The sequence below is a fragment of the Sapajus apella genome, unplaced genomic scaffold (assembly GCF_009761245.1).
Source record: "Sapajus apella isolate SASKATOON/1434 unplaced genomic scaffold, GSC_monkey_1.0 scaffold10, whole genome shotgun sequence".
NCBI lineage: Eukaryota > Metazoa > Chordata > Mammalia > Primates > Cebidae > Sapajus > Sapajus apella.
The window spans coordinates 32038244-32166848 of record NW_022436950.1 but is presented as its reverse complement, the minus strand read 5'-3'; the positions used below and the strand labels follow the sequence as shown (position 1 = coordinate 32166848).

Genomic DNA, 128605 nt, shown 5'->3' with positions numbered 1-128605 from the left:
CTTTCTTTCTTTCCTTCCTTCCTTTCTTTCCTTCCTTCCTTCTTTCTTCTTTCTTTCTTCTTTCTTTTCTTTCTTTCTCTTTCTTCCTTTCTTCCTTCCTTCCTTCCCTTCCTTCCTTCCTTCTTTTCTTTTCTTTCCCCCCGCCTTTCTTTTTTTCTTTTGACAGGGACTCACCCTGTCTCCCAGGCTGGAGTACAGTGGTGCCATCTTGGCTCACTGCAACTTCCACCTCTCAGGTTCAAACGATACTCCTCCCTCAGCCTCCTGAGTAGCTGGGATTACAGGTGCGTGCCATCACACCCAGTGAATTTGTGTATTTTTTGTAGAGATGGGGCTTTCCCCATGTTGGCCAGGCTGGTCTCAAACTCCTGGTCTCAAGTGATCCACCCACCTCAGCCTCCCAAATTACTGGGATTACAAACATGAACCACTGTGCCTGTCCAGAAACAGGTATTTCCATGCTCGGGTTGGGGCCTGGGACAGAGATTATCTCAGCAAAGGACATGAGCTGCCAAATCCATATAGGACGACTGAATCAAACCCAACCAAATAGAAACTTCTATCCTCAAAGAATTACCATCATAGATGTCTTTTCTGATAAAAGACCCAGGGATAGTCAATTTCAGTATACTTTCAGGAGTGAGTTCCTGGAACTTTACCTGACCAGCTGCCTTCTTGGAAGTCACCCCATAGTGACAGGTGGTAAGGCAGTTTTCTTTGTGACATACCCCAAACATATACAGTCCAATGAACAGACACACCATACTTTAAGCAAATCATAAGTACAGATGTTTAAAAATCCGTATTTTTCAGAAAACCAGAGAGTATTTATTTTCTTTATAAAAATATTGCTTTACTTTGCTTCACAGAATGATCCCTCTCCAGAAGTGTTTCCGAGACTCTGAGGTGATCCAGAATGACCCCAAGAGAGCCTGTTAAAATGCAGATGTCCAAGCCCCACCCTGCAGAGGGTATGATTCAGGTTAGGGTGAAACTCGGAAAATTGAATTAAAAAAAAAAATCCTTGATGATTCTGATGCAGGTGGTCTTGGCCCACACCTTAAGAAACATTGCACACAGTGAGTTTCTGCATGTATTTAAACAGAAGTTCATTTCCGTTTGGAAAATAATTTTGTTGTGTAAATCAAAGCCCACCTATATTGTAATGGAAAGGACTGGAACTAAGGGAGAAGGTTTATATTTGATATTTTACAATCCTAAATCTCTAAGATTCAGAAGATAGCTGTTTTATTATTATAATTCTTTATTGCTCACGTGTCTTGTTAAGAAACATTCAAATCTGTAAGTATGTCATTAAGACACCTTATACAACATGCATTCCAGTGCTGACCTACTGCCTGGCGTATCACAGTGTTTAACAAATAGAGATGTGTTGGAATCCTCCATGTTTGCCTGCAGCATCCTGTTTCTCATTCTCCCTAGGAGGATCAGCAGAACAACCCAAATCATTCTCATGGTAGCACCATTCTAATTGGCTGCAAAGCCGAGCACAGTGGCTCGGCTGTAATCTCAGTACTTTGGGAGGTTGAGGCGGGTGGATCATGAGGTCAGGAGATCGATACCATCTTGGCCAACATGGTGAAACCCCGTCTCTACAAAAAACACAAAAAATTAGCTGGGTGTGGTGGCGTGTGCCTATAGTCCCAGCTACTCGGGAGGCTGAGGCAAGAGAATCACTTAAACCAGGGAGTCGGAGGTTGCAGTGAGCCAAGATCACACCACTTGCACTCCAGCCTGGAGACAAAGCGAGACCCCGTCTCAAAAATAAAAAATAAATTAGGCTGAAAAATGAATACCTTCCAACTGAGAGACAATGACTTTATAAAGGTACAGAGGAAGAGGGGAGGAGGAAGAAGGATGACCTACAGGAAATGGGGTCATATCATTGGGGTGACAGTGGAGAAGGAGGTTCAATGTGAGCTTGGGAGGTGGTTCTTCACAGTGTTGTTGTTTTTCACAGCTACCAGAAGGTAGAGAGGAGAGAGAAAGGCAAAATAGGAAAAGAGAATAAATGGGAAGAAAAATGAAAACAGACCAAGATTGGGAACAGACAGGTGTCACAAGTTCTCAGCATCAAAGCCAAGATTTGCATTTTGGCCTTTCATTAATATTGTCATCATGTGCTATATGTGCATTGGATTATAGTTAGATATTTCTAAAGAGAGATAAAAAATAATTTTTTACAAGTTTGAGACCGCATCAATTCATTTAAGGTTTCCAGTGGCAAATCTTTTGGTCTTTGTTTCTATGAGTTCACCAAGCATGTAAATAAGATCAGGGTTTTAAAACTTCTATTAGTCTGGGTGGTTTGACTAGCAATCCTGTAATCCTAGCTCATGCACTTCTCAGAACAGTCTGCACACTTGACCCCAAAAACGGAATGCTGTCGAGCTGCAAAAAATGTATCATCATTGCTTTGGTTCTGATGTTAGAGTCCACAAATGATGATCCCTTAAATATACCCCCAGTGACTCAAACACATTCTCATTTTTATAAAGGACTGTTGACTTTCTGCTCACAGCAAAATAAGGATGCTGGAAGTTGTTGATACAAAGAACAGAAGCAAGATCAGCAACTAGGGATGTGTAATTGCCGTTATTATCTAATAAGAAGCTGCTCATTTGCTGATAGCTCTTTGCTGTGATAAGCTCTGAAGACCCAGGTTCCTGTAGACTCTCATTTTGGTCATGTAGGACACTTTGCCTGCTACAAAATATGCTTCAGTCCCTATATGAAATGGCATGACTATCCGGGGGTTCTGCAGTGGTGGGCGAAAAACTGCCTGATTACCTACCGTTCCCACATCCTACCTACCGTTCCCACATCCTACCTACCGTTCCCACATCCTACCTACCCTTCCCACATCCTGAATCCCAAAATTGGCCACTTGCTTCTATTTTTTCCCTATTCATTATCTCCCTACCTCTCATCCTCCTTGCGCTTAAAAACTTTTCATGTGAAAGGAAGGAATACACACATTAACTTTAAGATCCATGTGATAGATAAGGTATAAAGAATTACACGCACCTGATTGTTGTAATTTAAAAATAAGGAACGTTTTAGGCTAAAACAATAAATATTTAACAGTAGAATATCAAGTATCTGGGAGCTGATTGGAAACTATTTTGGGGGCTGAGTTGTGTGTTCGTGTGCATGTATAGGCAGTGGCCTGGGCATCTCAGAACTGTGCAATGAAGGTGAGCACATTTTGAAGCTGTGCCTCACAGCATTCATTAGTTTCTGGGTATTGACTGTTGATTGGGAAACTTGGGAAAATGCTAATATTTCTTTGGAGCAGTCAAAATCTAATGCTCAGGGCTCCATCTACAGAATAATGGCATGATGTGACCACGAGCCCACCCACCAAAAGTGCCTGTACCTGAGGGGATGAGTGTTCCAAGCAGGGGAAAATGAGGCAGAGAATGTGCATTCACTCCACTCACAGACCATGTTATCTTTTTCCTCCTAGGGGATCATCTCTGCATCCTTAAGTAACTTCCCAGTCATCAAATCAGTCTTTATTAAATTTTCATATGCACTTAGTTTTCGATTCAATTTGAAATCTGTTCCAAGGAGCATCATATGGACTAAATAATTAGCAAAAGAGAAACGGTACAGCATAGATTTTAGAGAATGGCACAGAACAGTGCCTCTCAAATACCACCAGCAGTAACTGAGGGTTTTAATGTAACATGAAGATGTGTACTTTTATTTTGAGATTTTTATTTTGTTCGTATTTACAAGAAAAATTGCTTATCAGACCAATAGTTTTGGGGATATTTTTGCTGAGAACAAAGCTAAAATAGGTATTTAGGGCTTTTAAAAAGTGTGTTAATTTTAAAAAGCTATTAAAGAAGTAATAAATAACACAAGGATAATGCAAGAATCTTGAAGGTTGTGCTCAAGTAGCTGAAGTTTAAGAAACACTGCCAAGTCCAGGAGAGCATTACTGCATATCAATAGCCCTGGATTGACTCCTGTTCTGCAAAGGGCGTGCTATATGACCCTGGACAAGTTGGAGCCTCTGTGAGCCTCAGTTGACTCAAATAAAATGGTGATATTGAAGGAGATTGCCTCCCATGGGAGCATGTGATGATTCCATTGATGCTACAGGTTACCTTCTGCGTCTAGTGAGGTGAAATGGGGAGATGATGTCAATGGTGATACCATGCCTGGAGACATCATCTACATAAGCATTGAGTGGGTTCCTCATCACCCTGGAGCAGTGAGGTATGGAGAAAAGTCTGCCCAGTCTGTCTTCTGGGCCTTAATCAAGTCACTTACCCTCTTTGAACCCGTTTCTCTACTTGTTTTTTTTTTTTAAATTATGTTTTTAATTGACAAATAAAAATCATATATATTTATTGTAAACAACCTGTTTTACAATATGTATACATTGTGGAATGGCTTAGTCAAGCTATAATTAACATATGCATTACCTCATATACTTAACATTTTTGGGAATAAGAACATTTAAAATTTATTCTCTTAGTGATTTTTACACAAATACATTGTTAGTAATTATAGTTACCATGTTGTACAATAGATCCTTGTATTCTTCCTTCATATAGTACTGAAATTTTATCCTTTGACCAACATCTCCCCAACCCCTCCTAACTCCAAAGTGCTTGGTGACCATGATTCTACTTTCTGCTTCACAAGTTCAACTTTTTAAGATTCTGCATATAAATGAGATAATGTAATATTTGTCTTTCTGTGCCCCCAGTTTTACCATTTGTGAGAGAAAGTAATATCTATTCAGTCAATGCAGTTTTATTGGACAGCTCAAATGCCATGTATGTGAAATAAAAAAATTTAACATAAGTAAATGTTTATATGATAAACATAAATTTTGTTCTTCCACCCTCCTCTAACTTTCTTTGTCATCATTTTTAAATATAGTGTTATTGTATGTATAGCTATATCATGATCAGGCAGAATGTTTTAAAAAGTTAATAAGTAGGGGCCAGGTGCCATGGCTCATGCCTGTAATCCCAGCACTTTGGGAGGCCGAGGTGGGCAGATCAAGAGGTCAGGAGTTGGAGACCAGCCTAGCCAACATGATGAAACCCCATCTCCTCTAAAGATACAAAAAATTAACTGGGCATGGTGGTGGACACCTGTAATCCCAGCTACTCAGGAGGCTGAGGCAGGAGAATCGCTTTAACCTGGGAGGCGGAGGTTGCAGTGAGCAGAGATCATGCCATTGCATTCCAGCTTGGATAACAGGGTGAGACTCCGTCTCAAAAAAAAAAAAAAAAAAAAAAGTTAATAGGTTAAGTTCAATTCAGTCACTATTGATAGTTTTTAACATCTCAGATAAAATATTTAATGTTGAAGAAGGAATTAGGAATTGGCTCATGGATAAAACAGAAAACCATCACCTACCAGTGACCTCAAAAACTTATTTTAGTTAAAAGTTTTAGCCACCTCCTCTTCTAAACCTGTAAATGGAAGATGAGCTAGAAATAACAAATTATTTATCAATTCCACCAAACTCTGCTTTTCATGAGACTTCTTTCCATTAGCCCAGCATTCCCAACTGCATACACAACCTCAGATGACAGCTGGTACGTACCTTCTTCCCCCAGGACATCCAGGTTACACTTTCAGATTACTGCCTGTTGGATTCAAACTATCGTTGTTTCTGCACTTAAGAATTGTTGTTACCAAGCTTGCCTATTTGATCGTTTAGTTGACTAGGAGATAAATATTTCTAGAAGATGACACACAAAGAACTTGCAACTTCTAAATAGGGAGAACACAGAAGAGAAAGTCGAATCACCCAATATAAAGCATAGAGTCATTCTGTGCCAGGGCAAGCAACCCCGCAGTCTGGAGTCATCCCTGAATTTATATTATATTGTAAAAATGGATGCTCAAAAAGGTGGTAAAGTGGGCAATATGTATATTTTTAGACCAATCTTAAGCAAAAATTGGGTTTCTAAATATGTAAGCTTAAGTCTTTTAGCATATTCACTTATGTAAACCATCTCATTTCCTTATGCCAAATAGATTAGACTTACCACCCTCTCATCTGAACATTTCAGTACAGTGCAATTTGTCCTCCATCTAAAATGTTCAATTTGATATCTTTTTGTAATTCAGGGAACTGGAATAATAAGCCTTCTTCTAGGTAACATTGCCAAGCTATCTTCTCCTTCCTCACTCGGAGTAAATTTGCAGGTAAATGATTTTGGTCAACAGAATTAAATTACTCATCTGGTCCCGGAGCTACTAAAAGCCCAGGGAGTAGGAGGCAGGTCTTCAGACTCCAGGGGCTGTGTTTTCCCCACCACATCATGTAGTTTCTTGTCAGTCAGCTTTGGGCTGCCGCGTTGCCCAGCTCACTTGCCTGTTCAGCTATATGTGGCTGCTGATTCTTAACACTTCAAACCATTTTCACGGCCCCTGTAGCACCTACTGTTCTCTTCACCTTGAGTTTTATAAGAGCAAGAACATGACCACTCAGCTTCCCTTCCAAATCCATTGTCACACTCCTGACACCTGTTTCCTGTTCAAAGACACGAGAAATGTCTGTACTTATGCAGTAAGTTCAGTCACAATCACCACGGTTTCTAAAGTAAACATTTATTAAAAAGTTTCTTGTCAGAGTCATTTGATCAGGGAAAGAGGTTATTCACCATTGTATCCACTTCTGTAAGTCCAAAGAATGAAAAGAAAGCTTGACTAGTGCTGGGTCCCATGTGACAAATGTGTTTTACTGTCGTTTCCTGTGAATGACACCACTTCTCCTGGGGAATCACTGATGCTGAGGCGACACCACCAGGTGGGTTCTCTACCGTCCTCCTGACTTGTGATGCTCTTTCCCGGAAGTCGTATGTGGCAGAGATTTTAGTATTTTCAGTTCTGAGAATTTTCCCTGGGGCTTTCATCGCCCTCTATTCTCTGGGTCCGAAGCTGCTTGTATTTCCATCTACCTTTTTGTACTCTCCATAGCCACCGGGATTTCCTGGCTTCTGGTTACCCATTATCCCTACTCTGTTATCAACCATCTCCTGTCATTTTACTGCCCCTACCCCTCACCTAAATTATTCCCTCTGACTTTTCTCCTTCCTCCTTCCTCCACAAACTGCTTCAATGATCCCTTCCCAATAGGCTCCTATTAAACAATAAACTGCCTCCTTCTCTCACCAAATAAACTGCTTTCAATAAAGCTCTCCCAACCCCCTCAACAAATAACATCTCATAATCTATCTCATTCTAAAACATTGTTTTTCATAACCTCCAACAATTGGCTCTCTTTTTCTCCTTGAAGAAATAAACTCAGTGACCCTTCTTATTTGGGCACTGAGCTACCTCACTGAAACTATAAAATACACACAAACACACACATACGCACACACACAACAACCTCCCAAATGAAGATAACCTAATACAACCTTTTGCTTTCCCTTTCTCGGAGAAAGAAAACTTTCACGCAGTATGTAAGTACCCACTTGTGTCTTTTCGAAGACTTTTTTCCCCAGTGAAACAAGCCAAGGAGAAATACAGTAAAGCATTCCAAGGCCAAACACATTCTACTGTTTATTACACATATTACATTCTTAAATAAAAATGCGTCACATAACATTTTTTGCATAGATATCTTACAATATACCAATTTAAAAAAGAATTATGAAACAGACCAGTAACAAAAATAAATTTTTTCTTCATTAATAATTTTGTAACATTAACATACCACCATCATATAATACAAATAATAGTTTTAAATCTTAAGACTTTTGTACAGCAAAAAAACTTGACAAAGTAATATATTTATATATATATATAAAAAGCTTAAAAAAAATAAAATGTCAAAAAAAGGCATAACCGAGGGCTATAAGACTGGGTACTTCTGTGATATATTATAAATACCAGAGAAGGCCTGAGAGAATGTGACGAGGGGGGGGGGGCGGGGGAGGGGGGGTGGGGAAGGGGAGGGAGCTGGGAGTAGGTCTCTCCAAACACACTTGTTAGACACATCTGGCAAAAAGAAAATGTATAGTGCAAAAATAAACTTATTCAAGCAACTGTTAGGAGGATAATAGAGATTTGAAAGAAAAGTTTCAGTGGCTGGGAAGTTGTGTGGGTGGGAGTAGGAAGTGGGAGAAGGAGCTTGAAGAGGGGGAGGTTGTGGAAAGGAAGGGGAGGCTTCAAAAACATTAGACATTTATTTTTGCCTCTGTGTTAGCAAGGAGATCTTGGCCATAACAGGTGTATTTTTCCTCCCTGGAATGAAGCAGAAGTGAAAGATAAGGAAATTAAAAAGTCTGGGTTTAGATAGGAAATGCATGCTGGGAAGAAAAAACAAAAAGGTTGAGAACCAGCCAATAAGCCCCAAAGCCTTCAGGACCTAGGTTTGCAGAAATCATTCTGCCTCCAGTCCAAAGGCCTAGGTTTAAAATGTCCCCTCTGCCCACCCCCAACCCCTCCCCACTATGTGGAACTCCCAGTGTGGTTTCGATATACTGGCAATTATAAGCATCCATCCCCCCCCAAAAGATATTAGGCACTGGTGGCTACTCCTCCGAAACGTCAGTAGCCTGTTTTCCTTCCGTGAAGGTACGACAGGTACATATGCACATGTCTAGGTGCGAGCATATATACCACCCTCATTATGCTGACGTGGGGTCCATCTTATGGCAGTAGACAGAAGCTGGACTCACAGCAAATTACGATTCCAAAGCTCACAGTTGAAAAAAAAATTGTATAAACAGTCCCCAACAAAGAACGTATCAACCTTCCCTCATGACCACTGAGAGGGAGCCCTGTTTAAGAATATCATGTTTGGGATATTTGTGAAGTGATGGCCCAGAATTTCTCTCTCTGTTTTTGACACCTGTTTCCCGAGGACGTTTATGTTAAATGCAAAACACCTGAAGAATACAGTACTATATTGGAAGGATGCACGTAAGAAAGTTAATTGCAGCTTTATTTTTCCCTTTTCTGGGATCTATTAGGAACCAACAGAGGAGATTTAAGAGTGTTAAAAGCAAGAAAAAACCCTGAAGCCTCAGGCAGTTCGTCATGGGATGTCACGTTATTTACAAGAAGTTTTTGCTTTCTTTCACACATTTCTGTTGTTCCATCTCAAGTATTCCCAAAGATCCTCATTGAGGAAATTAGGAAATTACAAAGAGACACTGATGTACACTCTGGATAGGCCCTCTAGTTTTCAAACCGAGATAATCACCATGTTTACCGAAAATTAATCCAGACACCCAAAATTTGAGTTCTCTCCTACCCCCAAACTCTTGCGCGTGGCAGGTGGCCACTTCTCAAAAATGCAAAGGAAAGCTTCCAGGAGTAAATTTCAATCAGGTTCTACTTACTGAATGTTCATTTTGACAATGTTCTGGATGCAAAATTGCAGCCAGAAATGCTGGCCCTCGTAAGATTTCAAAAAAATTGTAATAAAGTAAAAAATGAACCTGATTTTTGTAGTTAAATGTGTTGCATCTTTATCTTACTTTGCCTACCTTCTTCCTGCTCCTAAAAGCAACGCATGCAAAAGAGAAGACAAAAGCACTTCCCTCCATATTTGACATTTTATAAAGTGACTTCCATAAAGGAAATCATTTTGAACCATCAAAACTAGTAGTCACTGGGGTTTGTTCTTGCAGCTTGAGTTTATTTCTTTTGGCTTTGCCATAAAATGCAGGAATGAAGGCAAGAGGCAGTGTCCCGAATGCACTGGAAGAGCCATCCGAAAGCCCATTTCTTTCCCCTTTGATGCAAATAGACATGGATAATCTGGAAAGCTTATCCCAAACAAAAGTCCTTATAAAATCTTCTCTGAAGCCAGAGAAGATTTTTTTTAAAACTAGGATTCGGTCCTGCTAATCAGGCATGAGGTTGGCTGTCCTTTTACCCTGTTATCATCAGGCAATCAAAGATGTATAAAGGGCACAAGAGGTGCAGGTGGAGAGGAGATGGCGTCGACAGAAGAGGGTATTTGAAGGGCTTTGCAAGGGAAAGCACACAGAGAGGAGGAAATGGTCAGCATGAAGTTCATTTTGGGGTCGCCAATATTTTTACAAAAATGCAGCTTTGTCATGGAATCCGAACATCTCTTTTTCTGGACATAATACTCATCACCACCAGGCATTGAGCTAAGCCATTAACCACGAGAGGGGCAGGAGGCCAGTAGATAGGAGCAGCATTATAATTTCAGGTTTCCATGTCTATGACTTACAGTCATGTGGAAGGAAAAAGAAGTATAATTTGAAATTTAAAAAAAAAAAAAACAATAGTCAGTGGCTTAGAAACTCTTTTTCTACATGTCCAACTCTGAACCCTGGATAAAAGCATGCTTGTTAGGACACCACCAGAAACACCAGGCCGGGGTTTTCCTTTCAAATTTGGGATCCCCTGGAACGTTAGGAGATAACAACTGAAATGAGAAAGGGGTTTAATGTGTTTCAAATGTCCATTAATGCACTGTTTTAAATAACCAGACCTCTTGGGAGCAAAATGTCTTCAGGTTATTTCTTGGAAAGCCTGGTAGCTCTAGAGGCTCTTAGCAACCATCTCTGCCATTTCAGAGGTGATGGACATTTTATTACAAATCCATTTCCAACATGATCAGGACTGGTGATCATTCACAGGTGTCAACTGGGCTAAAGAAGAACAGTTTCAAAGCCATCCATTTAGCACCCACCAAATTCTTAGGCCAATTCTCACAGTCAACAAATGACTCTGAAGCAAGCAAGCACCACCATTGAGTTTCAATGCACCCTGCTCCAAGAAAGGTCAGGAGCAGATTACAAAGGACCTCACTGATACAAAAGAGAGAGAAATTACTGAACATTTCAGACACTGATGAGGACCAAAGGGCCTTTGTTCTGCCACATTCAAATGAGACCACAGATGACAATAGGGAGCAAACAAGCAATGATTACTCTTTTGCATTTTTTAAACTTTCTTTTTAATAGAGCCTTGCATTGGTCAGTTTGAAAATTAAATTAAGTATTATAAACCCTTAATAATAGCATTTCGAGAGGCAAGAGCAGCTCCAGCTGGGGAAAGAACATTTGCAAATCGTGGCGGCCACGGCTTAATGCCATCCCTGGCGTGTGCGTGCATTCATGCTGGAGGCTGCTACACAAAGGAAAAGAAAGGAACCAACAGAATTCAGGGTGTCTAAAGTTTCATCTAGTGCACTGACTGGAGGCGCTACAGTTTAATACAGCTGAGGTTCAAGGTCCCTCACACATCCTTCATCCAGGAAGGATGCACCACACATTCAAATATAATCCCATGGTACGCCCTGATGGACTGGCCACAAAATGCACTCAAATGCAGTAGAGAACTATGAGATTGTCAGCAAGCAGTGCTCCAGAAATTGTTTTTAAGTCATGTCTAGTTTTAAATCTTTGGAATAAAACTGATTTTTTTTAATACCCTCCAACTAACATACATTTAATTGCCTCCGGCAAATGGACAGATTTTGTGTGTTTGTGTGTATGTGTGTGTGTGGTGTGTGTGTGTGTGTGCGCGTGTGTGTGTTAAAGGTGTTTTTTTCTTTTCTTTTTTTTTTTTTTGTTTTGTATTTTTTGTTTTTTTGTTTTTTTTGGTTTAAATAGAAAAAAGGAAAAGGAGAAAGAAAATAGGGCCAGACCTCGAAATGCCTCAAGTGTCCAATTGGCAGCTACAGCATTTGTGAGGAGGTTCCTTTGCCCTCAGACGAGTAGTTTCAACATTTCAGTGAAAACAAAGTTGCAGAAAGCTGAAAACCCAGATCTTGAAGGTTGCTGTCTACATGTGTTTGTGTTTCTTATATTATTATTTCCTTTTGACTTCAGTTTTGCATCCCAAATATGTATGGGGTGGCATTTTAACAGTCAATGAGTCAAACAGTCAAAGGAGGACAGGAGGGGAGCCAGCTGGTAGGAGGGAGCAGCAACCATGTGTGGACCAAGCGCCATTTTTGTTTTATAGACGTGTCTTGAAGGGATGGTCCCAGAATATACAAAATATACAATCTGTCCTAATAACCACCCCGCTTGCTTGCATAGGCCATTTGATGGTCCTAAAGGCAGTCTTTGGAGTTGAGGCCAGTGCCAGCTAGCTAGGAATGCGGGTAGAGACCAGTATTGGATGTGTGTGTGTGGTATGACAAGTAAGGACTATAGACTCCTTTGGAGTCAGCTTGCAGAGTAAATGTGAGGCCTCTGTTAATCCTAGGGGTTCTAGGTCACAAGCCATGGTGGGCCTAGCCAAAAAAAAAAAAGAAAGAAACAAATGTGTCTCTCTCTTTCCTTTTAGACAGCCCATGAGAGAAACACCTCAACTTTTTCCTTAAGTGTCAACCCTTCACTCCCACAATGGCATTTTAAACTGTGTATTGTAACAAGTGGGGGACAAGAGCTCAGTGGGCATGAGACAGGAAGACAGGATGATGTTTTGTGAAGCCACTAGACTTGGGAGGCATCCTCAGTTTTCCCCACTCCTGGAAAGAGTGATATTTTTGGCTTTTTGTCAGGTCATAAACCAGAGTTAAATTAAATACGCAGCTGCCCTCTGAGACTAGCGACATCTATGCTGTAACTGGTTATGGGGTAGCAATGACACACAGCACAACGGTTGATCACTATGAGCTGAGGTCATCATGCCTCAAGGAGGATGAGAGAACTGTGATGTCCCATCTGATTGGCTGCTTCGAGAGCTGGACATCCAGGTGCCGAGAAAGTCCTGGAGAGCTTTAGTCCATGGAGAAAAGATAAAACATTTAAGCTTCCAAATGAGCTTTTCAAGTTTTCATTAGCAAAAACGGAGAGATTAAAAAGAAAAAATCTAGCACTGGCAATAAGGTGAGGCTCAAGGGATATACTGTGATTTATCATCAAGGACTTTATTCTCTTGGCCACTTTGCAGTCATGCTAGAAGTTTCCAGAATCCCTAGTGCATATGGTGTGCAAGAGTCAAAAAGTAAGAAAAGAAAACTCCTCCCTTGAGAGTGAAGTCTACAGAAATGCAGGCCAGAAAGGTGTAAGGTGTTATTCCAGAGTCTGCCGCCGCTAAGGCCGTTGGGATTGACGCGAAAGATCTCAATAGTACTAAGAAGAACCAAAACCAATCAACAGTTCTGTGAGGACGTCTGACGCACGGAATAGTAGGACTTTTCACACACAAAGGACAAATAAACCAAGAGTTAATTTTGGCTACCAAACTGCAATTTGGTTTTCTAGGTCATTTTCCCCCAACTATTTAAAAAGAAACATTAGTGCTACACATATGCAACTTTAAGATGCTGGATTCTCCTATCAAGTTGCACTGAGAAGCAAGTTAAATAAGCCCCTCGGAATGCCGTCCACCTGCAGAGACGTCACATCCATTTTCTTTGATTTCCATTGGCAACAGCGGGAAATTATTCCAATAGTGCTGAAGTAAGCAGCCAGTCTGCCTTGCTGAGTTCACCTGGTTTCCTTCTTATCTTCTTCCATCTGGCTAGGGCAAGGCATAAAGAATAGACGTATATATTTTAAATATAGTTGAGTGCATGACAGTGTATATGTGTGTTGGTCCGTGTGTGAGTGTGTGCATGTGTGTGTGTCTGTGTGTGTACAGAGGTTTATAAGTCAGAACTTTCTTCTGCGAGGCAATGAGTCCCCGCCTGAAGTCCAGCCCCCTGCCTCACGGCATTTCCTTTAGACACTGGCCGATGCCACAGCAACTCTGGCCTTTCGGTTTTTTAGATATGTCTCTTCATATGGAGGGCAAGATGGTCAGACCTGGAAAAACACCTAGAAGATACAAACAAACAACAAGGTTATTAGAGAGCTCCCAGCAAACAGCTTGACTTGCATCACTCCTTAGGAAATAATTTCCCTTACTTCATACAGAGACAGTACACAGGTATTGAGAAATAGGGCTATGTGTTGGGAAGGTAAGTTTAAGGGGCAGAATGCTCGGGTTTAAATTCCATCTCTTCCAATAGCTGTGTGTCTCTGAGCACATTAACCTCTCTGTACTTTAATTCCTCCTCAGTAGAGTGGGAATAATTATGTGTTTCCCTCATAGGTGGGTCGTGAGGATTCAATGAGATGATTTATGTCAGGTACTCAGAATACTGCCTGGCACATTGTAGGATCTCAGTGCATGTTAACTGTTATGATCATAATTGTGATAATTAAAGAAGAATGGGAAAGTGCTTTTGAAACCTGTGTCATGCCCGCATACTGTAAATATAATAAAGAATAATTAGTCTCTATCATCAAAGGGTGGAACTCTGAAATTTCAACACCCAGATTTCAATCCTAAGCTTTACAATGAAAGCCTAGAAATACCGCTTGTGATACTTATAGGCTTATAAGATGCTCCATATTCAAGTCAAAAAAAAAAGAAGTGGAGAGTGCTCACAGTTACTATGTTACGATATGTAGGCACTGCGCTAGGGATCTTCCCAATATCATGCCATCCTCAGCAACCCTCCATGGTAGGTATTCTCACCCTTTGTGTGCGTGTGTGTGTGTTGGGGGCAGCGAGGAGTGGGGTGAAGGAAACTGAGGCTAAGGTGTTTCTTGGAGCCTAAGGCCCATAATTTAGTGCCTTCCTCATGTCAGAGTGGATCCAGTGGTCATCTTCTTCCCTCTTTCCTCTAACACCAGCTATCTGATATTTTCCTAGGTAGCAACCCTTCTGCTTTCTCATTTGTGTGAGGCTGAAGTTGTGCCCACAGTACTCTGCTAAGCAACAGTCAGGTGATCTAAAAAGGCCAATGAGAGCCAGCCCTGGGACATCTACTGAAATATTATTGGAAGAGAGCAGCTCTCTTTCCACTGTGATCCTGGAGCAACTGGTGTCTATATTGCCATTGCGGGAAAGAGTTGGCTTGAGAATGAAGTCCACAGAGAAAAAGGGGATCTGGGGAATAGAATGAGTTCTGATGATCATAACAGAGAAGCTGGATCCAACCAAGCCTAAAGACAAATCTAATTCTGGACCTCTTAGTTACCTGAGCTCATAAATACCCTTGGAAGCTAACTGCAGTCTAAATGAGGTTTCTGTATCTGTAACTAATAGTGTGGGTGTTTCCAAATCCCTGTAGGCTTCAATCAGGTTCTGAATGAAATCCCAGTGAAGTCAGCCTACATGACAGTAGTCATTCTTAGCTCTGAATGTATGCTTTCCCCCCAGACCATTCGCCTGAAACTAGCTGCTTTCTTACCTGTGAGAAAGTTTCCAGGCTCCGTGAAGACTGACACACCCCTACAGCCCCAAAGCTCCCGTCAGAATGTTAGCAAGCTGTGCTGTTCAGTTTAGCAGGGTTTCCTGTTTAGTGCAGGATTTCCCTATGTTTGTTCATTCTTAAAACAAAAAATACCCACCCTTTCCCTTGACCTCAACATTCTCCATACCTCCTGTTTGTGTCCATTCCTTAAATGGCACATGTGTAGGATAAAACTTCAAAGAAATGAAGTGAAATGGGATAAAGGTAAAACGAAAACCACATAAAAATGAAAAAAGTACAACAGAAAACAATATAATCCAATAACATGCTGCATAATAACAATTCTAATTATACCCACTTACTCACTTCCCACCCTGACTTTGTATGAGGAAGATATTTAGATAAACCTTTAGAGATGCCTCTAAAGGGGGTTTGGTTTGCTATAAAACAGTGCCACTACGTTTTCTTTAAGACTAGTACTCCATGTCACTGGTACACAGAAAAAGCAATATAGCCTGCAGGGAATTCAGCATCTAAATGGTATAACTCTCTTTTATCCTGAGGGTATAACTCAGTATTGCCCACTGCCTGTTCTCTTTCCCTTCCTCCCTCTCTTCCTCCCTGCCTTCCTTCTTCCTTCTTTTTCCCTCTTTCCCTCCTTCTTTTATCCCAACAACCTGGAGAAAGAAGATTCAAGTTGGGACATTCTGTTTGTAGGGTTTTTTTTAAATGAAATATCTTTATTAAGATCCCTATAAAGAAGGTACCATTCTTATTCCCACTACCAGATGAAATATTCATCAGAAAGAGGTCAAAGCAGGCTTTGAACACAGGTAGTCTGACGCCAGAGCCTACACTCTTACTCATATCTGCTTGCCACATCAAGAAGAAGGGAGAGCTGGACTGTCAATTTAAGGATCTTCTGGTAGGCAGAATAATGTTCCCTCCAAAATGTCTACACTTCATGCCCAGACACTGGGACTATATTTGGTTACATAATAAAGAATTAAAATTATGGATGGAATTAGTTTATGAATCAGCTGACATTAAATAGGGAGATTATTCTGGATTATCTGGGTGGGCTCAGTCATCACAAGGGTTCTTAAAAGTGGGTGAGGGAACTGAAAGAAAGAACCAGAGAGATGTCAGCATGAGAAAACTTCAATAGCTTTAACGATGGAGGAATGGCGTCACGAGCCAAGGAATGTGGGCAGCTTCTAGAAGCTGGAAAAGGCAAGGAAATGGCACTCCCCTAGAGCCTCCAGAAAAAAATGCAGCTCTACCAAAACCTTGAGTTTAGCCCAGTGAAACCTATGTTGGCCTTCTAGCCTACAGAACTGTAAATGATAAACTTGAAAAGTAAATAAACATGATACTAAATTTGTGGCAAGTGGTCAAGGTGGCAACTAGAAAATTAATCCTGAGGTTAACCTGGTCAGGCCTGAGTAGGAAGTAGCTGTGAGAAAGCAACAACGCAGGCACCCAGAAGCCTGCCTGTCCAAGAGGAACGCAGGGGTTTGAGATGGTAAGGAGTGGAGAGAGGGCCTGGCAGTGGGAAACCCCTTTCCTTTCCTTTCTATATCTTAAGAACTCACGGGAAATTAGTATTCTTGATACAGAGCTTTATTTGAAAAAACCACTCAGTAATGTATGTGCTTGGCTTTGTTTCAGCCTTTACCAATTACTGGGTATTTAATGGTATAAGTATAAGCATCTCCCTTTATCCTTCAAATTCAGGGTAAAAAAATGGAAAAAAGTAAACTAAATCTTTAACATGGTATGAAATGTAATTGCACCCCTACTGAATCAAATGAACATCATTATTTGTTCAAAAGGAAAAAAAAATATATGATGCTTAGGATTAGCCCAGGTCCCTCACTATTCAGGTTTTAATTTAAATTCAATACCCCAGCAAGGAATTTAGTCATGATTAATTTATACTTATTAATTTATACTTACTGAATTCCACATAGGAACAGTAAAAGGTAATAGGTAAACTTGGCATCTAGAAGTACAGAAGCAAATAATTTTAAGGGCAATATACCCCTAGAGGGTATTTATAACTATACAGCAGCCAGCTAACCTTAAATGAGAAGGTCCTTAATGATTGAAATTTGTGCATAATGGAGATCTGGTCAACCCCACTGTCATTTCTCTTGCTCATAAAAAAGGCACACAAGGCCTGGTGTGGTGGCTCCTGCCTGTAATCCCAGCACTTTGGGAGGCTAAGGTGGGCAGATCACCTGAGGTCAGGAGTTCATGGCCAGCCAGACCAACATGGCAAAGCCCCATCTCTACTAAAAATACAAAATTAGCTGGGTGTGGTGGTGGGCACCTGTAATCCCAGCTTCTTGGGAGGCTGAGGCAGGAGAATCGCTGGAATCCAGGAGGCGGAGGTTGCAGTGAGCCGAGACTGTGCCACTGCACTCCAGCCTGGGCGACAAAGCAAGACTCCATCTCAAAAGGAAGAAAGGAAAGAAGGGAGGAGGGAGGAGGGAGGAAGGGAGGGAAGGAAGCACACTAAAGTCACATGGGGATTAAGTCAACAGCAATCTCCTAGGCGACCAAGGGGCTACGATCCGGGCAGGTATTTCTTACCACTTAAAAGTGGGCTGACATAAAGATCAAAATGCACCTTCTAAACTGCCCAAGATCTGGAATGTACTACACTAGTAGCAGTCTCCCTGGATTATAACTGTGCTGATTCAGTCAGTAGATTGAGGGCCTGCATGTTACCACTGCTGGAAACTGAGCCCTATTTACCACCATTAGCAGCCTCCCACTCTGTGGACTGCAAAACCACTTATCCCTCTAGCCACTGGCCACATGAGGGCTGCACTCTCCAGTCAGATGGTGAAGAATGGCACTACTACTGTGCTTTCTTTCCAAACCCAAACCTGAAGCCAGAAGTCACAAAGCCCAGTGTCTGTAAGGCCAGGCAGATAAAGTAAGTACCGTGGGCCAAGTATAAGAAACACAGCACTCTTGGACTATCTGTTTCGACTTCTGATAAGGCATGGATACAAAGAAGGATAGCGCTTCTTGTAAGAAGAAACAACAGAAAGTGGGATAATACTTGGCAACCAGTGGCTTGCCTTTGAATTGTGGAGCCATAGGGAGTGGTGGGAACAGTGGAAAAATAGTCATCACATGGCTATGGCAAATGGGTAATGATTGCTCTTCAGCTCCAGCCAATCACAGCCACATGGGAATGTGAGCCCACTGTGGCCAAATCTGATTTTTCCAGACAACACCAGAAATACAAACTTTTTTGTGTGACATTTAACGATTTTAAATGTGGGCCAAAAAAAAAAAAAAATCAAACCAAAAACGTCATGAATTTTTTAAAAGTACCCTATAGGCAAAATAAAAGCATACGTTAGACTTGGTACATGCTTAAGGAAAGGAAGTCCAAACACTGTTTAGCTTCTAAATAGGGCAGTGTGAGTATTCAAATTTTAAGAGGCAAGGGGTGGTACACATATATATACTGTGGTATCAATAGGATGCAGTGTCCTGCCAAGGGCTACAGACGCCCTCTGTTCCTCAAGGTAAACGTCTTCTAAGGAATGCCAACTCCCGGTCACTCCAGGGTTTCCTTTCATCTGCTTTGGGACCACTCCAATTCCCCATGCCGCCTCCTAGGTCTGACTATTCTTAGCACAATCACTGCAATTGAAATGCCAAGGTGCTGCCTGTCATGAGACACTAATGAGAATACAGCTCATTTCTGACGTTGTCAAAAATGCACTGTTGGCCTGTGTCACAGGACGTTGATCTACTCAATCTCCCCCAAATACCATGTCGCAGAATTTGTACCATCTGCTCAGCAAATTTCTAGCTCCAGAAACCGTAGTGTATTTTGGTGAAGGAAACAAAGCAAAAGACTAACCAAACCACCCATCTCTGACATCTCTTTCAGCGAAATAACCAATGGGTTTGGAATAGTTCTCCACATAAATCATACAAAAGACTGGATTAAATCCAAATATATCAATTGCTGGAAGGTTGTAAATTTCTCAATAAGTCAGTTGATTTGAAGAGTGGAATACTAACTTTGGTAATTTCCCCATAAGAACTCTTTGTCCACATCCAAGAATTATGGCAACCCATAATGCTGACAATCTCCAAGTAATAGCCTCCATACCCTTCAGAGCTGGGCAACTTGTGTGTACATGCTACCATCACACTCTGACCACTCACAAGGAATTCATCTTGGTCCCAGTTGATAGAACAGAACCCTCTCCTTCAAAAGACTATGGGCAGAAAGTCACCATCTGTAGAGCTTCTTTATTAGCTAGAGTGAGAGAGGCACAAAGCAGGAAAACTTGAGATGGAAATAGAAGGAAGATGGAGAATAAGGAGAAACTCTGCTGGAGCACACTCTGTAGAAGACAGTTGCTGATTCTTGTAAATACAAGAGGACTTCTAGGTAATGGATGGAAATTAAACAATGACTTGTATTCTTGGGTAGCAGAACAGAGTTCCAAGAGAATGGGAGACAATAACTGCATGAAGTACACTTCCTTACCACTGGGGTGGGAGGTTATCTCTGGGCTCCAGGAGGCATGAGGTCTTTATTTAGTATTTAGAGAATGAAGATAAGAGGAAAATAGCTTCTCCAGGAAGAAGAGAAAAAAAAACAAAGAAACAAAGAAAAACAAAACTGCTCCTTTATAAGGAGTCTGGACACTCCTTCCCTATTCACCAAGCAAACACTACTACAGAGGAAGGCCTGGTGAGGGGGAGGTGTGGCGTACAGGGACTGGGGGAGGCAGGATGCAAAAGCGATCACATTTCCTCCCAAGAAAAGCCAGGCCACTGCTGCCATCCTGCAAGCTGGGGAACCCGGAGGCTTTCAGGGGCTTTTATCGTATTAGAAGCATTTTTCTCATCATAACTGAGACCTTTAGTATTGCATTAAAAAGATGGTTAATTTTCTTAAGCTTCCTTTTAAACACAGAAATAGGATTAGAAGGATAACACGCTCAGATGCAAGCCCGTTATTTGATTATGTCTAAACCTAATCCTGCCTTCACCTTGGCCTGCAGAGTCTCCAGTTTGGGGTTTATTGGTTGATAATGCCAGGGCTGTCAGATACTATTACTTGGGTAGTATCTGTTGCTACGTGCTCTTTTTTTTACTATCAAATGCAGAAGGCTTAAAATTGAATTACAGGAGAAGTTCTCAAAGCCTCCTCATTTTTTGCACCCTTTTACCTATTTTCAAGGAAGAAAGAAAGATCTGGGCCCCCAAAGACTGGGAACTCTCTTCAGTACAATGCATTTCCAATAATGCTTCAGAGACAAGCCTTAGAGTTATAGGAACCCTAACCTTCCTTCCCTGAAGCAAGCTTTCTACTCTTTCTCATTACTAAAGATGATGGAAAGTGGTATTGATGTTGATACAAAGATCAGACGTCCCTACAGGTGACCATTCTCTCTCTCACTCATTTTCATATTATACTGAAGTCATCTGTCACATCTTGTTGATACCCAATGACTAACACCACTCCTGGCTCAATAGTGTTCAGTAAATGCTTGTGTAACTGAACCAGGAATTCACACTTCCTCTTGATTTCAGGCAAGAGGGCACCCCCTTTTCTCTCCATGGAGAAGTCAAAGGCATTCCCAGGTCCAAGTGCCTGTGAGTCAGAGCTGATCATCCAAGCACACAGGTGCAGCTCATCCTCCAACCCCATCAGCTTCTACTTCCCCATCTCTCCTCCCCAGCCCATCAGCTTCTGCTTCTCTTTACCTGTCGCAGTGGTTGCATTTGAAGGGCTTTGCACCTGTGTGTTTCCTGTAGTGCCTCGTGAGCTCATCGCTTCGTGCAAAACGCCACTCGCATCCCTCCCATGAGCACTTGTAAGGCTTCTCACCTGCAAAAAGAGATGGAAGGACCGTGGTCAGCAGCAGGAACAAAAGGGACTCACACCCGACCAGCCTGTGCTGCCTGCTGGTCAGGCTTGGGAAAGGGCTGTTTAAATCATTCCTAAAAGACTAGATTTCCTAACATAGCACACCACTGTTTTTATTTTGTTTTTTCCAAGTCTCCTGGTGTTTTGTTTTTTGTTTTCTTTTTTGTTAACCTTCAAAAGTGGTTTCACCAGATCCTCAAATCTGAAGCTGTCATTTCAGTTCCCAGAGTCAGAGCATTTCCTTTGACTGGTGAAGGATCAATTTTTATTTATTTTCTATTCCCCGGAGCACTTTCACCCCCACAGTCCAGGCAGAAAGGAAATGTGCTATTTTCATCTGAACCACAAATGCTTCTAATTCTATTTTTCTCCAGAACCTACAGTCATTTGCCATTTCAGGCTTTTCAGTCTTCTACCTCCCCTTCCCTCCTACCACAAGCTGAAGCCAGGTAGCTGACCGACAAAGCAAACATCTTAGGTCTCCCAGAGCCACTGTTCCTTCCAGTAAATGTGATGGATGGACAATGAGGAGAAAGGACTACAATTGGAGAGTAAAACAAAAATCACTTGCCAATTCCTGGCATTTATGGAAAATACTATCACAAAAGTCTGAGTTACGATGCTCATAGCTTAACAATTGCAGAATGCTCATATTAGAGAACAATATACATTATTGTAAAATTTTTTTTTAAATCAATTTGGAGAGCAAGGTTTTAGCCACAGGGAAGCTGCTTATATGCATGAAATTCAAACACTTGTGCTCAAGTGACCTTTTCGCACAGTAAATACAGATGGAAGGATATGTAAGAGCAAGTACATGACTTTGCCTTAGACCTTTTTTTAACTCAACACATCTGTCACCAAACATGACAAATATTTACCCTTCCAACTGTACGGTGGACTGGTTCTAATTAAAAAGAAAAATAATCTTTGGAAACCTGTGAAATCATGAAGGAGAGTTATTGAGCCCTGTCACTGAGAGGCAGGTTGGTATGTGGTTAAGAGCTTTAAAGCCAAATTCCTGGGCTCAGCTTCTAGTTCTGTCCTTAATTGTCTCACCTTGGGCAAGTTAATAAACCTCTCTGTGCCTCTGTTTTCTTAGAGATAATAATAACAGGTACTTCAAAGGGTTTAGAGAAGGTAAGTCAATACACATGCATATTATATATTAATTAGAACAATGCCTGGCATATGTAAGTGTCACATAAATAATAAGCATTAAAAACTACCAAACTCAAAATTTCAAGATACCTAGGTGTCAAAGAACGATGGCTGTCCCATTATTTCCCCATTTTTAAAAGCTCAATCTTTACTAGGCAGCCCTGAAGGAAACATTACCCAGGTACTATACTTGACCTACTTTCTTCTTTCCACCTTTCCCCTTCCTTTTAAACCTGACTACAAAGCACTCACAATTCTTTATTTGTATCACCTAGAATCAAACCAAACATGCTTGAAATTTTTATTTCATTAAATTGGTGCCCTAGTGAGCCACTGCTCTGTAAGACCCACAGAGAAGAGGAACGAGAAACACAGGCTTTTCTTTTAAAGGGAACCAAGAGGACATGAAGGACGGCTGGAGGCACAGGAGGAAACCCATTCAGTTTTGGAAACCAGGAAAAAAAGAGGAAGAATCACTGAGCAGTGTTAAAAGTTCACCTTCTGGCTCCTTTAAGCCAAAAGTTTAGAAAATATGTGTTAGCTGAAGAGAAGGTAGCCAAGAGGAGGTGCCACATAAACCTTAGACTGAGCATACTTGGGATCTTTCTGTGTTCATTCCAGACTCTAGAACTCAGTATACTTGTCTGTTAAATGAGGGTGAGCTTATTAATAAACCCATGCTTATTGTGAGGTTTCCATCAGTTCTGAGTAAAACAGGTTTGTTCAGCCTTGCATGCAGTCAGTATTCAGTTCCTGTCTCAACTCCCTTTCCTCCGCCTGTGTTCACAGAGGTTACTAGGAAGACAGACCTAACTAGCTGTCAATAAAAACCTTCATAGCTCGTGGCTCCAGAAAGCCAACTCTAGATACATTCTGGGTATCTGAAATATTAGAAACAGAGAGTCTTTTTAAATTTTAAGTATTTTTTCAGTATAAGGATGGAGAACAAATCCAAAATATGGAGTGTTCTTTAGGACTGCTCTGAATGAGAAGGACACAGAAGGGCAAGTAAGAGATCCCAGTACCCTGTAGGAGAGACAGGCCAGCATCATTTATTTAATGCCGCTGATCACCCACTAGGCTCTGTTATCTCTAGGGGAAATCTGGCACAAATCAAACAAGGAGAATCAGGCACCTAAGAAATTCAAAATGCCCTCCACCCACGAAGGCTTTCAAATGAAAGTAAAACTAGAGGTTCCTGGAACCTTGGGGACCAAACACACCCCAAATGCAATGAGGCACCTAGGAAATACCATGAAACTCTACAGCAGCAAGCAGAGACATCTAGTCCCCAGAATCAATCCCATAATTGAGCTGACTTGTCCATCACAGGCAACCACATTCTGAAGGACACAGGAAGGGCAGAGGAAATGCAGAAGACCGAAGTGAATGTCTTTGGGCATTTTTTTCCCCATTTCAAACTGTTTGCTTTTCCTCTTGCTTAATTCCTTTAACTAGTTCTGACAAATAATATCAAGAATGTAGTTATTCTCTAGGAAATGATTAGACTCTTAGTTACTTCCCGGTACCAACTATCCAACCCAGGAGCTATTTCAGCATCTCGTGGCTATGTCCACTATTGAGAAACTGCAGATATCTTGACTTAGCTCTGAATCTTATCACCTGACATTGTTTCCTGCTTGTGGCAATCACTATTCAGAATAATACGGAGGACAGGTTCTTTGTGCCCTGATATTTTAGCCAGGTTACTATTATAGTGATTTATCAAGCTATTTTCCCATCATCTGGCTAGTTTACCGACAAGCTGCCATTCCTGCACATACTCACTAACAGAACATTTAAAATAATCAAGAAAGGCCAATGAAGGAGCAGTGCCTGAAGGCAGAGTTCCCAAATCAGAGGAGCGGAAAAAAATATATATAAAGGATTGGGAATATGATTTTATATTTAGGGCACAGGATTTGTAGAGTTAGACTGGCCTTATTTCCAGGTTCTGTACCCACCTCTATAAGCCAATTCCTATGGAAAGGCAGGTTGGGGAAATTCTTCTGTCAGTATTTTCAGCCTGGCCAAGACTGCATCTCCCTCAACAGCAACAGCCACGGCTTGATCTTGGGGGGTGGACCTACCTGTAGCCACGATACATTTGTTTTCATCCTTAAAAGCCTACCTGAAGATTTCTGCTCATTTCATCAAAGGCTGAATTTCTTTCTTTATAAAAGAAAAGATGAAAGGCTTTCCTTATGAGAGGGAGGAAAACTGCAAGTCAGTGGTGCTAGAGCAGGTTTCATGCAAAATCAGCTCTTCTCTTTTACTCTCCTTTCTTTCACCTTCCCTTGTCTCCTTTCTCCACTCCAGATACTTCTCCTAGGTATAAAACAGAAACTGTCATAGCCTTGCACAACACTATGCCGTATCGCACTTGGAATGAGGCGCACTGTTCAGCTCACTGTACCACTAGAGTGAACAAAAATGCTCAAGAGTGGTCTGAGACAAGTAGATGGAAGAGATTCTTAAAAACCCAGGATTCCAGTCCAGGAGGGGCATGTGAATGAAGGCAAGGATACCACACAGAGGGCGGGTGAGGCAGCGAGGCTATGCCCCACAGCTGACAATGCTGGAGGCAGAGGACACCCTCAGGACCTCCTAAATGTTAGGGTGAATATCGAGAACCACTTTCCCTGTCTGGCAACAACCCTAGGATACTTGTTTCCCTGGGGGAGTACATGCCACCTCAGAGGAGACAGTAGCTCTGATCAGGTGAAAACAGATATATAGCCAGATGAGGGCTGGCAGGGAGAGGTAAGGGTGCTTGGGAAACAGAACTGACATTTACAAGAACTCACATTCTCCCACAAAATTCATCTGAAATGGAATGTGGTCTAAACCAGTGTGGCATTATGTTAGTTTCTTACAGGGTCACTCTCCCTATATCATGATCATCAGAATTGACTGATCAAAAACACTCCCATAAATACTTTTTGAGCATGCATCTATGATATATGTAGGCTTATTCATGAATCATACAGATGTACTAATGTCCTATTAGAATATTATAAAATATATATTCAATAGACCAATTAAAATGAATGAGAATAAATTAAATATAAATAGAAGTCATACATATTTCTTCTTGCCTTCAAAAAGAGTGTTGCACAACCCAACTTCTGAGGCCACTGCCCTGTAGGAGAAATAAAAATAGCTTTGCTGTCAGCCCCACCATCTCACTGGTCTTGGGGCTTCCATTCATGGCTCCTACAGTCTATTCTCCTTATAACAGTCAAAGCAATCCTTGGAAAATGTAAATCAGAGCATGAGTGTCTCTTACAGGGGGCCTTAGTCTATATATTTCCGAAAAAATGGTCTCTTTGACATCCACTGGATTTTACGCATTTAAAAACATTATTCTGCAAAGGGTTCCACAGGTTTTGCCAGATTGCCAAAGACATTCACCCAAAAAAGGTTAAGATGAAGTTAAAGTTTAAATGTTCCAATGGCTTTCTATCATTCTCAGAAAACAAGTCAAAAGCAGGCAAGGCTCTACAGTATAGACGGCTGGCTCCTGGCTACCTTTCCAGTATCATCTCCTATGCTCCTCCTCCCCGATGCACCCACACTGCTGTCGCCAGGAGACTCCCACCTCAAGGCCTTTGCACTGGCTCCTCCCTCTGCCTGGAACACGCTTGCTGCCTCACTTCATTCAGGTCTCTGCCTGAATGAATGTCTCCTCCTCTTAGAGAGCCTCCCTCACTATCTCCTGTAAAACAACATTCTGTCACTTTCTTCTTAGCACTTAATTACTTTGAAATGAGACTGCACATTGTTTGTGTGTATTATAGTCTGTTTTCCCCACCAGAGCATAAGCTCCATGCAGACATCCATTTTGTTCACTATGATACCAACAGCACTAAAGCAGTGCTTGGCTCAATCCTGTCAAATACATTAAATGAATTTAACAAAGCATCCTGATTTGCAACAAAAACCCAAGTACACCTAGAGGGGCAGAACAGCCTGTGTGATTTCCAGTCCCTTACTTTCTAGGTATTAATCTGGTTTAAGAGTAGAAATGTTTGCTTGGTTGCTTAAACCTGACATCCTTCTTTGCTGGGAACTAAAATATGGTATCCAACAATAAATTAAGTTTTCCTTTACTATCAAATATCACTTCTACTTCTTCCCTATCTTCTACAGTCTACAAGAGGAGGATCCTGAAAACCTTCCTATAACCTAATCTCACACACAGGAACCTAGCCTCCTGAGCCACATCTCCTCTGGGAAGCAAAGTGTGTCATTTTATGAAACTCATTTGTAGAGTTTATCTATGAAGATGTATTTGAGACAGCATAAGTGATATGTCAAAGGTACTGTACTATAAAATTGCCTATAAGAAGAGTGTAGCATAAAATATGAACATGTGGCAGAATCTTGCACTCAAGGTTTAAAAGCCTGTTGAAAATAAACATCACTAATACAAATTTTCTTCGTTCATTTCCTGATTTGCAAAATTTCAAATTCTTAATCCAAGTTCTAAAGAGATTAGGACGTTGACATGCCTAGATTTCTGTTAAGACTAATTTTACCTGTTTCCTTTTATTTATTTTTTTAATGTGGTTCTAGATATTTAGGTATGTCAAGGTCCTAGTCTCTTTAGGACTTGGATTAAGAATTTGGAAACTGTGCAAATCAGGAAATGGAAAAGAAAACCAGAAAGGAGGAATACTTTGCAATAGGTTTACATTGCTGCCTTGTACATCTAGAAGAATTCAGCGAAGACTCATCAATTGCTTTCACATCACACTCAGTTACACTAGAGCATTTAAGCAAGCTGAGGCATGGTGGCTCACACGTGTAATCCCAGCACTTTGGGAGGCCAAGGCAGGTGGATCACAAGGTTAGGAGTTCAAGACCAGCCTAACCAACATGGTGAAACCCTATCTCTACTAAAAATACAAAAATTAGCTGGGTGTAGCTGTGTGCATCTGTAATCCCAGCTACTCAGGAAGCTGAGGCAAGAAAATCACTTGAACCTGGGAGGCAGAGGTTATAGTGAGATTGCACCACTGCACTACAGCCTGGGTGACAGAGTTAGACTCCATCTAAAAGGAAAAAAAAAGAAAAAGATTCCAGCTGGCTCTTGAATATTTTTTTTCAAGTCTTTTTGTGGAGCTGATTGATGGAAAATAAAACAAGGGCTTTCTTTTCTAGAATTCCCAAAACATTTATAATAGCTACTATATAAAATAAAATGTACACTCACTGAGGATCCATATGGCTTTTTCATCCATCCATTACTTGCTTACCCAAAGGTGTAGTGGGTCCAAGTACCTGAGTTTACACAGTGTACCAGTCACTTTACAGAACATAGAAACATTTGCCCTATTTGTTTTTATTCTTAAAACAACTAAAAAAAAATAATAACTGGGCCTAGGTCAGGTTTACTCATCACTACCTTAAAATGTTTGTTCAAAAATCTGTAATCCAAAATTTAAACCATATCCTCAATGAGGTACAGCTCCTACTTTAGAATATGGAGAGAGGTGAGAAAAGATTTTGACTGAATCCCGCAACTGCTGACAACAATTGTGTTTGTGTCCAACACAGTAGCCACTAGCCACATGTGGCAATGAGTGCTTGAAATGTCCCTAAGGCGACCAAAAAACTGAGCTTTTAATTTAACTTTAATTAACATTAAGATTAAAAACTGAAGTAGTGTAAAAATATTTCACCCTCTTATTTTGTTAGGACTGCATTTAATATTCACCATTGAAAATTTAGCATGAGATACCCTGGAAACATACAATAAACACTGGATCTCAAAGACTTAGTATTAAAAAAGAATGTAAAATATTTCTCACTAATAAATTTATATATTGATTTTATGTTGAAATGGTTATATTTTATATATTAATTTAGGTAAAACATTAAAATTAATTTTACCTTTTATTTAATTTTTTTTTTAAATGAGGTTACTAGAAAATTTAAAATTAGATATGTGGCTTGCATGTATTTCTATTTTAGACAGCACTAGTTTAAAATATATTTTCTATATAGAAACCCCATCAACTCGAGCTGAAAAGCTCATCCTTCCGATATTTTTCTCCATGCCCAGCCCATAGTCTAGAATCCCAGTGTTCCCATTTCTACATTCCAACCCATGGGAGAAGCACTCTCCCAGGCTCAACCTTGGAGTTATTCTTCACTGTGAGAAAGCTAGGGGAGGAAGGACTCAGCAAACAAGTCCAAGTACTCCACCTTCGTGTAATCTCTCCTCTCCACCCCTGGGTTTATTCTCATTACTATCAGCCTTGCTGTCTGCAAGGCCCTGAATGCCTCGCCGCATGCAACAGCAGCCCTTCTCTGTTTCAAGGGATCGCCTCCCTGTTGCTGCATCAGGATCACCCGAGGCACTTATTAAAAATGCAGATTCCTAGTTCCCATCTCAGATCTTCTATATCAAAAACTGTTTTTAGCATCTCTGTGCATAGGTTCAGGGATCTGAAGAAGTGACATTTAAGCTGAGATATGAAGGAGAAGGAATTAACCAGGTGCAGGGTTAAGAAAGCTCTGGAGGTTTAAAAAGCAGCATGTACAAAGGCCCCGGGAGAAACAGCTTGGTGCTTTAGAAACAGTCATTAAACCAAAGGCCCAAAGAAGCCTTCTTCTCTGATCCCTCATCCCACCCGCAAACTTAATAGAAGGTTTCGAGTCTCTTTCACTGGCCAGGATGTAAATTCTGTGGGGGCAGGAGCCATATTTGACTTGTTCTCCACTTTATCCAAAGTGGCTAGCACAAACTTTATACACAGTAGATGCTCAGATAATACTGTTATTTACATTTAGCACCCAAAAAAGTGCAGTAATAAAAACAAAATAATTTGTCTTTAAATTGTTCTCATTCCCTGTAACCATTTCTCTTTAAATAAGCAGTCCTCTAGCACAGTGGTTCTCAAACTTATTAGAATTCCCTAAAAGACTTATTTAAAACACAGGTGGTGAACCCCACCAGGAGAGGTTTTGATTCAGTAGGTCTGATTCACTAGGGGAGGGCCTAAGAATCTGCATTTCTAACAAATTCCCAGATGATGCTAATGCTGCTGGTCCAGAGACCACACCTCAAGAACCACTGCTATCGAGAGGAAATAAAATGAACTCAACATTAAAAAATAGATTATTCTAGCTCTGGCTCTGCCACATAATAGCAATGTGGCCTTGTAAAGGTATTTAATAACTTCTTCGGGGACTTATGGCTCTTAACTGTGTGGGAAAGGAATTGAAAAAAAAAACACACACAAAACTGTCCCAATTCTTTGTAGTCATGAAGATTGGATGGAACCTAGTACATGAAAGTGATTGATCAATTAGAAAGTCCCCAATGAATAAAAAGTGTTATTAATGGTGTTTGATATTACAGGTGCTGTTCATAGTGGTGATATCAACAGGGAGTTTACAGACGTACAGGAAGCCAGTGAGAGAGGTGGAAACAGAGAACTTTGTCACCTGTATGTGCAGGGCAAGGGCATAAGGGCTTCTTTATAAGACTTAAACTGGAGCCCAACCTGCCTTGTGGAGCACAGCCAGGGAAATACACAGGATTAAAGAAATCCCTAGGGGCCACATGCCATTTTTAACAACTATTAGCTTTTTCTAAAACGTTCCTTTTGAGACAAGGAGTTAGATTCTTGGTGAATTTGTTTGAAATGTTGGAGGAAGACTGTGTTGGTCATGGAAATTAGTTACTAACCCAGATGCTTAAATAAATTTAGCTGTTGAAAATTAAAGAGCTTCTGCAATGTGTAATTTGTGATTCCAATACATGTGTTCTCAAATACTTTACTGTGTTTCTGATAAGCCAAGCAATGCCATAAAATTATTTTTTATTTAATTAAAAATGTATGCAGTATTATAGTAGTTTCCAGTGGGCTGAGTGAGGTTTAGCCAACAAACACCACTGTTCCCCACCACCCTGACACAATGCAAAACAAAAACTCATAACTGTTTAGATATTACTATAATTTTCAAGACTGTAAACTCACTTAAGAATTTAGAGCTCAACAACACTTACACCTGAAGCTATATGTGCTCAAGTTTTGAAATAGGCAAGTCTGATCATTTGGGGAAAGTACATTTTTTTTAAGCAACAAGTTTAATTTGTTTGCTTTTTTAAAATTTTATTTTGTTTTTATTCTTTTTGTTATTGTTTTTCAAGGTTAACTTTAAAAATTATTTTAATCAGCTTTTTTGGAGTTAAATCCAAATAAAATTTAATGTCATCTTGGAAATTTAAATATATTTTGGTGATTACCAGTTACAAGAAAGTTAAAAGCTAGGTATATACTAAATTTGAAGAAAAATGTTATTAGAACATTAATCTTTCCCTTTCAAGATGACAACTACACCACATGAATTTATTTGAAACTCATTTGTAGAATACATTTTTCCATTTAGCAGCAATGGTATTACTCTGTAAGTCAAGTTCTCGAAAGTCAATTTGATGTATTAAATAGAAATTTGATTATTAAAAACTGTGAATTTTAAACTCACCTTTAGTCAACTTTTGTTTTTTGCTTTCAAATATAAAGATCACCATACTGCAGAAGATACATGCAGGAATGGACTCTTACTACAATGACCAAGTTATTATTATTATTATTTTCCTTAGAGAGTATCTCACTCTGTTGCCCAGACTGGAGTACAAGGGTGCAATCACAACTCACTGCAATTTCAAACTCCTGAGTTCACGTCATCCTCCCACATCAGCTTCCCAAGTAGCTGGGACTACAGGCTCTGGTGCCACCACACCTGGCTTTTTTTTTTTTTTTTTTTAAAGAGACAATGCCTCCCGATGCTGCACAGGCTGGTCTTGAACTCCTGGCCTGAAGTGATCCTCCCACCTCAGCCTCACAAAGCACTAGGATTACACATATGAGCCACTGTGTCTGGTCCCAAACTATTAATTTTTCAATCACCTTAAAAGATTTTAAGAATGAAGTAAAAAATTCACTTTTGCTCCAAACAACATGTTCCAAGCATGGGTAATATCAAGGTATCACTCTGAAAGTGATAACACTAAATCAGAAGTACACCCTATAGAAGTAAATCAACATAGAAAAGGAAACTTCCCCTAAAAACCGATATATTTCAGACGTTGGCAACTTAAGTGTACAACTCCTAGTAAGTACAGCCAAGGAATTAATTTTTCTTGCAGGGAGGGTGGTAGTAAGAAAAAGGTAATTGGGAAGTACACAGCTTTGAGGGAGGGTACGCCTGCATGACCCCCTACTGGGGAGATCTTTGGGAAGCCTGAGGGCAGGTGAGAGGACCATGTGTCTGTGAACCACAGAAAATGCAGGGACATGGGGGGCCAGGGCAGGTGGGGAGAAGAGACTCAACTAGGCTTATCAGATCAGGGACCCATGGTGGTCATTCATTGGTACGTATCACATTAGTTGACAATGCCTAATTTACTTTCCTGGATACACTAAAGTTTTCTTTTTTTTGCTAACCAAAAATTTAGAAAATAAAAGCCTAAATAATTTATTATTTGGATAAAAGTTAACTTTCTGCTACATATGTGTTATCTTTTTAAATATCATTGATCTATCTATATCTATTCATATATATGAAATATATATATTATATATAGATAATAAATTGAAATATATGTTATATATTATTATATTACATATAAACATATATATTATATATAATGAAATACATATTATATATAATAAATAAAATAAATATATATAATATATATTTCATATATATGAATGGATATAGATAGAACAATGGTATTTAAAAAAAAAAACATAAAAAAGGGTAATCCAAAAACCTCATAAGATCTGCTTCTGGAAGCTATAAAATAAGTGGCTTCAGTAACCTAAATTTATTTTAATTAAGTTAATGATAGCAAAATTGATATTCCCTGATTATATAAATGCAGGTGGTAGAAAAGCATATAAATAGCTCATATGGTAATTTTCTCTAAAATTAAAAAAATAAAGGCAATTTTATCCATCTTCAAGAAGCCCAAATGAGGCCAGGTGTGGTGGCTCACACCTGTAATCCCAGCACTTTGGGAGGCCAAAGCAGGCAGATCACCTGAGCCCAGGAGTTTGAGACCAGCCCAGGCAATGTGGTAGGACCCTCCCTCTACAAAAAAATTAAAAAATCAGCCAGACATGGTGGTGCACACCTGTGGTCCCAGCTACGTGGGAGGCTGAGGTGAGAGGATCACTTGAGCAGGAGAGGCCGAGGCTGTAGTAAGCGGTAAGCTGTGGTTGCACCGCTGCACTCTAGCCTGGATGACAGAGCAAGACCATGTCTCAAAAAAAAAAAAAAAAGAAGAGGCTAAATTAGATAATTTACATCCAGATCATGGAGAGAAGAGCCCTCCTTGGACCAGCTACCATTCATGTTGAATAAATATGAATCCAGTTCTCCAGAGCATTTGAGAGGCAAATATCAAATCAGTGAAGATTTAAAACATCAATACGTCTACATAATTCTCTTCCAAAATGATCAAACATTTTTTTAGAGACTAAATTTCTCCATTAGCTAAAGCAATCAAATACATACCTTACTCAAATATAAAGTCTAAAAAAAGAGTAACCCCAAAAGAAAAATTTCATTTGTTTGTTATTTGGATACACGATAACCTAGGATAGATGCTCTCCACGTACCACTATCTAGGTACTCAGGAAAAGATGTACACTAAGCCATGCCACTTATTTTTCTGCCTTATCACCCATCACTTCTTACATAACCCTCTAGTCTCCAACATCCCTAGACAGCTCCCTTACCTCACCCGGCTCCCACCCAAGCCCTTCCCACTCACTAGGATGTCCTCTGCTCAGAATGTGCCTATTCTCCACATGTCACCCCATCCCTAAGGATTTTCCTCCTCGGAAAACTATACCCTTGTCTAAGTTTTCACTCTTTGGCCAGTTATTTACTATTTCCTGTAGATATTTATCTTTTTGTGCCTTGAGCCCTTGCCCTGTTTTTCCCCACCCACATTAAATGAAAAGTGCTTTTAAAAACAAGGACACCTTAAACCCCCAGTGGAATAAATACTGATTAAGTATCTAATATGTGTCCAAGCACTGGGCTAGACGCTTCCTCATTGGCCTCTTTATAATCATCCTCAAAGTCTAGCACGGGCTCAGACACACTGTAACATGTACTCCATACAATGTTTGCTCATTCAGACATCAGACCATGAAAATCCAGCAGCATGAAAAGCTGTATTACTACCTTGCCTTCCAGATTCACAAACCCTAAATGCATTATCTCCGAAACACTTCATCTCTGTCCACTGGTAAACAGGGAAAGTCAAATACTTAGACTTCTGGTCTAACTCACTGGCAGTGAAAGAAACAGTCTCTTCAGTGTGACAAGTTAGATTCAACAAACAGTAATTGTTGGTGCTAATATACGCCAACCAATGACATTGCTAGAGATTAAAGCTAAACAGAAAGGCTCTTCACATTAGAGCAGGACCCGGTTAGGAAAGCACCATGCAATACATGCAAAGAACATGAGACTCAATGTGTTTGATAGATGTGTGTAATGTGGACATGTGAAACAGAAAATCCCTAAGACTTGGTAAGACTATTATGGCAGGTGTTGTAGAGAAGATAAGCCTCTCTGAAACTTGAAGGACACCAAGGACAAGGGCAATAAGTATTTCATGGAGAAGGAACAGCATGCACAAAGGCCCAGAGGTAAGAGTCAGTGGTTTATCATCCTGAGGTCAAGGGTAAGTATGTGAGGAGGACTCTTAAAAATGGACTGGAGAGGTGGTAACGCCAGATCCTAAGGGGCCTTGATGGCAAACTATCCCCTCAAGAGACTGACTGCCTTGAGATCGGACCTCACATCTGTGCATACTTGTGTCCTCAGAGCCTGGCACAGTATGTGGTCCTAGGACTTTCTAAAGCATAACCTCTGGGAACTGGCTCTAGACCGACTCTGGTAGAGTTGGGCATTCCTTCCTTCTGCTCGCCTAACTTCCTCTAGAACAGACTCATCATGCTGCTTGAGTAAACTGTTTACATTCTATGTAGCTCCACAAAACCAAATGGTCCCTTTAAGAACAGAGGCTAGGCTTATTCACCTTAGTATTCGCAAGACTTAGAATGCTGGACACATGTCAAAGACCCTCAATTAACCCGGCTGAATGAACATACCCATATACTACTAGTCCATCTCCAAACCTTCCTTTAAGCAGTTACCTAGATCTTCCTACATTTTCTTTCTGCTGCTCCCTAACAGGAATCATCAGGAAGAAAACACAATGACTGAAACCACCCATGAAATCTACATTCACACACACACACACACACACACACACACACACACACACACACACCCTGCCCTCCCCCTAAATCTGCAAACAACTCAGCACAAACATATTGACACCCACATATGTAGAAACACCCCCACACAATCTGTCATCCTGTATACCTCTAACCTCAAACAGCCTTAATTTTGTCTGTGCTAAACTCACAGCTACAAAATACTTTCTCTTCATTCTTCTACTGAAGAATGAAGGCATTCTGGGAGGAAAATGTCAATGTAATGTGACTTTACACTATGGAAGGGGGAAAAAAAGGTTCAAGAAATATTAAAATGTAGTTAATTTGACCCCATATGGTTTCCTGCTCAAGTTCTTAATTTCCCAGTCACTTCACATTATTCCAATAATGAAAATTCTCATGAAATACAACATGTAAATTATGTTTCCATTCAGAACTTGAGCCATTCCACAGAAACCTAGTTTTCATGCAATTATTTTGATCTTGCACTGTGCCACAAACTACAATGTACTAGGATGCTACCCTTACCATTTCACACATTTAGAATTTCAGAACTCAAGAGTTTTATGTTAAAATATCTGCATTACAGGCTTTTTAAAAAAGGATTATTAAGACTAAAAGCATAGCAGCAACTGCCAGTTGCCCCCTACATTCATTCTCTCCTTATCTATAGTAAGAGTAGCCCCAGGATTTTGTTGAGCTTATGGCCACCCAAAATAAAGCCTGTATTTCCAAACTCCTTTGCAATTGCTTGTTCACATCTGACCAAATTCTGGCTGATGAGATCTAAGTGAAAGTGACAAGTGCAATGTCAAGTTGTACTTTACTTATTTATTTTTCAGACAGAGTCTTGCTCTGTCGCCCAGGTTGGAGTGCAGTGGCATGATCTTGGCTCATTGCAACCTCCCCTCCCGGGTTCAAGTGATTCTCCTGTCTCAGCCTCCCGAGTACCTGGGATTACAGGTGTCCACTACCACATTCAGCTGATTTTTGTATTTTTAGTAGAGATGGGGTTTTACCATGTTGGCCAGGCTGGTCTCAAACTCCTGACCTCAGGTGACCTACCCGTCTTGGCCTCCCAAAGTGCTGGGATTACAAGTGTGAGCTATCATGGCCAGTCAGTCAAGCTGTACTTTTAGAAGTAGGAACATCCTCTCCCCTTCTGACTTTCAAAATATCTGCATGAAAACTAGATTCCTGGAAAGTAGGCCTGGGTGGCAGCCATCGTGAATTTCAGTGATCTGGGCAATTCCTTTGGGATGGAAACCCAAGGGAGGAGTGACCCACAGAACAAAAAGAGTTTGGGCTTCTGACAGTTCTCAGTGCAGACTTTATATTAAAGAGAAAAGTCTTACATCTTTAAGCTTCTGTTAGCTTGAGTCTTTGTCACAAAAGCTTCATTTATGATCTAATTAATTCAAAGCATAGCATAAATGAAAAAAAAGCAATCTCACTTCTTTTCTCCAGAAAGGGTGTCAGAGTTTCTGGAGATGGTGCCCCATGTGTACAAGTACAGTTTACTGGAAAACAGACACACACACAATTCACCATCAGGGGACCTGTGCTCTAGTCCTAGCTATTACCACTTATGATGTGCCCTCAGGAAAGTTACCAACTCTTTGAGTCTCACTTTCCATCTCTGCAAAACAGAGCTTATCCCTTCTTTGGCACAGGCCTCACAGGGCTATTGTGAAGTGTGAAGAGAGATGATTTCTGTGCAAGTGCTTAATATGCTGCAAAGCACTATACAGGCAGGGTGATTATTAAAATATTTTACCCCAAAATCCTTCTTTATGCAATGTGACTCATATTAACACCCAGTACCTCAATGTACCTTCCTGGTGAATAAAGAGCCTGCAATCACCTGTTCTAGCTAAGATGGTTAGAGAGATGTCAGGAGATGTCAGGAGCAGACCACCTCTGGAGGCTGGTGTTTCATTCCACCATCAAAGATAAGACCTCAAGCCCCAACTCCTCAACTTACAATGTGCCATTGATTAGAAAGCCAAAGGGTTTCAACCAAACAGTATAAACCCAATACCACATGGAGAGAAAGTGCCCAAAGCCCATATACTACTAAAATATGGTGCTTATCTTACCACATCTCATATCTCATCTGCTGAAAGGTATTTGGCTTTTTCTATTGGATATATGAATATATGAAAGGCAGAATCACTCCCTGATGAGATGTCTATATTTTCCTTCCTCATGTAGATATACATATAGTAGAAAACTAAATGTAGGAGAAAGGTACATAAACAAACCAGACAATACATGCCTCTCTGCAGAGAAAACACCTCAAATCATCATCATCAGCCAAGACTTGTGGTCCAATTCCACCCATTTTTCAATGGGGGATAGGGGGTTTTAGATCCTAGTACAATGGGCTGTTGGCTAATAACTAGGTTCTGGGCACTACAGAACCTAAGGGCCTTACGTATATTCTGATCTCTAATTCTCTCAATAGCCCTATTGCTATTATCCTTTCTAGATGAGGAAATAGAGGGCTGGAGAAACTAAGCTGTTTTAAGTTCACCCAACTTACATGTGGTACAGTCAAGAATGAAACTCAGGCCATCTTACCTTCAGAATCCACATGCTTAACCACTGCCTCACTCTGCCTTTTATATAAGCAACAACAATTAAAGTAGGATCAATACTCATATTCCCTTTGGAAATATTTTCTGATAAAACAAATGTTTCAACTGGAAAGAATGTCAGAACTATTTAGATGCATGTATATAATAGCTGTTCTAAGTTTTTAAAAATGAATCAGCAATGGAATAGAATCTACGGAGATGGGAAGCCAGGGGTGTGAAGTACAACTCATTTGCCCTTCCCTAGAACCCCTGGTCTCATTTTCAGCTCACAGGATGGTACTACTGACTACTAGACCTTAGTGTGGGTAGAAAATTTTTTCTTCAGAGAATACCTGATATTAACTTACCAGCATTTTTTCATTTCATTCCCTCACCTTCTCAAAAACATCTGTGTCACCTAAAATTTCCACATAAACCCAAAATGGAACCCCCAAGGCCAACAGCAGAGGAAGGATTTCATTCTTTTTTTTTTTTTTTTTTTTTTTTTTGAGACGGAGTTTCACTCTGTTGCACAGGCTGGGGTGTAATGGCACGACCTCAGCTCAACTGCAGCCTCCATCTCTCGGGCTCAAGCGATTCTCCTGCCTCAGCCTCCCAAGTAGCTGGGACTACAGGCGCCCACCACCATGCCCGGCTAATTTTAGTATTTTTAGTAGAGACAGGTTTTACCATGCTGGCCAGGTTGGTCTCGAACTCCTGACCTCAGACGATCCACCCGCCTTGGTCTCCCAAAGTGCTGGGATTACAGGCATGAGCCACTGTGCCCTGCCGGATTTCATTTTTAACCTGCACTTCATTGTGAGATGAGCTGCAGCTTCATCTGCTTCTATCTGCCGCCCCTTTCTGAGGGGTAGGTGCTGACTGAGCTGGAGTGAAGAAACACCAGGTAATAAAATCCCTGTTCTTGGCATGTTCTTTACATGTCAGGCAGCCCGATGGTGCTTTACCTGTGCTACTTCACAGAAACCTTTCAAGGTAGGTGGTGATTTTTCCATCTTAGGGATGAGAACACGGAAGCCCAGGGATAGACACCCAGCTAGTAAGTGGCTGAGCTGACTTTTAAGTCTGGGTCTGACTCCAAAGCCTGTTTTCCTACAGCCTCATGCTAGGATTTCCTAGGAAGGAAGCCAAGAAAGGGACACAGGAGCACAAGACCCCACCCTTCTTCCATCATAGTCCATCCCATTTGCTGCGCCAGAAAGCCCTGCAGAAGGGTAGAACAGAGAGGGCTCCGTATTGGGCTGTTCTCTCCAGCTCACTAGCAGGGATGAGGTCCTCTCATCCCTCTGCTACATTCTCTCCCACACCTCGCCAGGAAGCTGATCAAAGAGGAGTATCAGTTTGTGTGCTCTAAAGGGACAGAGAACAGGTAGTGGCCAGGCTGTGAAAGCATTTAAACAGCCCTGCATGGTCCGGTCTCCTAGATACCAGCACAGGTGGCTCCTGAGCACCCAAAATGTGGCCAATCTGAACTGAATGTGCTCTAAGTGTAAAAACGCACCAGATTTTGAAGGCTTTCCAATAGAAAAAAGAGATAAAGAAATGTAAAATCGCTCATTAATAATTTTTATCAATTATTTACATGCTGAAATGATAATGTTTTGGATATATTGAGCTAAATAAAATACAGTATTAGAACTAATTAGTACAATTAATTACTTTTGAAATGTGCCTGCTAGAAAATAAAAAATTATATATGTGGCTCACATTACATTTCTATTGGAAAGCGGTCTTAGGGATCATGTTAAATAATCTGTACTTTAAGAACAATGGCAGCCATTGTGAGCTTTTAAACAGAGACATAACATGATCAGAAATGAATTTTAAAATCTTACTTTGGCTACAAAATGGAGAATGGGTTGACAAAGGCAATGAGCCAATGTGGGGAGAGTTCTAGAAGAAGAAAGATGACAGTGGCTGAAACAGTGCTTATAGCACCAGAGATGGAAAAAAGCAAACAATGTAAATCATATTTAGAAAGTAGTGCCCATGAGAGTAAAATTAAAAAAACAAAACTGATTAAAAGGGCCTGTATCAGGGATGCCTCCTAGGATTTTGCTATGAGCTGAGTGGACGGGACATTCCAGCATTCATCGTCTGGTATTTATGCATGTACAAAAAAAGGTCTATCAAGTATCCTAGGGTCATACCAGCCTGTCTCCACGAAGTTCCCCTGCAAGAAGCATGAATCGTAGATGCTCTGGGGATTTTGGAACTAGTGCATGCTGTTCCAAAGTGCTTTCCTTCTGAAGAGCTACCAGAAGTGCCTCAAGATTTTGCCAAGTCAAAAAACACTTAGAAAAGCTGTCAGAAATGATGGTAATTGGTGCTAAGACTGGGAAACAGGCTGAGAGCACAGCAAGTGGGATGGATTGCGGTGGAAGAAGGGTGGGGTCGGCTCCAGTGTCCCTTTCTTGGCCTGTTCTCTAGGAAATCCCAGCATAATGCTGCGGGGGACAGGCTTTGGAGTCAGACCCAAACTTAAAAGCCAGCTTGGTCACTTATGTGTTGGGTGTATCTACTCCTGGGCTCCTCTAGGGTTCCAAGTTCTCATGCCTAAGATGTGAAAATCACCACCTACCTTGTAAGGATTTCATGAAATGGCTGTTATCACTCAGGCTTTCTCTTCCACGCCAGCCAAGTCAATACCTGTCCCTTTGGAATGGATATCGGGTATAAACAAAACTTCACGTCATCTCACCTCTCACAGGTGAAAGCATAACAAATCTCAGTAAAGGCTAGGCAGGTTGTTCTGGTGTTAACTACACAGGGAACTAAACACCACCCCATGGCTGCTGTGGCATCAGAGGCCTGCTCCTCCCAGGGCAAGCATTATCATGAATAATTAAAGCCAAGCTCTGCGTATCAAAATAAATGAACAAAGGATGCCTCTGACACAGTAGTCCTCTCCCTCCCCCGCTTTTTTGGTTGTTTTAGGAGACCACTTTTTCTCAGCTACTGTTCCTACCAATTTGATCATCTTCAGCGGCATCCCTATCAATTTGGGAAAATTAGCAAGCTTCTCCTCCATATGGAGCTGTGGCCATAAATCACAAATATGAGTGTGTGTAAAATTATATAGCATAGGCCCAGTGTAATAATAAACACATTTATATTTTATAACTGCTGTTTTCTCCACCTTCAAGCCGCTTCATTGCCTGGGCCCCAGAGGTTCCCAAGCACTCCCCACTGGCTCCTGTGTGCGGCCGTCTTGCTTTGTGTGCAGTTTAGTTCCCCCTCGTCACAGACCGCTATCTGCCAAATGCCAACCAGCTCTTCTTTGTGCTGCAGTGGGCAAGGAACCATTCCAGCTTACAGTTCTCTCTGCAGCAGAACACAGACACAAATGAGCAGGTGACCTTTCAAACCACGTCAAAACGGGCCCTTGACCCAGAGACCTCAAAACTTCAGTGGGTTCGCTGTCTAAATCACCCAACTACAAAGACCTATGTTTGCACAATGTGATTGTATTTACACAAAGATTTAATGCCTCAATAGAGCAAAAGCTATTCAGTTATTTTTAATTATTGCTTTATTCTTCTTGCAACAGCTTTTTAAAAAAACGCTTAACGGTGAGCCTTTGGTAATTGATCCTATACGTTTTGTACCTGTGGTCCCTGTAGCTCATACAATGACAGGAGTGGGAAGGGTGGATGAAAAGTTTTCCCTGGCTACAAAGGATTCTTTCCACTTTCTGGCTTTGCTCATTGACTATTCTTTTTGTATAAGATGCACACCAGGAAAACCACAAGAAAACGTTTAAGATCTGACAGAGGGAGGGGGAAAAAGATACACAGGTGGGTTAGAAAGCATTCTAAATGCTTAGCAGCCAATTATAAGCAAGGAAAAGGCTATTATCAAATCGGGTCCAGGGCCCGTCAACTCTAACAATTTATTAAGGTTATTTCCACGGCAGGTAGAATGAAATAAAAAGGGAAAGTTTGAAAATACAAAGATGTACAGGAATACAGGATCACACACAAAAATACCTACAGACAAACAATCCTTAGAAGAGTGTAACCCTCAGGGGTAACGTCTGTTATTCCTTCTGCCTTTCAGATATTTGTCTTTTGGTATTAATATCTTTTCTTTCTTCAGATCTCTGGAAGATAATATAAGTGCCCATCACTCTGAGGTTCCTGTAGCTCCTTTTGGCAGAAGGCTAGAAAGCAACTATTCTTCTTCACTGTGTGCTTTTCTGAATTCAGAGGAGAGACTGCTGCATATCTCAAGCAAAATCATAACCTGAGTTTGGGATCTCTGCCCATTAGTAGACTTACAATTCCTGTATTTACCAAGGATTTTTATTCTTAAGACTTCTAACCCCTCTGTACATATCCTCAAATAACTGGGCAAAAACAAAAATAAAATAAAATTATCCTTAGCTCCACACTTACCATACAAACCAAAATAAAGGCACAGAACTCATTTCTTCAGCCTCATCTAGCAAAGCTCTGGTGTAACTGAGAGAAGCATACAACTTACAGACCAAGATCCACCCATCCATAACTTCCTTCAACCTCTTTAAGGCATTTCCATTTGGATTTTTAGCTTAGTAATAAAGAGGATTGCTAAGGTGCATTCTTTCCAGGGGTTCAGAGAAAAGTTTCTATTTACTGTTTCTCATCATGAATTATCTAAAATATACAAATGCACTAGTACTGAGACATCACTTCAAGAATGAATACCTTGCATTTGTTTGCGCCTTCAAAACTTTCTTCGTTAAAATAGGGGAAAACCAACTAAGATCAAGGATTCTTAAGTTCAACCAACACAGACAATGTAGGAATATATAAGATAATCACTCAGTTTTCTTAGTTATCCTGAATTTGTAGTCATACTGAGCAAGTAAAATAACAACAAATATTAAGCCATTTATTTTTCTGAATCATAAACAAAACTAAAATAATTTATATTCTGTTTAACTTAGCCCCCCAAAAAATTAACTGATCTCTAAAGGAAAAACAGAGTAAGGCAGGCTCTGTGATTGTTCAGCAGTGAAGCCTTTGAAAAATGATTCTTTGAGCCTCAGTTCCCTCATTTGTACAATGGGTATAATGAAAAGATTTACCCCGTAAGTGAAGGTTAAATGGAAGGATGTATATGAAACACTTGGCAACTGTAAAGATCAATACAAGTGATATTATTATTGCTTACTTGGGTAATGCACTAACATGGAGCAGCCATTCCCAGGCTTGGTTCCCAATTGCTTTTCACTCCCAAAGCCAATGAGTACGAATGCCTCTGCCTACCCAATTGCTTTAGCACATCTGCTCTGGGAAGCTGACTAAATAACTCACTGCATCTTCAGGTCATCAAGATAAATATTACTAATTCCCTACTGGGTCTAAAACTAAGGTCCGATAACAACAGTGATCCAAAACATGGCACTTAGCATGACCCCACGAGGCCAGCTCACTAATGGCAATCTCTCCAAGTGGCAAGGGATAAGCTAATATATGTAAAACCCACAGATGTCACGTATTCCCCACAGCCGCTTTCACATGTATGAGAGGAATAAAGTCAGCAGTATTATCTCCAAACAGTAAGGACAATGCCATACAATTATAATAGCATATTGTCCATTGTATCTGGGGATGACACGTCTGACAATGTTATTTTCTATGCACGTGAATGTAGCTCAAAGGGCCAATGCATAATTCACAGTTCCCGACAAAATGCAGACATAAAGTAAGTGTCCATTAGATAAAGCTATTTAAATCCTTTCCCCTGAAATAGCACCATTCTTCCTAAGAACTCAAAAAGCTTCCAGTATGTTCCTCATGGTGCTGATGCAAACCAGAATGGTAAATAGTAGGAAATGCACAGAAATAGCAAATATCAGCACAATATACAGTTTTCCCAATAAAAGTTTCCCAGCGAAAACACGTCACTCTTATTTCTTCATGAACAGTTAATCTTTTTTTTTTGATAACGAGGAAACAACTGTTACATTTCAGCAAGGCTACGGTACTGGAGAAAACAGGTAGAGAATGACAATGGTGTGGCTCGTCAGCACCCAGTCAGCTAGACGCATTTCCTGGCAAAACAACTCCCTACCACACACCAGCCTGGCAGCTGATGTGATCAAACCACTGCCTCAGTAAAATTTCAGATTATTACAGGTCAGGCGCCTTCTGCGAAAGGGGAGGGCATGAGGCTCGTGAAGGGTCACAATCACGAATCTTCAATCTAGGGAGTTAAGCATTTAGTGGAGGCAGGAAGATTCCTTTCTTATCATAAGGGGAAAAGTGGCACATCATCTAAGTCCTGACAGAAATAATAAATAATGCAGTATTTCCATTTAGTCAATATTGTTAAAGATCATAAAAGGGAAGAAGGTAAGATCTGGTGGGTAGTCTTAGAAGGATAAGGAAATGTTTTGCAAGTGGTTCAGTGCAACCTACGGGGAAAGAGGACAACTAAGGTTGCATTAGGCCAGGGTTTCTCAACCTTGGCACTGTTGACCCTCAGGCCCATATGATCCTTTGCTTCAGGGTTTGTTCTGGGCATTGTAGGATACTTGGCAGTATCCCTGTCCTCCACTTCCCAGATGCCAGTAGCATACCCCCAACCCCAGATATGACAATGAAAAATGTCTCCAAACACTGCTAAATGTTCCCGGAGGGACACAATCTCCCCTGGTTGAGAACCACCGCATTAGGCAACTAATGAATGCTCTCAGATTTTGGGAGAGTGGCTGGACCAAAAGATTTGCTCTCATACATAATGGCCTCTTCAGACATTGATAGGATGTCCCAATAACGTTCTTAAACCATTGTGTGACTTTCCCATTCCTGTTATGCCCCTATTGGCTTCAGCAGATCTTACAAGTTCAGGGAAGGCCCATCTGTGTGGAGTGCTCTCCCAGAGAGCACAGGCCACATAAGGTTTTGAGCACAAGGTGTCCAGTTACAGTCTGAGGGGGGCTGAATCCGGCTCTGCTCCTCAAGCACAGGGTAACTGCCCCATGCAAAGGGCACCTTTTTCTAATTCATACAAAAGCATATTATAGTTTAGCAGCAGCCCTGCTGGGAGACTAGCAGCCAGCTAGTCTTGGAAACGATTCTTCTTTTCCAATTTTGTCAACCGGTTTACTTGATGTCAAAGGTAGCAGCTTTGTGTGGCCACGAGAATTAGTAAAGCAGGTTTTCAGGACTGAGGAGAGCCAGGGGTTGAAGCAGCTCCTCCTTTCTTCATTCCCCAAAGCATGCTTGCTTGTATGCCTGCACTCTCACTATTGCTTTAAACATGGAGACATCAAAAGAAAGAAGATCTGCTCTCCCAGAAGAGTACAACGAGAGGAAGCTCAGAAGTATGCACTGATGTTCTAACCATGACCACCTTCAGCCTTCAAAGCCCCCTACCTTGGGTTTCCAGGGTCTTGCCAGAGCCACAATGAGGCTGTGTAACCACATCCAATCAACCAGTGAAGAAGATGGCTGGGTGAGACAAACTAACCAGACTTCTTTGGACTTTTCAATCTATAACCTGCTTAAGTCAAATAGGGACAATCCATAACATACTTGCAAAGTTGCTACTCTGACAATCTGCTGTCAACAAAGATGAAACACTCAAACAAAACCACCCCCCTCCCAAAGTCAGAATATACAACTTGTCAAGTGATAAAAAGATATTCTGACTTCAGATGGTTTTTCATAAGTAAATGGCTAAATCATTTAATGGGCAAATGCTTTTGAGTGATTAACAACTTGTCCTTTTAACAGAGGTAGCAGAAATAATACTACACTTGCTCTGTAAGATGTCCTCTGATAAGATGATTTTCTTTTGCAATACTGAATGCTACTGATGGCTAGCTGGTTTCCTTTAGATAGGTGTTAACACTGCGATCTTCTCCCGATCATCCTGGCCTAGTTGGAGGCCTTCTGCTTATGTTAAGGGTACGTTAAGTAGAAATGATTCCCTAAAGCCTGAATTTATCTTATGGTAGAAGGGCTTGTAGCTCAGCCTAGGCCTCCTCCTGCTTCAATTGTGATAGGGTATGGTGGGTCTCATTAGTATGGGAAACCAGTAACAGCCATTAGTGTCAAATAAGAGTTGTCTTTGCTAACTATTTCTGTGCACAGTCACACAACATGCACTGAGTTTTCTCAATAAAACAGCTCCTTCCCAGGGGAATAAAGCTGCCTCTTCAAGGGGGCCCCAATTTCCATACACTTTCTCAACCATTTAAAGTAAAATCTCCTTGGAGCATCACTTCACTTCTGAAGAATCTTCCCCGTCACACTTCCAGTGAGAATTTCAATCATGATGAAATGGAAACTTCTACTTCAACAGGAGATGACAACTATATGTAAAGTAATTACCTTTTTATTTGTTTTCTCAATCACAAAATTGATTTCAGATTTTGCATCACATTTCTTCATTTGCCATCAGGAAAGCAGCTATGATGCAAAATGTGTTATTGCCATGTAAATGCAACGTCCCACTGAAAAACATCAGGACATGTGCTGTGCACATCAAAGGAATAAAACCCATAATAGGAAAGTCAAGGATATAGAAGCCTCCTTTTACTCCTTCATAATAAAACAGTCAGGAAAATCCCATAATGTGTTTAGTCCATTCTATTTACTACTTCACGTTCTGATATCAAAAAGAATGGCTACAAAATAATCTGGTCCATTTAAGAAATAAAATGGCAGTATCCTTAAGATGTTAAAAATGCTGTCTTGTTGTAAAGTATGTTTAGTATCTGCACAAATTCTATTACTACTCGTATCAAAATATAGGTACATAATATTTTATCAGGTTTTTTTTTTTTTCATGAAGAAGACCAAATCTGTCATTTAAGTGATGTCTTCAAATGTCTTGGTTCCTTTAAACTATATTTATAAGTTATGCAGAGAAAGAAAGACTTAAAGACTTTAATGTGTTTCCACAGCTAAAGGATTTAGTTGAGAAGGCAGGATGAGGGGCCGCAGGTGCCAGACATTGTGTAGAATTTGCACTTATGCTCCATTAATTGCCAGCATATCTTCCTCTCCCTTTTCCTCCCCTTCCCCCGACTAAATCCCTCTGGAAAACAGCAAAGCAGCAGGCCCAGACTGGTACCCAGCAGCAACACCAGGAACAGAAGTAGCCAATTACCCTCCAGAATACAAAGCGGGGTGGGGGGAAATGATGCAGTTACCTAGCAACCAGAAAGAGCAGAAACAGCTGTGTAGCAGGCCCAGGCTGGTACCCAGGAAGAAACAGGATAGCCAATTAGCACACTGTATTTAATGCTGATGTGGTTTCCTAGTAACAAGCTGTACAAGTCTGTCTGTTGCATTTTCGCCCTCCCTTTCTCACATTTTCCTCAATCATGCACAGTATTACTATTTGCCCTAATTACTGTTTCTCCACTGCTTCCAGCGACCATTATTTTGTCCCCAGAGAAATTGGAAGAACTCAGGAAAAATCTTCTGTAATGACAGTATTTAGTTTCAAATTCAGTTTAGCTGTAAGCGTTGAGACACTAAACAACAACAACAAAGAATAAAAAAAAGCCAGCGAATTGCCCTCTGCCTAAATTTAAAAGTAGCCTATGATACCTTTTCTAAATGCTAATATTTACATGCAAATGAAACAAAAAATTTAATACATACCATCATTTTGCCACACATTACATTTTCAAACAGGATGAATCCTCTGTGTACTTGAATTTATTCATATTGATTTTCTGACACACTCTCCTGAACACTAGGAACATAAAATGTCTTATTACCTATATCAAGGAAGGGAGATGTATCTTTTGTTGCTCTTTTAAAAATACCAATACTAGCTTCAACAAGCTCATGACCAATTGAGAATTCAATATGAGGAAATCATTATTTCCTTTCGCAAAAGAAGTTGAGTACAGATGAAGGATGTTGCATATCCCATAATAAGGGGATTCAAAACACCACGTTATAAGTTCACAGCCAAGCAACAAATTCCATGAGTTGACATTAAACTACACAAACACACAAAATGAAGACAGAAAACTTTTAAATAGGTCTACTGCACAGTCATTCTAAAATATTTCCTACCATATCTTGCTGCTCTTCTAGATTCGATTACGTACCAGAGTCTAGCTTTTTCTTGGTTGTATTCATTAGGACACAGATGATAGAATCCTACATTTTTTAGGGCATCTACTAGACTCCTAGAACCACTCACATTTAACAGTGGCTTCAACAGTAGAACAAACTACGGTCCTTATTACAAAACATCCCTGCTAGGAAAACAGCAAGGGCTTCAGAGAAAGATATTCGATACCCCAAGACACCTATCTAGGCAATACTCTACCATAGAAGTCAACTTCTTTCTCAACTAAGGATGGCTTCTGGTTTCCTGCCTGCAACAAAATGACTGATAGCTTTTATCATCTTTAGCTCACCTAGTGAAACAGATAAAACTATGATAGCCCAACAAAGTTGAGATTAAAACATATTTTTACACTATTTGCCTGAAAACAGTATGTACCACTTTACTGAATTCCATAGATTAAATGTTATAGTAATGGAAACAGAATACATTTTGAAGGCAGAAACAACAAAAGAAGTCTACCTTTAGAATACCAGATGGGTAGTTTAGAACATAAAAGTTTTAAACTGTAAATGCATTTTATTTTTGCAAACAAAATAAAAGGGGTCTTCTGTGAATGCAGATGACTTTTAAAGGGGAAAAAATGATGTGAGGTGCAAAAAGAAGGGGGTCTGCCAAGGAAGCTTGGTTTAGGACAAAGCTGGACTGAGGCTCCATAAGGAACAAGCAATGGGGCATTCTGATCTTCCCTCCCCTAAAAGATTATGGGGTCCAATCCTGGGTCAGTGCCCAGCTCACCTAGCTCCATACACATACGTGTTGAAGGAGAACGTAGGGCAAACAAATGTATGGGTCAGATCATGCTAACCTTATTCTCACTGCAGACATCCTTAAATAATTTATGTGCTTTCACCTCTATTATATAAGCGACATTGGTAACTACATGAACATGGGTACATTGAGGAATGAGGAGTAATTCCACCAGTGGTTGGCTGAGTAACCAGTACATTAAAAAGTCACCAACTTTTAATTATTTTAAGTGATCTTGCCTTACGCAACATTTAGCTTAATAATATCATGTCAATACATTACTTTAACAAATTGTTGAAAAGATGCCACTTTTAGAAAATGTAGAAAATCCAGTAGCAGAGGAGGGGTAGATGGCATGGGGATGGAGTGGAGTGGGGAATGCCATCCCAGTTCCCAACCCTCCCCCATCATGTCTCCCTACCTGTTTATAGACTCCTGAAATTCTATTAAGTCTCCCATAATTGAAGGTTAAAAAACTAATAGAAGATTAAAGTGTTATACAGCGGTGGATGGATATATAATCCACTGACCACAACAGTCTACAGTGTATTGCTACCAGATCCTTTCTGCTGTGAAGGACAGAGGAAGGCTGCAAAGGCAGAAAGTGACAGGGTACAGGAAGGGATTAGCTATTAGGTACTCAGGTGGGGAATGCAGAAGAAAAAACCCATATTTTAGAAGACAGGTTTGTCCAGGGCCATCCAGTTTAACTCCATCAGGGTAAAGACAAATCAAACTACCTGCCAGGAAAGGGTTAGGCATTCTCCATTTGGTACAGGAGTAGTCTAGCAGAGCCTAGTGTCATGTGATACGTTCTGCTCATGGTGGACCAGATTCCCAAACAGCTGCGTTTCCTCATCAGAACTAATTTCCTTATACAAAAAGTTTGTTTCCTGATGATCTGTTATCAAGGTTTCAACTGTAATTTCTACTATATTCAAGCTGGATATTTTTCAAGGAAAGGTCATTTAACAATTATTTTTCATCTGTCCTTATATTTTAACTTTTTTAAAAAGAAGATCATTCAAAACAAACTTGTTTAAAAAAACTATACATGAGTTTCTTAAACTCTGTTTTTTTTCCCTCCCTAATTCAAACACAATCACTACATTATTGTTTCAACTTTAGGAGACAGAAAATTCCTGCCTACCATCAATTCTTATAACGTCACCTTAGTCTTCACTCTTTACAAACCTCCACTTAACTTTCCTCAAACCTTCCTTTATTATATATACAGGATAGCCGTGATCATTATGGTAATTCACACTCATATTATAATAGAGTCTGTACATTATTTATTTATTAAAGGGAACAGTTTTCCTGAAAGTTCACACGTGGCCTTCTCAATGTCATTCTTTCATTTACACAGACTTCTCATGACCCTCTTTTTTTCTTCTCTATCAAACAGAACTGGCCTACCCTTGAAATCTTAGAATTTATACAATTCTATTACTTTTACTGCCTTTTCTGAAATGAGATTCTTCTTTTCTCTTCTCCTTCCTCCCAGTTCCTCCGCATTCCTATCCAGGCTATATTCTCTTTTGAGATCAGGCTCCAAATATAATGATTTTATGAAACCATATTTCAGGCTTTTGTGTCGAAAAGTAAGGTCCTCAGCAATAAGAGAGGGACTACTGTATGTACAGTGGGTGTTCAAAAATATTGTTTATTATGAAATACTCATTAATTTCATGTTTTTCTTTCTCCTCCATTCTTATTTCAACACACTTATTTGCTTTATGACTACCAATTATCCATTAAAAGGACATCTGGAATAGGCATCCCACAAAGCCTACATTTATTACCACAGTATAATGATAAAATAAATGTGCTTGCTGTGTATATGCTGAGTTTAAGCCATGCTCCCCAATATATGTTTACATTAATTTATCTTCATAAATGTTAGGAGTTATCACATTGCTAAATTATCATGTGGTAAAGTTTCAAGATTTTACTGAATCAGAAAATTCTCCCAACAATTGTTTTCACCACCTCATTTCATACCCTTTCTTTACAAACTTCTCTTAAGCTCTTAAATATGCTAAATCCAAATTATCAAACCCTCCTCCTATTCAGCTCTCTCCACCTCGTGAACTGAACATTTAACCCTTATTCTTGTTTCCATCCCATAATCGGGGTTTAATGAGTTTCTGCCTCAACACATGGATAAACTTCATTAGCAGCCATGTGTCTCAGCATATTAAAGGCCCTTTAATGTCTTAAAATTGCCCCATTTCAGTTGCTATTGTATAAATTCAAAGAATTCTTATCTATGGCACTAGGAGGTTGAAAGTGGTCGATGAACCCCCTACAGTTCCACACTGAAGTATTTAATTTTATCCTGCTGATACGCCTGACCTTGAATTAGGGCTTCTATTTATATAAATTACTGTATTATCACATTGGCATCATTTAAAAAGATGAACAGCATCAATAAACACTCTATCCAGAAGGAGAAAAGTGACTTGTTATCTCCGAACCTTCCATGCTGCCTCTGATTGCTGATGTAAGCTCCTGCTTTCATTACTCCCCATCATCGCCCTTTAGCGCTCCTTCCTGAATGGCCCACCCTGTTCTGCTTTGCTGGTCACTCCAGCCGACAATGCCTGACATCTATGGGCACTTAATACCTGTTCACAGAAACACTGAAGATCAAATACAGTAAATAAGAAGCAAAATAATCTACTGAGTAGGATATAAGCCCATTGGTCAGGAGACATGGGTCTAATTTAATTTTTACCAACAGGGAGTTGCATAGCCTGAACTAAGTTGTTCATAGCTTGAACTATGACCTTTTTTTTTTTTTTTTGGTCCTCAGTTTCTCCCGTGTTATGATAATACTTACCTTTCTTATTTCATAGGGACAGTGTATTAACATTTGTCATTTTAACGCGTGAACTGAGACTCGTATATTTCTCTTTAATACTAACGTTTAAAAAAATGAAAATAGTAATGACCATAAAATAGTAGCTTTATCAGCAACAGTAATACGCCTGGAAATGGAACACCATTTCTTTGTAATTTCCTTATACTGCTTCTCAGTCACCTGATGAGGTAATATATTTAAGGACCCTCCTAATTCTTACCTATTTAGAGGATATTTAGTTTTCATTGTCCATTTGTATTTAAACTATATGTTTTTAATTTCTTCATAATAATGAGTTAGTTTTTAAAAAACTTATTTGACTTGTTTCCCCTTCATTAGTAAGCACAGAAGTTAAGAGAGCTCCAACTGGAACAATACTTTTTGATGCAAATCCTTGTTCAACCATCTTTGATGAGCTGTTGTGATGCTGAGCAAATTACTTGACTTCTCTGGGTCTCATTTTCCTCATCTATAAAATAAGATAGTACCTATGTCATTGGGTTAGTATAAGGATTAAAAGGGTTGATACTTAAGATTTAGAACATTGTCTGGGACATAGCAAGTGCTTTATATGCATAGGTTGAATAAGTAAAATAAATTAAATTTCAAACTTTAAAGGCCTTTCATTACACATATGACATAGCACTTCTGTTTGCATTTTAAATGCTACCCTGGTCTTTTTGCTTGTAGTATTTTTAGCCACCTTTTCATTTGAAAAATAAACTATTGTCCTAAATTCTGATTAAACTTAGAGATTGTGCCACTTTCTGATTCAATAAGATGGGCCCCAGAGCAAATGTAAAATGCTAAGCAAATTGCACACTACTATTGTTTTTTTCCACATGAAAAGCATCCTGTTATGTTGTTCAGTACAAAATCTAGAGAATGCTTATCACCACCCATGGTTTAGGTGACAGCAACCTCGGTCTACAGAGAGAGCCCTCCAAGCAGTACATAAAGAGAACATGGCTTCTTCATATCTCCCTTCACTGCAACAAAGAATCAAAGATCTAATGACTGGCCTTTGTCCTGACTTTACCAACACAACTCACTCTTAATAACATAAATGTGGACATACTTTTATATGGATTTTAAATTTGTAAAGTCTGTTCACTTAGCACAAAGCATCATTTCAATGAAAGGTTTTTAATCTCTTCTCAGAAGTAATTAAGAAGAAATGTAAGAAAATACTTTCTTTTTTTATATAGAAACAATTAAGATTTTTTTAAATTGATTTTTGCTGAGAAAGGACATAAAGTTTTTTTTTTCTTTTTTTAACACTGGAAGTGAAGGTTACCTTTCATCAAAATATAAGGATTATTTGGCTGACTCCAAGAAGATGAATACAACTATGATCATAATGGTAGAATTTTTGAGAAATAAAAACATATGAAGACCAGAAAAGAGAGCAGGAGAGAAAGGTCTGCAATGGCTTGGCTGCTAAGAACATTTTTACGGTCATGCCAACATTAGGTGCACTCTTCCTAATGAATATACCATATGTCTTATTTTTTTATTTATTACTTCTTTTGAGATGGAGTCTCACTCTGTCACCCAGGCTCGGGTACAGTGGTGCAATCTTAGCTCATTGCAACCTCTACCTCCTGGGTTCAAGAGATTCTCCTGCTTCAGCCTCCCAAGTAGCTGGGACTAATGGTGTGTGCCACCACACCCAGCCGATTTTTTTATTTTTAGTATAGATGGAGATTCACTATGTTGGCCAGGCTGGTCTTGAACTCCTGATCTCAGGTGATCCACCTGTCTTGGCCTCCCAAAGTGCTAGGATTACAGGTGTGAACTACCGCACCCAGCCCTTATGTCCATTTTTATACACTTCCTTTCACTAAATCCTGCTACTTCATAATCTTCCCTTTGTCCCATGCCATGCCTCGTCATCCTCCACCTCCAGCTCAGTACTCCCATCTATAACTTTCCTTCCTTGAGCAAACCATGTTTGTGCCCTAGCTACCAACTTGAACGTCTGCTACCTTAAAAAATAATAAATAAAAAAATCACCTCATTGCCTAATATCCTACAGGGCAAAAATTTTGAAGGATTCAGCATTCTCAAAAAACAGCCACAGAAGGAAAAAAAATGCATATCTTTTTCAGCTCAGTAAATTCTATCTATATAAAGATTAAACGAATATACCTTAAAAATTCCTCAGTGCAAACAAATCCATGTTACCAATATGTACTGTCTTCCTTTATGCATTTAAGAGGGAGACAAACACATTTTATTTTACTTCATTTCTTCACTATATCTCCTTTGCAACACATTACCATATAGAAGAGATATAGCATATATCTGCAACTCTAGAGAACAAAATGCAAATATTTCTCTTCTTCCTCTGGATTGGTATTCTTATCTCCCTTTTTTTCCTGTCCCAAAACACCTCCCCAGCTGAAAGATAAGAAATATTTTGACTGAATTAAAGTGAGTCCTGTGTTAAAATAGCTTGCCTGAATCCATCCAGAGCCCATTTAAAAAAAATCTTCATTTCCCCATTTGGTCAGCAGCTCTCCCAACTCCAGTCTTTATTATCAGCAGCCTCCTTCCAACCTGAATTCCCATCTCCATATACCTTTGCCCTCGAGCTTTTACCATCCATTTCCTTTCTATGTTTGCACTTAATTTGATTCCATCCTTCATGCTTTTTTCATTATTCTTAGTTCACCTACACCACATAAATTAACACCTTTGTTTTCAGTTCCCTGTGTGCTCCCATTCACACCACTTGCAAATAAATTCTTCCGATTCTCATCCATTTCATCCAAATTAATTCATATTACTTCTCCCCATCCTCCATTCCTGTTTCTACCTCCCCTTTTATCTGTTTCTCTTTCTTATAGCACCTCCCTTCTCTTCCATGCATGTCTCTGAGGAAGGTTTTACAGGTAAAATGCTTCTGCGATGCAAGGTGTTGTGGGAGGAAAGCCGTGACCTTTCTGCCTGATTGCCAACTTCCATGGGCTAATGCCTGCATGTCTAGTTTATCCTCCACAACCTGTGTTCACAGGTGTCATCACCCCACATCCCATTAATCAAACACTGGGAATGAGAGGGAAAAAGCTTCTTGCTGTTTTGTGGTATTTAACTTTGGCTAACTGGCTTGTTTGTAGTTTACAAGGCTGTTTTTTCACTCAGTCATCACTAATTAAAATCAACAACAGTAGTAATAACTACAATCAACCCCAGTACTATCTGTAATGAGTTCTTACTATCTATCAGGTATTTTGTTTTTTTAGAAGTGTTTTACAGGTTAATATTCAAAACATTTAATATCCAAAACAATCTAGGAGGTAGACATAATTGTCTCTATTTTACAAATGAGGAAACTGAGGTCATAAATCTAGGAAATGATAGTGCTAGGACATAAACCAAAGTCCACCTGATCACAAAGCTCAGCTCTTAACTGCTCTGCAATACTGCTTTTCTAACAATGCATGGTGCCTCGCTGAGTGAATTCCCTATAGGAGTCTTCCCACTTTAGTCCAACATAAGACAAGCAGTTGCAGGTGCCAGGTAACATAATGAGCTCCACCTTGGTAATCACTCTGAGTAGACAATGCTCAAAAAAACAAAGCACCAAATAATGCATCAACCATAACAGTCACCCTTCTGACATCTCTGTTGGAAAGGGGATAAGAAACAAGAAGAAAATGCTCTGGCCTCCCTAAAAAGAATCTCTGCTTTTCCAGAGCTGTCCAGCTCCATGCTAAGCAGGATGTGCCTTTAGTGTCAATAGTTCAGAAAGCATCCCTAATTATGAATTCCATAGCCCCAGTACAACGCAACATTCTTGCCCTTTCCTGCCTTCTCTGGTTTCCTGGAGGGGCCAGGAGATGAGTCATGCACTCCAGTCTGGGAGCACTGCAATGTCTTTCCAATGTCTCGCCATTACTTTACTCATTGACTTTAGAAAGAAAGAAACACAAATAAAAACTACCTTCATGACAATATCAAAGAAGCAAAAACTGATAATAGCATGAAGCATTAGCCTTGGTGAATGTGGGGTGGTGAACTGGAACCTAAATTCTGATGGGAACCCATGAGTGAGACTCTATGCCTAAGCCACAGGATACATTAGATTAGGAGACTGTCCCATGAACCAAGCAAGAGTCACACCGGAAATTGAGTTCAGAATTAGAGGAATACAGGCCCAAGTCCTGGCGTGAAAGAAGTAATGTCAGTCCTCATCCTTCCATCGGAATAACTCTGAGGTTCAAAACAGTGATTTCCTCTATCACATATTATGCACGTGAACTTCAGGAAAGTTCTTCTCTACTGAACAAAAACAGTTCATGGACCTCCAGAACCTTAGCGTTGAAAGGCGCCTTAAGAGCCAGATTGTTCAACAGATGTGGAAAATGAGGCCTGGTGAGGTAAAGGAACAGACTCAGGGCCACACAGCTGGTTAGCGGCAGAGTTAGAACTAAAGCCCAGTTTGTTCTAATTTTCTAGCCAACAATCTCTCCCGGCACACTTCTTTGGTGGCACTGCCCACAAAGCCCCACAGAGCACTAAAACACTTTTCCTAGCTCATACGCTATCACCCGTTTTTATCGCCACTTACACCTTTGGGGATGCTCCCTATTCAGCTAGCAGTGTGCAAACTATGCAAGAACCACACAGGTAACATACTGTTACAGATTCACTTAAAAACCACCAATCACAGTAATTGCTACTAGCATCCTAGTAGCCCAGGAAGAGGCACCACCCCTAAGCTCCAATGTCAAAGCAGAGAACAAAGACCAATTCCAAGAAAAATGAATCTCACTCTTTTCTGTGTAAACCCCACTCTTCCAAATTATCCCATTGCTCAAAAGATCAGTATGATTGGAGCTTAGAGGTGGTTTCTCTTCCTGGGCTATGAGGAGGCCCTGAGTAAAATACACAATCCTCATCCCTCCCCCACCCGTTCTTACCACACACATAGTAACGTAATCACTTTAGCAACTTCTCAGTAACAAGCTCATTAAAAAGCAATTCTGCCATCTCTCCATAAAGCACGCGCCAGAGAACAATGCAAAAGAGGAGATGCCAATTAATTATAGAATGATCACATCTAATGAACTCTGAAACTCTCCTGCTGTTGGTGACTTTGATGAAAAATCAGGATGCTGAGAAAAGAGTGAATAGGGACACCCTAGCTACCTTGTTTAACTGTGAATGCTTTCAAATGCATCCTCAGATCCCAGTGTTGATCAAAACTGTGGAGCTACGCTTGCTAAACAATGCAGTGTCAGCAAAGCGATGTGTCTGTGTCACGGGCAGCTGGGAGTCACTGCTAGAGCCCCCTTCAGCCATCCTCAGAACTGTGTGATTCTATGCTGTGGTTGGCACTGTAGGGACAAACCTGTGTCCTATGCTTGGGACATCTTGAGATCTTAAGGTAACAAGTGAGTCATTCTTTGTCCCTACCTGGGCCCTCCCGCCTGTCTATCACTTCCTCATCAGCAGGGGTGCCACTCCTCAGAACAAAGAGGAGCCCTCCCCCATGAAGAGGCTACAGGAGGGGAAAGGAGAAGAAACCACGTGCGGCCAAACTTGTACCACTACCTGTGTGAGTCCTCTGGTGGGCCTTTAAGTGGGAGCTTTTTGTATAAACTTTCCGGCACCCGTTAAACTGACAGCGATGAACTCTCTTCTTGTTTTCAGGACACGCTTCAGCCCCTAGCCCTCCTTGGTCACTGTCGCTCTGTCCACTCTTAACGGCCCCCGCAGCTGTCACGGCTGCTGCAGCTGTTGCGACCCCTCCCACCTTTACAGAGCTGAGAGCAGCCTTCTTGGCCACCAGTTTCAACGTCACCGTGCCATCCACGGCAGAGAGAGTTTGTGAGGTTTTGACCAGATGGCGGCTGAGCTCAGGGGATGATGGGGGCGTTAATGAGGTCACTGCGTTGAGCTGGGCCTGGTTGACGGCTGTGTAGCTGTCTAGAGAAGAGCTGGCTGGCTGGAGGCTGAGGCAAGTCTCAGATAGCAACTTGTCCCGAGAGAGCAAGATGTCCACTGCCGAGCTCTTCTCACAGATGGCGGCTTCCACAGGGAGCAGCAGGGGGTCTAAGCGACGGAAGCTTTCCTCAATGCACGGGGGAGGAGAAGCGTGGAGGAAACAGTCCAAGTCCTCACCAAAGGTCTCCGAGATCCTCCTGGGCTCCGTTTGTAGGTAGCGTTCCAATTCAAGGCATGTCTGCAACAGGAAGAAGGAGGGAGAGAAACAACCATCAGAGGCACAGAACACCATGAGGCCTCATGTTGACAGGCAGAGGGTAAGGTGCAGGGAGAATGGTTTCATGGTTTGTATCAGAAACGCTCTAGGACAAGATCTGACCTTGTTACTTATTCTCTGAATACCTCTGAAGGGTTCATAAGGGTCACATCACATGATATCAACTACTCTAGCTGAAGGAGAACTAGGGCCCCAGAAGGACTATCTCACACCTTCAAGATTCCAGAGAACATCAAATGATGATCTCCTGCCCCTCAATCCAGTTCAGCAGGTAAGATGCTCCAATCTCCCTGCTAGAAATTTTCATGTAAGCAAGAAGCAAATAGAAACAGACAAGGTTTTCACACTAAGACAAGACTTCCTATAGTCCAACTTCATTATTCAAAATAGACTTGAGTACATCACACAAGTAAGTCAGTTTTCCCACTTGCTCTGAAGAACAAATCACGTTCACTCAAGCTAAGAGGTGACCTCAGTAACAGTCAAACAACAGCAAGCCCTGCTGTGGGGATGGATTTCATAACAAGCAGAAAAGAATATTGTTCTAAAGAATGTCTACCATAAAACTTTTGAGGGACAAGACAAAACCCTTGTTGTTTATAGGAAGTCATTTAAAATACAATGCTGTATGCTTTGTGGCAAGGGGCATAAATCCCATTTCGATGGTTTAGCATCTCTGACTACATGATAAAAATAAATTCAAACACAGCTATTCAGACCACTTAAAAATAGGACCCAATATATTTCCACATAAAGTTTTCACCTGGTAAAGAAATAAGAGAGAAGAACAAACAAGTTTACTGTCAACAAATCTTCATCCATGGCACTCATAAGTCTTTGTAAGAGGATGCAGTGATTTTATGGCAAAAGTAGACATTTAAGAAGTTTGTATTCTAAAGCTCTCCTCACTTAAAAACCCTACAATTCCAGAATCTTGTATAAAACTATGTTGCTAACTTGCACTATCAGCTCAATTTGCTCTGTCTTCTGGATTCAACAAAGAACCACTGATGGCAAATTTAAAATGTGACTAGCTCCAAATTTACTACCCCCGTAAAGCTCCTATGTTTTCAACAGTGTTCTGATTCTAGGCGTTTATTCTATTAAGAATATATTTTAATGATATACCTAGTAGTGTTGTATCCGTCAAGAATTTTATTTTGGTGACATTTCAAAAGACTGGTTCTTAATCACACTTCTGGTAAAACTCTGCATTACTGAATAAGAAAATCAGATTTTTAACTATGAATCAGCTTTGGGTCTCATTGCTGACTTTCAATGGTAAGAACTAGTGAATGGTTCCAGGCTCCATTCAACACTCACGTCACAAGTGTTCATTCAACTATTGTACTCACAGCAAGGTACAAGGCTTTGTATGCAGGAGAAGGAGAAGATATAGCAATAGATCCATGTGATGCAGGTATAGAATAAACAACCACAAGTTAAAAATTACATAAATTCACAAAGAAATGTGATACCAAAAAATAATAAAAAATGTGTTAATAATTTCTAGGGGCTGAGTGGAAACTTAATTCTACACACTATAGTAACGTAGTATTAATCAAGGGAAGCTTATTGGAAAAGTAGGTTTTGATTCTGCTTTACTTATTGATTAAATAAAAGTTCTGACTCAGTAGCTTCCCACCACTCTATGTTAGAAACCAATGATGACCTTCTCAGGTCTAGAAATATGAGTTATCTTCATTTGCTTCTTTTCTAAATTCTACTTCTCAAAAATGTCCCCTTCCTTATTCCTTCTCATTGCTAGAAATTATAACTTACATCTCTCCAATATGGAAGCCCTCAGTCTTGGTTCCATTCAATTCACTTCTGAATTATAAGATTCTAACCCTGAAACCTCCCTTTAGTTTCTTCTTCCCTTTCTAAACCGTCACCTACCAAACACAGTGCCTGCCACCTAAGAGGTACATAATGTCTGTCAAAGACAAAGCCCACTTTATACTATTACTTTGATCATTCTACCTCTTCTGCTCTTTAAAAGCCATATTTGAAACCCTACCCTGTACCATGCTGAGGGGGCAAACTCAGAAATACATGTCTAATACATGTCTCTGGGAATACAACTGTAATGCTTCTTGAGCTTTGCCCAAAGAGCAGTACCAGATCTTTGAGACACAGATGTGTTTTAGGTCAAAATCAGTAGAAGCGTAGACAACATACCAAGACCTTGTCTCCACAAAAACTAAAAGAAAATTAGTCAGGTGGAATGAGTTGTGTCTATAGTCCCAGCTACTCAGATGGCTGAGGCAGGAGAATCACTTAAGCTCAGGAGTTCAAGGTTGCAGTGAGCTTTGGTCATACCACTGCACTCCAGCCCTCTGCGCAAGAGAGCAAGACCTTGTTTCTGCCCAAATATATATATATGTATGTGTGTGTATATATATATATATATATATATATATCAGATGACTCATGGGGTATCAGATGTCCTTGGGGTAGTTCCCTGCCTCCTATACAAGGTCTTTCACATACTCAGTCACCACTGCCTGTGAATAGAGTTTTTGTATGCCATTTCATTACATACTATCCAGCTCAAAGACTGGAAAGTCACTAAGAAATTGTGATTATAAGAAGGCTCAGATATCATCATATTCAGAGTTCTGAAGGAGTGAGATATTCTAAACACATTTATACACTCTTCTGGGAGGGGGAAGTAACTTATCCACTATGCCCTGGTGTGAACTGCAGGAGCACATGAGTTACATTTTTGATCTAAAGATGGAGAGACATCTGATCACTAAAATGTGGAAAAACCTGGACCACTTCAGAGTGGCTATAACTTGCAATCCTAATACAGGGCATTCTTCCTCCTTCTGAGAATTGAAGCAGCATAAGTACCCACCAAGATGTGCTGGACAGCCCCGCGAAATCATTATGAAATGATTGCTGTCTTAGGAAATATACTTCTTATATCTGCTGGAGATGAAGTTTAGGTAGAGGAGAAGATTTTGTCAATTGGAAACCAGGGTGAGGGGGTTAAAGACTTTTCTCATCAGGAATATGGAGATTAAAATGTTAAGGATGGGGAGAATTTTAATATTAGATGATTTCCAAGCCAATGAGAACATTTATTTCAGTTGTAAATGATTATGAGAACTCTCACAAGAAATACCCAGATAGGCCAGGCGTGGTGGCTCACGCCTATAATCCTAGCCCTTTGGGAGGCTGAGGCAGGCAGATCACTTGAGGTCAGGAGTTTGAAAACAGCTTAGCCAACAAGATGAAACCCCGTCTCTACCAAAAATATAAAAAGTTAGCTGGGCATGGTGGCATGTACCTGTAATCCCAGCTACTCAGGAGGCTGAGGCAGGAGAATTGCTTGAACCCAGGAGGCAGAAGTTGCAGTGAGTCAAGATTGTGCCACTGCACTTCAGCCTGGGCAACAGAGCAAGACTCTCTCTCAAAAGAAAAGAAAAAAAATGCCTGTGATGTTCAATGGGAATTGAAGTATTAGTATTTCCTCATGGATTTTAATATGTACACACATACATAATATACAGAAACAAATGTGTATATGCATGTGTGAGTATACATACATATATTTCGTAACTCCACCCACTGAAAGAGGCAACAGACAAAGATAACCCCAGTAGTAATGAGCACACTTAGCCCAGGGATCTTGGTTTCTAAATATCATTATCCAATAAAGGGAACCAGGATTCCCTAGACAAACAGTTGTTTGAAGGGCTGAAACAATAAAAACAAAAGTTGAGCCTAGAATATCATTGTGGTACCAAAAGATAAGGAAGTGCTCATAAGTGATAAAGGAATGAGAGAAAAACTCAGAAGCCAACTTATAGGAACTCTCAATAGCCAAATAAATAATAGGTTATAATTGATAAAATAAATATCTATGAATCCATACTGATATAAATGATTAAATAAATTAGAAGATGGAAGGAAAGGGTCAGCTCCTCATTACAGTAAAATTATGATTCAAAAACACATAAGGAATGATGAAACTAGAAAATCATCATTAGGTAAACAGCAAAGTAATAATGATTACAAGTAAGAATTACCAATGGATGCTAAAATGAGTAGACAGATGTATGATGAGAAACAAGGTACCTGCCTAATCTCAAAGTATTCACCCAGCAAGATATTTATTTGTTAATTACAAAGACAAAAATAATAACTTTACAGGGGAGAAACCTGGAAGAAACTACCTTGGCCATATGATCAAAGTTAGCAGCATCAAGAACAAGTAATACTGGTCACATGTACCCCTGATAGGATAATGCTGACAATGTTAAAATAGTATTCTATGATATTCCTGTCAAAAATGGATAACCTCAATCTAATCACAAGAAAGCAGACAAATTTAAATTGAGGACTATTCTACAAAAGAAATAGCCAGTTACTCTTTAAGTGTTGGGCCACAAAGAACAAAGAAAAGAATAAGACACTGTCACAGGCTAGAGGAGAATAAGGAGATATGACAACTAAATGCAATGGATCCTGGCCTAGATCCCGAACCAGCAAAAGGACTGGTGGAAAAAATAATGTAATTCAAAGGAAATGTATAGATTAGCTAATCGTATTGTATCAATGACAATTTCCTGGTTCTGATAATTGAACTATGGTTGCATAACATTAGGGGAAGCTGGACAAACCATATTTTAGTAACTCTATGTACTGTTTTTTCACCTTTTCTGTAAGTCTAAACTAATTTCAAAAAACAGAAGACACATCAGTAGACTAAACTTAAAGTAAATTTAGACATAGAGTTCAAATGTTTTTCCACCAGAACCAGATTTACTCTGTTCGAATGATACTCTTGCCAGCAAACTCCAAATCTGAGTAAGCAGATGTCAGTTTAATGACATAAATTATGCCTGTCACCTTGGAGGTACAAAACTTCCCTCAGCTTGACCTAACCATACAACCTAAGGCTTGAGCCACTGGATCAACCTCCAGCCCCTAAAAACTCATTGCAGTCAGCAATGGGAAGGAAATGTTCCTGAGTGCAAAGTGATTTTCTTCTATATTTTTGAGTCACAAATGAGCTTTGTGAAGACTTTCTTGATATCTCAACTTTGAAATGCATGGGTTCTTCTCCTAGCTTCCTAATAAATATCACCTGAAATTGGTATTGAAATGATCATCTTGAAACCTTTTTAAATACTCTCTTCATGCTTTTCATAGCCTTCTCACTTGGCGTAATATGCTTATTAAAAGTAATAATGTAAGACCTAGTTAAAAATAGATTTTAAACCTATTACTGCCTACTATATCTATATAATTTTATAGATAATTTTCCTATAAGGAGGACCTGACTTTTCTTCTGGATTTGTTTATTTATTCAATCATTTGTTTGTATCAGTACGAATTCATATTTCTTTTATTCTATGGATTGTAATCCACTATTATCATTATTGATTTCTGTTGCTCAGAGGCAGAAGTTTCTAGAGACAGGAGTTGAAAGAAAACAGGATAATTCAAGTTTTGTGGCACATGTTATGTTTATCAAAATCTCTGCTGCTGGCAAGAGGTAGTTACTTTCACAGCCTTGAGAAAAATGTAAGACACTTGGTCATATATGGGCATGATGCCAAGGTTACCAAATGGCTTGTGTTCAACCTGTCTTTATCTCATCATCAATTATGTGAAACTTGCCAGTCGGGATTGCAAACATCTGCTGTCACTTTGACCATTTCCCGTACAACGCTTACCTAAAGTTTCCTTCACCTATTTTTCTTCTCCTTACTTTCCCTCATGCCCATATGCTTGAAATAATCTTCCTTTCATCTTCCCTCCCACTCATCATTCTTTCATTCAAAGTTCAACATAAAGACTATCTCCTTAAGGGAGCCCAACCTTCAGGGAGCCCAATCTAGGAAAAAATGGAGTAAAGAAAGTATGCTGACTGTCAAGTGCTGAAAGACACCCCTCTTCCACCCTGGACAATTAAGCAGTATTTCCAAAATGAATCTTAAGAGTCCACAGATTGGTGGTATGTCTGGTTTATTAAGATCATGATTTTAAAAGCAATGATATTTCTTATACCGTATGTCCCTAGACAGTAAAGTTAAGTGGTTAGAGCCAACCCTCTACCTCTGTTATCTCACATGGCAGGTATGTCTAAGTGTTTGAAGTGATGGAGAGTTGTAAGAGCTACAACTTCCTGAAAAAATGAACTAGAATCATCACATAACTCCCATCCATTGCAAGCACTATAACTACAACCATGTTTAGTTGGGGCAGACTCTAGTCCAGGCTCCTCAATGCCATCACTTTTCAAACAAAATATCCGGAACATAAAAGGTTCTAGTTTTTATTTCTGTGTCCTTTAATTTGAACATAAAACTATTGGTGCAATATTTTTGCTACCACCCAATAACTGTGCCATTTTGGGTAATTTTGGGGAGTCTCTGGATCCATGTATACTCAGTAAGTAAAACAAATTTAAAGAAATAAAGAAATTGCAATTTTCTAATGCCTTTTTCTGGTACAGAGTCAATGAAATAAAAAGCCACCTACTACACTCAATGCTTCTAATCAATTTTCAGTCATTTGTGGTCCTTTAGCCAGCTGCCCTTAATCTCCATCATTCCACCTATCTCACCTAAAAGGGCCAAGAGTTAAAAGTACAAAGGGATCAAACAAACTGGGGAGAGAATGTAGATGCAAAAGCATGGGAAAGTACAGATTTCCACTGTGTGGAAACTTGCAAAGTCATGCTTCCTCTAAGATCAGACTTGGACCTGAATGATGATGATGATGATGATGTTGATGATGATGATGGTGGTGGTGGTGGAGGTGGTGTGGAGGATGATGTTTCTGGTGAGGAAGGGGTGGACTGGGGTTCCCAGAAAGAATGTTCACCCAGGTAATTGGACAAGCAGGTAAACTGTACTTGGCCACCCACAGGAGCCCCTTTCTGACATTTATTGTGTGGTTTTTGTCACATGCTATTAACCATGGTGTCACAGTCCTCAAAGAGTTTGAAGTAAAGAAACAGAGAAACCCCTTGCCTTTCTCCTGGGAGGGTCCCAAAGTTCAATTAGCTTTTTTGTGCTTTGAAATCTTCAAACATCCCAGAATGGAACTTCAGGGTGACACAAACGAACTACTATTAGGAGGGAAATGTGGGCTTCTTTCTTCAAGCCAACTTCTAAAATACTCATTCTTTTCTAACTTATTAGATGTGTGTACACATCACTTTTTAACAAAAAAGACAGATTCCTTTGATTCCAGAAACTAACTTGAAAATCTGGATTGCAAAGATTGATATTGACGGGAACTTTGTGACTCTCCCTCTTCAAAGAATGCTATGATGTAATGATTCTGACACATTCCTAGGCTTTCAAAATTAAGTCAGAATTGAAAGACGAAAGGATGTGGGAAGCAGGGCCAGGGAAATCTGGTACCATTTTTGTCAGGATTTGGAGGAGGAGGAGAAAGAAGTACTATGCTTAATAAATTCAGGAAGTCCATGAGAGAACCTCAGATACCAAGCGCCTGAACCTTGTTGCCTGCCTTCCTGGGTTTCAACATTGTAAAGCAGGCTTGAGGAAAAAGATGGTAACACGGAATCTACCTCGTGGCAGAAAGGATGCATGAACCAGTGCAAGTATTCACCTGTGAGACCTAGAAAGTGATTCCTAAGAAGATATTGAGCACAGGGTCCCTTTTTCTTGACTTTCATGACCAGGAAATATTAGGAGAGAATGAATTTTGTCTAGAAAATGTGAGTTATTAAGTAGACAGTATGAGTGAAATCTTACTGCATTTCTTTTAGCTATTAGGTTAAAAAAAAAACCCACATCAACAGCACACCCCAGAGGTACAACAGTATTACACATTACTGTCAGGATTGCTGAACTCCATGAAATAACCATGGGACTACAACAAATGTAAGACTGCATTCCTTTGGACTGTTTCTCACATCAACTGGTTGCTGGAACTGAAACCAAGTTATATATTTCCCTCTGGTAATTTGTAAATTTTGAGAGACAATGCTGTGAAAATTAATTCTAAACAAACATGAAAGTTGAAAAACTTCTATCAAAACCTCTTCTCCAAACTATTTTCAACAAAGAAAATATGTGTTTGTATATTTTTCCTTGGGGAGGTGGGTGGTGAGGAGGTTGGAGGAGGAGAAAGGAGACAAGATTAAAGGCCTAGGGAGAGGGTGATGCCTTTGAAATTACTTTCCCCAGGCACATGATGCAAAGCAGCCTCAAATACCCCTTTTATCTTCCAAGGATTCCTTAGTTGCAGTGCATAAAAGAAATTCCCAAAACAACTCAAATCTAAATTAACCATCAGAGTGAGCTTTAAAGTCACATAACCTGGGCAGAGCTGGTAGCTGTGGCCCAGGCCTCACACTCCTTGAAGGAAGGCACTGGGTTCCCTTACAATTCCAACAACTTGGAAATGCATTTTCCTCGTTCATAATGTCTATGATCCTCAAAATGCAATGCAACCACTAGGGACATGATGGCCCATGAACAGAGAGGCTTCGCTAACTTGGTTTAGTGTCGTTTTTCCAGATGTTTCTCTGCAGGACTTACTGACTGCGAGTCTACTGACCTGGCCTCTACCCACAGCTGCAGCAAGCCCTTAAGAAGATTCACTCACTATTACTTGGCCACTGGACTATAACTAAATTCCAGCTTCTAAGCAGTGAAGAGACACCACTGCTCATGCAGAGCTGGGGCCTAGAAGATGCTCCTGTACGCTATCGCCTCATCTCCCATGCCCTCATCTCCCAACCAAGCCCCTATTCAGGTTGGCACACACTGGTGGCAATCCCATTTGTTACATATAGCTTGAAAGCAAGTTGCATTAGATAGCCCTGCTTTGGTCACTACGCTTCCACAAACAAAATGAAAATTACACCTTAAGAGTCAATAAAAAATATTCCTACCCATACTACTGGGAAGGGCAAAGGGCTAGATCTGGACTGAAAGTAAGATTTAAGAATGAAAAAATGCAGGAGAGACACTCCAACGGAAAAAACCCATCATAACCCATGACAATGGCAGTCAGTCGGTCCCTGCTCTGAAAGGAGAGGACTCTATCCAGTTCCTCAAGAGCCCAAGGACTTGGGAGGAGGCCTCTTTTCAGAGGAGTGATGGCTTCCCAAGAACAACAATGGCCCTGACGCTTTTTCAGCTTCCCATTAATTTTCCATAAAGAGCAGTTTTCTTGACGAGCGCTTGTGTCAGGCAGGGCCTGATGCTTCAGAAACCTGTAATTATTCTTGGCTCCCCACCCCCTACAGTCTCTGCACCTGTGTCAGTTCAAGGCACCAGCTGGCCATGTCTTGCCTCCTGCCTCTTAAGAGGGGGAGGGGGAAAGCCGTCATTGAAAACCCAAACTCACATTACTCGCCTCTTCTTCCAAAATGCAACAACAAAACAAAAATTTTAAACTCACCAATCTCATTCCTTCCCCCAGTGGGTCTTGCCAAAGGAAACAAATAAACATTAATTGGCTAGAGAGCCCTCATTCAAACCAAAATTACTCACAAACACAGTAACAGGGAAAGGTCTGACAGGGGATTATTAATCCTGTTTTACAGCTTGCTCTTATGCACCCCCCACCCGCTCCCGTTAACTTTGTACACACACTCACACACCCTCCTCAAACTCCCCAGGCCCCTTTACACTCAGTGGCCAAGATGGGAACATGCCGAACCAGTTACATCATCTCCCCTTCCTCTCCCAAATCACTTGCACAGGCTGACTCAGGCTACTGGGATTTTTTTTTTTTTTTTTAAAGCAAATTCATTTCATTGACTCCCTCCTGGAACACAGTTATCTCCTTCTCAGTTGGGTTAATTAATGTACCCTTCCCCTACCCCCATAAAAAAAACACACATACACATACGATTACTTCTTGTACTCCAAAGCACAGCTGCACACGTGTACAATGTTCTCCCTCCCTCGCAGCTTGAATTTCCCAAGAATAACAGGTTGAAAGCCCATTGGGGCCCTCAGTGGCAGATGCAATTTAGTGGCTGGTAGTCACAGAGGATGCTTTTAAAATGGAGAGCTTTGAGGAACTTCCACCGTGGAATGTTAAGGACAAGGTGGGGGCACTAGGAGGAATGTTTGTTCTACTCAGAATGCATAAAATGGCAGCCAAAAACATAATGAAGTCACGCCCTAAGCTGTTTTGCCTGACAAGGATGGCTGTACTTTCACTTAATTTGAGATAGTTGGACTTGACTCCCCACAATGTTTAAGGTGGCTGTATGGGTGTGCCAAGTGACGCTCACCCCAGCTAAAGAAACAAACTGGTCATTCGTACATAACAGCGGGAGGCAGAAGAACAGGGGGCAGAGCACTGGCTCTGGAGCCAGACTGCCTGGGTCCAACACCAGGTTACACTACTTACTAGCTCAATCCCCTTGGGAGAAGTTAATTAACCCCTCTGTGCCTCAGTTTCCTCACTTTAAAATGGACTAATGGTAGTACCCACCAGGCAGGAGCATTGAGAGTTCAATCAATTGATATATGCCAAGTACTTGGCAGGGCCTGACATGCACACTCTGTATGTTGTAGCTATTACATAACCAGCATTATTTTTCATTACACTTCCAAACAGACTTAAAGAAACCTATCAAGGACATGGAGATGGAAAATTAAAAATATCAAATAAGTATCCAAGTAAAGTAAACCTGTTGGATATAAAAGTTTAAGTAAGCGGGGAACTCTGAGTTCGGAAGATCAGACCTTACTAGCTGGGTGACTAACTTCACTGGGCTCAGTTTTCTCATCTACCAGCTGAACTTCTAGAAGCCCACTCATCTGGAATATTATGATGTGGCTGGTGAAACAGTAATAGAAGAGTGAAGATTGAACAGTGAGAAAGGCTCATTCAGAACAAGTTCAGAAAAACGGATACATAGCTCTGCTGTCAATTGGGTGTTAAAGAAAAAAGAGTTTGGAGAACCTGGAAGAAAGTGGTCTTTAAACCCTCTCTGACAGGGACCTCATGGCCTTTATTAAAAGCCCTAAGACACTCAATAATCCACGTTTACAGGATGCTATCAAGGTTTAATTTCCTGCTTCACCAAACAAGCCTCATAGCATCTAAAATGTACACTTCATAAGACTGTGACTCCTCAAACATACCAAACCTGTGCCTGACTTATAACCCGCCTGAAGCATTTGTAGAACAAATGAATGAACAAATGAATGAATGAGTGATGGAATCATCTCTCAAACAAACTATCGAATTGAAAGTCAACAGTGATCACAATGCTGGGCAGAAGGAGATTCAAGAGTATCACGAAAGCCGGAAATTCTTCCTTTGTCACCAAAGGAACATCAGAAACAGTGTGCATGTGTTTATTATCAACATTTCTTGTAGAACACGTCAGTATTTTCAGATGTAACCATACGTGTTATTTGCTTGTCTCTAACATTTTTCATTTGAAAACAAAATTTTTTAATGCTTACTGTCTGGGATAGATCCGGATTTCTAAACAGAGAGGCCAATTTAGGTTCACAGGGTAGCCCTGAGAGTGTGCACCTGCGTGGGAAGTAAAAGCTGTCTCCTTGCCCCTCTCCCTCTGCCACTTCCTCTTTTCTCCTCTGGCCTCCAGAAACCACCAGGAAGAAAAGCAATTAAGACAAGTGAACAAAACACTATTTTCAACTGTCATTTTTTATTGGTGAAACAAACTCTGGCCTGGGAATCAGGTTTGGTGCCTCCCTTTCCTACACCACCCCTCCCCTTTCCAGCAAACCACTGAATCTGAATAGAGACTTCACTTTCTTCCCTGAAAAATGGATGACCCACACTCTCAAAGACTTCTTCTGGCTCAAACTTCTTGCTGATAATCCTTCAGTGGCCCATCGTCACTCTCAGTTCCTTACTATGGCAAACCAGACCCTACATGATCTGACCTTACTCTCCTCTACCCCTCCCTTCTCCCCATCAGACACCACACTCCTTGCACAAATGCACCCAGTTCATCCCTCTCTCAGAGCCCTAGTCACTCCGGCCGCATCCCAGAACACAGACTCCCCAGGTCACTGCCCACCTGTTTCCTTTTAATGGATTATGTCTCAGCTTCATTGTCACCTATTCAAAGGGTCCTTCTTTGACCTGCTTAGAGAAACTAGCCCAAAGGGCCCATTCATTCATCATACTACCTCATTTTATTGCTTTTTAGTACTTAGCAAGTCCTGAAAAGGTCTAAATTATTTGTTTCCATGCTGATTATTTATCTTTCCCTACTAGAATGGAAGTTCCAGGAGAACAGGGACTTGGTCTATACAGCAGTGAATCCCCAGCACCCAGCACAGTGCCCAGAAAAGACACCCAAAACATACTAGTTGAATGAATCAATGAACCAATGAAATCACTCATCAATCCTGAAACACCAAGGAACACTTCAACTGGTGTCTCCAGCCAGAAAATGTATCCTAAAATGCCCACCTTATTAGGTCAAAAGGCTCCCTTATCATTTCACTTCAGTTCAAGTTTTTGCCCAGAGAAGGTACTTGCTGATTTGTACTCATCAGACAGAAGCCAAAGGGATCCTCTTTTGAGGGTGGATAGGTCAGTTGTGGGTGCTCGTGGCTGCCCATTTCAAAGAGACACAAAGAGGGCTTTTCTCCTCAGCAGTCTATATTGCATCATGCATTCACTCACATGAACAAAACCCACCCCTCCCCTCTCCTCACCTGCATGATGGCTGCTTATTAACTGGTATCCTGGGGGAACAGATCAAAGAGAGAGGCTCAACCCACTTTATTCTCATTTCTATCACCTAACAAGATCTCCCTAAGAAAGGCAACTCCAGCCACTGGTCTCCAAAGCACTTGAGGGTCACAGCAATTCGTTCCCTGACATTAGCAGCCCCACTTCTATCAGTCCCTACATGAAAGGTCCTTAAAAGAAGAGGTCCGTTCAAACCTACCAGTTGGTGAGGACTCGTATTTTCTGTAAGCCCCACACACCACTTACACAAGTGAGGTCCTTCAAAATTCCTATGTGGGCCCATCCTGGCATCTTTGCCATAAATTCCTAAACACGGAAGCATTTCCTTCTCTTCCACTCCCTTTAAGAATTTTACATGAAAAGATACCTCTACTGAGAAGTGCTATTTATTTCAGGATCATTATTTCGCAGATACAGAACCCTCAAACACTGAACCTGGAAGTGAGCCAAAATCCAATTAAAGGGGTACAGAGTTTGAACTAGGCAAGAGCGGAGGGTAGAAATGTAGAATATAAGCAGTACAGGGTTCCTGTGAGTGTGAGTGTGTGTGCATGCACGTGTGCACGTGTGCCACTGTCAATGAAGTGTAGATTCTCTTTAATGTATTTTGGATGCCTTTCTCTCTAAATCTTTCGTTGTCCCCAGAGTCACAAAGCTGTTCTTTTTCTTACTCATTATGTCAGGCAATAGGAATCTTTCCCATGCTGGCTGGGAAGAGATGAGGGAGAGAGGAAGAGTTGATGTTTCATCATGTAGAGAAAAGTAAAATTGTGCTTAGCCCAATTCTGAACCCCATTACAATGTTGCAGATTTCAAATTAACAATTCAACCCAACATGACAGGGAAAAATCAAGTGCTGAGACCCTGAAGTTTGGATTCCAGTAGCTCTGGCACCTCACTTAACCTTATTGTGGCTTGACTGATACCGAATGACATGCACTTTCAGGCGCACCAGACTCTCATTGAAGAAGAGACACTAATTTGAATCATCACTGCCATCCCCTCTCCCCTTTGTTCCTGTCTGAACCAATTTCCATACAGTTTCAAAGAAATCATCAGCCCATGCACAGGGGAAATCCCAATGGAGCAAGAACTACATTAGCAGCATAAGGAGGAAAATCTAATTTCCAATCCAGTTGCTTTGTTGTTTCAACCTCCAAGGAAGGTTGCTACATATGCACAACACAAATTAAGTTTTAAAACACCATCATGATTTAAAATTAATAAAAACTCTCATGGGAAAAAGGTGGTCCTTGGTACAAATCTTCTCATACAATGAAGGTCAGCTCCACCAGAGCTTGTGGGTGGTCTGGGTTTTTGAGGTCTCAATCATCTCAGCCAAAACAATATTTCAAAACAGCATATATTCATTGAAACCATTGCATCTGCTACTTATAGTTAATGGTGAGTTGATTCTTAGTCTAAGGCAGTATCCACATTAAGAATTCTTAAACTACCTTGTTGACAGATCCCATGGCAATGTATTTTAATGGTCCAAATTAAGAATTCTTTTTTGGCATGACAAGATATGCCAATACAATTTCCTAGTGCCCTACTTACTCGAATAAAACTCATGGCAAGACACCAGTCTGACTACATCATTAATTAACCTGAACCACATACCGGAACATTGCTGCTAATAAAACTCCTCTATAAAGAAAACATGTTTTCTCTGCTGAGAATCCTGGAATGTAGGCCCCAGCAGAGCCACTGCTTTAATTAAGGAGATATTCTGATGTTTGTGTCTGTGTCTGAGACTGCCACAAAATTTAGTCATTTATTTGGCTTGATCTTCAATAACCTGAGTTCTTCCTTGCATGTGCTTTTTTGGAAAAGAAAATGAAAATGACATCTACACTATCAGGATTTGCGCACAACTGTGTGAATGAAAGGATCATTTCTGCTAAGGTAGGGGATGCTTCATCCTCACAGTTTTACAAGCACACCTTGAGCTTTCAGCCCACGATTCACTGAATCAGAGACCTGCAGAAACCTTCCATTTTCTCTAGAAAACACGCTGAGAGAAACAGGAACAAAGTTACAACAACTATAACACCCAAGTGAAAATGGGGCTTTTCCAATCCATTCCATATGAAATGGCATACACTTCTTTTTTCTTTTACAGAGAATTCTTTTGTGAAAAGGATCTGAAAATGCTTATCAATACTTATCTTGCAATCTTGTAACCTTGGAGTCCACCTGTGTGACTCTAATAGGCAGCAAGGATTAAAATCTCCATCCTATTTATGGGGAACCTAACTTAGTAAAGAAAACTGAGTTTTTCACTGTTCTGTAACCATACTACCAAAAAGATCAGAAACAGAATGAAAAGTTTCTTAGCTACCAACAATTAGGTTTTCCCTGGTCCAAACCTGAACTTTCCACCAAGGATCTCAAAACACTCCAAGAATCCACAAACCATCATCTTTTAGTACCTTGAAAAAATAAGGATTCCTGATGAAGATTTTGGATCTTCTCAAGTTGGAAACATCACCAGATCCCAAACCTCATTTCATAAGCTTTTCAACTACATTTCTCTATGTAATCTCTCCTATTGAGACTGAGGTGAACGGTCTCAGTTTTGACAACACCCTTAATCATACAATTTCCGGGTTTTCTCTGGTCATTCCATGTCTTGGTTGAATTGTTAAAAGCAAATGGGATTTCAGACATTTCAACCTGTCAACATCAAGCGTAGTCATTGAGAGGAAAAGAAAGAGAATCATTTTTTAAGATCTGAATTGAGAAAACTTGTAAATACAGTTTGTTGAAGACCATATTTTGTTTATTTGATTAATACCAAATACATAGAAACTCGAATTTATATAATTTTTTAAAGGGGGGATTTGAACCTGCTATCCAACATTTTTAAGAAACATTTTCTAATTTTAATAAATATGAAAATACAAATTGGACTAAATAAGGCAACATTTTTCTCCAAGTCCTTAGAGACTAGTGCATTTTCTAAAACCGGTATAATCAATCACCCATCCCTTCTGCTCAAAACAGAAAATGCAGCAAGAGAAAGAGAAAAAAAGCATGTGAAAAACAGATGCAACAAAACGAGGAGGAAAAATAGGAGCAGTGGAAAACAGATGAACGGTAAGTATCTCATTCCTGTATAAAAATCTTAGACACCAGCAGCTGCTCCCTTCAGTAACACACCTCTAACCAAGAGAATCCATCAAACTCTGGGAAGCAGATCACCTCAAGGGCACAATTTACACTTGGCCCTGCTCCCTACATGGAGCCTAAACATTCAAGTGGTTGTGTCTATAATCACCTGTTAGTAACAGACTAAAAAGAAGGGTGGGCCAGTGGGTAAGGAAGACTGTTGTGATTCAGAAATGTATTGTGGTAGAAGGCCATCTTTGTTAAAAATCATGCAACTAAGTATCTCATTGTAAGGGGTACCTGATCAGTCTTGGACACCAAATCCTTCAAGACTTTTTATAATTATGTAAAATAAAAGACAACGTGGAGTCATGGAGAGAATAGACAAAAGTCAGGATGACTTCTACCATTTCCTTCTAAGTAATTAGCTCTATGCATTTCCTCAAGTCATTTCGTCCTGGTCTCTGGTTTCTTTATGAAGAAACCAAAAGTATTAGTAAAATGGACTACATATTAGATATACAAAATGGACTGTCTATACATCCTTCCCAATGTCATGAAAATTCTCTGTGAATATAACAAATTTCTCATGACCAAATCTTGTTTAGAAAAGCAGGGTATGAGGAAAATGGGATGCCCTACTCTGATCCCTCTACTTATAGATGAGTGCCAGGCTCCAGGTATCTTAACTTCAGACTCTGGACTGCAGTTTCTGCTCAGTTTCCTAGACAAGGTCCCATGATACAAGACCACATACCTGTCCTTAAGGCGCTGCTTAAGGTGCATCCTCAGAAAGATAGATGTTCTTTCTGAGGATGCTTTCCTCTAAAAGCTAACACACCATCTGATAAATCTAGGTTAGGAGTCAAACTCAAACACATGTAGGGGCCTGGAGCAGAATATACATTAGTGAAACAGTCAAGGAATATGACAATAGGGAGGGGTGGGGACTGTGGTAAACTGGATAGCACATACAATCTAAAAGGGGAAGCTGCTACATAGCACCAGCTCATCCATATCATGTGGAAAACAGAGGTCCAGAGTTGGCAAGTGTTTTTAAAGGAAGCCAAAATCTTTTGGGGTTTATATGAAATCTCCCCAATTTTTAAATGTTGGTAACTAATTTTAAAAAGTTAGAGTGCATGAGGCAAGCAAATGGCCCACAGCTGCCAATCTGAGCCTTCTGTTCCAAATGAAAGAAGGGGCAAAAGAAAAAAACAGAGGCACATTTGGGCAATTCTTTCTTCCCTTTGGATCCAAATTATGGTATGACATAACTGTCTCTTAGGGTAGTTACCAGCTGGAGAACCTTAAGCCTCACATCCCACAGAGTTTCCCTAAGAAATCCCTTATTTGAGGAGAGACCCAGCTGGAGGAAATAATGATGAGCTGCACTTTCATTCGGCCTCTGCTCAGCTTCTCTTGCCCCACAGTACTCAGCTGGAATCCCTGCTCTCAATAAGAATCTTGTCACAAGAATGAGAGATCTGTAGGGAAGGCACCATGAAATGTCAAACAGGAAGAGGCAAGGGGTCTGACAAATCCAGTGAGCCTTGAGGTCTGCTTCTAGCTTTAAAATTCTTTTGGGCATAATCAATAGCTGCTAAATAAATACTTCTTCAATGAATTTTTTTTTTAAATCTTGATTAGGGGCTACTATTATTTCTCACCGCATGCTCTTCTCTCAGATGACTGGGAGATTGGTAGATTTTGCCCAATAAGGTAATGCCTAGGGAGGAAAAACTCTAAGATAAACAGGTGACACCTGTTTGAACTCTGACGGCCTTTCAGGGGCAGGGTCTGTTATCTTCTTCTTTCAAATTAATTCAACAATTATTTACCGAGCTTCCACTTTATATGGGACTCCATGCTGGAGACTTCAAGAGATTCTAGAGCTCAACACCTGCCTACAAGGCGCTCATGGTATCGTAGGAAGAGAAGGATAGAAATAAACGCAATTAAAGATAACACAGCACGTGCGACTAAGAACTACGCTGAATAAAGGGCTATGGCAACACAGAGAAGGAACCCACTCACACTCCTTGCAGAGGTCAGTGAAGGCCTTGTGAAAAAGTCACATTTGAAATAGACTTTGGCAAATGAGTGAACTTTTGCTAACTGGAGAAAGGGAGCAATGACATTCTTAAAAGCACACACAATGTGAGCAAGGGTGTAAAGAGGTGAAAGCCCCACTGTGTCTGGAAAAGGATGAGCAGCCTAGGGTTCTGATCCATGGCGTACATGTTACGGATCAGCAAGAAATGCACTCCCAGGGCCTAAAAAATGTCTTCTACTTTTGGCTGACAATTACGTTGCTGGTTTGCTCTGGGCTCAGCTTTGCCAATGCACTTCTAAAAGGAAGTAGTTGTTTCTCTAGAGCCTCAGTGATAACTCAGGAAAAGATTAAAGAGCTCAAAAGATACTAGTGAAGCCCAGTAGCCATATTAATGTCACCAAGTGATATTCCTGAACCTAAATGTCAGAAATTATTTGAAGCATTCTCTTTTTCAGATTTATACTCCCAATTATAAAACAACACAATAAAAACATAACAAAATGAGGACAAAACCCAAAAAGATGGAAATTTTAAAAAATAGCTAAAATACAATGCTACTGGATCAAGCACAGAATTAAATTCATCTCTGAGTTGCCTGGTAGCTGAAGCAAAAAGATCAAGAATGGGTTAAGAAATTCTCATCAACAAATAAAAGGAACATCAGTTCCTCAGAGATCAGTTGATCTTCACATGTAAGGTTTAATGTAAAAGAAGAAAGAGGAGGACAAGAAAACGAGGAAGAGAAGAACAAAAGGAAGAAATGACATGAAAAAAAAATCTCTCCACTTACCAAAAAAAAAAAAAAAAGTTGCAATGTTTTTATTTAAAACTCTCAAATATTTTGTCAGTTGAGGGAACTGAAGGTTCAGGTCCTGGGTATGTTTTTCTGCTTTGCAGCCTCTCTCTTGATGTTTTTCTGGCTTTCTAAGCAAAGAGGAAACCTCACCCATTCCTGTAGACATGCATTTATGACCACATTCTCCTGGCCAGTAACCCTCAGTGGCTCGTGGAGGCTCTCTCAAGGGTGGCGTGTCAGGCAAATGGATTTGGCTGTGGAGCTACTGCTTCTGTGGCTACTACTCAGATTCAACGCAGGCACCTTCAGCGAGGGTTCTAGGGCAAGGCTCACTCATTAAGGACAAAATGTGCAGGGACATTTGACCTTTGGAAATCTAGCCCTGGTCTGAAGCTTCCAGATTCAAAACAAAAGCTTTGGGGCTGGAAAGAGAGTTGGAGGAGGCACACTTCCAGCTCGGGACCCATCCCCCACACATTCCCCCTGTGACTGAGAGGCTCACAAAACCAATAGAGCAGCATTATTAATTCTGCAATATCATAAGAGAGGGCTTCGCTCTGTGCCTTGGTGGAGACAGAGAGGCCGGGGGAGGGGCAGGCTGGCTCCAAGGAAAAGGATGCTTCGTTAGTCTTAACTCAAGGGAGGCAACTACTGTGTAAGCGCAACAGATGAACACAATGTAGAGAGGCTCCCATAAAAATCCTGGCCCTGGCCTAGGAGCTGTCACAGTGGGGGAAAAAAAGGGATAGCTAGACTGAGCAAAGGCTGGGTGGTAGAGAGCTGTCGTTCGGCGTAGACTTTCAAAATGCCAGGGAGTGAAAAGTCATGTCAAAGGGCTAACCTAAGGCAGAAGTTTTAAATGTGCCATACAAATGGGATGCTCCTTGATCTGCAGTCACAAATTTTAAAGCATCCACTGTCAATCATTTTTCACTGTTTTCTTGGGTTACCGACAAGCACCTGAATGAACGCTTACAAATTTTTTCAACAGAACGAAATAATAGCTCTAATTCATGGAAATGACACCATCAACCCTATCCTTGCGTTCCTTCTGATTTGCCTAGGACTCCCATCCAGCTAGGTCACTGTTTCCCTCTCATAGGTCATATGACCCAAGACAACTGCCTCTATCACCAAGTCAGTATCACCAACTCCCATGAAACCCAATGAACACAGGTTGGCTCAGTCTTCCCCTTTCTTTGAAGATCTGTGTTGGTTCTGTCATCCTGCCACCATCCCCAAGCAAATTCAGTATCTGTCACTGCAGGGCAGCAAATCTGCTAACATTAAAGGTAAACCAACAAAGTTTTCAAACACATCTTAATCCTCAAATCCTTCCTCCAGTCATGCAGATCAAGTAAATGTCCTATCTTTATGAAGTCGTGGTTGGCTTCGGCTTCTCCAATTCTGGCATTTGATTCTAGATGGAAGGTTAGGCACCCCCGCTGCAAATCAGACTTGCATCAATTCAATCCATTTGCTGTTAAAGAAGCATTACACTTCCCAGAAAGGTTTTTTCTCCCCTTTAGCCACACACCAAGCCAGAATCAGACAAACGCAGCTTGATGTGCATTGACATTATTCACATCTGTCAACAGGGACAATGATAACCCACCAGTCAGTTCTGGGGCAGAACTTAAGGAATGGAACTGTCATCACATCTATATTGTAAAAACAAAGTGCCACCACTGACGACCATAACTACCTACTGCTTACACACTGACTTTGTTACAAAATACTGTGCGGTAACATATCATTAAGGCCTTACTGGCAGGCTCAATCAAAATCTTATTTGACATGATTTAACATGTAACATGGAAAGACCCAATAACTTTTCCTATTCTTTACTTCCCTCATTTTTTCCAATGTAAGAAATACTATAAATATACTAAGAAAGAAGTTGAGGTTTTTTTTTTTAAAGAACCTATAAACAATAATACATTTATTTAGCACTAGCAAATATACCTACTGTACAAAGTATGACGACTTTTTTGCTTAGCAAGATGAAAACTACAGGTAGATACGTGGATGGGAAGTTATAAAACCTAAAAAGAGACTAATTATAAATGAAATACAGGTGCCTGAAAGTTGTTTAAGTGTTCTCAAATGTCTGTTCCATTTTAGATTCCTTTTGAGTGGTTAACTGTAAACTTCCAGGAAAAAGTTTTGAGAAGAACATTTTTGGGAAGATGAGTAGAAATATCCTAGATTATGTCAGATGTGAGTGTGAATGTCACTAAGGAATATTCTTTCCTGGCACTCTAATCTTTCCCTTATATCCCGATCACAACTTAAATGTCTGTGTTTATTTATCTTCCAAGTCCACCCCTAAACTTTAAGCTCCAGAAGAGTAGCGACAATGTCTGGTTCACCACTGATCCTCAGCACCTAGCACGGTGCATGGCACATGGAAGGACCACAGGAAAGAAAGAAAGAGATAAGGAATGAGGAAGGGAAGGAGAAGGGTGGAAAAATGAATTAGAGAAAGAGAACCAAAAAAATCACCAAAGAGAAATAAGTCACAGCGATGAAATTCAGCATTCGCTACTTCCTTCTCAAGAACTGCAATGGTTTACTATGAATAAGTGTGACCATTCTAATGTCTTCAGCCCTTGCTGATGGGTGATGGACCCTGATCCAGCAAAGGCCAGTCAACTGCGGGACTACAAGTAAATAACATTCTGATGTAAAGCAGCCAACAGGCAAGAAGACAGGTGAATACATCAAGGACAAAGCACTCTATGCAGCCATGGTGTTTTTGAGATTTTCCTGTTCTCATTTCTTCATATATACCACCCTTCCTTCCATTGAGGCCACCATCTATATTCCTCAAATTCTCTCCATTTTCTCTTGCAGGTGATTTTGGGGGAATTCAAGACACACTAGAATTAAGCATATCCTGGATCACTCCTCTCCCCTGACCGCTCCCAGCCACTTTCTGGCCTGTGCTTTTCAAGTACCAAGGCCTGCGACAATATGCCCTTGCCCCTTTCCCCTAAGTCAGACCAATGTAAAGCTGTCATTGCTGCTTCCTGTCTTGCTTTCTGCACCTGACCCTTCTGCTTGCTTCACTGGACCCTCCACTGGAATATTCCCTCTTCTCTCAGTCTCCATTCTCCTTAGGGGACCCTTTCTCTTGTCCTGTGTTTCCCTCAGGGATCTCCACTCCCACAAGTAAGTATCTTCCAGAGTATCCTGGAAGTAAGCCTTCTGGACTTTCTTTCTTCCTTTAACTTATTCCTGCTCAAGTCAGAAAGTGTTGGTACCACTGGAAGAAAAGAAGAAAAAAACCCAGAAAAAGGAGAAAACAGTGCATGGTTCATTCGTCTCTCAGCCAATGTCTTTTCTGGAAGGCTTTACTCTGCTCTCTTCAATAGGGGCAGCAGCTTGGGGCCAGAATATGAATGCCCCACTGATGCCCAGATAGGATAGGTAGGGTGTAGAGATTCCTTGCAAACTGCTGTTCATTGCAACATATACTTTCCCATGGTATGAACTGGCCCATGAGCTAGAAGGGGTTGGCCTCAGGGTGAGTATGAGGAAGATAGATTGAGACTGCACTGGGCAATGGGGTATCAATCCAGTTTCATTAATAATAAAGCTGATATTTGACCTCTGTCTGATTCCTATACTACCTTCTCAAACAGGTTAAGAGAGGGGTGAAGTGTGGCAAATTTGTTGCCCCCACTAAAAGAACAGCAATTGTACTATAATTATAGACAGTGGTTAACGGTCCAAATTATTGGTCCTCTTAAGATGCTTGCTATTTTTTAAGTTAACAAATAAAATTTCAAAAAACAGAAACACATGATAACATATGTGGTCTACCATTCCATCGCCCAAATAGCCCTTAAAAAGATTAAAAGCAATGATCATATATGAAGGCCAAAAACATTTAAACAGAACAGAGAAGGTATAAAAAGTAAAAATCTCCCTTTGTCCCCTAATACTCTCCCCTCCTTCTCCCTCAATTTGTCAAGTGCTTATATATCCTTTCATTTGAAATGTTACGCATATCAGCATATATAATAGACACTTTTATTCTTTCTTTTTTTTCCTCATTTACAGAAGATAATTGACTTTTCACTTTAACAGCTGAAAGGCCCCAGGTGCAGAGTGGCTGGGGTGGGGGAGTCTAGAGGCTTTCATCCCCCACTCCACCCTCTGCCATGGCTCCCCTTCCCCCTTAAAGGTTTCACCCCTCTTTTCTAAGTGTTCTTACTACCACACCCACCCAGTTCCCTCAGAGAAAGCGCCTCAAAATAAAATACATCTTAGGATAGCTAATGAGATGGCGCCACTAGGAGAAGCTGGAAAAGCTCCTGTATAACACCATATGCTGGATACTAACACGAGCCCCTGGCCTCAGCAGCTTCGATAGGTTCGGCTGGCCAAAGCTGTTAACATCAGCCAGTTCTTGAAATGTTTTAGGATATGTTTTATTTTCTTTAAAGGAAAAAAGCATGTTTTCCAATAAAGCTAACTGTAGTGAACTTGGAATGTTACCCCTTGATCTGAAGCATTTTTTAAAATAGTTGAGTAAGCTTCTATCTGCTTTTTAAAAATCAAAACTAAACCTTAAAAGTATATAAATATTTAATTTCACAGAGAAAGGTATGGTTCTCCAGATGGGGAGTCTGTCCAATTCATGATCTCAAGCATTTTACGGCAACACTTCCCTGCAAATCATATTGGTGGCAAAAATCCAGCTGCATACTCAAGTGTTTTGTCACATTCCTGACCCCAGAACTGAATTTCTCATGTGAAAGTTTGAGCCAAAGGTATGTCCCAACAAATCCCTACAGAAGTTGGTCGAGAGGCTGACATTCCTGTCCCTCTTCATCTTCACTTATCCATGGAAGTCTGGAGCCAGGGCCAATGGAAGCTGTGAGCTTCAGGGACCCACTCGACTTGACCTAGGGTCTACTCAGTCAGGTACAGCAAGAGAGGCTCCTCCCAACCCACCGGGCAGTACTGCTTCCCATGGTCATTCTACATGCAAGCTTTTGCTTTGAGTAGATGTATAAAGACAAAGCTACTCAACCCAAAAAGACAGATGAGCTAAAATCCTGGTAGCCTAGTGGACAGATCCAGCCCATCATGGTTTTTTGTCATATATAATATTTTTATTTTGCCCATATTTTTTTTAAAAAAATCAAGGGACTTGAAATAAAAATTCAGATTTCTAGCTTCTTTTAAAAAAACAAATGATCTGACAATAGGTTCTGCATCTCTTTTGAGCAGCATTTGACTAGAGCTGAATGGCAGCTGCCCCTTTAGATAGGGTCTATACTTTCTAAACACCACAGTTCCCACCACTCTCTAGTGTCTTATACTGTGCCTGCCTCCCTCACTGGCATTACCAGCCTAACTCCCAGGGGCCATCTTCATCACTCCTGCTCTCTGACTTTTCCTTTGCCAATGTCTGCTTTGGGGGCAGGGATCTCCTATTACCCCTCCACCTTCACCTGATTCCCCATTCTCTAAATTCTTGGTGCCCTTATGTATGATATACCCAGTCATTACCTGTGTCCTCTATTGTCCTTCTTTGTTCAAGACAACAAAAACAAAGGAATGTCTCCTTACACCCAATTCTTTGTTCTACCTAAAGGAAGCAGTTTCCATCAGCTCTTAGGGAATGATTCTTTTCCCCAGTCCCACCCAGTCATGTTGATTTCATAGCCAGTAATAAGAAACTGGTGTGTTTTCTTTTTGGCGATGAGTCTTCAATAATTTTCTGAGGAGAAAAAATTAAAAATCTGTTAAAAGCAACATCCCCACTCAGAGCTGTCACTCTCTCTCCCAGAGGCTCTGACTTTGTCTTCTAGACTAGCCATACATTTTTCTAGCACTTATCACTGCTGAGGTTCAGCAGGGGTGCCAGACTAACACAGAGAAAGGGGCCTCCTGGGCCCATACCTCAGGCTTGCCCATATCTGCTCTACTGGCAGCACTGTTAGTGATCTAAGAAATCTCTGATGATCCATCCCGGCTGACTCCTGTGCTCACACTCTGCTCAGCGGTGGTGCTGTCCACTGTTCATACGGCGCTCCTGCCATAGTTACTGGCACCAGGAAGACATCTGGAGAGCCTCTCATAAACAGAGCTGCAGATATGCCTCCATTTCAACCAGTACTCTAGGTAAGGCAGTATAATAGTGCAGCTTTTTACCTGACATCTGAGCTCTCCAATCCTTGTCAGTATGGCACCTGTCTTAAGCAGTATGTAAATCTCAGCATATTCATTTGAAGAGTTCACAGGGGCTTGGCCAACACAGTCAATGTGGTCCTCGGGTTTGGGATCAACCTCCCTTCTGAGCTGCCGTTACCTTCTACCAACTTTATCCTGGGCTGGGAAAAGAGTCTGCAGCTCAGAGAGCAACATGCTGCTCTGTCACTCTGATCCCAGTGTGCCATAAACTAGCAGGTTTCCATGGAAGTAGACATATAGGTAAGTCCAGGACTTCCTATCCAGGTAAGTACCAGATTTCCTATCCAGGTAAGTCCCCATTTTCTTATCATCTAACAACATGTGACAGCACATTGTTAATGAGTCACTGTAGCCACAAAGACGTCTGCTTTCAGAAGTAGTCCCCAGAATTCTCACTTTTACCCAAAACCCAGACTTCCTTCATCCCTGAATACCACCACCACCCTCCCCAACCACACATACACACATATACAGATGCACATGATTGTCTGAGTGTAGTAAAATATCATAATTGTTAAAAAAATGTATTTTAAAAAATAAAGAGAAGCATATCTATTCAATAGTTGTACAATACTACAGTCCACAGACCAAGTTTACTTTCCAAAATTTAGTTTAAACCAAACACACATGAATACACATGAAATAAATTACAAAGCTTTACGTCCCCTTTTAGACAACCAGTGGGAAATTTTTCAAGTACCACAATTAAGGCACAAGTAACAGCCCTATTGGAACAAATAAGTTACCAAGTTCCTGCTCAGAAAACTGAATAGAAATCACAAAGAGGAAGAAAGCCAACAAGAAGTAATAGTTTATGAATTGAAACAAAAGCCTCCCCCACTGCAGAATAGAAAACAATAACACTGTACAGCATGTGATAGTTTACAAAGCACTTTCACATCCATATGTCATTTGATTACAGCAATCCTATTATTATAAGCCCTGCATTTCATATGGGAAATATAATTTAATACTCGCCTTGTTTTATACTTATAAAGTCAGGACTAAATTCTAGGTTTTCTGATGCCAAATCCCTTGAATTTCCCATGACCCCAGTATTTTTCAAACTTCAATTTCATTCACCTTAACAGATTTTTACCAATCAGCATTCCATCTGTACAATCATTACCCTATTATTTTTATTTTTAATTGCCTCACTAAGACATTATATATTAAGGCTGCATGCATGTGTTTTAAATTCTTTTCCTGCAACTGTTCATTAATAGAAGATAATCATAAAATTAAAAACAAAACCAAAACAATATTACAAACTTTTAACTACATAGATGTTTGCCTGTCACAAGCTCTGAGTATGAGACTTGTTCTCTTTACTTAAAAAAAGAAAATGGAAGAAAGGAAGGGAGGAAGGGAGAGTGAAAGAGAGGGGTGAGGAGAGTTTACCAAGCCTTAGAGAGGTGTTAAAGACACGGCACCTCAAAGCTGACTCTTGTCTCCTTGAGTTAGAAGGGCTGAAAGAAAACAGCAATGGGAATAAAATTGCCTCCCAGGGTAATTCTGTGTTATCAACAGTGTGCTCATGAAGCCCTGTGGAGGGCGGCCCACCCTTCGAGAAGCAGTGCCCTCAGCCATGCTGCACCATGCATTTTGTTAACATGTGAATATGTCTAAAACATTGAAAGGAAGCTCACAGTTCTTGAGCGCCCAATACTGGCTTGGACTTAAATAATGATCTTTCAAGCTCAGGCCGGTCATCTTCAAATTGAGGAGGAGTGGGGGGATTGGAAAGGGATGTCTAGTGCTCCTCAAGTTCTGATATTTGTAAAGTCTTAGTGTCTATAAATATGAGGCATAAAAAAGAGCTCCTCAATGCAAAAGCTGGAGGAAGAAGGCAGCCACATCTTGGGTAGGACAACTGGTTTGCATTCTGCTTCTCTTTTGCAGGGAAAACTGTACAAGGACATTCTATGACCATGTAATGTCTGCCTTTCCCTTTATTTTTCTCTCTCTTCCTTTTTAGAAATATTTTTCAGAAATATTTTAAAAGTAGCTAATTCACACAGTTAAATAGTCATTGGTTTTGAAAATTTTTACACACACACATGCAAAATAATAACCTTGGGCCTTTATTTAGCACTCAAAAATTTTTTAAAAGAATAAAAAAATAATCAGAGATTGGAAAAAAGGAGAACACCCAGCAACAAGTTAAGTTTTTTTTAAATGGCTTTTTTAAATCAGGAAAATAATGACCCTAAAAGTCACCATCTGGTCAACCTAAATGATATCCTTAGTAATATAAGGAAGTCAATATAAAAGAATACATTTTTTAAAAACAGCCCTAATGCAGAATAGCATCCTGAAAGCATTAGAAAAGGAAGGCCAAGTGCCTTGCTGGCAGTATTTGAGTGCCAAGGGTAGGAAGAAAACACATTACTTGATTCTAAGGAAAGTACTTTATTATAATATCCTGGACTTTTTGACACAAAAGCATCACTTCCTTGGTGAAACAAGTCATATAAAATCCACTTCCACAAAAAAATAAGCAGTTACAGTGGTTAATGGAATTCTCTACAACATGCTTCTATGTCAGACTAAGAAAACTAAGAAGTGGTTATGTGTTTTTCTCACACACACATGCACTCACACGTGCACACACACTCATACACACACATGTATGCACACACACACTCTCTCTCTCACACACACACACACACACACACACACACACACGCTCTCACAGAGTTTTTACTACAACTGACCAGCTGGGTCTCTAGGAGTGGCAAAAGAAACTGACAATAGCAGGCTTTTTTGTTAATGAGGGATGTCTGATGGGAAAAAAAATTGTTTGGTATTGTCTCATTTTACTCCCACTTAGACCGAGAGGCTGCATGCTTAGGAAAATCAGAGTCAGTTTCCAAATTGGAAAATGTTACAAATACCAATAAGGAATGAACATGCTCTAGAGCAACTGCTAAGCCCAGGCAGGGGGAGGGGTGAACCAGATGGTCTTTTCCATCCCAGATTTTGATGATCTACAACAGAACCTGAATGACTAGGAAAAAGTGAGATGTGATTTGGAAATGGCTTTATAAAATAGAATCCCAAACAAAGACACTCAACAAGGCAGAGAAATCTAAAAGGAAATAAAAATGGATTCTGGGTGAGAGCAGAAAGCAAGCTAGTTTGAAACTGTGATTGATAAATAAAGGCTGTCCCGACATCAGAACATTTTGGAGGGGAAGATGCCTTAGAGAGATGCTAGTCACAAGCCCAAATGCATGTTCACTGGGCCAGAGTTCAGAAATGAAGTGAGGTGGAAATAGTGGGGACAGGGTTAATTGAAAAGTGCACGATCTGTCTAAAAGCATTCAAATTAAAAAGAATTGAAATATGCGTGCGGGCCACATAAAACATCCTCAAGCCAGTTCAGTCTAGGAGCTTACTGTCTGTATGTCTGATAATCTCACTGTTCCTAAATCTACCTGCACTGTTCACATGAAGAAACTGAGGACCAGAGAAGTCACATCATTTGATAACCACAGAACAGTGAGTGTATACAGCAAAGCCAAAGTGCTAGGATTATATTCCACGCTGAAATGATGTTAAACAACAGCAAAAAAAAAAAATGACATTAAGCCAAAGTCCTCTGCATACCTTTGGTTCAGGTATACTCAGTTCGCATGGTTTATTCTTTTAAGAACAAATTAAATTGCCATCTAGTTAAACACAAAGCTACTGAGAACTGGAGGAAGAAACAAAAGGAGGCTGTGCTAAGAAAAAGAAAAAAACAAACAATGAAGGGTTCAGAGTCAAATTTTTTCAAAAACAATAGTTAAATGTGTAGTTACATTTGCTACAATGGCCCTAAGTAAGACAGGGCAAATAGAACCCATTTTATAGACAGGTAAAGTGAGGCATTTACAATGATTGTGTCACAGTTTATTTTTTAATATGTTTTTTTAAAGTTAGGTGTTCAAATTTCCTTCTAGATGCTTCTCAAAGAGAAAAGTGAGAAAAATAATTTTCATTCCTGGTATTGGTTATTAAGAATCTTTTTTTAAAAGTATAATTCCAGGGAATAAAAAACCTAATTGAGATATATAAAGTAGTGGAAAATCTTCACAGGAAAATTCATGAAGTAGAGAGAAGGATGAGAACATTCTCCCTTGGGGCAGCCAGAAGGAGACTAGACAAAGAACTGAAAAGTTCCTTCAGGGAGCCCACCTCCTGCTAGCCAATGGGACTTTCCTTCCCTGGTTTCTCTGCAGCTAAGAAAACACAAATATATAATCCACAGAAGGAGAGAATGCAGCCTTCACACAGGCTGGCATCTCTGAAACAAATCTCTCCATAGGTGCTAGGCTAAACCTTAAATATGAAGATATAATCGTTGAGTTTTATAGCAGCATATGCATGATTCTTCCCCTCCCCCATAAAACTCCCAACATGAACAACCACATCAAATTATTGCTTTTCAGAGGCCAATTCAAAACACCCTACTTTATCACAGAAAGAATATTCCTTATGTATGTGAGTGCTTCCATTATGTCTTATTTGAAGGGGGAAAATGAAATAAAAATCCTATCTGAGATATTTATAGATCTCATAAAACCTGATTCACTCTCATAAGCTGCAGTAAGCTCAGTCATCAGGTAAGGCAGAAATGGCAGGTATAGTAACCAGCACTGTATTATGTTATATATGCCTAATTTTGGCTCTTAAAAAAAATAACTTCATGCTAGGAAAACTTAAGATATGTAAGTCGTAAGTCAGACTGGAGAGAAAGAAAGGGGAACAGATTGGACATTTGCATGCGCAAGCCAAGCAAATTCCAAGGATGTCAAACTAAACCCAGTTTTGGGGAGCAATGGGAATTGCTAGTCCTCCCCCAGTTCCAAGCACAAATTACTTAATGAGAGTTTCTCTTGTGGATGGATAAAGGAATACCATACCCAATGCCCAGCATTCTGCTTTCCCCTGCCTTCCATCATTTATTGCCTCTTGGGCTCTCCAAGCTCACTGGGATCTTCAAGAGACCAAAGACACCACTTAAAGAAAGAGCACTGTGCCTCTGTGTACTATTACTGAGAGGAAAATGGGGAAGGAAAAAAGCATTTGTTGGGTGGATGTTACTTGCCAGACACTAGGTCAGAGAGCTGATTCTTATCAGGAGTTAGGAACTCCATTCCACAAATGACAAACGAGGCTCAAAGATGTTAAGTGACTTTCTCAAGGTTCCACCGCTGCTTGATTTCAAAGCCTCCATGTAATTTGTCTACTATGAAACACTGTGACCTTAAAAAGTACCTCACATAGTCCAGTCCTTTTACAGATGAGAAAAACAAAGCCCAGAAAGAAGACAGACCAATGAACTACTGGAATCCATACGGGGCCACTGATTGCCAGGTCACAACCTTTGGTTTCTGCCCTAGTGTCTCGTACCTAAACAGCAATCAGTATAGATGTAACAAGTAAGAGTGCTAGGCCCTGCTGAGGCTGGCATCCCAGCTCAAATACTTCCAAGTTCTATGATTTTTAGCAAGCCATTCAATACCTCAAATCTCAGCTTCCCCATCTGTAAAATGGGGATAAACAGAATATGGATTTCACAGGGTTGTTGTGAGCATTCATTGAAATGATGGACATAGGTGCTCAAATGAGATCATATTTAGGAAGTGTTTGAAACATATGAGACGGTACTATGATGCTTTTTTTTTTTTTTTTTTTTTTTTTGAGACAGAGTCTCGCTCTATTGCCAGGCTGGAGTGAAGTGGCATGATCACGGCTCACTGTAACTTCCATTTTCCAGTTTCAAGCAATTCTCCTGCCTCAGCCTCCCGAGTATCTGGGACTACAGGCACGCACCACGCCTGGCTAATTTTTTGTACTTTTAGTAGAGATGGGGTTTCACCATGTTGGCCAGGATGGTCTCGATCTCTTTACCTCATGATCCACCCACCTCGGCCTCCCAAAGTGCTGGGATTACAGGCATGAGCGACCACGCCCAGCCAGTATGATTCTTATTTTTACGACAGGAAGATTAGCCAAGTGGGAAGAGGGAAGAGAAAAGTGTATTCCACCACCGGTTTTTTGCAACTCATTTGCTTTGCAGCCACAGTAAGACAACTTGCTTAAGCTTCCTGTGCCCCAATTTTCTCACCTCTGAATGGGAAATTCTGTAATATCTGTCGGCTCCCTAGTTACAGAAAGAATATGCCAATGACACGAGACCAGGAGCAAAACACCCTGAGCCCTTCAGAACAAAAGCTTAACACAGATGTTTGTTAGATTCTCATATGCAAACATGAAAATCCACATCACAGAGGAAATAATCTCTTGGTCCATATTAAAGAAAAGCAAGAACCTTGAGGAGGAGAAGAGAATGTACAAACTAGGGCTGAATAATCTTGGAATTCAGAAATGAAGTCGACTCAGGTCTGACCTTGAGCAGCATCTCATCACTCACAGCAGAATCAGTTCTGCATAGGGCCTCACAGAAGACATCCTTCAACACCATAGTCAGGAGCTGCACTACACTAACACGGTCTGTAGTGACCATATGAACAAATGCTAAAAGCTCAAAAGGTAGGGGGTGTTGGGGTGGAAAGAATCTATTTCCACTCCTTTGTATGCTGAGCAAATTTGCCGCCTCTCCGAAAATAAGCACCAATGTTATGACCACTCCATTGAATTCCTGCTAACTCGGCTCTGGAAGGTGAATGTGAGAACGGGGTCAAAAGCAGGTGGGCACTCCCTTGCAGGGCAATTGCTCCACAGCTAATTGCCGTTTTCACAGCTGGGTTGAGCTTTCCAAAAGGCATCCTTCAACCCTGAGCTCTGAGCTCCTCTCCTGATGTTCTCTCTTGCCAACCATACCCCCATCAAAGACAGTTTACAGATGAAAGGATGTAGCTACAGGACATACAATTTTGCAAACATCACAGTTTGAAAAAGAGGCATTTCTAAGGCTTCTTTGTGAAGATCACCACACGCTCACAGTCATTACCACAGGAGCTAAGCCTTCTATGGGTATGAAGGCAGCCTCCTTGCCTGAATGTCCTCAGCAGCAATTCTTCCACAGTTTATTTTTGCTCCTCTTACTAGAAAGATGGCTCCTTTGAAATTCTTTATAAACAGAGTCTACTTCGAAACACTGTGGTTGGTCAGTAAGAAAATGGAGAGCTGCTACCTAATGCCTCTCCAGCATCACCCAACAGGTGTACATGCATGCATCCAGCCCTTTCAAACCATGGAGCAGGCTGAGGTGAGTGGAAAATCATGGCCAAGGGCCTATTGAGAATGAATTATTTGAAAACCAGCAAGGCTGGAGTTTAAGCCTCAACACCACAAAGTTTCCAGAAATGGAATTTGACCAGGTTAAGCAAACTCCTGATGGATCATAGGAAATGTGAGCCAAACATACTGCCTTAGATACTTTAGGGTGAGGGAAAGCAAAGCAAGAAGAATGAAACAACACTTGGGCCGCTACTATTAACAAAAGTGCCACATGAAGCACATCCACCAGCATGATCCTGTTTTACTATAAACGTCTGGTCCATGTGGATTTCAAATTACACAAGACATTAAATATTTCAATATAAGAAGTAGGTAACTCCAACTCTGATATACCATTAAACTCTCTATACATCAATGGCTCAATGCGTTGGCTGCATATTGGAATCAGCTGAAAGCTTTACAAATACTGATGCCTGGGTCCCTCTCAAAGAGATACTGATTTTATTGGTCTGAGGTACAGACACAACTGAGAACCACTGAAAAAGATATAGTCAAATCTTAAGTCATAGTCATAACATGCTCCTCAAATAACTATCAAATGCCCATGGTGTGCAAAGCTTTCTAAGAAGCAGGTGACACATTAAAAGCTGACTACCAAAACTATACCAAAAGCATCAATTCCTCTTTAAATCATAAACCTAACAGGAAAAATGAGACAACAGAAAAGAAAAGAGAAAAGAAAAGGCAAAGCTTTATTGTAACTAAAAAGTATAAAACATCATGAAGAAGAAAAGTTTTGCACAAGAGTATAGAAATCATAGCAGTTACAGTTGGCTGGCGGCAAGGGAGGGAGTTTGGCAACCATTTGAAAGTTAAGGGATGCGTGGAACTTGGACAAAGAAAATCAGGAAGGGGAGAGGGTGGAAGAGGAAAAAGGCTAAAGGAAACAACAATAATAAAGACAGAAGTAGGAAAAGCATAGTCACCTAATTTGGATGGCATTTACTACATGTGCAAAGGGGGAAAACTTGCAAATACTATGTAGACCCAGTTTTGGAACAGCCAAACTCTTGGAAGTTTGGCCTCATGCTATGTATAAGAGGGAGTCATGAACAGTTTGAAAGCCACCTGAGGTGATGGCAGCAGAAAGGCAAGTCCAGGGAGGTGACAGGGATTGTGGCAAGGCAATGGCCGAGAGTGCCATCCATGAAAGGCTGATGCTGAAGCACTCCAGAAGCCAAGTCAGTGGGATTTTTCAACTAATTTTAGACTTCAGCTAATTAGATCTTTTAATCTAATTTTTTATTAGATTCAAGAAAAAGAAAGGAGTTACAATGACTAGAATGTCAAACCTAGATCATGAGACGAATAATCACATTATTAAAAGAAATAGGGAAGCCAGGAAAAAGGAAGCAGTCCATGGAAGAAGTTGATGATTTAGGGGTTTAGGACATATTCAGCTGAAGTGATGGTGGAACAACCTGATAGCCTGTCTTGCTAGTTGCTTATTTCCGGTTAGAAAAAAAAGTGAGAGGCTGAAACCCAGGAAAATATCTGGAGGTGGAGACGTAGGTTATCAGCTGTGAGGAGATGAAGAAGCCCCATCTGGGAAGGAGATTTTAACCTCTAAGATGTTAGAGTTAAAGAGATCTGTGAGACACATATTCCAAGAGAGAACTTGCACCATCATAACTACCAGAGGTTCAAGGAGGTAGGGAAGGGCAAAAAGTAACTGGGGAAAAATTGGGGCAAAAAAGTGAAGTGAGCCCTTCCATTTTCCTTTCCTCATTAGGGACAATGGTGAAAATTAGGCCTACTTCATCCACCAGATCTCAAAAGATGTTTTGAAAAGCCTCTCAGATTGAGTTTCTTCACTACTGCTTATTACAACCCTCTCAAGAATCTTAAAACATTTCGAAAGATTTTCATAAACTGGCACATGGGTTGCTGGTAAAGTTTTGGGCACTCTCTTTGTTGGTGAGGTGTCAAAAACAAAGCAATTTCACATCTGTTGCTTTCTACTTCCATCTAGTTCTATATTCCATCCCACTGCCCTACCACATATGCCCTATTGCACCGTTCATACTCCCACTCCATTTGTTATTACTGAAGCAACAATAATTTTTATAAGACTAGAGTTATAATTGGGGCTTTCTTTTCAGTACAGTGTATATTTTCCAATTTACCACACATTAAAAGTGGAAAAAGAATCTAATTAAGCCTTCTCCAGTATTCAATAGCTTGGCCTAGAACCTAGCCGATCCCCAAATTCCATGTACCAGTACTCTTAAAAGTAAAAAGGGAATTTTCTTGCCTCCTTTGAAGGGGAAAAAAAGAAAAGAATCAGAAGTGAGTCAAGGTATATTCAGGTGATAGAAAGCAAGTAAACTGTTCTGGGCATCTGAGAGTCCTGGGCCCTGCAACCATCAATGTTAATAACGAGTTGTGTGACCTTGGAGAGTGCAATGCCTCATTTGGCTTTAAGAACCTGTTGGGGGGCAATAGGGGAGGGACAGCGGGGGGAGGGGGTTGGGGAGAGATAGCATGGGGAGAAGTGCTAGATGTGGGTGATGGGGAGGAAGGCAGCAGATCACACTGCCACGTGTGTGCCTATACAACAATCTTGCATGTTCTTCACACGTACCCCAAAACCCAAAATGCAATAAAATTTAAAAAAAAAAAAAAAAAAAGAATCAACCCTAGTTTTTAGAGTTGAGAAAACCAAGACCCTTTCAAGATTTGAAATTCTGGAATTCTATGTTCCTCACTTTGGTACAAGTCTGAGGATGTGACTTTCAAAATGACCCTCAGGAAATGTCAATATACCCATATTCAGAAATAGACATCGCATATGGCTCTACGTTAATTATTTTAATTACCTCTAATCATTTCCCAATGACACAGACATGGGTGCTATTTCCTGGTCATTATGGACATGTGTATTCACATTATACACTCATCTGCCCTAAAAGTATCCAGCCCCCAACATGCCATTAGATGAAAGCTTTTTCACAACAGAACCTAGTAAATCTCAAGCATGTTTTACAAACAAGGTTGGAAGAATGTGGGTAGTACAGATAGGCACAGGTCAGTGTTCAAACACAGAATTAAATGTTTCTTTCTTTCCTTTCTTCTCTCTGGCACTCATGCTCTACCTTGTTTCACCTAATTCTGAACATGCTTTCTCTGTCCTACTTGAGTCAAGCTCCTAGATGGCAGAATCTACATCCAATTCAACTTCGCATTGACCAAATACAGTATTATGCACACAACAAGGGCTTAAGGAATGAAGTACTTACTGTGGAATATTTTCTATACTTGAATATAAACAACAAAATCCCACAAGGTGTGACAAGGTCCATCTACCAGCTCAATGAAGAATGGTATCCCACTGAAATTAGAAGTCACTCCCATTTCAATTGAGTTGATACTGGACTCAGATCTCAAGGCTACTGCAAACGCTCAGCAATAACATTTATATATGAAGCATGTGGTACTGGTCGAATGGAGTGGGGAGGGACATGATACATTTAATAGGAACTAAGCTCTTAGGGTCACACCAAATTCCCCGTGAGGAAAACTAAAGGGATGTAGGGCGGTAGAAATAATTCCGCCAATTAGCAGGAAAAATCAGGGCAAGGCGGGGGACATGCAAAATCATGAACAATCTTACGTAAAAGCATGTCCCAGTAATGGCAATACGTTGTTTATTTGGGGAATTTTAGATAGAATAAGGATATGTATATTCTAAAATGAGCAGACAATGTAACTGAGGAGTGCTTTTTAACTTGTCAATGCTACATGTAACACGAATGAGTAGACACTATAACTTGTTTCACCAACTTTAACACCATTAATAGTTGAGTTTTCTAATCACTGTATTTGGTAAGATTTGGCATTTGGGGTTAAAACATTTCCCCTCCCCCTCTCTCCCATTTATGCTAAGCAAGCAGTCAGTTGATTTGGGAGAACAAAGGGACTTCTGGAGAGGAAAACTCTGCCCCTCACCCTCTGGCACCATTCAAGTTAAGTTGGGGAGCTGTCCTAAACTTTCAGCAAATCTCAATTCTAACACATATGCTAACTGGTATATCAAGTGAACTGGAATCACAGAGCCATTTTCTGCATTTGCCAGTCGTGGGGTCCAGCAAAGGTAATTAAAAGCTCATTGCACGATACGATAAAATGAAAATCAGAGCAGCTATCCTATCAACTTGAGCCAGCTGGGACAGGCCAGAGGAAATTGTATTCTTCTTTCCTCAACAGGCACAAAGAGTGATTAAAGAAGATTGTAATGTCTTCTTGTACTCAAAAAGTGAAAACACAAGAATTCTCTGAAGGGAGCAGAATGTGAAGATTCATAAGAGAATGGCTATTAAAAGCCCCATTAGGACCCTCTCTGAACCATCTCCATTTAAGCGGAGAGGCAAATTAGCCCCCACCGGCATTTATGTTTAGAATGGGCTAGCAGAAAGAAGCAGCTCACATTTGGATGCTTAAGGTCTCTGACATACCCATACATAAATCATTTCAGGGCAAGGCTGTCATCCCGCATCTTCTCTCTGCCTTTTAAATGGATGGGACCCCAACATCCCATTCTCCTCAGGGGAAGGAGTGGGGGTGGGAAGTTCATGGAGAACAAAGAATAATGACTTCCTTTTCCCCCTACTAAGGACAGATGTAGTAAAAAAATAACTGCATTATAATGTTTGCCCACTTTAAAATACCAAACTGCAAACAGGTAGACTGAATGATAATGTTTGAGAGTCCCTAAATCTACACAAAGATGTGTCTATTAAAGGAACATGGAAATGGATCTATTAAAGAAAGGCTAAGTGTGTGACTGATTGCATTCACATGTGCTTTCATTTTTAGAGCTACATCTATTTAGTGATTGCATCTTCATAAAGATAAATTCTGGATAACAGGGGCAGATGTATTTTTATTTCATCTACCAAGTTGCTGTTTCAAATAAAGAAACAGATTTACAGTAACTGAAAAACACACAAATCACATACAAAAAAAAAAAAAAAAGCCAGTTATTTTATCCTTTCAGTGTGGCTAGCAAGGCTCCTTTGTGTCTACAAATTTCCCTGGGTGGTGCTGTTGCCAAGAAATTCTAATTCATGGCAAGGTTTTCTTCAAATTGGGGACAGAGGCAAACCTGCAGATGGACAGACCCCACACTTTGCTTTGTCTTCATGGCTGAGACAGCACCTGGCGGCCCAGGCCTGCAGAAGGAAGTGAAAAGGCAAGATCTTCACATAAGAGGAGAAGCAATGTGGTTCACAGACCAAATCCCATCCCTGGTACCATGAGGCTGTTCTTGGAATGCAACCATTTCTATAGGTTTTCCCCTAGAGATTCCTTATACCAAAGGCCCTCATAAAAAGTGTTTCAGGGTGCCTGAAACCAAGATGAAATTGCAGTGTATGGGGACACTTTAGTCCTTACAGTAGCCAAGTATGCCATTAGTTTAAAACAATAGGGGAACAGGGGAGGAGGGAGGAATGTTCTATGATTTATTTATTTGTTTCCAGTAGCAGTGGAAAATTTTCTCCGAGCAAGGAGAGGCCTGAAACTGACCCCATCTGCCAATTATGAATCAGCATTAAAAACAAACATAATTCCATAAGACTTTTCAAGCTAACATGCGATGCCCCTCAATGACACAATGCAAAGCTAAGTCCAAACAAGACTTAGATCATCGTTGCTTGACCTGCACTCATGAAATAGCAGACTAGAGATAAAATATGTAAAAGTTCTAAAAGTCTTCGTATATTCTAGAAGAAAATAAAACTATTGTATCAAATCCTTTTTATTTTCCAAGTCAGCAGTGTGTCTAAAAAAAAAATCATTATTTCTATTGGCAAAAACAGTCATGAATGAGTTTGCCTTTACCCATAATCAAGTGGTAACCCATAAGATATTCTGGTTTCTGTCCCACCCTTGACCTTTACCTACTTTTGCTCAGACAGCTCTTGGAAAATGTCCTACAAGTTTTCAGAGCGCTTAAGGCTGGTAGTCTTAAGAATTGTGCGTCAGCTGAATTCTATAAAATAATAGACCACATAAGCACAGTGTAATTTACAGTTATATGACAGGCAGAAAGATGATGTTACTCGGGCCAAGTGCTTAAGTATGCAGTCAGAGCCCAGGAATGGAGAGCTGTTAATGTGGGACGTCCATTTGGATTTTAGAATTATACCAGCAACGATTATTTTCAGAGTTGGAGCTATGTGGCTAAGGCATCACTGCCAGAAAACCCAATGTCAAAACGAGGATCTCCGTGACAGGAGGTGGCCCTGTCACGGGCTCTCTGTTAGGCAGGACAATTACCCCATATCGTAAGTTTAAAATAAAATCCCCAAATCGTCTACCTTCAATTTTCAAATGTAAAAAATGTTCTTGAGTTTATCATCCAAGCCACTCTTTCTCTAAAAACCAAATCAGATTATCAGAATCTCCACATTTCGCTCATCTCCACAAGCCCAGGTACTGTTCACTTATAGAAGAACATCTAATAATTACTCCTCATTTGACCTCTAAAATCTGATTACCCCAGTGCATAGGGAAACTTCTTCCTGTCTGGGGTTCTTAATAGCAACCTTGTTGAGCTGCTTTGAGCAAAAGAGTCTCAAAATTTCATCATCTGATAGTTGATTTGGAACTAACAGTTGCATATAACCATCACCACCCTTATACTCAGAAGCAGCAAGGGGGCTTGGGGAGGGAGAAGAAGGGAGAGAGGTTAAGGTTTTGTCATCAGTGTGAACCTATGGTCCTAGTCACCTTTATATAGAGCAGTTGTGACTACCGAGCCCAGAGCATAAAGCTCCCTGGAGTGATATATTGTTTATTAGTGCCTCCCCGCAAGTTACGCATCAACACTGGCTATAAGCATGACACTGAATAAATTGGCTAAGGGTTTTAAAGTGAGAGTGGCTGGCAGTTGGAGAGGGTTAAGGCAAGAAATGAGGGGGTTCGGAAGGGTGAAAAATCCTTTGCCTGTAGAAACTAAACTAGAGATTCCCTGAAGGGGGAGGAGGCAGAGGAGCAGGGGGAGGAGGGGAGAAGTAAGAGCACTGATGGCTTCTTAGGAAACAATAGATCTAATACATCCTCTAATTGTCAAACCAATGATGTTTCTTTGCAGATCTAGTCCTGGATGGTCTAGCCAGATCTAGAAAAGCAGGTTTCCTGTGTCAAGACCTTCCTCCAAATCTGGCTTTACTACTCTGAAAACTTGAACCAAAACAAAGTCGCATGATTCATCAGGAGGGAACGTTCTAACAAATAAAGCCAACTTTCTTCCTTCTAATACTATTTCACGGTTAGTCACAAACAAGGGTTGCCTTGGGCAGGCTGACTAAATCAACAGATTTCCTTCTCTAACCTGTCTAGACAGTTGTTAATATGCAACTGATTCCATACCAGTGGGCTGACAGTGTGAAATGAAGGCTATTTCAGAAAATGAAATTCGGGCAACATTTTGGTTTAATTAGCACTGGGAATAAAAGGAAGAAAAAGATCCCGTGAGACCCTTCATGAGATACTCTCGTTAAGGATAAGGAAAGGGATGCATTTAAAAAATACTTTATGCTAAAAATATGTGAACTGTTTACAGAGAGACAGAGTCAAGCATCTGCCAGCGTCCTTGGACAGGAATGCATGTGTGGACACAGAGACACCAGAGGCCAATACCTGGAGGAAAACTCATAGCCTCTGACCAGAAGAGAACAACCAGTAACAATGGCACAGTTAGAGGATCCGCTTTGCCATTCAGCTCCTTATACCAAAAGCCAAGCCTCTTTTGCTAAAGCAGCGACTGTTACATCTCAGCCTCAAGCTGGCGAATCCTGCTTTGGATCCCGGCAGAGGAAATTCAGCCGTTCATTAGCCTTAACAAGCTGCTGTCACTAAGCCTAGAAGTTACACGAGCAGCCACACGCCGAGCCTCTCACAGCCCTCCCCCCAAGGGCAAGCGGGTGTCTCCAGGACGGACTGTACAAGTTCACACTTCCTATGTGCAAATCCGGACTGTCTTCTTGGACTTTCCATGGTGCACACTGTAGAATTTTTAAATACCCGTGTCCCCCCACCCCCACCCACCATCTTTCCTGCAGAATGTCCCCTCAGCAGCTCCTAATCGCTGCTGAAAAAAACCACTGTTTCCGCAGCAGAGCCAGCACTTTCCACTGACCAGCACTTTCTTTATTCCACTTCACAAAGCCCAGTGAACTTGTCACCAGCCCCCGCTTCATCCTCCCTGGGACAGCTAGCCAACTTGGCATCGGTGCCCTTCAGCATCCTAAGAGTTTGTTAACTAGTCCTGTAAGACAAAGTCAGATGCATGGAAGCATACACCAGCCTTTGTCCGAGGCTGTGCTGCCTAACTAGAGGACCCCAAACAAAAAAAAAAGAAAAACAAGGACAAACATAGAGGGTGTTCTCTTTCTGGTGGCATCACACTGGGAAAACCTACAATGCATTGTCAGCCTCAGACAGCTACATCTTCCCGTCCTCCCTGAGTATCTTTTGTCACTGGGCTCTTCTCTCTTTTGCCTACCTGCTAATCTCAAAATCAAGATCCTATTCTTTATTGACACTTGCTAATTACTGAGAAAACATTCCGCTTTGCTCCTGCCCACCCCCCATCCGACGGTCGTAAGCACCAGTTGAAACAGATGAACCTGATTTCAGGTACCGAGTGGGAAGAGCTCATGCATGCGGGAACGTGGTCCCTGTCAGCGATCGCTCCTAACACGCCAAGCCACCTTCCCACCTCGCTCCCCCGAACCCCAGAAGTTCGGCAGGTCTCTAATAGGGGACAGCGAGCCCGACAATGTGTGCGCAAGGATGTGTGTTGGCGACTGAAACGCAGGCAGCTCGGACCGGCTGCTCAGCTCGGCACACTACGAGGTTAGGGGTGGGTGGAGAGGTAAGCGCAGATGACTGTTTCAGAAAACATTTTCAACAACAGACAGCCAAAAAGGAAGAAAAAAAAAAATCAAACAAACAAACAAAAATTTCAACCCAGAGCCCACACCAACGCAGCCCCTACGTCTCCGCCGCCACCACACGATTTACACAAGTAATTTAAATCATTCACCTGCTGCCAGGTCTCCTCCAGGGATGGCAAAGCTGAGAAGTAGCCGGTATCGTGGACAAGTTGTAGCTCCTGGAATATACTATAACTAGCCAACACGTCCATGCTGCTGCTGCCGGGCAAAACGGGAGGCGAAACCCTCCCCCGAACACAGTTGGGGCTGTTTGTTTGTCAGTCTGTCTGGCTCACCCCCCAAGAAGGCAGACATCCAGTGGCCCTTTTGTTTTGTTTTGTTTCAGTCAACTAAAAAGGAAAAAAAAAAAAAATCAATGCAGGAGAGGGAGAGAGGAGGTGAGAGAGGAGCGAGTGGGGTGGATGGAGAGAGGCATCCAGCGTGTACAGTGCAGACGACTGCCAGGAAAAGGGGACTTCTCCACGGGAGTAACAATTCCCTTCCAGGGCTCTAATCACTCCAGCTCGTGGATCAGGAAGGGGGATGCAAACTCACTGACACGAAGCTGCCATCTATTTCTGCAGCGCTGTTCGCTCCTAATGCAATCTTTGCTCTTTATTTTGGGAGGTTGCATTTTTTTCTCTCGCGATCGCTTCTCTCCCCCCCTTCCCGTCCCCCCCCCCCCCCCCACCCCATCCTTGCTAGTTTGTAATCTCCCCCTCCCTTTTCTCCTCCTCCTGCTCTTCCCCCTCCCCAAACTCCCTCCCTCCCCCCGGTTCTCCGCGCAGCCGTGGGATCTCGGAGGAGGGCGTCCACTAGGCCGCGTGTGACCATGTAAGGTAAACAGGGGGCTCATGAAGTCACTGAGGACCAATGGGGAGCCCGGAGCGGGGCCCGGGGCGGGGCTTGGCCCTGACGGCGGGCGCGGATTGGCGCGCTACGGATCTCCCTGCTGCCTTACAAGGCGGTGCGAGGCGAGCTATTTTTAGAGGGCTATATAAGGGGGCTGAGGCGGCCGCTCGGCGGCCGGGAAGCGCGAGCGCAAGGGATTGGGGGGGGGTCGCGGCGACACTCGGGCCAGCTCCCTGGACGCCGGGGCGGCTGGGCTTGGGCCGGTCGCCGGCGTCCGACCCTCGCCCAGGTGCCTGGCAGAGCCCGGCGCATCCGGAGTTCGTGCCCCTCAAGAGTGAAGGGGTCGCGCGTTGCCGCGGCGGCGCTGAGGCGGGCGGTCGGGAGGTGAAAGTCCGGAGTGCGGGGTCAGGACGCCTCCTGGAGGGGGCGCGGTGCAGGGGGCCGCGGGGAAGCCGCCGAGGGCGCGGGGCGGGAAGGAAGGACACTGGCCACCCCGCCTCCGCTTGGGCAGGGGGCAGGGGGCAGGGACCCGCAGGAGGCGGCGCCGGGGAGGTCCTCACGTACTCAAAAGCAAGCAGAAAAGGCACCCAGGGCCCCTTCCCGAACTCCCCACAGGCTGCCAAGGTGCAGAGAAGAAGCGCCTGAGGAGGAAGTGTCACACAATGGGAGAGAACAAAGGGGAGCAGCGCGAGACCGCAGCCTGCGCCCGCCCCCCGCCTGCGCGTAGTCCCCGCCCCGCCCCGCGGCCGCCGCCGCCGCCGCCCTCCCGCGCCTCCTCCTGACCCCGAGCTGGAGACCTGGCCGGAGTCCGGCTGCTAGAGTTGACTGCAAGAGGCCTGTCGCTCCAGTGTGCGTTAAAGAGGCTAGAAGGAGCCCAGGTAGACTTGGGGCGCAGGCTGTAGCCGGCAGCTTGCGAGGGGGCCTTTACGTGAAGCTCACCATGGGGTCTCCAGCGAGGTGTCTGCAGAGCTGCGTTGGTGAGAGGAGGAACTCGATTGTTTTCTGGAGCTGGAATGTAGACATATAGAGATCTGTTATATCTGAGATGAAAACCCTGAACAACACACATTAGGGTTGACCAATTGTTTGCTTGACCTTAAATGGTTAGTGTGGTTTAAGCTTCTCCAAAATGCACTGTAAGCTGAGCTTCCACTTTTGGAATGATTGCAGAATTCAGTGCTTAAGAGATGAGAAACTTCGTTCCACCAGTAATGGAAGAAACACTTCACCTTAATCACCCTCCTTGCTTTTCCCTCCCTTTGACTATGTGGGACTCGATATCACAATATTTGAAAGATTCTGCTCTATGAAACAAGCACAGATTGAAATTCAGTATTTGCCAGGGAATATTAAAACAGGAATTACTGGGATTGAGGAAAGCCTGATTTATTTACTTGTTAGTGTCTGGAATTCTGTTGGCCAGATTCATAGCATTCATTGTATAAGTATAATTGGTACATTTACTCTAATGTAGATGCAGATGCATCTGCAATTAGATGTGCAAGGATGCTGCCAGCTAACTAGCTGCATGACTTTGAGCGAATTACTGGATCAGAACTTCTACCTACCCATCTCAGAAACAGAAATAGTGGTATCCGCCTTGTCTGATTGTTACGAAGAGTCAAAATATCTTTGGTAACTCACCTAGCATGGTATCTGACACTATTAGATGAATACTAAATATCAGCTGTCATTGTCTCCCGACTTCAGCTACGTAAACTAATAGGACCCTTAGGAGAATATACTATTAATAGAATCTTGAAAATGGAGCAAAAGTAGAAACCTTTTGCTAGTTTGTTACACGGTCTCCCCTTCTCCATGCTCTCCCCTGAACCCCACGCTATTTCAATTGGGATGGGCAGGAGCCATTGAGAAACACTAGGGCAAAAAAACATGTTCATGAATAATAGAAGGAAAGGAACTTGGGTATAGAAAACTAGCGGCAAAAGGTAAGGCAAGACCAACCAAAGAATTTGGTACTTGAGACCCAAGTGAATTTATTTTGTGTGTGTTATATTGTAACCATTTTTTGAATAACATAGGACATATCCGTTAATATGAGTTTGAAGATTTTACAAATAACAGTTACCATTTATTAAGCACTTTGTGCTGTATGTATATAAACATTTTATATGCAATGTCTCATTTAATCTTAAGGACAGCCCCAAGGTATGTACTTTTATAATCCTCAACTTTATGGATGAAGATACTAGCCTTACCAACTTACTATTTCCAAGCTTAGTCAATACCTTGACTAAGTAGGTTGGTCAAGGTCTCACAACCTGGAAGTGGTCAAGCAGGGGTTCAAATCCAAGAGCATCTGACTCCCAACACTGTTCTGCACTAAGCTTTGTATGGTGAAAAATGGGGTCCTCAGCTTTAAGTCAATATATGTTTATAAAAATTGCTTGGGTGGGGCCAGAGGAGGGGGCTTCCACTAAGACTTTTCCTGTGTAACTATCAGCCATCTCACTTACAAAATGACTCAACCAAAATTTTACAAAGCAAATCCTGCAAACCTCATTATGATCTTTTCTCCAAGCTTTGTAGAATATTTTAGATTCATTCTAAGAGATTTATGTAGCAAGACATTCTGAAAGGCACATTTTCAATATAGTTATATTTAGCTACTTTTTATGGCCTAGTGACCCAAGGTTCACATTGCAAAACACATGCAAGGTATCCAAATGTACAAAGTAATCAACAAATTGAGATCACAAGAGAATTTTGGCAGTTGAACAAACCAAAATAAACTACACTCTTGTAACTACCACCTATTGATTACCTTCTTTGTACCTGGCATTTTACACATACTTGCCTCTGATCTCCACAGTCCTGTGAGGGAGTTATTAGTGCTCCATTTTTATAGATGATGATACTGAAGTTGAGAAAGTACATGTAATTTGCTAGTTACCATGTGTCTAGTAAGTGGTAAAAGCAGATTGGGATACAGATCTGCCTCCAAATTGACTCCAAAATCTGTCTTCTCCACAAGTATCATCTTTGGAGGTACTCATTTTACTTTTGATAATGCCACCCTTTGGAAGTAATCCTATAGGAAACAGCCAAGAGTAAATAATAAATTATTGCCCTGCCCAGGAGAGCTTATAAATAAATGAGGATATTTTAAAAATAAAATAGTAAAAATTTAATATGTAAATAGACACAATCAAGGCACCAGGCTGTTTCCACCAGTAAAGTTCTGCTTCATTAGTATAGGAAGTCCTTATTATCCCATTGTGATTAGTACTCCTCAAAGTAAATCTACTTTAAACAGGGACAAATTTTCAGAGCAATTAGTGAAGAAAGGTTTGCTTGTGACTTTATTTGAAAATAAAACTCAATTTTATTAAAATACATTTATTCTCTCCTATGTGGACACACCTCATTCTAATGCACATAGCTTTATTGTGCCTTGCAGATACTGCTTTTTTTTAATATAAATTAAAGGTTTGTGGCAACTCTGCTTGGGACAAGTCTATTAGCACCATTTTCCCAACAGCATTGCCCTCTTTGTGTCTCTGTGTAACATTTTGGTAATTCTCACAATAGTTCCAACTTTTTTGTTATTATATCTGATATGGTGATCTGTGATCAGTTATCTTTAGTTTTACTGTTGTCATTGTTTTGAGGCACCATGAACTGTGCCCAAATAAGACGTAGAACTTAATAACTGGTGTGTGTGTGTGTGTGTGTGTGTGTGTGTGTGTGTACGCGCGCACGCGCGCGCGTGTATGTGCTGATTATTCCACCAGCTGGCTCTTCCCCTCTCTCTCTCTACTCTGGCCTCCCTATTCCTTGAGACACAACAATATTAAATTAGGCCAATTAATAACCCCACAATGGCTTCTAAGTGTGCGAGTGAAAGGAAGAGTGACATAGCTTTTTAAATCAAAATCTAGACATAATTAAGCTTAGTGAAGAAGGTATATAAAAAAACAAGATAGACCAAAAGCTAGGCCTTTGCACCAAACAGTTGGCCACTCTGAATGCAAAGAAAAAGTTATTGAAGGAAATTAAAAATCCTACTCCATAAACACACAGATGGTAAGAAAGCAAAACAGCTTTATTGTTGATATGGAGAAAAGTTTTAGTTATGTGGATAGAAGATCAAACCAGTAACAACATTCTTTTAAGCTATAACCTAATCCAGAGCAAAACCCTGACTCTCTTCAATGTTATGAAGGATGAGAGAGGTGAGGAAGTTGCAGAAGAAAAGTTGGAAGAGATTGGTTTATAAGGTTTAAGGGGAAAAGTCATCTCCATAACAAAGTACAAGGGAAAGAGTAAGTGCTAATGTAGAAGCTGCAACAAGTTATCCCAAAGAGACTGAGCTAAGATCGCTGATAAGTGAAGATGAAGCAGCCTTCTAGTGAAAGAAGATGCTTTCTAGGACTTTCATAGCTAGAGGAAGAAAGCAGTGCCTGGCTTCAAAACTTAAAAGAACAGGCTGATTCTCTTGTTAGGGTTTAATGCATCTGGTTCCTTTAAGTTGAAGACAATTGGTCATTTACTGTTTTGAAAGTTGTCGGCCCTTAAGAATTATACTAAATCTACTCTGCCTGTGTTCTATAAATAGAAGAACAAAGCCTAGATGACAGCACATCTGTTTATATGATGGTTTACTGAATATTTTAAGCTCACTGTTGAGACCTACTGGTTAGGAAAAAAGATTCCTTTCAAAATGTTACTGCTCATTGACAATGCACCTGGTCATCCAAGAGCTCTGATGGAGATGAGTAAGGAGTTATACATGTTGTCATGCCTGCTAACACAGCATCCATTATGCAGCCTGTGGATCAAGGAGTAATTTCAGCTTTTAAATCTCATTGTTGAAGAAATACATTTCATAAAACTATAATTGCCATAGATAGTGATTTTCTGATGTATCTGTGTGATTCATTTGTGGAAGAGGTTAGAATATCAACATTAACAGGAGTTTAGAAGAAGTTGATTCCAACCCTTCTGGATGACTTTGAGGGATTCAGGACTTCAGTGGAGAAAGTAACTGCAGAAATGCTTGGAATAGCAAGAGAACTCGAAGTAGAGCCTAAAGAGGTGACAAAATTGCTGCAATCTTTTGATAAAACTTAAATGGATGAGGAATTGCTTCTTATGGATTAGCAAAGAAAGTTTTTTCTGAGGTGGAATCTACTTCTGGTGAAGATGCTATGAAGTTCTCTCTGACCTTCCCCTGCTCCTATTTTCTCTCCTGAAACAGATCATAGAAACTAAAATTTATCTCCCTCAAAGCAAGCCATAAAACCTAAGAAGGTCACTCTCTGACCTTCTTGCCCTGAAGACCTTCATGTGACAGGTGTTCTTCCCCTCCCTAGAGGCCAAAGAGAATCTGAACAAACAAGCCTTGCTAAGTTTTCTCTTTATTACCATTGGGCATACCTCCTTTTTATTCAATCCTACTTCAACATGACTGTTCATCCTTCATCACACCTAAGCATGAAAATACAGTTTTCCCTCAGTCATTGTGTCTTCATTTTTAAAGGCTCACATGTCATGTAAAACTTTGATTAAATAAATTTGTGATACTTTTCTCTTGTTAATCTGTCTTTTGTTATGGGAGTGTCAGCCATAAACCTTGAGATAAGGGAGGAAAAGTTACTACTTTTTCTCCCCAACATATCTTACAGCATGCCTTATTTCATATTTGACTTTTACAAGATAATCAAAAAGAGAGTTATTTTGTAAAAATGTTAGAGGGTTTTATCAGTTTCCCCAAGGGTCTCAATTAATTTTTTGTATTCCAAGTATTCTCTTCTGAAGCAGCAATATAGTCACCCTCCCTGTTGATTTTACCTTCATTTGCTAGTTTAACTCTACAAATCTCTATTTGCTGGTGGCCTTACCAACCTCACTTTCATTGACATCATAAAATCTTATACTTTTGGCACAATTTGCAATTTCACTTTGCAATATAATTGAATATATTGCATTGTATTGTAAATGTTTTCCACTATGGGAGCAGGAGAGAAGATTTGTGTTAAGTGATGTTTGAGTGGGGGACTAACTTATAAGTGGTCCTATCATTAATAAGTATTTTAATGTACTGACTTTTTCTTCCCTTCACAATCTTACTGCAGTGGAGGAAAGTGTGAACTTGGGTTGTGTCATAGAAAACATGAGTGTCAGAGGGGTGGAGGTTGGGAAACAAGACTGCCTTAGAAACATGGTTTGAATTTGGAAGAACACAAGAACATGTATGTGGCCACTTGTGAGAGTTGTTTCATGATTGAGGAAAAAGAAATGGTAGTCTCATCAGGCCTCTAGTGTCCTTGATAAAAATATTTCTTGAAAATATGTCTCTCTGTTTTCATTCTGTGCTCACTTTCTGCTCATAATTTGACTTCCCACTTGTTCTGCCTACAGGGAAAAAATGTACTGGTTACAACCACAGGAGCCTGGTCACTGTGAGAGTACTAGTTGCTATTGTCCATTTCTCCAAAGACATTTTAGTTAATATGTGTGTTTTTTGTGAGTTGGTTTGTTCAATTTTGAGACACTAACATTGAGATTTCTAGACATGATGGGCTTTAAAAAATGGTCTCGGTGAATTAACTGAGAACTCTTATTATCTTCTTCAGAAGACATTCCAATCTTGCTACAAGCTTTTCAGAATTCTGTGGGTATATTATAGTTTTAACAAAACATTTATTTTTAAATAAAATGCCAAAGCCAACCCTGAATGTTGCATTTTACATTGCAGTCGGTCATACAAAATGGGTAAAAGAGGGGCCTGGTAGATGGTGAGTTATGGGCATGTGGCCTAGGAGACAATTTGCTTTTTCCATCTCAAGTGATCTATTGTAACAAAAATTCATTTGCTATCATGATAAAATATTTACAAATCCAGCGAACGTTCCCTGCCAGGAATGCCCTGCCCAAACCTTAGAATGTTGGACTTTTAATGTCATCAGCTGTGTTATATTATTCCTGTGGAGATAAGTATCAGTAGTCACTTTTCTAGCTTGAGCTATCGGCACCTAAAAGTGTCAGTATCCTCTATGAAGAACAAAATCATCATTTGAATTCAATCAGTCATTCAACATATATTATGTAAAGCATTCAGTCATTTAACATATATTATGCAAAGCACTTGGGTTGAAAATAAAATGGTAAACACAGACATACTACTGATATCAATGTCTGAGAGAGTAGTACTGTGTCTCAGAAGTTAGAAAAGGCATTTGAAGTGTCTAGACCAACCTTCATCACATCTACTGCTTCCCTTTGCAACATTGCTTTCAGGAGATGCCCAGTTCCTCCAATGATAGGGAGATTCCAGCAAGCACTAGGATAAGCTGCTATGATTGAACCTAATTGGCTGATTTTCCCCATCTAAGAATAGCATCACAAGCCATTCAGGGGTCTCTGAACAAAGATTTTGGAAAAGCCAGTAGGAAATGAGAAATAAAAATTTAAAAATAATAAAAAGAACTTTGCTGTACAGTGACACAAATGCCCAGATAGTTGTGAAGCCAGTGAGAAATCAAGTTGCTAATGTTTTAAGGATTCTTAGCTTTTGTGGCATGTGAGGCACAATTTGTAAGATGGTGTCGTGTTTCATCCTGAGCATTTTTTGTTGTGACATGTTGAATACAACAAGTGTAATTATTAATATGTTAAATATCACTGTCAATGTTTTATCAGAATATTATCATTTTTCTTTTAAAAGTGCCATTTCCAAAGGGCTTCGTATGCAGTTAATGGGATTTAACAGCAGAATGCATCTTGGATTTTGTAATGGAAATCAATGAGAGAATAAGATTGATTTGATAGAAAGTCTCTGTACTGCAAACTTTGCTGACAATGATCATTTCTTTAAGTGAGAGATACCTATTCCACAAGTGCTCAGTGATGAGTTTTTATATATATGATAGATCTGGGTAGTCTGGAAAATCAGTAATGTCAGAAGCAGGTTTTGTTGTTGTTGTTGTTGTTGTTGTTTTTCTGTCTAGCCTCTCATTTGAATCTGACTAAATTTTCTTTACCAGAAGGATGTTTATATGAATGCTTTGAAAAGTCAGCTGAGTCATACTTTTTAATACTGGTCCCTGCTTTTCTCAGGAGTAGGCTACCACATGCTTTAAAACCCTCCATTTGTGCCATCTGAGTGGGAGAAATAACGCTTCAATACCCAGCTCAGCGTGCTTCACAATTCTCTCCTAACTCTCATCTCCTCCTCCCACCTTGGAATGCTCAAAGATTGTTTGAAGGAAATGTGGTCATGCTTTGTACTGGGTCATTTCTTTTTGGCTTTTCCCAAACTGGAAATCGTGGAAGGCATGCCCTTAGCTGCTCTGCTTCTATTTGGTCATTATTCAGGAAGCCAGTGCAATCTCATTTGATGAAGACCAAAAGGCAGTATAACCCATAGGATTAATCGTCTTACCCAGTTTGTACAAATATGAAATTCCACCCAGCTCTCCTTGTGCCACGTATCCTTTGCTTTTCTGTGATATCAATTTTCAGTCTTTGAAGAATATTCACGTTAAATAAATCCCGTTTGTTTTCTCCTTTCTACATGTTCAAAACTATTATTTTAAAAAACAGTTTATTAAAGAACATACAAAATATCTTTAAAATTTAAAAATAATATTACTTTCTGTAGTATTGTTTGGGCATCATATTGTTGTGCTGTATTCTGTCAGGTTGGCCTGAACAGGAGGAGATGGTATTAGTTCAAATTATATAAAAAATACTTGAAACATGCTTAGAAGTTCTAAGTCTCCTAGAAAAGTTTTCATAATTAAAATTGCCAAAATCTACCCAAAGTATATGAGGCATTCCCAAAGAACCCACTTTACAGAAGGATTTAAAGATAATATATTTTTCAGACACTTCTTAATCTATTAGGAAACAGTTACTGTTACATTCATTACATTTTAAGAGAAACTATAATCTTGAATATTATAACATTTCAAAAGGCAATACAGTAACAGCCTTTTTTGTGAACTAGTAACAGCATTAGTCAAAAGAAAGCTAGAGAGTAAGGACTGGTTAAATATAACTTTCTTCCACGCTGCCCTGGGGTAACTGTTATCCTAATTGTCCTTTAAAGATAACTTAGAATGAAAACAGATCTACTTTAGTAGCTTTACTAAGTATTTGGCAACCTTCGATTTCCCTTTTGATTTGTCTTTACCATAGCAACCTTCTGATCTGTGATTTCCTCTTTTGAATGAACTGGATTTCCCTTTGTAAACACTAGTATCTATTTTTATTTATTTACATACTTGTTTCTTATTTCTTCTATTCCAGAGAGGAAGTATGAACAAATATAATAAAATACAGAAACTATAATACAAAAAACATAGTATTAAATAAAAGACAGAAGTCAAGTACCAGAGGATAAGGGAGAAACAAATATAATAGGTATTCATTGTTATTCTAGCTGTGTCTCCCATTAAACACTGATCAGGCAATGTTGTTATTTATCCATTAGTTCCGTGCAAATTTGCTTAGTGTGAATCAATGCCCCTAGAGCACAGAATCTCACCTATTTATGGTTATTTACTAGGAAAATGTTTCAACGTTTCTATATGTTTAAAAAGTTTATGATAAATTGTTTAAAAATTAACTGTAAAGTCGTAGTGAAAAGAGGACGAGGAGGCAGCAAATAAAGGGGAGAAGAAGAAGGAAAGGGAGGAGAAGTGTGAAAGTTAATACCAGTTTTGAGTGATGGGTTCTGTGGGTGTAGGTGTAAGTGTCCACACAAGTGAATCTTCTTTTCTCATTTTGATGTTCCTACTACAGGTATTCCAAAGTAGCTAATTTAGAATAATTTATTGAATGCTCACTAAACACTGAGTGCTGTACTAAATGCTCTTACATGATTCTCTCATTTAATCCTCCAAACAACATCAGGAAATAGATATTATTGGTATCATCCTTATTTTACTAAGTGGTTAAGTAAATTGCTCAAAATTAGAGAACACAGAAGGAGTAGATCCTGGATTTGAACCCAATGAGCCTGGATTTCAAATTTTAGAGTCCTAACTTCTAGGCTAAAACTAACAATAAGGGCAAAAGTAATAAGGTCCTCAGAACATGTCTGTGTTTTTTTACTCCTTTTTGGCATGCCCTAAAACCCAACACCATGCTTGACACAGAATAAATACTTAATAAACACTTATCACATGATTATATGCATAGAAAGAAGCAATAGTACTCATTTGGTTACATTTTTCTCTATGTCCTCCATCCTTCCTGCATGACTTCTATTTGTCCATCCATCCATCAATACAATACAGGGATCTGTGATGACTTACGAAGAATGGAATGGGTTCAAAGATTAGGGAGATAGCAAGAACCATATATATTTAAAACATGTATATTGCAACCAAACTTCAAATAAAAATTTTAATGATTTTTGCTTCTTAACATAAACCTATCTTTAAACATTTGCTACGTCAGTGTTTTCTAAAACTTGCAGTTATTTTGCAACACATCCCCAGTCTCTATACGTATCTGAATTTTACCCACCCTTCCGTAGATTTAACTAATTTTTCATAATGTTTACAGGACAAAACTAAGGAAACGTCTAGATCCTCAGGATAAGGGAAGCCCCTAGAGACTGGCATGTGAATTACAAACTCAAATGCGTAGGGACCAGACAGGTAACCTCAATGAGTAAGGTGAGCCAGGTGAGGATAGTGGATAATGGAGAAGGCACGTGCCATTTAAAGAAGATGGCTACTGCTCAACTCCAGCCATCTGTGACAATACTGATCTGCCATGTTCTAATAGATCAGCTTATCTTTCAAAGAAAAAACGAAAAAAAAAAGAATTTTTATGTGAATCTCGTGATTTTTAAATTTTGACAAGGTATACAGATATACCAAAAATACACACACACACACACACACACACACACACACACATATACACACACACACATATATATATGGCACAAAGAACAAAAAAACTACACAATAGCTGACCAAATTTGGCCAATGGGCCACCAATATATTACTTCTGCGTGAGTACCTACCCCTTCCTCAAAGCGGTAGGGATGACTACTTGTTGGTCTGCTTGGCAACATCCTTCACCAGGAATTATCCTGCCAGCTTAAGCATTCAGGCAAGCAGGAGCCCCCATGCATTCCGTTTCCAGGTGGCTCATAGTCATTTCTTTCTAAGACTGAGCTGTAGTCCAGCAGACCTCTAATTTCTTCATATTGGGCATGTTTTGTCTTATCTCTTTCCTTTTTCCTATACCAGCCCTTAAAGAACATGAAAGCAATTATCAATTTTCAGCGGCTGCTATGAGGAATACTAAAAGGAAATCTATTATTTCAAGTGTTGTCCAACTAGTACAGAGGCAGAGTTAGGTTATATTTTCCTTTGTTTCCAATACTAACTTTCTATCAAGCCAACTAAATCTCATTTTGTTTTGTAAGTGCATTCTCATGGTTAACTTATATTAAATGTATAATAAACTAAAAACCTATAGGTCATCATTTTACATGTGTTACTATAAAAACAGGCCTTTCTCTTTCTTGCTATTTTACCCTAAGATAGGAACTTTATGTGTACTTATTAAAGTACACAAAATCATTTCCTTTCTGTCAAAATCTTTTTCAGATTCTTGATTTTATGGTCTAAAACATTTGCTATCTTTCTCGATTCTATATCACCTATAAATTGGATAGGCCTGATAATAACAGCTAACATATATAAAGTTGCTATGTGCCAGGCACTGTTCTGAATGCTTTACATACATTATTTCAAGCTCACAATGAATATCACTACTAAACGGATGCCTATTGTACAAGAAAACTGCAGCACAGAGATATTAAGTAACTGGTCCTGGGCCACACAACGTTTAAGTGATAGGGCCAGGTGAGGTGACTCCAAATCCTGCAAGCTTAGTTGATATCCTTTGCTTTACCCCATCAGATCTCAGAGGGCAATACAGACAGACAGCACTAGAATGATGAACCCTTTTAAAAACTGCCCTCAAGTTGAGCCCCATCAAAATCTCTTTAGAGGGACCTATAAAGCCAATGGAATAATGTATCATACATTCCACATCTCATCATTTTATCTGTGAAGATATCTTGAAAGTTTCATTGGCTACTTTGCTTAGATACATGAAGTCCACAATCCTTTTGCCTCTGCCTGGGTCATCTCTCAAGCAAGGACATTGTGCTATTTGGCCTGACTTCAACTTAGGCCATAGGTCCTGGTTCCTGGGGATTGTGGCTTCCCTTTCTAAGTCCATATATGCTATTGATTTAATAATTAGTCCTAGAATTTTGCTAAGAAATGATGTCAAAAATTAAAACACAACCTGACCCAGGAGGGGATTTTGGTGTATGGTGTGTCCTCAATAGGGTCCTTCCTCAATATGTTGTATTTCAGTTTTGAAAACTTTCTATCCCTCCAAGGACATCTTCCCTTTCCATGATGTAGACCTTGCTATCCTAAGTGTGGGCCTCAGACCAGGAGCATTGACAACACCTGAGAGTTTGCTAGAGATGCATATTGGAGGGCCCACCCAGGCCTACTAAACTGCAAGATGGATTTTAACAAATCCCCAGGTGATTTGTGTGCACTTTAAAGTTAGAGAAGCATTGATATGTGCTAAGGACTGCTGTTGTGAATGACCTTCAGAAGCCTACGGCCATTTCCATCAGGCCACACCCACCACCTGACTGCTATTTACTCTGAAGTAGTGGAGTCCTTTCCTTTGGTTTCACTTCCACTATCAAATTGTTCTTACTTATGGATAAGGGTCAGATTTAGGGGAATTGCCATTCCACTTTTCATTTACTCTAACTTCCAAAAGAAGTCTCCTTTGTCCAACTTTCCTTCATACCTGAGACATAGAAATGGAAACATCTCCTTAATTATTCTTTTACATCTGAATGGACTATTATCTGTTCAAAGCTACTTTCCTATCGGCTATTTTATTTGGTTCTCACAGCACCTCTACAATGTGGCTAGCATTAAAATGCTAAGAGCATAGTTTGTTATTCCCATTTATCAGATAAAAAAGCTGAGGCTTGGAGGTGAAACCACATAGCAAGCTGTGGCTACATGAGTGCTAGTTCCCACACCCCTTGCACTCTTTCCACTGCATAGTTTTATCTCCAATGTGCTGTTACTTCAAATCTAATTCGTGTTAGAGGGAGAGCTACCCATCCTATGGCCACTCATTAAATGCGAGCATTTTCTCCCTGGTGGAAAATCCTCTTGATTATTTATGCCCTTCCCCAATTTTTTTCTTTGCTACCAGAATCCTAATGCTCTGACTGAAGTATGTTCAACTAAATAAATATTTGCTCAGCCTCCCTTGTATTTAGGGATGCCAGGGGCGCAGTTCTCGCTAACATATGAAAACAGGTCTTCTGGTATGCATTGGTTTTCTAGGGCTGCCATTACAAAGTACTACAACCTGGGTGGCTTCCGGAAAGACAATGTACTGTCCCATAGTTCTGGAGGCTAGAAGTCTGAAATCAAGATGTTTATAAGATGGGTGCTTTCTGAGGGATATGGGAGAAAGAGCTATTCCAGGCCTCTCTCTCTGGCTTGTAGATGCATGCTTCATATTCACATGGCTCTCTCCTAGTATGTATGTCTCTGGGTCCACGTTTCCCTTTTTTCATATTGGGTTAGGGCCCACCCTAATGACCTCCTTTTAATTTGATTACCTCTGTAAAGACCTATCTCCTAATAAATTCAGATTCAAAGGCACTGGGGGTTGGGAAAAACATATCTGTTTTTGGTGGGGACAAAATTCAACCCTTAACGAGGGTGGGCAGGTATGGGTTGCTGGGGAAGCTTTCGCCTTCTTTGTAAAAGGGTACAACCATGGTGAGCCTTCCTTCCACTGCCCCTCTGCCTTATATACTGCCTTATTATTGGAGCTACCCAGCCATGTCACGATCATGAGAAAATGGAAAAGAAAACTAAGGAACTGAATCTATACCAGGAACTGCCCAAGTCTGGATATCTTGTTACATGAGAAAAATAAACCCCTATGCTAAAAGTCATTTAGTTGGGTTTTCTGTTACTCAGCCAAACAGATTCCTAACATAGTACCATTCTCAAAAATCTGGCTTTGTATGATTTTATCAAATAATATCAATTAATCCCAAGTAAAAGTGTCAGTTATTATCAGGCTATGTTTACAAATGATTTAGATGGAGAATGGGATTGAGCGAGTCAAACAATGAAAGTGCTGTACCTTTCCAGATGTTTGGAAAACAGTGTCTAAGAAAAATATGGGGCTGGGCGCGGTGGCTCACGCCTGTAATCCCAGCACTTTGGGAGGCCGAGGCAGGTGGATCACGAGGTCAAGAGATCGAGACCATCCTGGTCAACATGGTGAAACCCCGTCTCTACTAAAAATACAAAAAATCAGCTGGGCATGGTGGCGCGTGCCTGTAATCCCAGCTACTCAGGAGGCTGAGGCAGGAGAATTGCCTGAACCCAGGAGGCGGAGGTTGCGGTGAGCCGAGATCGCACCATTGCACTCCAGCCTGGGTAACATGAGTGAAACTCTGTCTCAAAAAAAAAAAAAAAAAAAAGAAAAATATGTTCACTGTGGAGTACTATACAGCCATAAAAAGAATGAAATTCTGTCTTTTGCAACAACATGGATACATGGAGGCCATTATCCCAAGCAAGTTAATGCAGGAACAGAAAACCAAATACTGCATGTTCTCACCTATAAAGGGGAGCTAAATACTGGCAACTGATAGACTAAAGATGGAAACAATAGCCACTAGGAACTATTAGAATGGAGAGGGAGGGGACAGAACAAGGGTTAAAAAACTACCAATTGGCAACCATGCTCAGTATCTGGGAGGTGGGATCAGTCGTACCCCAAACCTCAGCATCATTCCTCATACCCATGTAACAAACCTGCCAATATACCTCTTAAATCTAAGTTTTAAGTTGGAAATATTTTTAAAAATATGTATGTTGAAAGCTATGCACCAACAGCATTAAGCTTCCTATTGTTGTTAGTTCTTGAAGGTTACTGGTGTCCTCCAGGCCCCAGTGTTGTTCTTGAAAAGCCAATAAAAAAGATCCTGTTTGCTATTCTTAGCATCTATATATACTAAGACTGGTGTGAGAGAGAATGAGGTCATGACTTGTTACCCTCAGCAGTGGACACTTTAGCAAGTCCCTCTGTGTACTTTGATGATTGAACATGAAATCATCTCTGCCGTTAAATTTTATTACCGTAAATGCACCTCTGCTTTCCTTCCCATGCTGGGTCCTGTAATGATCTTTCTGGAGTTTGTTTGGAAAGTCAAAGAAGTCTGACAACAGTGGCTGTTTTGTCTCTAGATTTTGCAAGTGTGAAAGAAAGCATTGGGAACAGGGCAAGGTACCCTGCCAATGAGCCAGGCAGGATGTCCTCTGAACAGGACAGGGCCTAGGGTAGGGCAGGGAGTCACACACTCTCAGTGTTGTGCAAGCACAGGCTTAGTGCCTGCAGGACCTGAAGCTGGACACATCTCTTGCCTCTCCCTAGCCCTAGCCCTGCCTTGGAGTAAGAATAATCTCTAATGGACACTATTATCTTCTTACATTCATTTTAGTTATTATATGTCTGCTTCTAGGTTCTAACCTGGAAGTTGTCATTAGTTTTAGTTGAACAGCTATTTTTTTAAACCATAATCGTAAGAATACATTGACAGAGAAAGGGATTTCAGTCTTTCATACTTAGACATTTAATATTTTCTAATGGTAGCTCTAAATAACTGAGTACCTAGGTTTGAGGCCCTGTACTCAAATTGCATTGATGTGTTACATATATAATGTGCAAAACTCACTAAAAGATTCTGTAACCTAGGCATTCATAATCCAACCATGAGAGATGGCATGTTGGGCCCCAGGAGCCACAGAGGAGAGGGCCACTCTCTAACAGAAGGCTATCTTGCTCCAGGTTGGCTTTCTGCCTGTTTCACTCCCCTCCCTTCAGGCCTCAAAATCTCTGCTTTCTAAACTTTTCTGGTATTAACTCTCTCAATTACCACAAACACTATCTCTATATCTCCTGGTCAAATTTTTCTTACCTGACTAAAATATTTTATTATTGCTTTGCTTTTGTGGTTTCTTTCTCTTTTTCACTCCAAAAAAAAAAAAAAAAAAAAAAAAAATCAATGAGTTGGCAGTAGATCAGTATGTCAAATTTTCTCAAAACATTCTTAAAGCCATTTTCTGACTTAAATGTCTAGAGGGCAGAGCTAAATGGGGCCACCAGGTAAGAAAGCAGGACGGCTCCACACACTTAGGGGGAATGAGGAGGGAGAAAATGGAAAGGAAAAAAAAATCTTATTAGGTTTTGTAGGTCAGGGAAATCCTTTCTAGCCTGGATTTTTAAACCTTCTGAATTTTAATTGAAAGTATTTCTCCAGGGTATTTACTTTAACATGACTGTGCACTCTCAAAAAAATATTCCCTTTCCATATAAGAAAAATATTACAAATTTCAGGATGACAAAATTGCATTAGAAGGAAGAATTTGATGATGTGCCCTTTCTACTTCGGACAGTAACCATGAAATTGCTGGCAACCACAAAAGCTTCCAGACTTCCATTGAGTGTCTCTGCTGGGAAAAACATAATGCTTCAGGGTATGATACATGACTCCATACTCCCACCTAGGAATCACCATTAATTCTTAAAAGAAGTGAGCAGTTTTCCTCTCAAGATTTATGACCATCCACTAAAGAAAATGTCCTCAAATTTAACAGTAGAGGATTGGTTTAATCTGGGAGCTATTGTTAGAAAGGTGTGAAAGCTAATGAACAAAACTTGACATCTCAAGTTTCCAGTTTTGACCTCAAATGCAAAATATTGTTTGTTCCCTGTATACTACACACACACATACACACACACACACACACACACACACACACACCCCAAAAGACAGAAATTCTTAGTTGCTCCCTTGTAACAAGCACAGAAGCAAATGCTAAGTCTTAACCATTCATCTTTTAAAAATTCATGTCTACAGTATACATCTTGGCCCAAACTAGAAACTACTGTTTTCTCTTCTTTCTGCACATAGACTTTTTACCATAACTATCAGTATTAGCGATAATGAGGATTATAAGAATACACTGGTTTAAATAGTGTTATCTGTCTTTCTCACTCAATATGTATTTTTATATTGTATCTCCTTACCTTCGTTGTATTCCTATAAAGCAGGTTGCTTATCATTTCTGATTTACAGATATAAAAACCAGGGCATTGTAAAGCAAGATGATGTTAAGTCAAATAGTCATGAAAAAATTGTTCCTTTTACCCACTCTCTGTATTAGAATTAATTCACTCCCCTTAAATTCAGAAAATGGGCTGAGGTGTGATGGCTCATGCCTATAATCCCAGCACTTTGGGAGGCCAAGGCAGGCAGATCACCTGAAGTCAGGAGTTCGAGAGCAGCCTGGCCAACATGGCAAAACCCCATCTCTACTAAAAATACAAAAATTCACTGGCCATGGAGGTACGCGCCTGTAATCCCAGCTACTCAGAAGACTGAGGCATGAGAATTCCTTGAACCCGGGAGGCGGAGGTTGCAGTGAGCCCAGATCATGCCACTACACTCCAGCCTGGTGACAGAGCGAGACTACTCAAAAAAAAAAAAAAAAAAAGAAAAGAAAAGAAAAGAAAAGAAAAAACAAGACAGAAAATGGAGTGTAACGATACATTAAAAAAATAATTTTCAGTTGAAAAAGTGATTTAGCCTTAGAACATGTTTCCAAATTAGGGATCTTTCTTTCAAATTGCCCTTAAACATAGGACAGAAAGTGGGGTATTTTGGGTGCATTCAAAGCTGACCCACCTGAGCCAGGGCATTTTAGGACAAACTTTTAAGAACTCTGAGTCGAATTCTTATGATGGTGTGACTAACTATCATTCTTTGGCTGCTTTCCCCCACCTCTTACTCAGATTCTCCCAGCCCTCTTCTTAAGGAGAATCCCTTTAACTCCTCCTTGGAAATAACCCTTCCCGTAGCACTTCAGAGTCTTTGCCGCAACTCTGCTGCAATGTCCCCACTTGACATTCTGCTCCCTGCTGTGGTGTTAGGACTAAGTTTCCCTTTCATGGGACTCCAAGCTAGAAGTTGGTCTCAGCAGTAATGAAAAATGCACAGTATGTCCATTGCTCAGTTAGGCATTCTGATCCACCGCTGAGGTTGGAGGTGTTACTTGGCTCCTGGCTGCTGCTTGATTCATGGGAACCACCCTCAGTCCTCCCCCTTTGCACTCAGGTTCTGTTCTACAAGTCTCAGGGATCTCTAGTCATAGAAGACTCAGTGACAACAGCATAAGGGCATCATAACCTTCCACTGTCAGGATGTAGAAGATAGGATGATTCAGCTCTGCCATGAAATAGAAGGTAGAGGGAGGGAAACCGTCCACTGTCTACAAGCTGAGAGACTGTTAACCTCCCCCCTCAGCAGCAGCAGGGTAGAAGTGGTACTAACTGATCTAATATTTAGGTAGTCAGTGTTCTAATTCTAGCTCGGGTATTTTCTTTGTCTCAATTTTTAAATTTAGACCTAACAACTTTTTTTTCTTAGTCATGACTGTCCATCAGGCACATGTTCCCAAATTTTACATATCATATTTTTACTGGGCAGTTATTGGATTTTCATCATTTAGCATCTGGAACTGCTTGCTTTGGTAACCCTACCCTGATTTTACTCTAAGAACTATGTCTCTTCTAGTCACAGCCGGTGAGCTTCGGGATGGAGTTGATGGCTTCTCATCTCCAGGTGTGAAGCATGTGAACTGATCCTGACCCTTCCAGGTGTGAAGCATGTGAACTGACCCTGACCCATCAGCAGTTCCTGTTTCCCTGGATTATGTGGTTGATTCAGAGATGGGCAGCCAATCAGAGTGAATTTCAGGACTTTCCTAGAAGCTGCTTGAAGAGACTTGCTCCATCAATCTGAGTGTAGGATGTTGTCATGCTTGGAGCCTAAAGCCACTGAACCATACCACATACAGCCTGTGAATGAGCCAGCCTACAAGAAGCAATGAAGCAAAGCCAAGAAATGTATCCTGGTGGCTTTGTTGAGGGCTGAATCACATTGACCCAAAGCTATACCTGTTCTTCTACCTTTAGAAACAAACCCCATTGCCCCCCTTTTTTTCGAGATGGAGTCTCACTCTATTGCCCAAGCTGGAGTGCAGTGGCACAATCTCTGCTCACTGCAGCCTCCACCTCCCAGGTTCACAAGTGATTCTCCTGCCTCAGCCTCCCGAGTAGCTGGGATTACAGGTGACTGCCACCATGACCGGCAAATTTTTGTATCTTTAGTAGAGACAGGGTTTCACCATGTTGGTCAGGCTGGTCTCGAGCTCCTGATCTTGTGATCTGCCCACCTCGGCCTTCCAAAGTGCTGGGATTACAGGCGTGAGCCACTGCACCCAGCCACAAAATCCTTTTTTTTTTTTTTTTTTTTTTTTTTTTTTAGCATAAGCCAGTTTAAGTTGTGTCCTCTGTCACAATGTCAATAAAAAATCTACTAACTGATACACTATCTTATCTTACTTTTTCTCATTGCTTATATTTTCATAAAAACTGGCTTAGCCAATACACAGTTTTATTGTGAACCTCAAATAAGATAATGCATATGAAGGAAATTTCAAGAAATATGAAAGCATGAAAGATTAGTGTCATTCCATCATAAAGGTAACCTCCTCTTTCTATTTTTTTTCTTCAATCATATTTAAAATCTGATTCCTGTGAAGAAGTTGTACAAACTGGCTTATGAAAGAAGACTTAGTCCATTAAAGTTTATTTGGCTGGATTCTTCTTTCCTTCCTCTTGGAATTGAGCTCAGTAAAACATAAGCCCAACTGAATGAGCCTCTCATTCTAAATTCCTGCTAGTCCCTAACTACACCACCTCCAATCACCAAGTTCTATCAAATACTTTTTAAATGTTTTTTTTTTTTTTTTTTTTTAGTAGAGATGGGGTTTCACCATGCTGATCAGGCTGGTCTTGAATTCCTGACCTTGTGATCCACCCGCCTTGGCCTCCCAAAGTCCTGGGATTACAGGCATGAGCCACTGTGCCCGGCCATATTTTTAAATGTCTATTTAATCCATTCATTTCTTGACACTAACTTAAACAAGGTTCTCATTATTTTTGGCTGAACTTGGATTGTACTGTAGGCCACTGAGGGAGGAAATGCAGGAGGCATTTCAGCTTTAGTGGAATATTGGTTATATAATTGCTGCATAAGAAATTACCCCCTAATTTAGTGGCCCCAAATAACAATAAACATTTATTGTTTTGCAGTTTTTGTTGGGTAGAGTTTGAGAATGGCTTAGTTAGATGGTTCTGGTTCAAGGTCTCTTATGAAGTTATAAGAGAGGTCATAAGGCTGAGGTTGCTGTCATCTGAAGACTTGGTTGGGGCTGGAGATCTGCTTTCAGTTTAGCTAGTTCACCTGCCTGGCAAATTGGGGCTGGTTGCTGGCAGAAGGCATCTTTCATGCAACAGGGTCCTCTGCATAGGGCTGTTGAGGGTCCTCATGACATAGCTGCAGGCTTCCTCTAGAGAAAATGCTGCAAGAAAGAGCCAGAAAGAAGCCACAAGGTCTTTATGACCAAGCCTCAGAAGACATACTTCATCATTTCCACAATGTTCTTTTGGTTACACTGATGGGCCCCATCTAATATAGGAAGGGGTACACAAGGGCATAAATACCAAGAGACAGGGATTGTGAACTGTCATCTTGGGGACTGACTACCACAGTTAGGAAAAATGAAAATGTCAATTTGGGGTGTTTAGTTTCGGATATAAAGTAGTTCAATAGTGTCAAGGTAGAGATGGACAGTAAAGAGCTGGATTGATGGGTTGTAGTTCAGAAGAAAGATATGCATTGGTGAAACCATGTCCAAAAGAGTTAAAGAAATCAATAACTAACAGAAATTCTTGAGTTTGAGGGATGGCAGATAAGAAAAGAAACAACTTGTTTAAATGCTAAAACTTCTTCCACTTATGAAATTTTAAAAATTGGCTGAAATTTGGTTAAAACCAATATGGCCAAATGTAGTCTGCATAGAACAAGCTTGGTGATGCTGCAGCCTGAATTTCCCTACATGTTTCAAACTAACTCCCCCCAAATTCACACATGCAACCCGTGAGGTAGCATAAAGAGGTCTGCACATGCCCAAGGACTTTCCAAACCTCCCCTTTCCTTTCAACAATCACTCACGAATCCTAGAATCTACCCCCTAGACCTTTTCTACTAAACACACTGCCTTAAAATCAACACAAGAAGTCAGATTTGAGGCTGGACTCCTATCTCCTTATTGGTCGACCTCCAGTAAAACTTTTCTTTTCTCAAAAATCTGGTGCCATAATTTTGGCTTCTAGCATATTGTGCAGCAAGCCCCTTGTGCTTGGTAACATTGGGATTCATCAGCACAAAGATGGCAGCTGAAGTCATGGGAATGACTATGATCACCTGGGGAGAGTGAGAACATGAAGGACTGAATCATCAATACCTAAAGATGGACAGAGAAAGAAGAGGCTGCACAGAAGACTGAGAACTATATACGGGTGGAGGGAAAGCCAAGACACAGCAATATCATGGAAGGAAGGAAAATCTCCAAGTTCCCATAAACTCGAGAATTCTATGATATCAGTTGACATCTATAATGATAATGGGTTTTGCTAAGGGACTGACACAATTAAAATAGAATGGGGGAAAAAAACAAAGGTCCTTAGAAGTTGATATCTACTGGATTAGTTAAATTTCTCATTGTCTTTAAAACACAAATGGAGAATTATTTTATTTCATTTTTGGTGGAGGTGATAGATTTTTTGTTTTTGTTTTTTTCTTTTGCAAGTTGAATGTTTTCTTTCTCTACATATTCTGTTCATATATTTCCTCCAATTCTTTTCTGGTCACTAAAAGAATACTGATTATTATCTGAAATATCAGACTTGGTTATCAACCTATCATACTTTCATCCTGTCTGTTGAGGCAGTAAGCATTCAATTATGTCCTCTGAGATTTTGAGGGTACCAGAGTCTCTATACCACCATGGGATCTATAGCACCATGGAATAGCATAGTTCATAAGAATTCTGCCAGGCTGAAGAGTTTTGGGTCAGTTGTTTGGTGCTTCAGTACACTTTAGTTGTGAAAATAAAGCTTTAGGAAACACACATTTAATAGAAATATGAATGAGTCACAAATATGTTAGATTATTTGTTTTGTGCTTTTTTCCTTTGAAAGCCTTCAGGTTGGGTCTGTGTGGCTTAGAGATTTGTTTTGTTTTGTTTGGGACTATTTTAGTCAGTCTATGAGCTATTTATCCTGCACCAGACCAAATATATTTGCTCTGACCCATTTCATAGACAGCTGTTTTCTATTTACTTTCCAGGGAGAAAAGTGCTTGATCAGCCAAGAAAAATACTGCAAATGTTAGCAAGAGAATCTTGTGTGACAGCTTAGCAAACCAATTGTATTTTGATCCTCTTCTCTGTATGCTGAAGGGCTGAAGTTCAAGTTCCTTCAGGTGAGATTGAATCAGGAGGAAAATAAACTAAATTTATGTTAATGTATAAATCAAATTTTCTCCATGTAAATGAGTACCTAGAAATGAGATTGAAACTTGCACTCCTGAATATCTTATAATGGTAATTGACAGTACTAATATCACCAATTTTCTTCCCTCTCCTTCCTTCATTACTGAAAACTCACAGGAAACACTTCATTCATTGCTGGAATATAGCCACCTCTGTCATGGAAAGCAACAAATGTTATTTAAGAGCTACATAAGAAAGCATTTCACAATAGTGTATAAAGGTAGTCCAGTCCAAAGGAAGCTACTGTCCCATGTGAATGTATCTGACGCTTAGCTGGAATGTTGTTGAGGTAGCTGTGCAGCCATCACCTTGGGGAATGCTCCTGTTTATGGGTTGAATTCTGTTCATGTCTCTCCCAACAAAACTTGTATGTCAAAGTCCTAACCCTCTAATGCCTTAGAATGTGACTATATTTGGGGATAGGGTTTTAAAAGAGGTAACTAAGTTAAAATGAGCTTGTTAAGCTGGGCCCTGATCCAATGTGACTGGTGTCCTAATAAGAGATTAGGATGTACATACAGAGAGAAGAGATCATGTGAAGAAACAGGGAGAAGTTGACCATCTACATGAAAGAGAGAAGGCTCAGAAAAAACCAACCCCGCCAACACCTGGAACTCAGACTAATACATTTGAGTTGTTTAAGCCACCCAGTCTGTGGTACTTTCTTATGGCAGCCCAAGCAGAGTAATGCAGCTGCAATGTTAGGCAGAAAGAGCTCTGCTGCCTGGATTTATGACATGATTGGGTCTCTGAGTCTCAGGAACCCATAGTACATCGGGCACTGTGACCCCCTCCACTTCTGCCCCTGTCAGCCGATCAGGCCTCCACCCCTGAGTCGCCTCTAAATCCGTTCTTGGATTTAGTTATTTTTTAATCCAAGTGTAACATATTCTAGTATAAATTAGCCCCAACAGTAAGTAGCTAAGAGAGCTTCATTCCTTTTAGTGCATGCACGCACATGCAAACACACTTTCTGTGTTAATAACTAATAAATATTCTAATAAGTATTCTAATGGCCACAAGAGGCAAATTCTTAGCAAGCCAAGGCACTCTTGTAAATGAGCTACATGGGAGAAATTCAGAGCCCATTTATGTTATGTCCCTTCAGCCATATATTAAGACATGAGGATTTAAAATGAATTTGTCAAGTGTAGTGAAAAGCCCCCTCCTAGACATTTTTTTTTTTGGCTTCTTGATTTAATTCAGAATATATATTTGGGAGTATGCCCACAAACATGAATTAAACAGAGGAGATGGAGACCACTAACATAGGATGTAAAATAAGTGCTGGGAAATGATTTTTTTAAATCTGAATTACATTATCCCAGTTAATGCATAATGTTTATGGAGTTTTTGCTCTTTAGGGTAACACTGTTTTCCCTGGACCTCCCAACTTCTCTGGAAGGGAGGTGACAGAAAGAGAGGAGAGAGGAGCTTCAGTTTACAAATGGAAAGGCAAAGGCACAGAGAAAAACCCCGTCAGGTTCTGCATTACCATTTAATGCAGGAGTGCTCAGTCTTGTCTGGGCACTCCTACCTCTAAGAAAATTATAAGCATGCACCCTCAAAGTACATCTTTATTCATTTCTTCATAAGTGGTATACTTGTACTATTGTACTACTGCAGCATGTACATTATAAAGCATACACCAAAAATACCGACTTTGTAAGGATGAGTTTAAAATTCATTTTCCTCTCATGGATTATCTTCTGTTATTCTGCTTTGGAAATCACTGAATTATTAAACAAGGCATGGGAATGGAGGCAGATCCTTGGGCTTTCTCAAACACATCTATTTGATCATTCCGCCTCTTCAGTTTTAAAAAGTTTAAGCTTGTGTGTGCAAAGGAGCATGTGCCAAGCACTGCTTATACTCAGGGCCACAATATCATCTCTTTAGAAACTCCCCGTGGATCACACATGAAGCAGAAACATATGGACTTTTTTTCTTTTCTGTTGACTAGGCAATCCCTATGCCCATGGTATCATTGGTCCAAATACTCAAGTTTACCTGGAATTATACTCTAAGATATGGTCATATGTTACACTTAAAGATCACAATAGAAAATAATAGAGTGATGAGAATTAGTTGAGCACATTAAAGATTTTAGTCTTTCTCATTGTAAGTGAAGATAAAAATTCAGGATAAATTAAGGCAAGCATCTTCTCCCAGCAACAGATAGTTGGAAGCAAGCACTTACTTTAAGCTGAGCAATTTCTTTTACTTTATTGCAACTTATTTTTTTTATTCAGTTTGAGTTAAATTAAAATCAATTCGTATTGTTTAAAGCAGTGTAACATTACCTAGTATAATAAAAATATTTCTAGTTGTCTAATGTCTCTTAAAGCAGCTTTTTCTGGGCAGTCAATGATTATGATATCTGGGTTGTGGGATACAGTGTGGTTTTTGTTTGTTTGTTTTGTTTTTACTTCCTGCTGTTACTTTTCTGTATTTAAAGTATCTTTGCCATATAAATATATATATAGAGAGAGTTGAGTACAAAAACTATAAAATAATTTTCCTTTAAAAAAAAGTCAGATATTTACATCTAAGTGAATGAATAAATAAATCTGAAAAGTTGGTTGCTTCCAATGTTGAAAGACTTTGTAGATCAGAGCAAAGCAGAAAATATAGTTCTCTGGGGGTTAACTGCATATATTGTCCCCATGGCAATGAAAGTGTGGCCAGCTTTGATGTCCCTCCCACACGCCTGCCAAGTAGAGATAGGTTACACATCCCCAACCCTCCTGCACTGTCTATTCCATGATCAACAGTACCCTCGTCTGCAAGATAACTGGCTACACTTTTAAGACACTGCCTCGGCCCTAAAACCGATGTTTATATTTAGCTGAATAAATTATAACAGTCCCAAGTCACAGGAACTTGGGATTTTAAAGCTGGATGATATTTCAGAAATCATCTAGTGATTCAGTCCCTGAACTTTCCAGCTGAAGATATCACAGCCCAGAGAAATGAAGTATCTTACTCAAGGTCACCAGCATGTGACAGAGACCTGACTTGGATTTGTCCTTCTTTTTTTAACTTTTATTTTAAATTCAGGGGTACATATACAGGATGTGCAGGTTTGTTAAATAGGTGGATGTGTGTCATGGGGATTTGTTGTACAGATTATTTCATCACCCAGGTATTAAGCCTAGTATTCATTAGTTACTTTCCTGATCATCTCCCTCATCCAATTCTCCACGCTTCAACAGGCCCCAGTGTTTTCTGTTCCCCTCTATGTGACTATGTGTTCACTTCATTTAGCTCCCACTTATAAGTGAGAACATGTGGTATTTGATCTTCTGTTCCTGCTTTAGTTTGCTAAGGATAATGGCCTCCAGCTCCATCTATGTTCCTGCAAAGCACATAATCTCATTTTTTATGGCTGCATAGTATTCCATGGTGTATAAATACCACATTTTCTTTATCCAGTCTATCATTGATGGGCATTTGGATTGATTCCATGTCTTTGCTATTGTGAATAGTGTTGCAGTGAACATATGCATGCATGTGTCTAAGTGGGCAAAGGACATGAACAGACACTTCTCAAAAGAAGACATATATGCAGCCAACATGCATATGAAAAAAAACTTATCACTGATCATTAAAGAAACGAAAATCAAAACTGCAATGAGTTATCATCTCACACCAGCCAGAATGGCTATTATTAAAAAGTTAAAAAATAATAGATGCTGGCAAAGTTGTGGAGAAAAAGGAATGCTTATACTAATTTACATGAGTGTAAATTAGTTCAAATATTGTAGAAGACAGTGTGGTGATTCCTCAAAGACCTAAAGACAGAAATACCATTCTACCCAGCAATCCCATTACTGGGTATATACCCAAAGGAATACAAGCCTTGTCATTCTTACTCGAAGCTCAACACCAGTCACTGTGTTGATCCCGGGCTTGGCACATTTCTAGCTCTCATTTCATTTGTGCTGTTTTTATGACTTCTTTTTATGGCTTTATTATTAAGTATTCTTAAGTGATCTCAAACTATTTGCATAAGAGATGGAAGATTTAATATTTATATTGTAGAGGTCTGTAGAACTCTCCTAACTCCAAATCGAGAGCTCTTTCCCAAGAGGGAAAGGAGGACTGTGGACTCATTGTCCCTTCACTGTCTCTAACAATATCTGCATGTCTGTGGGGCCACGAAGGCTCAAAGTAGCAAGTAGCATATCATGCACACTCATAGACTTCCTTCCTAAGTGGAAATTCCTAAAAAGTGATTTAAAATACTTTTGCAGATAATAGAGACAATTTGTGTTTCTATTCAATAACTTTTCTCATAATCATGAACATTCCATCTTTTCTAAAGGTGAAAATAGAAATCCTTGTTAGAAATCATTACAATGTAGAGTTTTAAAAAGTAAAATAAGTGTCTATTTGGGAGAAGGGAAATTTGTGTAAAGTAGTTTTGTATTGACTTAACGAACCAAGAGATAAAAGCTAAGAAAAGAAACATTTGTAAAGAATAGTTTAAGACAGCAACAGCCATAGATGTAGCAGTAGACAATGACGCTTAGAAAGTGAGAGAGATTCTTGCCTGGGAAATACAGTTGATCTTCTATTACAATTAATTTTCCATAGAAATACACTATGCTGTCAGAAAGACAATGATGTGGAAAATTGTAAGGTCTTTGACTGACTACAGAATCAACAACTAAAGTCTATTTTTTTTTAAATAAAGTATCTACATAACATTTGAGTGATAGAGAGAATACGGAAAAATGCATTGAATTTTTCTGACTCTGAAAACATAGCTAATTAGCAATAATGCTGAAAGGAACAGTAAGTTGAGCTTACAGGTCCAGTAGGAAATTAAATTAACAATGACTTTTAAAACTCAGTTATAATTCAATATCTCATGCTAGATGATTGCTCATGATTCTTGTCAATAACCTTTTAACAAATCAAATCGTAAGGAGAAAATCACCTATTACATTACTATTTCATTCGTTTATATTTTATAATTTATCCATTTCCACTCTTTGACAAATTCATAACTAAGATTGTGGATTTTCTATCTTCTATAGAACATTATCATCCTCTTAGAGAATGGTGGCCATTCTTAGAACAATCTGCCTTTAACTTATTGCTCTTCAATCAAGACTGTCAATCATTGCTGGAACAAGACAGGGTGAGTTTGATGCAGTGAACATATATCCATCAAAAGCAAGTTAAAGAATATATGCTCTCTGAGAGTTTATATTCTGTTCTTAAGCATTATACAGACTCCTCCATAATCAAACATGGAAGCAGGGCTCTTAATTATTCACTCTCCTGGGGATGGGTTGAGAGGGGGTTATATACTATGGAAATCAGATGTGAAAAAATGCCAAATTCCAAAGCAAAACTTTTTAAACATAAGATTGCATCAGTAAGTAGCCTAGTACCAGTTTTATTTTCGAGATTAATTCAGAGAGGTATCTATCATCTTGTTTGAGAAATAAAAGCCAAATATGTATATGTGTATTGATTTTATCTTGATAACAAGATCAATAATACAAATAATAATTAGGTAGCTGTGACACAAAAAATTAAAAGTTTTATATCCTGTTTATGTTAATAATAATAGAACCTCAAGGTATAGCAATAATTAACTTATTTTAAAGCAATTATGTAGGAGGTAGCTAATAAAATTCCATTTTATATACACTTGTTCTTCCACAAGAACCACAGCAATCACATAAAATTAAATTTAAAAGAATGCTCTAAAATACTCACTACCCAAAGGTGATCAACAGTTCTTCCTTAAGCATCTAACTGTGATAATTAGGAAGGTAATGTTTGATTTGCCCATAAAACTCATTATTCTTTTTCTATTCCTGGGATTCATTTATCTCACTTACCTGTGACCTGTTTAGTATGGATCTGGGTCACTTTTAAATTAAAGAGTATGCATTTTGAGGTAATAAGAAGGCCACAAAAGGATACTGGATATAAATAAAATGCAGGCATTCCCTAAGTTACAAACATCCAACTTATAAATACACGTACATGTGAACCCAGCCCTGGAGAATGAAAAGTATAACCAGTCTTGCCAATCCTGATAGCTTCAGGACCAGGCAAGTAACATAAATGTAGTCACCACGTGAATGGGAGGCAACCAACCACTATCAGGTCACTGAATTACTGCCACATAGGAATAAGGAGCAGCACAAATAACATTTCCGAATGTTTAAATGTTTGGACACTTAAACATCTTCTTTGGACACCAACTCAACATTTAAAAAAATACTTCAGAGATCATATAAAAGATGTGGCAAGCCATCATGGGCCTGCTTCAGTGTAAACCCCCTGAATTTTGTAGACCTTCTTTATTTAAAATTTGTAAATCTGATCTCCTGGCCTTCTTTATTTTTTATTTTTTGAGATAGAGTCTCACTCTTGTTGCCCAGGCTGGAGTGCAGTGGCACCATCTTGGCTCACTGCAACATCCACCCCCAAGCCCCACTCCCAGGTTCAAGCGATTCTCTTGCCTCAGCCTCCTGAGTAGCTGGGATTACAGGCACGCACCACCATACCCAGCTAGCTTTTGTATTTTTAATAGAGACAGAGTTTCACCATTTTGGTCAGACTGATCTTGAACTCCCGACCTTAGGTGATCCACCTGCCTTGGCCTCCCAAAGTACTGGGATTACAGGTGTTGAGCTACCGAGCCCAGCCTTCTAATCATGTTTCTAGAATGTAAAATAGCTCATCTATGATTGGTAAACGGAGAAAAATGTTAATAGAACATAAATGACACATTGGTTTGCACAGTTTTTTGCCCACACATTAGTGTTTTGTGTCTTATAGTAATGGCTGTTGGATGCAAAGTACATTAGCCCAGCTCAATGCAGCAAACCACAGGGGCATACAGTATTGTGCTATTCATTCTATTCTGTCTTGGAAGTGATTATTTACAGTTTGCCCCAAATCTTTGTGCATTTTGGACTTGTCTCAATAATCTGCAGACATAATCTGCTAATTTA

The 128605-nt window shown here is 40.3% G+C and overlaps 1 protein-coding gene across 4 annotated transcripts; it reads right to left on the bottom strand.

The window, feature by feature from the left end:
• Positions 1–7543: 7543 nt before the first annotated feature.
• On the bottom strand, positions 7544–100535 carry KLF7 (Kruppel like factor 7). 4 transcript variants are annotated; one of them, XM_032278469.1, is made up of 5 exons: positions 99964–100535; positions 98283–98522; positions 56426–57056; positions 20954–21077; positions 7544–13769 (listed from the first exon to the last, which is right to left on the bottom strand). In XM_032278469.1, the coding sequence occupies exons 2-5, from the start codon at positions 98382–98384 to the stop codon at positions 13718–13720; spliced, it is 909 nt and encodes a 302-aa protein (XP_032134360.1). In that variant the 5' UTR covers positions 98385–98522; positions 99964–100535; the 3' UTR covers positions 7544–13717. The 4 variants fall into 4 exon arrangements, with proteins under 4 accessions (XP_032134360.1, XP_032134358.1, XP_032134357.1 ...); XM_032278467.1 differs by lacking the exon at positions 99964–100535 and adding an exon at positions 98728–98995; XM_032278466.1 differs by lacking the exon at positions 99964–100535 and having other exon boundaries at positions 98283–98995.
• Positions 100536–128605: the final 28070 nt, after the last annotated feature.

Excerpts from the sequence above, each read along its gene's own strand:
- KLF7 (XM_032278469.1), bottom strand. The coding sequence starts at position 98,384 with ATGGACGTGTTGGCTAGTTATAGTATATTCCAGGAGCTACAACTTGTC. Across the intron at positions 57,057-98,282 it reads TGGAGGAGACCTGGCAGCAG|ACATGCCTTGAATTGGAACG; the intron begins GTGAATGATTTA and ends TTCCTGTTGCAG. Across the intron at positions 21,078-56,425 it reads CCACCAGAGGACTCACACAG|GTGAGAAGCCTTACAAGTGC; the intron begins GTAGTGGTACAA and ends CTCTTTTTGCAG.